The following is a 138,887-nucleotide window of genomic DNA, read 5'->3' on the forward strand; positions in this document are numbered from 1 at the left end:
ATCATTGGTTATAGTCTTTTTCATAAACTCAGTCATTGTTTGCCAAAATCTTATTAAAAAATTGAGATATGAGCACTTGTGAGAAGGAGGCTCGGAGAGACCAAATTCTCCGTCAGTTTCCCCCCCCCCTTTTGAAACCGGTATTCGCACATACGCAATCGACGTAACAGAGAGGGAAAAAATCAGAGACGTTTGTTTACGGCCAGTATTCCTAACGGATCACGTGAGCCGAGCAGCCAGACGTGACGTGATTCACGTCACGTCTGGCTGCAAGGCTGTGCGCCTTGGTTGTTGCGCGTGAGAGAGATAACGGGCTGTGCCGTGATAGTTACTTTCCCCTTTTCTATCTTTCACTCTCCTTCTCATTCGTGCTCACTGTTACTTTTAACAATATTTTAAAAATTAAAATTCAGACCATTTCGTCTCCCTTTAAAACTTATAAGACTCAAGACTACGCTGAGTAACGCTCTATAACATTGTAAAAGCTTAGGTAAACAAGGTATCTTGAGTCTTATGAGTTGTGTAATTTAAAAAACAGGGTTACTTTTTTGGCCTTAACTTTATGAGCGATAACAGAAGTTCATTAAATTAGCCTAGGCTAATTTAATGGACTTCCGGCGATGGTTATTTAATTTGGAGCACAATAACCCTATCAACCTCAATGTTTTTTAAGTGATATTAATATATATTGAAGTGTTTGACCTTTGACCCATTTACATTGAAATGATGGTGATATTATAATATTGTTGACAATTGTTAAAAATAAGAAAAAATAATTCAGATTTAAGTCTGCTGTTTGTACATCTACCGTAATTTTAGAAACTGCTTCAGTTGTATTATATATATTATCAAATGAAATTATTATATAAAGGCAGTGTTTGTTGGATGTAAAAAATGTTTTATTTTTACGAAGCAACGCGTGTGGATTTTAGTCCAAGCCTACAACAAACTCATTAATCGGAGGAAATTCATTCCTTTACCTAAGCCTTGGCTTCAAATTGAAACCGTTACCTTTCAGACAGTGGTCGCCCATTTCCGCACAGTTTTATTTTTGACACCTTAAAAACCTACAGCACCTTTCCGCACAATTTTTTCAAAACTCATTTCCGCACAGTTTGCAAATAAAACATTTTTATTTGCTTGTTGATTTCATTTTAAAACCCTGAAACTTATGCTGCTGACCCATTGGACTGAATGCCGTTGGAACGAATATAGCCAAAATGTGAGGTTTTATGATCATAAAAATTTTGAAGCTATTTAACGATAGATTTATTTTTAATGCAGTTTTTACAAACGGAATTAAAAAAAAGCATCTTTTACTTTTATTTTTTTAACAAAAACACGCTTGTTTTAATGCTTACGTCTATCAATACACTTTTCTACTGATAGTGATATTGCAACAAGTTTAATAGCAAGCCTTTATTGTAGCTAAAGCTAACCTAACTTTACCCTAACCGAACCAAACCTAACCCTAAATCTTTGCTGAAATGGGTTATGATAAAAAAGGTGAACTAAAATTTCGATGTAAAAAACTGTGCGCAAATGGGCCATAAAAATTGTGCGGAATTGGGCTATGATTCTCCAAAAATTGAGCGGAAATGGGCATTCTCATTTCGGCCGTATAACAATTCATAACTAGCATATTATTTTTTGATAATAATCTAATAATCTAAGCTTTTGTCTATGAAGGGATTTCCACACTAAGCCTGTGGCTTATTTACAGGTGGGTTATAGTTTCTTTAAACAGGGCCGCTTACAAGTTAAAGTTAAAACAAGTTGAAAAAACCAAAATTTTACCTCTCCGAGTCAAGAGGTCTACTACTACAAACATATTTATCTAGATATGGAATTATTTCTCTTTTTTGAAGTAAAAATTTACGAATATTTGAAGCAGTATTCCAAGCATAGCGAATATACAATAAAGCTGACGACATTTTACATCCAATAAGGATAAATCTTGGACACATGGAAATCAGTCAATGGGGAAAAGAACAGGAAATGAAGTGTACAAATTTTGGAGAGATATAAACTTTATGTGTTTGTAAAGGCCCAATCGTCTACGCTTCAGCTGTTTACCCGATATACTCATAGCTACATTCACAACCGGTTTGCAGTGTATACACTATCGTCTCGTCTGACCTCAACGATATTCTTAATTTGCCAACATGAGTGTTAATGTTAAATAACACCAAATCTGATTTGTGGCTAGACGCACTGAAACTGAATGCGCACCATAAAAAGAACGAAAACTCTGTAGCTATACAATCCGTTTAATTGCCACCATGATCTTATCTTCTATTATAAAATTTAATAATTTAAACGTGTATTTAACTTTTGGCTCACTCCCAACCGTTAATGTCTCTTCATTGCAGAGAAGAAAATCAACACCCATAGTTTACTACACTTCGGGCCTCAATTATTTACTCTTTGTTTCACTAGGCCTATTACGGTTCAAACTTGATTTCACCGAAAGCGTCCAAGCCTTGGAATATAAAAATGAAACAGAGCTTTCGAGCTACAAAACTACTAAAGGCATCGTAATTACGAAAAATATTTCCATATATTCAATTAATATTATGGAACAACATCTCCACTCCGCTTTTATTAACTATAATACTCGCTCTATATTAACTATGAAATGTGTACAGTCTATCGTGCAATCATCATTACTCGTCCTATATTAACATTGACTATTAAAATTTAGATAAACCCAGGTTTTTCTTAAATAATTTAATAAATATTATTGATATTATTAATTATTTTTACCGTCAAATATATTTTGCCTTTCTAGTTAAATTGTTTAAAGAAACGTTATTTCGATATCATTTGACATTATGCGATTTTTGCGGGATACTTAGTCTCACTTGAGGACAGCCCACCCGATCACGCTTAGGCTTCACGCGCTATTGAAACGCGATCAAAGAAATCAATTACCATGCAATAGTGGGGAAGCTAGTCTCGATTTTCGAGACGAAAACCACAATGTTGGAGAAATTGTCAAGTTGATGAACAAACGTTTACAAGAAAGTGAAAAATGCAAGTTCAAGGAAAAGTAGTCGGCAGGTAGGACATTTCGACGTCGTACCGGCTAGCCACAACTTAACAAGACTTAATAATCACGAGTGAATCCAGAAGTAAATAGCATATTTCGTTCCTCTTTTTTAGACTTCGAAACGCCAACTGTTGAAAGACCAGCCATAACCGCAAACATCCTTTGTGCATTTCAGTTCTGTAGTACGACATTTGCACTACATTTTCAAGAATAGCGCGTCGCAATTCACTTGCACTATCTTCAATGTTAAGTGATATTTTCTAATGAAACTTTTAACATAATATAGGAATGAAGCTCTTTACACATTTAAAACGTCACAACACACTTAGACCAACTAGGAGGCTAACTGGGCCACAAGATGGTGCACCGGTAAAGTATTTACTTACGTAATATCCTAGAACTCAGTGGACGTCAAACATGTAGAGATATTTTCACTATGAGTCTTGTGGAAATGTTGCCACAATATCGGTCCTTTGTAACATAGTGCAACGGTACAGAAATTCGAGATTATTATATGTATTGCAATTTGAGATTAAGTTTAATCGATATGAGAAATTTGGTTTTTATCGCGCTGTTCAAACATTTGCTCTGATTCAAAATTTTACAACAAGCATGAATTTGCAGTATTTGGGATATTGAATTTCTTACCGAGTGTCTGTACCTTAAGGGTTTTCAAATTTATTAAATGTTTAAAAATTGTATTAAAACAATAATTAAAATTTTGAGAATTGTTCTCTGAAATTTTGACATTTGCAACTTTAAAATTTTGAGAATTGTTCTCTGAAATTTTGACATTTGCAACTTTAAAATTTGTCATTGGTTTCTTTAAAATGTTGTGAAATTATATCTTTAATTATGTTGCGAAATTGTTACTTTAAAATGTTGTGAAATTATGCCTTTAATTATTTGCGAAATTGTTAATTCAAAATGTTGACAAATTGTTTCTTCAATCTTGCGAAATTAAGCCTTTAATTATGTTGCGAAATTGTTACTTTAAAATGATGACTAATTGTTAATTCAAAATGTTGACAATTGTTTCTTCTTAAATATTGCGATATTATGCCATTGATTATGTTGCGAAATTGTTGCTTTAAAATGTTCAATAATAGCAGTTAAGAATTAAAATATTTTTCATAAAGTAGCGCGTTTTTTCATTTTATCTTGAAAATTTTTCCTGTTCCCTTAATGAGCTCCTATGAATTGAAGAATTTATTGCTTTATACACGACCCCTATATTTTCTCCATAGTTCGAAAGTGACGTATCTTGAGGGGTGCTACCTTAAATGATGTTAGGTGAGTTTACATTTTCACGTCCGCTTTGACGGCTGTGAAGAGTCAAGGATCATAGTAAATCCCGGCGGGATCCTGCTCTGCGTTTTAATATTTAATATTAATCCCATGAGGATCTTGCTCTGCGTTTCAATATTTAATATTAATCCCCTGGGGATCTTGCTCTGCGTTTTAATATTTTATATTAATCCCCCGAGGACCCTGCTCTGCGTTCCTAGACACAATGTCCTAAAAAAAACCACACACACAAAAAAGACTCAGTAACTTTGTTTGTGAAATAAATAGTAATTATAATAATAGTTTGAAAAACACCCCATTTTTAGGCTTAGCAAAGATAAGGTGGTCGTCTTTTGTTTTCGTATCTGGTTGCTTTGGGCTTACTGTATAAAATTTTAAATACTTACTTTGAACTTTTCCATAATGGCATATGGAAATTGAGCAAGATCCCCGCACGCTTCCAACTTTTTAGAAAAAAGACAACGTATCGGCTTGGACAGCAGAATTGAGAGTTCTTCATCTTGACCTTCGGGCATCTTGGAACGCACCTCTTTAGTGCCGGTGTACAGACCATCATTTTATTATAATTCGACTTTTCTTGAACAAACCCAAACTAAATTTAGGCTCAAAAACGGCGACGTTCCACTGTTTCTTTGTGCGCTTATCTTGGCACGAAGACAAATTGACCACTTCTTTCTGTAAATATTACTTGACGAGAAAGCTCTAGCCTCTAACAGACTGCAGACAACACGCTGCTCAATTTTCGTCTTACAAAATAGGGACTAAGGGACTTGGCAATTCAGGCTTAACTTCGCCCCCAGCACCATTATGGTATTTATTTTTAACAGAATGAAACTTATATAAGCCCCTCCTCCTAGTATGTTTTTTACCACTAGTGGAAGATAGCCTGACGTTGCAAGACGTAGTACTGCCAAGTCCCTATTCGATATTGTCCATCGTAACCTTGATTTGGACCCCTCATTATTTTTCACCCCCTCTTCCAATACAAGAACTCGTGGTCACTCACAGAAATTCACTAAACCGCGGGTCGCGACTACCTTCCGCCAAACGCATTTTGCCAATTCTGTCATTGATGATTGGAACTCTTTGCCCAATGATATTATCATACTCTCTACCAAATCTCAATTCCGTCGTCATTTGATACGCTTTTTTCGCGCTACTTTGTAACTTTCATTACCCTAAGTTCCTTATTGTATTGTTAGTTTTTTTTTTCTTTTTTTTTATTCTGAATGACCAATTTATACTGTACCATCTTATTTAACTATCATTATTATCTTTATCTTATTTTATTTTATTCTTATTTTATACATATACATGGTCTTAATTAATCTCGTGTTATTATTCTTGCCCAATACTATTGTATTATTTGCTCCTGATTGTTGATGTTTTCTTATTTGTAATTACATTTTCGTTTTTTAGCCATATCGTAGTATACGATAGGCTCTTAGTTTGACCCGAGCCGTAGTAGTAGTAGTAGTAGTGGCCGGGGTTGTCGCTTCGTTATCGTCAGATTTTAGCTTAAAATGAACTTTATATTACCACAACCCACCCATAGGGGTAACTGGGCTCGGTTAGAAATTTAATTTTAATTAAAATTTTTTTGAGATCGCAGCCGGGATTCGAACCCGGGTCGCTCACGTAGTAGACGGAAATTCTACCACTGAGCTATAGAGACTTAATAGAAACCCCGAGTTTTTTATTATTTATTTTTATCTCTAAAATGTCAGGGTGATGTGGGGTGGGTTACCTCTTAATCTGTGGGGGTCGGATACTTTTGAATTTTTATCTGTGGGGTCGGATACTTATGAATTTGTATGTTTGGGGTTTTTATATTTATTTCCTTTTTTTTATGTGCTAATTAAATAGATAACGATTTTCCTTGTTTCGTTCTCGTTCGGTAGCTATCGTCATTTATGTTATGTTTGACTGGGACGTTTTGGCGGTTAATTCAAATGTGGGTTTAGATAGAGCTAACATAGTGTTAAATGAGCGTTATGCGTTTGATCATTTTAGCATTGCTAAAGGTAATTCGAGGGGATTATCACTAAAATGCGTAATCACTATAACTAAACTTTCTCTTTCAAAAGTTTCTGGGCATAAGTCCTTGTTAGAAATTTATAAGATGCGATAAGTGTGCATCGGCATAAGTCTGTTGTAAACTCATCGAGGGGATTAACACTAAAAACTATCTGTTCTTCGATTCGCCGGAATATTAGAATTACAGCATAAGTAAATTTATACGGTTATAATTTAATCACTGTTTAGAGTGGGAATCGAGGGGCTATCCACTCTGATTTTATGCACGGTAAATCATTTAAGCATTGAAAAAGATAGCGCTATTCACTCATTAGGGTAAGGTATAGAGGGGTTATCCACTCATTAGGGTAGGGTATAGAGGGGCTATTCACTCGTACGATATGGCTACTATTACGAGCCCTTGGGCCGTCTTGTTTTGTTTTCTCTTGACAATTTGTAACTACGTACGATGCCCATTTACACGTCACTTTGATGACTTTGTGGGCAATCATTCACTCAATAAATAAATAAATAAATAAAGGTTTCACTCCCACCAATGAAAACCCACCGTTGGTTGTAGTTAGGAGGTTACCACGTGATAGCTAAGTAACAAGTAGTATCTTGTGCAGCATGTTCAAAACTAGCGAGAGAGGCTTATTGACATTTTGCTGAACGCTTTCTTGACGGACAGTCTTTATGTTTTATAAGCCTCCCATATTGTTCCTTTTGGGGGAATTTACCTTGCGTGCTTTTTATTTGTTTTTTCTTAGCCCTCGAAACTGTGTATATAATTTCAACCAATCAAATCTCTTCGTTGGTTGTAGTTTAGGTTTAACCACAGCCCACTCCATCACGCTTTTTTGCACTCCAAACAAATTTTTCCCTTTGCGAGTATCAGGAATTTTTGGCAAATTCTTCGCTCGAAAAAGCCAAGGAGTCAGCTTTCAACATGGCCGTCTATGGGACCCTAATTTTGAAAGTTCTGGTTCAAATCTGTTGAAATTTTAATGACATGTGCAAAATAAGGTTTGTTATTTTTGTTCAAATTTTCAAAAGTTTCTTTTTTACTTTTTTTTGGAAAAAAATGAAAACGAAAACAAGCCATAATTAAAGGGCTTAGTTTTCAAACGGTTTAAATGTGTTTTCGTTGCCTACGGAATAAGAATTAAGACCAGTTCTCCGTAGGGTTTTCAGACTGTATTTCTGACATTTTAGTTCGCCTTTAATATCCGCTAGGTGCGCTCTTTGTTATCCCTTCGGTGACGCGACGCTACTATTTGAATTTTTTTCCCGCCGAGCCGACGTGCTACAGGCAGACTGACTTGAAGCAACGCGCCCGAAGCTGAAGGGATGGATTTCTTTCCTATCCTCTTCTCACCCGTTTTGACTGCTTTCCCCAACATATCTGTGTTAACTATAGAGAGACAATAGAATGTAAAACCTCTCTGGTAAAACCTTTTTAAAAAAGGTGGGGGGGCTTTCAAAAAGAAATTTCGGTTGGCGTTCGTTTCCTAGAAAGCTATTCGGCTTTTGTTCTCGCGCTGTGTACGATTGTCGATTCACTAGGAAAATTATTATATTTAAATTTCGTGTTATTTAAATCAGAATACATCTACATGTCTGCAATATAGTTCTGCAAGATAAAATCTAAGAACAATAATAAAATTCTTAAAACCTCAATGAACCAAAGCAAATTTAATTTTACGAATGACCCCTTTAAAGAAGGATAGCAAAGAGCGCCAGCACGCGAGGAAATGTATCAAAGAACGATTCTTCCCGATAGGTTAAAGTCCCCCACCTTCAGCCAAGCTTGAACTGGCCTTAAATCTTATTCCGTAGTCAACGATTTCACTGGTTAGAATCTCTTTAAATTTCAGGGAGAGGTATATTGAAGGGTTTCAAATTATCGTGCAAAGTTTTAAAACTAATAGTTCTTTTTCTAAAAATTTTGTCTGTGTATAATCACAACCTATTTAGCAACTTAGGGAATTTTTAGGAAAAGATCTATTCGTTTCAAAACTTTGAAACCTTGCACGGTAATTTAAAACCCTTCAATATAACTCTCCCTAAGATTTCAAGAGATTTAAACCATTGAAACCGAAGAAAACACATTTAAACGGTTTGAAGATTAAGCTCTTTAATTATGGCTAATTTTCGTTTTAGTTTTTTTACCAAAAAAAAAGTATAAAAGAAAAACTTGAGAAACTTTTGAATCTTCGCAGAGAAAAACAAACAAAAAAACCTTACTCTACACTACTAAAATTTTTAGAAATTTGAAACAGTATTTTCAGAATTAAGGGCCAAAAACGGTGTTCCTCCCATAGACGGCCCTGTTCAAAACTGACTCTATTCTATTGATTTTTGGGTTAAAATGTGTGATACGCGTTTTGAGCCCCATTGGACGGGCTTCTATAGCGCGTGCAGCCTAAAACGTGATCGAGTTGGCTTTGGTTTAATATTCCCCCCGTTTTGTCTTTTCCCCTTTGGTATATTTCCGTGGGCGTGGCATTCTTCGTCATTTCGTGTCTCGTGACAATAATTTTGAGAATTAATCAGGGATTCAGCGGACGTGGTAAGTTGTTGTCTAACATTACGCCTATTCTAAATAAATTCATGGCCTATTTAAGTATCCAAATTTTAATTTATGGGGAAAATACTTATTTAAATTCATATAATTTAAAATTACGATTTTTTGTGGTGTGTAGAAAATAGATATTGTAAAGATGCTGAGCCTGAAAGCGGCAACGGCAAAGCGCTGAAAGTTTTTACTAACTTAAGCCTTGGCTTTTTGTTTTAATACGAGTTGCTAAAAGTGCTCCCCCTCTTATGGGTTGAAATGAACAATATTGAGGAAAAAAGTTTACAATAAATAAAGTAATTAGCAATAATTTGGTAAAGTAGCAATATTTTGGGGTTAAATAATACCCAATTTAGTAATATTTTCACGAGTGGCTAAAAGTGCGCCTCTTTTTAGGGTAGAAATTACAACATAAAATAACAATATAGAGAAAAAAGTTTACAACAAACAAAGTAATTAGCAATATTTTGTTTTTAAAACATACCCAATTTATTAATATTTTGGAAAAGGGGGAATTAATACAGTTGGTAAACCTTGGTAATATCCAAAACAGACGCACATTTAGCCGCTCATATATTTTCAACAGTAAATATTTACTGTTGATATTTTGGAAAACCTAGTAAATAACCAAAACAGTCGCACATTTAGCAGCTGCTCATGTTTTAATTTATCATATTTTCGATTAATTGATGGAACTAGTTTAGTTTTGCACAATGCTGTAATGCTTCCGACAAGATTAATGACTTTTTTAAAATTTACTTTTCAATTTTAGTTTGTTACTGTTTCGACTGCTACATAAGTTATATCATAGCTGGTTAATTATGAATCCGTTCAAGTCAAAGTAAGCGTACTTCGAATATTTTTAATTTTTAAAACAAGATAGGGGTTGTTTATTACATATTCTTCTTAAAGATCAAAGTTGATGTGGTATTTCTTGTCTGAAAAATTGAAATCTGGAACTCACGGAAATAGATTTTATGCAGTTAAACGTTATGAGAATGGTTACATTATTGCTGTCAAAGTCATGAACCAGAAAAAGCTATCGAATGCCAGACTGAATAAAAGAGATGAATGGGCGTTACTTCTAGTAAGTTTAATGCCCAAGGATATTTACCCCCCCCCCCCCCGAAAATTGGGAAAAATAATGTCCCAAACAGTTCTGAACTATTGTATACAAATACCTAGGGCTATTAGTTTCATCCCCATTATGTACAAATCAGGCTGAGAAATATATGATGAGGTTCATTCAAACCTATGAATGTCTGGGATATAAAATTTTTCCAACTAAGAATAACCATGGAATAACCACGCTAGGTGGAACGGCGACGAAGATAGCGGAGCTTCTACCAGAAATGAAGCGAGTGACGTAGGAGAGCTCTCCGAGATAGTGGGAACAGAAAGTTCGGTCTGCGCAATATTCGCGCGCCTCTGATTTGTTATTGGTTACAGCTGTTTTAACGTTGAGGTTTAAACTTTAAAGCCGAGGCAGCGCCGAACCGTCCATCTCTCGAAACTTGGCGATAGTAGCGTAAGCCTTGTTCACTAAAATTTGAAATTGAACTGGCGCGCGCCAACCGACGCGCGCAGCCTTTCCATGTACGTACCCACCTTTAGGAAGGGAGGAGGAATCTAAAGGGGGTATTCAAGTTTTTGGACGACAGGTTTTTCAACACTAGGGGGCTGTTCCATCTCGCGTTAGTTCTTCCATGGAATAACCAATCACACACCACCCCACCACCACTATTCCTGCACTTACTGCACCTGGAAATATCAGGGAAATGTCGTACTGTCATTTAAAATAATATGCTTCTAGGAATATTGCCAGTTAAAAGGTCGCGCTGCACCTAAAACGACTAAAGAGTTCACAAATGCAAGATCGTCGTTTTTCAGCGCAGTTCCAAAATGTCGGTGCATCCCTGATGGGAAGTTCTGTAAAATTAGCAACAAGAAGGACTTTGAAACGCTTCAATTTGAACCTTTACCAGACTACAAGTACTTCTTATTCACTTGTAAGTATCTCTTGTTAGTTATACCGCTACTCCAAGAGTTCCAATTGATATTTCTGCATCGCGGTAAAGGCTCGAAAGCGAAATTCATGCCGGATTGGCCACTCAACTACTTCGAAAATGGTCCCAGTTCTCCGCAAGTAGTTCCAAGGTCCGGGGATGTTTTGGAAATGGCCATGGACGAAGCCGAGCTCTATGTAGATAATCCCCAAGAATTGAAATGGGCTGATTTGAAATCAGAGCCACTGATTGAAGACAATGATGACAAGTTTGAAGACATTGAGAATATGCCAGTTCAATTTTACAATCAATTCACCTGCAAGGGAGAGACGCCAGTTGACCCTCTTGGGTATTGTAGTAACAATCCACCACGGACACTACTTGGCCCCTTGTCGAATCAAGCGTCCAATACTGCTCCAGATGAGAAAATTACTCTTTACATCACAAATATTTGCGAGGATGAGAGACGTTTCCTATTCCAGAATTTAACACACCAACTGGCAACCATTGCTCTTTTGAGTCCTGAAGTTGAGATTCTCAATTCCATCGGTCAAAGTAATGGAGCTTCTCCGGACGTTAACGGAGCCCCCCTGGAAATTAAAGGACATTTTCATGGACATGATGGAGCTCTTGCTGTTCTTCAAGATGATGGTGCTATACCTCCTGTCGCTTTACGCGCAGTGCAGGATACCCCCGGTGGTTATGGTGTAACATTACACCAACAACAACCAATTGAAAAGGTCGATCATTATCTGGATGATTCGACTATTAAGCAATCATCTGGTACAGGGACCCTCAATACGCCTGAGATTCAGTTGAATGAATTTAATTTTCAAGTGACATCTATGATGTCAGACGGTGCAATACCTCCTGTCACTTTACGCGCAGTGCAGGATACCCCCGGTGGTTATGGTGTAACATTACACCAACCACAACCAATTGAAAAGGTCGATCATTATCTGGATGATTCGATTATTAAGCAATCATCTGGTACAGAGACCCTCAATACTCCTGAGATTCAGTCGAATGAATTTAATTTTCGAGTCACATCTCTGATGTCAGACGGTGCAATACCTCCTGTCGCTTTACGCGCAGTGCAGGATACCCCCGGTGTGTATGGTGTAACATTACACCAACCACAACAAATTGAACAGGTCGATCATTATCTGGATGATTCGACTATTAAGCAATCATCTGGTACAGAGACCCTCAATACTCCTGATCTAGGTCCGAGTATGAATTGGGATCCAAATGAATTCTTAAACACCACACATGAAAGTCATTCGTCTCCTCGAGTTACCGAGGAAAGTTTTGACGCTGATCTTATAATCAAGTTGAATGAAAAATATTATCAGCTTGATTTTGAAAGTTTAATCAACTAAAATATTTTTAAGAGAGTGTTGCCATAGGTCAGGGAAAAATTAAGAAATTTAAAAAGGAGACAAAACCGTCAGGGAATTTGGTTTCAATGGGGACATTTTTTAAGTTTAGGAAAATTGCAACATTTAATGTTTGGGGTTCATACAAATATGGGCAACATGGTAATGTCAACAAAACTCTAGGAAATTTGTAACTTCAGTCATTTTCAGGGAAATTTGTGAAGCCTGAGCAAAAGAAAGCCAGCAATTTCATCAACAAATTATTTAAAATTTTGAAGGCAATCCTGTTAGATATTTTTATAACAAAGGTCATTAAAATATTCACAATAATAATTATATCGAAGTTTTTGTACTATAAATGCCATTAAGCAAATAAGTTTTTGCTAATTTTCAACTGAACATGAATTTAAAATATTATAGAAATGTGTCTTTCTTAAAGAAACGATATTTTTTTCATACCAAATAATTAGTCAACACCCTCTTTTACTGATCAGTTCGATTATAAGTCTGTTACGGTTTGATTAAAAACAATTTTAAAACGGTCCAACTTGTACTGTGATTATTTTACATTTTTTATCAATAATTAGTTGATTTGGGCAAATCTGGGTCATTAGAAACAGGCTTAAAATAATGATGATTGCTAATGTGGTTAGTTAACAACTATAATATGGTATAACGAAGATTAGGCTCATAAAAGAAAAATAGATAAATTATGACAAGGGAGAATTCCAAAGCCCTGGTGATAATTGTTGCTGTCTGATAAGTTCTGTTCTCTAGAGGAATGAATGTTGGTGTTTATAATAATTAGAAATTTCCAATATAATATTAACGAAATAAAGATACTTTCAATATAGGATATTTCAGGACCTTTCAATCAACGAAAGACTGGTCGCGACATAATTTGGCTTTATTATTAGTCGTCAAACTTTGGCACGATTCGGGTTCACTCATTAAAATTCCGAGAGGAAAAAAATTTAAATTCCAAAAAAAAATATTTAACATCCGAAAATAATTTGTCTCCAAAAACTAAATCTAAATCCACGAAAAGTTTAAGAATAACTGTGATTCAAACCGATACGAGTTAAAAGTCAAATCTTGAAATACAAAATGAAAAGTTCGAGAAGGGGTGTACAAAGATGGCGGCCGTTCGCCCAAACTGGAACTGAACTCAAAGTGGAACCGTGCCCGACCACCCCGTCGGAAAAAATATGCGACGGTAGCAATAACAAATTAAAAGATTCAAAATTAAATGGTCACGGGCAACATTTGTAACAGTTCCCCGAGGAATATTAATCGTCGGGCTCGTGGGACCTAGTGACAACCTTAATTCTTAAAAAAAGGGGGTTCTCGAAACAATAGTAAGCCCATTCCGTCTTAATCGTTTCACTTGGGAAACTGAATTAAAATGAGCAAATCATACCTTCGGCTCATTTTGTTTTGAAATCGAAAAGAATTAACTAGTTTAAGAAAACGAATTTGTTCAACTCTTGGGAGCTCGCTTGGGAGGTGATCGCTACTCGCGACAACATGGAACCATGGCGACATAAAATGTTAACGCCTTAAGCGCAGTGTTTTTCTGTTAATACGTCATTAATGGTATTAGATTACAATCAACAGAAATTATATCGGTATTTTTGAATTCTAATGTATCAGAGTCTACAAGTAAATTCCTACAGTGAGTGCTCACTGATTCCTACCACTATTACAAGCAATAGTGCAAGATGCCCGTCTTTGCCCGATGCCAGTTTGAAAAGACTAGATAATAAGTGTTATTTTCGGCGTAAGTTTCGCCATCTTGTAGTGGCTAAGATACTTATTGTTGAAGTTATTAAAAATATATTGTCAAAATAGTTAAAACACTTAAAATAACAGACCGGTATAGATGTACTAATCGGAGAAAGAGTTAATAGTTATTAGTTAACATAAATCCAACGTTACGCTCCCGTGAAACCTACATATTTCTTCCCACAGACACAAGCACCTACCGAAGTAGCTCATTGCAATTGCAAATTAAGATCTATTTGCGCAAACAATTGTAAACGATTGCAAAGCGTCGCTTTTCCAGAGCTGATTAAAAAGTAATCTACTGGAATTTAAAAGCGTTAAGTAAAAAGAGCCAACGGCACGCAGTGTTCCCAGGTGGTCTCCCTCCCAAGTACTGACTGCGCTCGACGCTGCTTAACTTCGGTGATCGGACGAGAACCGGTGTATTCAACGTGATGTGGCCGTTGCCGACAGAATGCGTTCCAAATTCAAATCTAAAACTAAAGAAATAGTTTTATAGAGGTATTTCAATGGGATCTGCCGTAACGTGTCGGCGGCCTTTAGTTAGTCGCTAACATTCCCTGTCATCAGGCCAACTCTGTTGACAGACCAACTCTCCGGTAACCTCGTTAAGTCCCGTATAAGTATAATAAAATAGGTCCTTCCAGGTGAAACGTCACGCTTGTTTTTTTGTTATGATAAACTTTAGAAGAAAAGAATGGAATATTTTTGATGTTACTGGGTTCTAACGAAAAGACAGAAAACCCATTGTTAAAATATGGGTAGGGCCCGCTATTCTAAAATTTCGGGAATTTTTCCTCTCTGCGTTGTTTGTGACTAAGGTCTCACAGGTGTCCTTTTTGATAAATACCTAACTACAGAAAAGTATTTTTCCATCCTGTCAGTCTGAGTCAGTCAACTTAAATCTCGAAAGCGCTTGTGATTGGTCGCGAAGGATGAAGAAATAATTTTTTGTTAAAAATATTATGCTAAACCTAGGAAGTAGGAACCAAAGACGAATTTGGCAGAAAAGTGACGTTGAGTGTTGCGTTGGTTGCAACTTGGAGTTTGGGTCGCTTGTTTACTCACTTCTTATCGTAGTGTTATGGGTTGGCATCGTTTCATATCCAAGGTAGGCCTGCCGCAAGTGCCGTTTGTATTAGCTGCAACGGGCTTTTCTACTTTTTTATTTAAATTGTTACGTAATATAAAGTGAAATTTCTAAGCCAATTAATTATTTCAGAGTCGATGGAAATATGTGAAATACGGAAAAATCCAAGGATAATAATAATAATAATATTTTATTTAATAACAGACGTTTCAGGCAACCACAGAAGGCCTAGGCCTGTAAAGTGTGCAACCTTGTCCCATAAACATTCGCGTTTTCCAGGCAGAAAGAATAATTTTTTAGATTTAGAGTACTCCGAACAGATGCAAAAAAATAAAAAAATATTCAGAGAGTCAGAGCAGGGATAAATGAGGTAAGATGGGTTGGAAATATTGATGGGCGACTTGCGGCGCTGTAACTCTCCCAGCGTACCTCGCGCACGTACGGTAGGAGATTGTTAAGTGCTGCCTTATAACGCCATTGTATTTGTATGAGAACTAAGACAAGAGGACGCGTTCTTTATGATATCGTGCTGTACGACCCTACCAAAACGCTGAGGATGCTGGGAGGCATTGTTGGTGGTACAGACTACAGAGACAACGTTATTGGTATGAGGGTTTCCACTCCACCCCTCACTCCTTCAAGCTCAGAGGGGCAGTTTATGCTGTTCCACCAAGATGTGGCGGTCATTACCAATTCTCTAGCCTTAACTGTACAAAAATTGCTCTGTCAGCTCGAGGGAAAGTAGGCATGGGGTTTGGGAGTAAATGGTTATCGTCCAAGATCGTTAGTACCACGTTATGTTTGTTTGGTGTTCTTGTACGAGGATACAGTGAACATCGCCTGCTCGGTATAAGGAGTGGGCAAAGGGGTGAAAATCTCCCTTAATAAGTGTCAAACCCTTAGCCAATCAGGAGCCTTCCCCCACTAGCCTTTTACTCAGTGAAGTTTGCCGCCATTTTGGTGGAAAGGTGAGGAACCATTTTAAGCCATACCTTTCTAGCAGCTCCCTATGCAGGGGTAAAAAACGCATGCTGTGCTGGTCCTCTATAATTCACCGTCCACAGCTGATAATGTTAAATTTTCTTTAAAATGTAGTTGTGTTCTAAAGAGAATATTTTTGTTTACTGTTAAAGTGGGTAAAGCCCAGTTACACAACTCTAGCTACCCGAGAATTTGTCAGGTCTTGGTCCTTTGTGCCTAACAGGTGTGTGGGGTAAAGTACAATGGCATCTTCTAACCCCTACCAAGACTACGCTGCAGCACAGTTCGCGGCCGAGTTGCGCAGTTAAGTTTTTCCCTCTTTATAATACGTCCTTTATTAACGTCACACTTGTTGTTTTGAAAAAAAGAATAAAATTTTTAAAATGTTATTGGGCTCTAAAGAGAAGATAGAAAACCCTATTTTCTTTGTCCTATTGTTAAAATATGGGTAGGGCCCCCTATTGTAGGTCTTTTAAAATTCCGGGAATTTTTCAGCTCGTTTTTTTGTGACTTATTCCTTACAGGTGTGCTTATAATTCCGGAGAAAATAAATCCTATTCTTCCTAGTCCTATAGAGCTATCTCATTTGTGACGTCAGTGCCTAGGTAGCTTTGGCAGTGGGCGGCCATGTTTGGTACCGCTTTGGTTCTATGGGCAAATAACATGGGTGACGTCACACTAAGGCTTATGAGATAGCTCTATAAGGAATTTAAATTTTTGGTTAAGCTCCCTGCTACACGTGACGCGGGTAGGGAGGCTAGCCGACTCTCACTGTGTCTAGCAGTCACGTGCTTCTTGGTTGGCGCCACGAAAACAACCCAAGAAGGTGACCTCCCCCAGGGTTGCCATATTGGGCTGGAAAGCCGCCAATTGGGCTTCTTCTCAAAAATATTGGCTTGAAATAAAAGGGTTGGCTGTTGGCTGGAAATTGGGCTTGTCGGGGTTTTTCTTTGGCTTTCTGTACTTAAAATACCGCCAATAGGGGAAGATCATTAGAATGCCCAAAAAACTGACAAATGGTGCTGTCAAACCTTAAATAAAATGATTTCATTTTGTTTTGCGTTTTAAAAATGGTGTCAGTATAGAATTTGCATTAAAATTTCTAAAAAAAACTAATTTCAAATTTTCACGATAATTTTTTGGCTTGATTTTGGGCTGGATAGTTTAGATATTAGGCAGTTTTTGGGCTTCTTTTCGAAACACTGATTGGCGGTTTTTTGGGCTTGTTTCCAATTTAATTTTGGCGGGTTGAAGGTTTTCAATCTGGCATCCCTGACCTCCCCGTCCCCTATAGTCTTTGCTTCTCTTTTGGAAGTAATAGAATGGTCTATAAACGCAAACACACAAGGTCACACACACTTCAGTGTCATATGCCTACTTATTGTAGTTACCTTAGAAGAAAACGTTTCCCTTCGTGTTGTTTTGTTAGAGATAATACTGATAAGTTTCCGAAGTAAAGGATTGAAGTTTTAGAATTTTCTTTAAAACCTTATTGGGTTCTAATAGGAGGGTTCTAAAAGGTATGTATGTTACCTTTCTTTTGCCCTTTGTTAAAACATGGGTAGGGTTAGGCTCATAACCCACTACTCTCAATTCGGGGAATTTTTCAGCTGGGGTTGTTTATGGCTAGCACTGTCGCCTAGCGGGCGCTCTTTTTAGCCACATAGTATGATGAACATCTACGATGTGGGTCTTAGTTTGACCTGGCCTGTTGGTGGTGGTGTGGGCATCGTGAAAGAGAACTGCCTTAGACAGTATAAAATTTTTCGATCGTCATTGAAGGGAGAGTGAATTGTGGTGAGGTGATATTTTTCGTTCGTGTATTTTAAAAGGGTGGGGATTATGATAGTTAGGTTAAGCCATATACTCTCCCTTAAAAATTCCTCTCACCCGTCGACAATAAGAGTATGACAGCTCCCCTCTTTCAACATTCAAAGAAATCGAGGGAAATTTTGAAAGCAAAAGCAAGTATTTACTGATTTTCTTTTTAGAATGGTCTTAAGGCACCGGGATATTACAATTATTGGGTGTTTTACAGAATTCTTTCTCTTTCAAACGCTTCTGGCCATAAGTTCATGTTAGAAATTTATAATATTATACAAAAACGAGTTTTGCTTCGCAGTCCTTAAAAAACTGCATTTATACACAATCCGCGACACTTTTTCAAACCCACAAAGGGCCAGAAACTAGAAATTATTATATGTATTGCAATTTGAAATGAAGTTTAATCGTTATGAGAAATTTGCTTTTAATTGCGTAGTTTAAACTTTTGTTATGATTGGAAATTTTACAACAAAAACGGGTATAAATGCGGCGTTTAGAACAAAGAGCTAAATCAAGGACGATTGAAGCTTAAAACTTAAACAAGATGTAACAACACACATATAAGAACACCTTTTCTGAATGTATGACAAATGTCAGAAATACGACACTGCTTTTAAAGCCACAAATCAGAATGATGGACCTCATTTTAGGTGTAGTTCTAGTAAAGCGACATTTTACTCGAAATAAGTGTTCTTATCTCTTCCACCCTGAAAAATTAAAATGCTAAAAGCTCAATATGTATTTTTTCGCCTTAATTATTTGACAGGGATAAGTTTTTACGGGAACAGATTCTATATAATTTCATACGTGAAAATCTAAGCTCCCTTTATCTCGAAACGCCGCATTTATACCCGTTTTTGTTGTAAAATCATTTAAGAATTGTAAAAGATAGCGCTATTCACTCATTAGGGTTAGGTATAGAGGGGTTATCCACTCATTAGGGTAGGGTATAGAGGGGCTATTCACTCGTACGATGGGGCTACTATTACGAGCCCTTGGGTCGTCTTGTTTCAACTAAAAGTAAGATAAGGACCGTCCTGTCCATCAACTTTAACCTTGAAAGCTTTTCTCTGCGGAAGGGTTGCTTGTAGCATAAGTTTATAAGTGATATATTCCTTCCATAAGTATAACACTAGATATAAAAGTTCGTAATGCTACTGAGAGACTTACAGTACTCGAGATAACTAGTTCGAGAAGGACAACGACGGAAGCGAGTCAATTGAAGTCCTATCTACACTCGGTGGTGGCTAATTTTGCAGGACCAAGTTCCATCAAGGTCCTATTTAGTCTGAACTTACTAAGCCCAAATTTGACAGCAGCGCCTCACCAGGCGTATGTCGCTTTACCCTGAATCTATGACCTACTTCAATCACTTCAAAATTACAAGCTCCAGTTTCTAAGTTACCAGAGATTAACAAAGTTATGGTGAAATATCTTATGAACTTATGCTTATTGTCGCGAAGGGGGAAGAATCTACTTGATGAAAATACTCCGTTGAGGCTAGGGACAGATAAGAGGACCAGTGGGAAAGTACGGCTTGGGTTTTTTTTAATAGGAAAATTTGGTGGCCATAAATAGAAGGACTTATTTTACAACACCCCCCCCCCATCTCCTCCGCGGTTTCCCGCTTAAAGAAACACGTGACATACTGGCCTGCTGCTCTGTCTTGCACCGAGGTGAGTGCCTGTGAAAGGCAGAAACTACTGGGCGGGGCTGACGCCATTGAAGTTATTCCCCCCCTTCATTTTGTGTCTTCTTTCTCTATTTCTTGGAAAATTTGAGCCCAAGTGTTAAACAGGTCGCTTGTTTACGTATTTCTGAGATGTGTTATTTACTGGGCCTATATTTAGAAATAGAATTATCATTCTAGTGTTGTGGTGCTTTTGGGATGCGTCTTTCTTAGGTTAAAGGTAAGCTTTTAATTTTAAATTAATTATTAAGCGCGTTAATGTAAATTAAACTAGTTTAATCAATGCACTTTGCTTATAATTACGCATGTTTATTTTAATATTGTTAATTTTAATGCATGTTTAGAGTTACTTAAAATATAAGGGGCCAAAGACGAAACAACCCCAACCCAAAATTGGCAAGCCTCTATGTAGATAAGGCCAAATATAATTAAATTAGAATTGTTACGTAATATCAGAAGTGGATAATAGAAGAAGGGTGACACTCTCAAATTATATAGCTAAACAAAATAATTATGTTTTTTGATAGTGACTAATTAGCTTCGTTAACGCATTTATAAAAGTTGAAATTCATGCGTTTATTAACGAAAACCACAGTTAAAGAGATTTTGTAGATTTCAGAAACTGCTATTTCTAAAGTTGTTTTATATTTAGCTTAAATTTTAGATTTAAAACCGCTCACTTAGAATAATACTTCTCTATTATCCCCTTCTGATGATATTGATCAAATATAGATAGTTTACAAGCATGGAGAATTCATACCATTACATTATCTTCATTTGTGTAAACTATATCAGATTAAGTAAGTTTGAATTCTCGTGCCTTTTCTATGATTCATCATATTTTATGCAACAATGCTTCCATCTATTGGTGGAATGTTTAGCAATTTTGCCTTAGAATTTTCAACTTAAAAAAACTGTTAAAAACAGATTACTATCATTTTTTATCATAATCAAAATTTATTTAACTACATGATATGAGAATAGCTTAAATTTGATTATCTTATCAACGAAGTCAAAATAGATGGCACGGCTTGCATTATTTTTCATTGGAAGAACGTAAAATTAAGACCCTTATATTCTTAATTATTTAGTAAATTAGGTCAATTTTTAAAAACGTTTTTCGATAGCGCAATATATGAAAAATGCTTATATTTTACATTAAGTTATGAATGTTAACGTAGGTATGTGAAGCATACACTTGGTATTATATATGACACCTCTTCCATACAGGGTTTAGGTTAGAATTTTTATATAGGCTAAATAGGATACAAATGTGGGTTATCGCTTCTCGGCCTTTTGGCTAAGATCAAAGTGTAGTATATTTAGATCATGTTTTACAAATGTAAATCTAGCTTTTTCGACTCTGGGCTCTGCGTGTAATTTAAATTAATGTAAACGCATCCCAATGTAAACTGATTTTCTGACATACTTAATAAACTATTTTAAGTATCTGTTCTTATCAGCTTAATATCTGATACGGGTCCCATTGGGGCCCAAGATATTAAACTTATTTTTGAACGGCGGCGGAGAGTTCGGGGCTTGCTCCACCTCCGCCACGGGTTGGCCCGGTATTGCAGTACCTCCGGGATCGGCCCACTTCCTTAAATAAACCAAAATCAAACACACATATCCTACCTACCATCGATTTGCAGCAATCAAATTTGCCGTTCTTCGCATCTCACAATGAATTTGGATTGCGTCGTTGTTACTCGGGGAAGGAATTTGATATTTATACTATTTTAAATGCAGCAAATGAATAATATTTTTGCGCAGAGCTTCTATATAGTTTGACACTATTCGTTTAGTTTTAAATTGGAATTTTGAGCGAATTCTGTCGGCAACGGCCATATCACGCTGAATACACCGGTTCTCGTCCGATCACCGAAGTTAAGCAGCGTCGAGCGCAGTCAGTACTTGGGAGGGAGACCACCTGGGAACACTGCGTGCCGTTGGCTCTTTTTATTTAATGCTTTTAAATTCCAGTAGATTACTTACGGAACCGTAAGGTCGGAATTAATTTAAGCTCATGACTATTTCTCTGTTTAATACATCTCTACCAGTCTGTGTTATTCAAAGTTTAAACAATTTTTTATGATAGTAACAGAGAGTATCTTAGCCACTCCTAGATGCCGACACTTTCGCCGAAAAACGTGTATAGTCAAGGTTTTTACATTGCTAAGATTGTTTAAGCAGTTATAAATTTTTTAAATTCAATTTGAACTCCTCGTCTTTTGCAAGAAAATATTTTTGGACCAAAAGAGCGCATTTGTACACAATTTATTTTTTTGATTATTTCGAACTGCCTGGCTATTTCTTGGGTTAGTTCCTGATCTCAGAAACCTTCTTCCCTCAGAGATTGGAATAAAAGTTTCGCTATATGGTATACGGGCTTAGTAAACCAATGGGGTCAAATATTTAACGTGCCGCGCCTAAAATGAAGCGTTTATATATATTTTCTAGGTATAATTTTTATTTTTTTCATTAACTTGAAAGCTCGATAAGGCTCGAAACCCGATTTTTGGCTAAACCTGAAAGCTCGAGAGCTCGGTAAAAAAATCAAAGCTCGGCTCGAAGCTCGGTAAGAAAAAATTTTCAAGGCCCGAGCTCGGCTCGAAACTTAAAATTAAGGGCTCTTACACCCCTACTATAGTTTAAACTGTTTAGTTTTAAATTTGAATTTGGGATTCCTTTCATCGGCAACGGCCATATCACGCTGAATACACCGGTTCTCGTCCGATCACCGAAGTTAAGCAGCGTCGAGCGCAGTCAGTACTTGGGAGGGAGACCACCTGGGAACACTGCGTGCCGTTGGCTCTTTTTATTTAATGCTTTTAAATTCCAGTAGATTAGTTTTTTATCAGGTCTGGAAAAGCGAGGCTATGCATTCCTTTACAATTGTTTACGCAAATGGCTCTTAATTTGCGATGAGCTACTTCGGTAGGTGCTTGTATCTGTGGGACGCAATATGTAATTTTCATGGGATCGTAACGTTGTATGTACTGGTCTGTGTTACTTTTACTTCTTTGTTTTATTGATTTTTCACGATTTTAGAAGTTTGTATTTTAGGCACTACTAGATGGCGACACTTTCGCCGAAAAAACATTTATATACAAGACTTTGAAACTTGGGTAAATTTCATAGGCATCTGCGGTAGAAATTTGACCATTTTAATTTTCACGTGATCCAAAAAAAAAGGACGGGCTAATCCCGTTTTTTTGAGAGATCCGACTATGGTTTATGATAATCGATTATTCTGCGATTGTTTTCAAATAACTGAATATTTTTTTGAAAAGTTCCACTAGATCATTTTTTTTAATTCCAGTAGATGTTTTCAAATCCAGTAGTTTATTTTTAATTTCAGCGGTTGAGTTACTTTTACGCTTTCAATCTCATTCTTAGTGAAATGAAGTTCCAGATCTGGAAGACCCGCAACCGAATGCTCTTCGACCACAAATTCGAGACGGCCAATATTGTCAGGGAACGCCTACGAAGCAATATAGAGTAGTGTCGGTAGAGAGGGGAGTAGACTGTTTATCCCTCCCTCTAGGCGCACTTTTGTAAGAGGGGATACTCTACGCGCCTGGTAGGGGGGGATGACACTAAGAGATAGAATAATGTCAGTTCTACGTATGCAAACGTCATACCCTTCTATCTCTTAGCTAAGTGTCATCCCCCCTACCAGGCGCGTACAGTATCCCCTCTTACAAAAGCGCGCCTAGAGGGAGGGATACACAGTCTACTCCCCCCTCTACCGACACTGCTCTATGGTATGACGTTTGCATAGTAGAACTGACATTACTCTATACTAAGTAGAGCTCATTACGATATCCAACGTCTAACAGATCAAGACTACACATCCAAATGGTGTTCAGAAAAATGCCATGTAATCCAAAAAATTGTTGTGCCAAATGAGAAGCCAAAACTTATTTTATTATTTTAATATTTATTAGAAATTTTACTCTCTAAACGATGACTTTTATAGTTTTAATTTTATAATGTCTTTAAAGAGCTCTCTACACTCTTAACTTAATCATAAAACCTAACAAAGCGTAGAGTTGTAACGCCATTTGTTTTAACTTATCTGTTCTTATCAGCTTAATATTTGATACGGGTCCCATTGGGGCCCAAGATGTTAAACTTATTTTTGAACGGCGGCGGAGAGTTCGGGGCTTGCTCAACCTCCGCCACGGGTTTTTAATCGTTTTAAAAGTCACCGAACTGGTACCGAGGGGTCCGGGACTTTGGAGGATGAATATAGCATTGTTGAACGATGCAATTTCTGCGGATTCCTTAAAACCACGATTAGAAGCACTTATCGAGACGGTGAAATCCCCACAAGACTGGGATAACGCCAAAAACGACATGAAATCGATACTCGTGGAAGTAAGCAAAGCTGTATCGGCGCAGAAGAGGCGACGTTTAACATTTTTGAGATGGGCTCTCCAAAAAATAAGCCGTGTCCCTGACCAGACTATGGAGGTGATTGCAGCGAAGGATGGGGTACAGGCCGAGCTCCATGAAGAATACCGCAGACAATACCAGGATCGCTTACTATCCAGTCACTCGGAGGTGTTGAGTAGCGAAGAAACTTTTTCCGCGGCATTTTATCGCAGGTATCGCCGCAGAAAACGCAATATAGACATTACCTCCGTCATTGGTCCGCACGGTCTCACTACGAACAAAACAGACATCAAGGCAACTTTCGTGCAGTTCTACAATGATCTATATAGCAGCGAAGCAACTTCGGGGACATTCTTGGAAGATTTACCAGAGGCTTTACCCCAATTACCGTCAACAGAATTGGACTCTCTTACGGCACCTATAACGGAAGCAGACTTGCAAGCAGCATTCAGCCACATGAATAGTGGAAAGGCACCTGGCATAGATGGATTACCTATGGAATTTTATAAGTTCCTATGGGCTACCCTTCGGCCGCTACTAACGCGCATCTTTAATGAGATACTTCGCGTCCAGACTCTACCGGATTCTTTTAAGAAAGGGGTTGTTACGCTCCTGTGTAAAGATGAGAAGAACAAACACGATCCAGCTAACTGGAGACCAATCACCCTACTCAATTTTGATCGGAAGCTTCTAGCCAAGGTCATTGAGTTACGTCTGTCAAAATTAACTCAGAAACTCATCGGCTCGACACAGTCATGTGGAGTCAGAGGTCGCCAGCCAGTCTTTAACCTAGTCATGTTACGGGACATCATCGCATCCTACAATGAAAGAAAGACGTCAGGATACCTTTTAGCCATTGATTTTGAGAAAGCGTTTGATCGCCTAGAACATAGTTACATCTGGAAGGTGTTGCATTGCTTCGGATTTGGAGACTCTTTCATCTCTTGGTTTCAGCTGCTCTACAAGGACAATAACAGTCATTTACTGATTAACGGTGAACTTACGCCTGAGTTCACTATTGGACGCGGAGTACGACAAGGTTGTCCATTATCTCCCGTTCTCTTCTGCCTGGCACTTGAACCAGCCCTCTTCGCCATCACAAAATCACCAAGCATCCGAGGTCTTCGTTGTCCCGGAAAACCCCATGAAGAAGAACGATGTATCGCACATGCCGATGATGCAAATATGCTTCTAGGCGATGGTCCATCAGTTGTCGAAACCCTGAGAATCTTGGACGAGTTTGGCCACGTATCGGGTAGTAAGCAGAATCAGAAGAAAACGAAATTAATGATAATTGGACCGGGTACAGGAGACGATTTACCCCGGGCACTTGACTTGCGACCAACGAAGGAACCAATCAAAATAATGGGCCTTTATTTCAATGGGAGAGGGACAGATGTGAGAACGGCACAATCTTCCGTACATAACTTTACTGAGACATTTCAGGACTGGAAAGACCTGCCTATGACGTGGCGGACGAAAATCCAACTCATCCGACAAGTGGCACTCCCAAAGCTTACTTATGGAGTGCCGTTCTTCAAGTTAAGCGAGGAACAACTTATCACAGTTACCCGAACAATGTTTAATTTTATCTGGGATGGACGCCAAGAATGCATCTCAAGAAATACTATGTATCTACCGAAGTCCGAAGGAGGATTAGGGGTACCAGATGTTATTTTAGAAATTAAAGCTCTAACTCTTACCCGGTACCTAGCATGCCTATTATCTAAGCATCCAGTCTCACGTTGTGTGGTTTATAATCTGTCAACAACAAGTAAATCGATCTTCAACCTTCCATGGAATTCCCAACAAGTTCATGCGGGCACCGTCCATAAGACTTATACGTCTATGAAGAACATGGCACTCGCGATTAAAAGAAAGGACAACACCTTTGACTTCAGTAAAGCTACGAATCAACAAGTGAAGAAGCACCTGCGCCTTCAACATAGGCCTAGAGTCTGCTCCCTCCAGCCTCATCTGAACTGGACAGCTACCTTTGGTCGGGCAGCAAATCCGCGTCTGGAAGGATCCCGTAGAGACCTGGCGTTTCGAATCATTCACGACGCGCTTCCCACGAGAGACGTTCTCTTATCACGTCAAATTGGAAACTCACGGCGTTGTCCCAGGTGCCCAGCTAACGAAACCATCATCCACGTCTTTTATGAGTGCGAGACGGCTAAACTCCTACGTAACCACTTGCGCATGTTCGTGAATGTCCCCTTCATTCAATGGAGGTCAATTCTATATCTCGCGCCACTTCCGGTTCAACTACCCTTAGTTGAAACACTTACGTTGTTAATAACCGAAATTAACTATCAAATTTGGAAATCTCGAAACGCAGCGATCTTCGACAACAGACAGGACTCTGCTAAGGTAGTCCTGGAGCGTGTACGAACTAACCTCATCCGCAAGGCGTACCTGGACCAGTACAGACTTACCCCCTCTCAGTTCGGTGACCGATGGTGTAATACTAACTTACCAGTCGTTAGGTGCGATGGTCAATCGCTAATATTGTTATTCTAGCCTTAATGAACTTTTAATTTATACAAGAATATTTTTAAATTTTTATTTACACGTGAACATTTTTTTTAATTTATACATGAAAAATTTTAAATTTAATTGATAATATTGTTTCCTCCTGACGACTAGTGGCATATAAGATATTTCCTAGTTAATCTTACTGACAGAAAATTGCCTAAATTAAATTAACTTAATGGCAATTTAAAATATATCGGTTTATCTGATTTGTTGTAAATTTTGGACAAAACTAATAAAATAATTTAGTATCTGTTCTTATCAGCTTAATATCTGATACGGGTCCCATTGGGGCCCAAGATATTAAACTTATTTTTGAACGGCGGCGGAGAGTTCGGGGCTTGCTCCACCTCCGCCACGGGTTGGCCCGGTATTGCAGTACCTCCGGGATCGGCCCACTTCCTTAAATAAAACAAAATCAAACACACATATCCTAACCACCATCGATTTGCAGCAATCAAATTTGCCGTTCTTCGCATCTCACAATGAATTTGGATTGCGTCGTTGTTACTCGGGGAAGGAATTTGATATTTATACTATTTTAAATGCAGCAAATGAATAATATTTTTGCGCAGAGCTTCTATATAGTTTGACACTATTCGTTTAGTTTTAAATTGGAATTTTGAGCGAATTCTGTCGGCAACGGCCATATCACGCTGAATACACCGGTTCTCGTCCGATCACCGAAGTTAAGCAGCGTCGAGCGCAGTCAGTACTTGGGAGGGAGACCACCTGGGAACACTGCGTGCCGTTGGCTCTTTTTATTTAATATTTTTAAATTCCAGTAGATTACTTACGGAACCGTAAGGTCGGAATTAATTTAAGCTCATGACTATTTCTCTGTTTAATACATCTCTACCAGTCTGTGTTATTCAAAGTTTAAACAATTTTTTATGATAGTAACAGAGAGTATCTTAGCCACTCCTAGATGCCGACACTTTCGCCGAAAAACGTGTATAGTCAAGGTTTTTACATTGCTAAGATTGTTTAAGCAGTTATAAATTTTTTAAATTCAATTTGAACTCCTCGTCTTTTGCAAGAAAATATTTTTGGACCAAAAGAGCGCATTTGTACACAATTTATTTTTTTGATTATTTCGAACTGCCTGGCTATTTCTTGGGTTAGTTCCTGATCTCAGAAACCTTCTTCCCACAGAGATTGGAATAAAAGTTTCGCTATATGGTATACGGGCTTAGTAAACCGATGGGGTCAAATATTTAACGTGCCGCGCCTAAAATGAAGCGTTTATATATATTTTCTAGGTATAATTTTTATTTTTTTCACTAACTTGAAAGCTCGATAAGGCTCGAAACCCGATTTTTGGCTAAACCTGAAAGCTCGAGAGCTCGGTAAAAAAATCAAAGCTCGGCTCGAAGCTCGGTAAGAAAATATTTTCAAGGCCCGAGGTCGGCTCGAAACTTAAAATTAAGGGCTCTTACACCCCTACTATAGTTTAAACTGTTTAGTTTTAAATTTGAATTTGGGATTCCTTTCATCGGCAACGGCCATATCACGCTGAATACACCGGTTCTCGTCCGATCACCGAAGTTAAGCAGCGTCGAGCGCAGTCAGTACTTGGGAGGGAGACCACCTGGGAACACTGCGTGCCGTTGGCTCTTTTTATTTAATGCTTTTAAATTCCAGTAGATTAGTTTTTTATCAGGTCTGGAAAAGCGAGGCTATGCATTCCTTTACAATTGTTTACGCAAATGGCTCTTAATTTGCTATGAGCTACTTCGGTAGGTGCTTGTATCTGTGGGACGAAATATGTAATTTTCATGGGATCGTAACGTTGTATGTACTGGTCTGTGTTACTTTTACCTCTTTATTTTATTGATTTTTCACGATTTTAGAAGTTTGTATTTTAGGCACTACTAGATGGCGACACTTTCGCCGAAAAAACATTTATATACAAGACTTTGAAACTTGGGTAAATTTCATAGGCATCTGCGGTAGAAATTTGACCATTTTAATTTTCACGTGATCCAAAAAAAGGACGGGCTAATCCCGTTTTTTTGAGAGATCCGACTATGGTTTATGATAATCGATTATTCTGCGATTGTTTTCAAATAACTGAATATTTTTTGAAAAGTTCCACTAGATCATTTTTTTTTAATTCCAGTAGATGTTTTCAAATCCAGTAGTTTATTTTTAATTTCAGCGGATGAATTACTTTTACGCTTTCAATCTCATTCTTAGTGAAATGAAGTTCCAGATCTGGAAGACCCGCAACCGAATGCTCTTCGACCACAAATTCGAGACGGCCAATATTGTCAGGGAACGCCTACGAAGCAATATACTAAGTAGAGCTCATTACGATATCCAACGTCTAACAGATCAAGACTACACATCCAAATGGTGTTCAGAAAAATGCCATGTAATCCAAAAAATTGTTGTGCCAAATGAGAAGCCAAAACTTATTTTATTATTTTAATATTTATTAGAAATTTTACTCTCTAAACGATGACTTTTATAGTTTTAATTTTATAATGTCTTTAAAGAGCTCTCTACACTCTTAACTTAATCATAAAACCTAACAAAGCGTAGAGTTGTAACGCCATTTGTTTTAACTTATCTGTTCTTATCAGCTTAATATCTGATACGGGTCCCATTGGGGCCCAAGATATTAAACTTATTTTTGAACGGCGGCGGAGAGTTCGGGGCTTGCTCCACCTCCGCCACGGGTTGGCGGTCATCGCTGTCTCTTATACTACCGGGGGGTAGTGAAGCAATGCTTTATTTGCCAGGCCACCGACCATCAGGTGGGCGGCTGTCCGAAGAAGCGGAAAGGTTCCGGTAAAAAGGAAGAGAAAGTCGAGGTGGCCCCTGTCACCCTTGAGGATTTCCCGCCACTGTCCAACGGGAAGATAGTGGAGGTACCTAGTCCAATAAAGGCTATCACAGCCGAGAAGGAAGACGAAGGCCTGTTGTTGACTGAAAACAGTATGGATGTCTCTCACGACGAAACACTGCTTCCTCCAATGAGCCAACGTACGTCGTCGCCGATTAAACAATCACAGACAGTTAAACTTTTGAACAAAGTGGTCATCTCCGATGCCGCGGGTTCGGCTCCGGAAGATGTTGACTCCAAGCAAGACAAGGACTTGTTCGTTAAACCGGCAAGTGTACAACAGAGGGAATCAGCCCAGAATAAGAAGGACATGTCGTTTACTTCACCAAGGGGTAAAAGGACTAAACCATCCTTGAACCTTTCGGGTTCGGGTAAGAAGGGTAAAACGAATTAATTTGAACGAACTTTTATTGTTTTTAAATAAGATACCTTTAGTTAATAATTTCAAAATAAGTACACTATTTTTTGGTTTTGAATATGACACCACCTTTTTAAACCTTTATGTCAGGAAATTTAAAAATTTTAACTCTTAATGGGCAGGGACTTCGGGATCCTGCTAAGTTAGTTAACATAATCGCAGGGGTTACGCCTCTGAGGCCGGACATCATTCTACTTCAAGAAACGTACCTTCATACCGCCATGGATATAAAGCGCGTTAAGAGTGTCTTCGCAACCACTAACTGCTTTTACAGCCCAGGAGGTAACCACAGCCGTGGAGTGTGCACTATTTTCACGAACACATTCCAAGGCAAAGTACTGTCTTTCCGTACGGACAGTCAGGGACGTTTTTTAAGTACGGACTTTTTACTCGCCGGCCAAAGACTTCGCTTATTTAATATCTACGCTCCAAATGCGCCCGCCGAAAGAAGTAACTTCTTTCGCTCCTGGGATTACCAGATTGATGGTCCTCTCGACGGTTTAATCATTGCTGGGGACTTTAACACCGTCCTCGATAACGAACTCGACCGGAATGTCCCCAAGGTGGGCAACGACCAGAGTACTGATATCCTTGCCACCTTCGTCAATGACCTACATTTAGTGGACGCTTGGCGCCTGATCCACCCTCAGCGCCGGGCCTACACTTGGGAGGGCCGAGGGATTGCCTCTCGTCTCGACCGCTTTTACCTACCGAAGCGTATGGTAACGGACTCAACGACATGCCGAATCGACAAACTGGGGAGCCTGAACTCTTATGTTTCGGACCACTCAGCGGTAACTCTAAGCCTGACACTAGGGCCAAGTGTTAGACAAGGACCTGGAGTGTGGCGTCTTAACGATGCACTTGTTGATGTGAAACGGGACGCAACTCTACAACACGAAATTGAATCCTTGGTTTCGGAGGTTCAATGTGTCGCTCACTGGGACGTATTCAAGGAGAAAGCCCGGCATCTCTTTGGCGAGAAAGGCAAGTTACGTACAGCAGGGTACCGCAAAGAGACCTCGTTCCTGCGCTGGCTCCTGCAGAAAGTCAACCGGACTCAAAATAAAGATATCCACGCAATTACTCTGATCGATGAACTGAAAGACAGGCTCCATAATGAATACCGCCGCCAATATCTAGAAAAAACCCAGGGCAAGTATGCGGAGACTCTCTCCGGTGAAGAAGCCTTTTCTTCCGCCTTTTACCGGCGCTTCCGGTCCGCTCGCATTAAGACCCCGATTCTTGAAGTCAAAGTCAACGGACAGCCGTCCTGCGACCCAGATGTAGTCAAGAAAACGTTCGTCGAGTTTTACGCCACGTTGTATGGGGGTTCGTCCGTACGATCGTCAGCGTTCCCAAATGTCACATTGCCTCAAGTCCCTCAGGAGCACCAAAAAGATTTGGAAGGTCCTGTCACGTTGCAAGAACTCACAACCGCGTTAAACTCATTCGACAATGGTACGGCACCGGGACCGGATGGTCTCTCGGTACTATTCTATAAAACCTTCTGGAAGGTCATTGGGCCCATACTTACCCTGGTCGCCAACGACTCACTCGAAGACGGGATTCTGCCTCCTTCGATGCGGAAAGGGAACGTAATTCTACTGTGTAAAGACGAAGCCAAAAAAGACGACGTAGAGGGCTGGCGCCCTATTACTCTAATTGATATAGACCGACGAATCCTTGCGAAGGTTCTCGTGCTCAGAATGTCGTCTGTCACGTCCACTTTGCTAGGTCAGAACCAAAGTTGCGGTGTTCCAGGAAGGCTGCCCACCAACAATCTCGTATTTTTACGCGATGTGTTGACGTATGCCTTTGAGAGAAACGTTCCGGGGTATCTCCTATCGATAGACTTCAACAAGGCCTTCGACCGGTTACATCACGACTTTATCTACGAATCCCTGCAACGATTCGGCTTTGGACCAAAGTTTTTGTCCTACGTCCGATGTCTATACAACGAGACGAGCAGTCAACTAATTATCAATGGCCACCTTACAGAAAGCTTTCCAGTGAAGAATGGGGTTCGGCAAGGATGCCCCTTGTCCCCGATTCTATTTTGCCTTTGCCTCGAGGTTTTGCTCGTTACCGTGGCGCAGAGTGAAGCAATTCGCTGTATACGTTTTCCCGGAACTCTAAGGCAAGACACGAAGTACATCGCTCACGCCGACGATGCCAATTTTTTGCCACAGGATATTTCTTCTATTAACGAGATCCTTAAGGAAGTACAGCACTTCTGCTCAACCTCTGGAAGCAAATTAAACGAACAAAAATCTAAAATTATGCCAATCGGTCGTGGTCATTACGAAGAGTACCACCAGCTTGCTCTTCCTTCGACGGACGGACCTCTGAAGATAATGGGAATCCTTTTCAGTCGGCAAGGTATCGCGCCGACCAATGTTGACATTTTTAAGGACAAATTCGTCTCTACCTTTCACCAATGGAAAGACCGAGACATCTCTATGTTGGGCCGCACGCAACTACTGAAACAAGTTGCATTGCCGAAACTTCTTTACCCAGTTCCTCTGGTAACTTTTCCGCCGGATATTCAGGATATCATTACGAAGCATATTTTTCAGTTTATCTGGAACGGAAAGCACGAAGCTATTGCAAGATCCACTCTGCAATTACCGCCTGACGAGGGGGGCCTTGGAGCTCCTTCCCTGCCGGTCGAGATTCAAGCCCTGGGCTTCTCGAGGATTATGGGCTGTCTCAATTCCACTGGACACCCGGTTCACCAAACAGTCAAATTTTACCTCTCCACCAGTTTAAAAACAGTCTTTGGACTCGCGTTCAATATTAACTTTCCCCATTCAGGGTCTACACATCAGCTGTATGTACCCATCAAGGCCACCGCACTGACCATTAAAAACTGCCTACAGCAGGACGAAGAACTACTAAAGCTCACCAACAAGACTTTAAAAGACAAAATCCGCCAAGCCGATCCAAAATCAAAGAACGCTCGCCCAAGGGTTTGTGCCCTGCAACCACAAGTGAATTGGGTCACAGCTTTCCGCCGCATCTCAAGCAAGGCCATAGAAGGTTCCCGACGCGACTTTGCCTTCAAAGCCGTCCATAATGCCGTCCCAGTGAGGGAAGTCCTGTACGGACGTCAGATGGCCACCACGGACAAATGCCCGTCATGTAACAAAAAGGAAACGCTCCAGCATCTTCTTTACGAGTGTGATGTCCCAACTTTGCTACGCAATCATTTCCGGTCTTTCTTTGGACTTCGGTTCGTCGGTTGGAGGACAATGGAGCACTATACTCCCCTCCCAGTCAACCAGGGCCTAATTTATGCAACTTTGGTCATCCTCTCCGAATTAAACTTCCAAGTTTGGAAGACTAGAAATAAAAGGCTCTTCGAACGGAAGCAAGACACGGCGAAGGTGGCATTGGAAAAATGGCGATCAAACCTTCTACGTCGAGCGCAAGCTGATTTTCTACGGTTCTCCACGGATCTGTTCGACCTCAGATGGCGTAACCCCCAAAAACCAATTGTTGAAATTGTAAACGACAAGATTGTTAAGCTTTTATTTTAAGAGATTCGATTGTTTATATTTGATTAAGAGTTTAAGTTTTTAAGTAAGCGGTCCTAGAACGATGTACAGTTTTGACGTTACGAATGTTTTAAATTTTTTTGTGCTTGACTCAGGGCTCTTCGCCATTTAACTTAATTTTAAATTTAAGGCGAATCCCGGTTGTACATTTTTTGTGAAAACTTTAATAAACAATTTTAAAGTATCTGTTCTTATCAGCTTAATATCTGATACGGGTCCCATTGGGGCCCAAGATATTAAACTTATTTTTGAACGGCGGCGGAGAGTTCGGGGCTTGCTCCACCTCCGCCACGGGTTGGCCCGGTATTGCAGTACCTCCGGGATCGGCCCACTTCCTTAAATAAAACAAAATCAAACACACATATCCTAACTACCATCGATTTGCAGCAATAAAATTTGCCGTTCTTCGCATCTCACAATGAATTTGGATTGCGTGGTTGTTACTCGGGGAGGGAATTTGACATTTATACTATTTTAAATGCAGCGGATGAATTTTCTTTTAATCAGGGCTTCTATGTTAGTTTAAAATTATTTGTTTAGTCTTAAATTGGAATTTTGTACAAGCGTTGTCGGCAACGGCCATATCACGCTGAATACACCGGTTCTCGTCCGATCACCGAAGTTAAGCAGCGTCGAGCGCAGTCAGTACTTGGGAGGGAGACCACCTGGGAACACTGCGTGCCGTTGGCTCTTTTTATTTAATGCTTTTAAATTCCAGTAGATTACTTACGGAACCGTAAGGTCGGAATTAATTTAAGCTCATGACTATTTCTCTGTTTAATACATCTCAACCAGTCTGTGTTATTCAAAGTTTAAACAATTTTTTATGATAGTAACAGAGAGTATCTTAGCCACTCCTAGATGCCGACACTTTCGCCGAAAAACGTGTATAGTCAAGGTTTTTACATTGCTAAGATTGTTTAAGCAGTTATAAATTTTTTAAATTCAATTTGAACTCCTCGTCTTTTGCAAGAAAATATTTTTGGACCAAAAGAGCGCATTTGTACACAATTTATTTTTTTGATTATTTCGAACTGCCTGGCTATTTCTTGGGTTAGTTCCTGATCTCAGAAACCTTCTTCCCACAGAGATTGGAATAAAAGTTTCGCTATATGGTATACGGGCTTAGTAAACCGATGGGGTCAAATATTTAACGTGCCGCGCCTAAAATGAAGCGTTTATATATATTTTCTAGGTATAATTTTTATTTTTTTCACTAACTTGAAAGCTCGATAAGGCTCGAAACCCGATTTTTGGCTAAACCTGAAAGCTCGAGAGCTCGGTAAAAAAATCAAAGCTCGGCTCGAAGCTCGGTAAGAAAATATTTTCAAGGCCCGAGGTCGGCTCGAAACTTAAAATTAAGGGCTCTTACACCCCTACTATAGTTTAAACTGTTTAGTTTTAAATTTGAATTTGGGATTCCTTTCATCGGCAACGGCCATATCACGCTGAATACACCGGTTCTCGTCCGATCACCGAAGTTAAGCAGCGTCGAGCGCAGTCAGTACTTGGGAGGGAGACCACCTGGGAACACTGCGTGCCGTTGGCTCTTTTTATTTAATGCTTTTAAATTCCAGTAGATTCGTTTTTTATCAGGTCTGGAAAAGCGAGGCTATGCATTCCTTTACAATTGTTTACGCAAATGGCTCTTAATTTGCTATGAGCTACTTCGGTAGGTGCTTGTATCTGTGGGACGAAATATGTAATTTTCATGGGATCGTAACGTTGTATGTACTGGTCTGTGTTACTTTTACCTCTTTGTTTTATTGATTTTTCACGATTTTAGAAGTTTGTATTTTAGGCACTACTAGATGGCGACACTTTCGCCGAAAAAACATTTATATACAAGACTTTGAAACTTGGGTAAATTTCATAGGCATCTGCGGTAGAAATTTGACCATTTTAATTTTCACGTGATCCAAAAAAAGGACGGGCTAATCCCGTTTTTTTGAGAGATCCGACTATGGTTTATGATAATCGATTATTCTGCGATTGTTTTCAAATAACTGAATATTTTTTGAAAAGTTCCACTAGATCATTTTTTTTTAATTCCAGTAGATGTTTTCAAATCCAGTAGTTTATTTTTAATTTCAGCGGATGAATTACTTTTACGCTTTCAATCTCATTCTTAGTGAAATGAAGTTCCAGATCTGGAAGACCCGCAACCGAATGCTCTTCGACCACAAATTCGAGACGGCCAATATTGTCAGGGAACGCCTACGAAGCAATATACTAAGTAGAGCTCATTACGATATCCAACGTCTAACAGATCAAGACTACACATCCAAATGGTGTTCAGAAAAATGCCATGTAATCCAAAAAATTGTTGTGCCAAATGAGAAGCCAAAACTTATTTTATTATTTTAATATTTATTAGAAATTTTACTCTCTAAACGATGACTTTTATAGTTTTAATTTTATAATGTCTTTAAAGAGCTCTCTACACTCTTAACTTAATCATAAAACCTAACAAAGCGTAGAGTTGTAACGCCATTTGTTTTAACTTATCTGTTCTTATCAGCTTAATATCTGATACGGGTCCCATTGGGGCCCAAGATATTAAACTTATTTTTGAACGGCGGCGGAGAGTTCGGGGCTTGCTCCACCTCCGCCACGGGTTGGCCCGGTATTGCAGTACCTCCGGGATCGGCCCACTTCCTTAAATAAAACAAAATCAAACACACATATCCTAACTACCATCGATTTGCAGCAATCAAATTTGCCGTTCTTCGCATCTCACAATGAATTTGGATTGCGTCGTTGTTACTCGGGGAAGGAATTTGATATTTATACTATTTTAAATGCAGCAAATGAATAATATTTTTGCGAAGGGCTTCTATATAGTTTGACACTATTCGTTTAGTTTTAAATTGGAATTTTGAGCGAATTCTGTCGGCAACGGCCATATCACGCTGAATACACCGGTTCTCGTCCGATCACCGAAGTTAAGCAGCGTCGAGCGCAGTCAGTACTTGGGAGGGAGACCACCTGGGAACACTGCGTGCCGTTGGCTCTTTTTATTTAATATTTTTAAATTCCAGTAGATTACTTACGGAACCGTAAGGTCGGAATTAATTTAAGCTCATGACTATTTCTCTGTTTAATACATCTCTACCAGTCTGTGTTATTCAAAGTTTAAACAATTTTTTATGATAGTAACAGAGAGTATCTTAGCCACTCCTAGATGCCGACACTTTCGCCGAAAAACGTGTATAGTCAAGGTTTTTACATTGCTAAGATTGTTTAAGCAGTTATAAATTTTTTAAATTCCATATGAACTCCTCGTCTTTTGCAAGAAAATATTTTTGGACCAAAAGAGCGCATTTGTACACAATTTATTTTTTTTGATTATTTCGAACTGCCTGGCTATTTCTTGGGTTAGTTCCTGATCTCAGAAACCTTCTTCCCACAGAGATTGGAATAAAAGTTTCGCTATATGGTATACGGGCTTAGTAAACCAATGGGGTCAAATATTTAACGTGCCGCGCCTAAAATGAAGCGTTTATATATATTTTCTAGGTATAATTTTTATTTTTTTCACTAACTTGAAAGCTCGATAAGGCTCGAAACCCGATTTTTGGCTAAACCAGAAAGCTCGAGAGCTCGGTAAAAAAATCAAAGCTCGGCTCGAAGCTCGGTAAGAAAAAATTTTCAAGGCCCGAGGTCGGCTCGAAACTTAAAATTAAGGGCTCTTACACCCCTACTATAGTTTAAACTGTTTAGTTTTAAATTTGAATTTGGGATTCCTTTCATCGGCAACGGCCATATCACGCTGAATACACCGGTTCTCGTCCGATCACCGAAGTTAAGCAGCGTCGAGCGCAGTCAGTACTTGGGAGGGAGACCACCTGGGAACACTGCGTGCCGTTGGCTCTTTTTATTTAATGCTTTTAAATTCCAGTAGATTCGTTTTTTATCAGGTCTGGAAAAGCGAGGCTATGCATTCCTTTACAATTGTTTACGCAAATGGCTCTTAATTTGCTATGAGCTACTTCGGTAGGTGCTTGTATCTGTGGGACGAAATATGTAATTTTCATGGGATCGTAACGTTGTATGTACTGGTCTGTGTTACTTTTACCTCTTTGTTTTATTGATTTTTCACGATTTTAGAAGTTTGTATTTTAGGCACTACTAGATGGCGACACTTTCGCCGAAAAAACATTTATATACAAGACTTTGAAACTTGGGTAAATTTCATAGGCATCTGCGGTAGAAATTTGACCATTTTAATTTTCACGTGATCCAAAAAAAGGACGGGCTAATCCCGTTTTTTTGAGAGATCCGACTATGGTTTATGATAATCGATTATTCTGCGATTGTTTTCAAATAACTGAATATTTTTTGAAAAGTTCCACTAGATTATTTTTTTTTAATTCCAGTAGATGGTTTCAAATCCAGTAGTTTATTTTTAATTTCAGCGGATGAATTACTTTTACGCTTTCAATCTCATTCTTAGTGAAATGAAGTTCCAGATCTGGAAGACCCGCAACCGAATGCTCTTCGACCACAAATTCGAGACGGCCAATATTGTCAGGGAACGCCTACGAAGCAATATACTAAGTAGAGCTCATTACGATATCCAACGTCTAACAGATCAAGACTACACATCCAAATGGTGTTCAGAAAAATGCCATGTAATCCAAAAAATTGTTGTGCCAAATGAAAAGCCAAAACTTATTTTATTATTTTAATATTTATTAGAAATTTTACTCTCTAAACGATGACTTTTATAGTTTTAATTTTATAATGTCTTTAAAGAGCTCTCTACACTCTTAACTTAATCATAAAACCTATCAAAGCGTAGAGTTAGTAGTATAAAGCCGCACTTCCTACCTCCGTAGGTGTAGAATGTAGGTGTAGAGTGTAGGTGTAGAATTTCAAGGTCACCCTCTGCCACGCCCACCTGGGAAACTCGCGCGCGCCCCCTGGAAAACTCGCGCGCGCCCCCTGGCGCGCCCCCTCGCGGGAAAACTCGCGCGCGCCCCCTGGCGGCTGCGCCCCCTCGCGGGAAAACTCGCGCGCGCCCCCTCGCGGGAAAACTCGCGCGCCCCCTCGCGGGAAAACATTGCGCGGGAATCTGGCAGACCTGTCTACAACTGTATCTGTGACGTCATTGGCGGGAAAATCTACAACTGTATCTATGACGTCATTGGCGGGAAAACACCGTGCGCCGCCTATTGGGAAACTCCTCCCTTCTACAACTGTATCTGTGACGTCATTTGAAGAATTGTATTTGTGACGTCATTGATAAGAGACGAGAATGGATAGCTTTAATACATTGCCAAGGTTAATGTCTGTTGGAAGTTGCGCAATCCATTGTAATTTTTAGTTTGACTCAAAATTTCAACCTTTTTTCAAGGAGTTTATTTTGATTATGGTATTGTTTTAATGGTAATTAAAAGGTACACGTAAAAGCGTAATTAACCTCTGAAAATCAAAGTGTTACTGGTGTGTTAGCGTCTATTTGTAAGCCTTGGTTAAATTCTGCCTATAATAATCCAACAATTGTGACGTCATTCGAAGAGTTGTTGTATCGCGTAACGTATATTAAGGGGTGGCGGTAGTATAGACGAGAATGGATAGCTTTAAACGTACATTGCCAAGGGTTAATGTCTGTTGGAAGTTGCGCAATCCATTGTAATTTTTAGTTTGACTCAAAATTTCAACCTTTTTTCAAGGAGTTTATTTTGATTATGGTATTGTTTTAATGGTAATTAAAAGGTACACGTAAAAGCGTAATTAATATATAAGAAAATCATCTTAGACGTAATAGTAGAAAGCGTAATTAACCTCTGAAAATCAAAGTGTTACTGGTGTGTTAGCGTCTATTTGTAAGCCTTGGTTAAATTCTGCCTATAATAATCCAACAATTGTGACGTCATTCGAAGAGTTGTTGTATCGCGTAACGTATATTAAGGGGTGGCGGTAAAGTTTTATCATTGCTAAATGAAAATGTGTCAGGTTCATAACGATACAGTAGAGGTTTGGGTCGGTAATGGCTTACTGGAAAAGGACTGATACGGGTGTAGAGTTATACTTACAAAAGGAACAAAGATTTGACAGCTCAAACGGAATCAAATACCAGTACTTAGTTTCAAAATACAATCACAGAAAAGTAAGCGTGTGTAAATACTCTCCTTTCAAATCATTCGTATTCAAAACAATTCACATCTAATTTTTCTATTAGTATCGTACTAAAGTCAACGTTAGAGGCAGAGACTACCCCGTTTACAGGCCAACACCAAACGCCAGGACTCGTCCTAACGTGTCTAAACCTAACCTACCTCCAAGTTATAACGTTATTACGTAAGGTGGCGAGAAGAAATTCCACCGCAGAATTTGTATTAGTCTTAGACGTTGATATGATGCCCAACTATAACCTCCACGAAATGTTCCTGGAGTATGCCTGAGAAAATAGGCTCTTTCTCGAATCTCGAAAAGATGATAAAACTGTTTACGTTGTACCCGCATTCGAAATGAAAGAAATAGCCCAAATACCCAAGGATAAAACTGACAACGTTTGGAAATGATGGGCGCCCACCTCTTTTACATCGAGCTTTGTTGGAAATGTCAGAAACATATTGACTACGAAGCCTGGTATAGAGAACCAATGACTAATAAGTTAGCTGTCATTTTTGAAGTCTTGTGGAGAGATCCTTGGGAACCTTCTTCTTCAGCAGAAATTCAGCGCCTTATCATGATGAAAGGTTTAGACAATATGACTTTAATTTAAAAGTCAAGTAAGACCAAGATACCACCGTGTGTAGAAAGAAGAAACCATCGATAACTAACCCATTGATTGATATCTTTGTAGGTTTGCGAATTACACGTTGTAAGATACTAATTTTCAGTTTTAAATAACGCTTTTTGTCATCCATTATGGCCTGAAAATGGCCAACTCATTCCATAAAGAAAAGGATACCGATCAAGAAAAGAGCCGTATCTTATTTCGACAGTTCAAAACTGAACTAAAGGAAAAATATCCAGACTCCTCCAGGAAGTGCTACTGATCTCGAAGCTTCCATTTACATGAAAAAAAGAAGTAATTTATCAGGTTAGTTTTAAAGAGTAAGTAAAAAGAAAATCAAATCTACCTTCCATTGTGTATAAAACACTGGTCCCGGAAGCTTTGGAACAGATTTTGGCTGTTATGAAAAAACTGTCTCCATTGAGGAACTCTATTTAGATAATATAGGAGTTAAATGGTGTATATTCGTACAAGTTATTCTTATAATGACGTTATTTAATGTAAAGATTTGTATTTTAAAATAGGGATTTTGCTCATAAACTTGCATTGGTTTTGATAAGTAATCCAAATGTACCTTTTCATACTTTGGACCTATCAAATAACCTAAAAGAAGATAAAGGTAATATATTTACTAACGAAAAAAGAAATATCAAAGACAAATAACAACAATAGCTCTTCATTGTATTTCTTAATGAAATATCTCTTGTCAATTAATTGTAAAGAAAAACAGAAAATAAATGTTACCAATAAACATTGTGGTGAACTTTTTATGAGGATATTATTTCTGCATTTTTCATAATAGCGCTGAACTGCCTATCTGTACGAGGTTGAATTCAGGGTTCGTACAAACCTGGGAAACTGGGAAAACTAAGGCAAATAAATAACTTTCAAAAATTCAGTGTTTTTCTTCTTGGCGGTCTAGTGTAAACATGTTTTACTGTGCTTTGGTGTGTTTTATTGTAGTTTTGTTGTGGTATAGTGTAGTTTTAGAGTGTTTTATTGTACTTTTATTGTGTTTTATTGTAGTTTTATTGTACCTTAGTGTATTTTTTTGTGTTTTACTGTGTTTTATTGTAGTTTTTTTGTATTTTATTGTAGTTTTATTGTACTTTTAGTGTATTTTATTGTGTTTTATTGTACCTTAGTGTATTTTATTATGGTATAGTGTAGTTTTAGAGAGTTTTATTGTACTTTTATTGTACTTTTAGTGTGTTTTACTGTGTTTTGATTTGGTTTTATTGCGTTTTACTGTGTTATGGTGTGTTTTTATTGTAGTTTTAGTGTATTTCAGTGTATTTTGTTGTAATTTAAGTTATTTGTCATAAATTCACAAAGTTTCTGTAAGACTCAATATCATATTGAACATAATAATACGTGGAACAAAGTATTTAGTTTATTATTAGTTTATTTAGTTTATTATTATTATTAGTTTATTATTATTATTAGTTTATTTAGTTTATTATTATTATTTAGTTTATTATTATTATTAGTTTATTTAGTTCATTATTAGTTTATTATTATTAGTTTATTTAGTTTATTATTATTATTTATATATATTATGCATTTATAACATTAAAGTAAAACGAAATAAATTTCCTTACCTACATCCCCAATATAACTCCAAAATTATTATGATATTTTTCGTTTGAATCAACTAACCATTCCACGAACATCTGTCACGACAAAACGGAAACAGTAGGTGTACCATTTTTGAACGCTTTTCTCCCAATACCAGTTCAGTATAAATCTCTTCAACTAGAAAGTGTATTTTATTGTCCTTTTCGTGTATTTTATTATGGTATAGTGTACTTTTAGTGTGTTTTATTGTACTTTTAGTGTATTTTATTGTGTTTTACTGTATTTTCTTGTACTTTATTGTAATTTTAGTGTATTCTATTGTGTTTTACTGTGTTTTACTGTATTTTCTTGTACTTTATTGTAATTTTAGTGTATTCTATTGTGTTTTACTGTGTTTTCTTGTACTTTATTGTACTTTTAGTGTATTTTATTGTGTTTTACTGTGTTTTATTATAGTTTTATTGTACCTTTGTGTAGTTTTATAGTGTTTTATTTTACTTTTAGTGTATTTTATTGTGTTTTACTGTATTTTATTGTAGTTTTATTGTACTCTTAGTGTATTCTATTGTGTTTTGCTGTACTTTATTGTATTTTCTTGTACTTTATTGTAATTTTAGTGTATTCTATTGTGTTTTACTGTGTTTTCTTGTACTTTATTGTAATTTTAGTGTATTCTATTGTGTATTTTATTGTGTTTTACTGTGTTTTATTGTAGTTTTATTGTACCTTAGTGTATTTTATTGTACTTTTAGTGTACTTTTAGTGTGTTTTATTGTACTTTTAGTGTATTTTATTGTGTTTTACTGTATTTTCTTGTACTTTATTGTAATTTTAGTGTATTCTATTGTGTTTTACTGTGTTTTACTGTATTTTCTTGTACTTTATTGTAATTTTAGTGTATTCTATTGTGTTTTACTGTGTTTTATTGTAGTTTTAGTGTATTTTATTGTACTTTTAGTGTATTTTATTATGGTATAGTGTACTTTTAGAGTGTTTTATTGTACTTTTAGTGTATTTTATTGTGTTTTACTGTGTTTTACTGTAGTTTTTTTGTACCTTAGTGTAGTTTTAGGTTTTCGTGACACCTTAAGCAATATGGTTTTTTGTTGGGGCATGCAAAAACATTTTCTAATTTAAAATAGTCTTTTACAACGTGATTACCGTGACACCAATCGGGAATATTGGGCGGTAATTGTGAGGGGCGCGTCATAACATAATTGTACTGTAGAAATGAAAGTTTATAATGCGCTTTAACTCGAAAACCTCTTGTGCCGAAAGATAGTTTAAAATGTTTGAATCGAGACACTCACCGGTTGCAGCGAGTGATTCTTCCAACAGTTGCTGGTTATAGACTTCGTTCCATAAAATACTATTAAGCTAGCTAGGATCCGAGACTTCGTTATACCTGAAGGTGAATAATATAGCGCCTATACCGTGTTATATTTTGCTCCGTTATAACTAACAGGTGTTTTTATAAAGCGAAAACAAGGTTAGTTGGCGTCAAAGATAATTTGAAATATACGTATAACGAATAGGTTGGTTCTCTATACCTCAAGGTGAATAATATAGCGCCTATACCGTGATAAAAATATATTTTTATCACGGATAACCTTGACGTCATACGTTTATTTCAAATTATCTTTGACATCAACCAACCTTGCCTTTGCTTTATAAAAAAAACTGTTAGTCATGTCTTTATCGAACATACCTTCTCTGTATACCTTGGCTAAAGTAGCGTCGCGCGAAACTTTTAATATACTATACGAGTATGAACTCGCTTCTCGGCATGATCTTTATTCGGGTTGTTTACCAACTCATATCGCTACTGAACTGGAAGAATCACTCGCTGCAACCGGTGAGTGTCTCGATTCAAACATTTTAAACTATCTTTCGGCACAAGAGGTTTTCGAGTTAAAGCGCATTATAAACTTTCATTTCTACAGTACAATTATGTTATGACGCGCCCCTCACAATTACCGCACAATATTCCCGATTGGTGTCACGGTAATCACGTTGTAAAAGACTATTTTAAATTAGAAAATGTTTTTGCATGCCCCAACAAAAAACCATATTGCTTAAGGTGTCACGAAAACCTAAAACTACACTAAGGTACAAAAAAACTACAGTAAAACACAGTAAAACACAATAAAATACACTAAAAGTACAATAAAACACTCTAAAAGTACACTATACCATAATAAAATACACTAAAAGTACAATAAAATACACTAAAACTACAATAAAACACAGTAAAACACAATAGAATACACTAAAATTACAATAAAGTACAAGAAAATACAGTAAAACACAATAGAATACACTAAAATTACAATAAAGTACAAGAAAATACAGTAAAACACAATAAAATACAATACACTAAAAGCACAATAAAACACACTAAAAGTACACTAAAAGTACAATAAAATACACTAAGGTACAATAAAACTACAATAAAACACAGTAAAACACAATAAAATACACAATAGAATACACTAAAATTACAATAAAGTACAAGAAAACACAGTAAAACACAATAGAATACACTAAAATTACAATAAAGTACAAGAAAATACAATAAAGTACAGTAAAACACAATAGAATACACTAAGAGTACAATAAAACTACAATAAAATACAGTAAAACACAATAAAATACACTAAAAGTAAAATAAAACACTATAAAACTACACAAAGGTACAATAAAACTATAATAAAACACAGTAAAACACAATAAAATACACTAAAAGTACAATAAAGTACAAGAAAACACAGTAAAACACAATAGAATACACTAAAATTACAATAAAGTACAAGAAAATACAGTAAAACACAGTAAAACACAATAGAATACACTAAAATTACAATAAAGTACAAGAAAATACAGTAAAACACAATAAAATACACTAAAAGTACAATAAAACACACTAAAAGTACACTAAAAGTACAATAAAATACACTAAGGTACAATAAAACTACAATAAAACACAGTAAAACACAATAAAATACACAATAGAATACACTAAAATTACAATAAAGTACAAGAAAACACAGTAAAACACAATAGAATACACTAAAATTACAATAAAGTACAAGAAAATACAATAAAGTACAGCAAAACACAATAGAATACACTAAGAGTACAATAAAACTACAATAAAATACAGTAAAACACAATAAAATACACTAAAAGTAAAATAAAACACTATAAAACTACACAAAGGTACAATAAAACTATAATAAAACACAGTAAAACACAATAAAATACACTAAAAGTACAATAAAGTACAAGAAAACACAGTAAAACACAATAGAATACACTAAAATTACAATAAAGTACAAGAAAATACAGTAAAACACAATAGAATACACTAAAATTACAATAAAGTACAAGAAAATACAGTAAAACACAATAAAATACAATACACTAAAAGCACAATAAAACACACTAAAAGTACACTAAAAGTACAATAAAATACACTAAGGTACAATAAAACTACAATAAAACACAGTAAAACACAATAAAATACACAATAGAATACACTAAAATTACAATAAAGTACAAGAAAACACAGTAAAACACAATAGAATACACTAAAATTACAATAAAGTACAAGAAAATACAATAAAGTACAGTAAAACACAATAGAATACACTAAGAGTACAATAAAACTACAATAAAATACAGTAAAACACAATAAAATACACTAAAAGTAAAATAAAACACTATAAAACTACACAAAGGTACAATAAAACTATAATAAAACACAGTAAAACACAATAAAATACACTAAAAGTACAATAAAGTACAAGAAAACACAGTAAAACACAATAGAATACACTAAAATTACAATAAAGTACAAGAAAATACAGTAAAACACAGTAAAACACAATAGAATACACTAAAATTACAATAAAGTACAAGAAAATACAGTAAAACACAATAAAATACACTAAAAGTACAATAAAACACACTAAAAGTACACTAAAAGTACAATAAAATACACTAAGGTACAATAAAACTACAATAAAACACAGTAAAACACAATAAAATACACAATAGAATACACTAAAATTACAATAAAGTACAAGAAAACACAGTAAAACACAATAGAATACACTAAAATTACAATAAAGTACAAGAAAATACAATAAAGTACAGCAAAACACAATAGAATACACTAAGAGTACAATAAAACTACAATAAAATACAGTAAAACACAATAAAATACACTAAAAGTAAAATAAAACACTATAAAACTACACAAAGGTACAATAAAACTATAATAAAACACAGTAAAACACAATAAAATACACTAAAAGTACAATAAAGTACAAGAAAACACAGTAAAACACAATAGAATACACTAAAATTACAATAAAGTACAAGAAAATACAGTAAAACACAGTAAAACACAATAGAATACACTAAAATTACAATAAAGTACAAGAAAATACAGTAAAACACAATAAAATACACTAAAAGTACAATAAAACACACTAAAAGTACACTATACCATAATAAAATACACGAAAAGGACAATAAAATACACTTTCTAGTTGAAGAGATTTATACTGAACTGGTATTGGGAGAAAAGCGTTCAAAAATGGTACACCTACTGTTTCCGTTTTGTCGTGACAGATGTTCGTGGAATGGTTAGTTGATTCAAACGAAAAATATCATAATAATTTTGGAGTTATATTGGGGATGTAGGTAAGGAAATTTATTTCGTTTTACTTTAATGTTATAAATGCATAATATATATAAATAATAATAATAAACTAAATAAACTAATAATAATAAACTAATAATGAACTAAATAAACTAATAATAATAATAAACTAAATAATAATAATAAACTAAATAAACTAATAATAATAATAAACTAATAATAATAATAAACTAAATAAACTAATAATAAACTAAATACTTTGTTCCACGTATTATTATGTTCAATATGATATTGAGTCTTACAGAAACTTTGTGAATTTATGACAAATAACTTAAATTACAACAAAATACACTGAAATACACTAAAACTACAATAAAAACACACCATAACACAGTAAAACGCAATAAAACTAAATCAAAACACAGTAAAACACACTAAAAGTACAATAAAAGTACAATAAAACTCTCTAAAACTACACTATACCATAATAAAATACACTAAGGTACAATAAAACACAATAAAATACACTAAAAGTACAATAAAACTACAATAAAATACAAAAAAACTACAATAAAACACAGTAAAACACAAAAAAATACACTAAGGTACAATAAAACTACAATAAAACACAATAAAAGTACAATAAAACACTCTAAAACTACACTATACCACAACAAAACTACAATAAAACACACCAAAGCACAGTAAAACATGTTTACACTAGACCGCCAAGAAGAAAAACACTGAATTTTTGAAAGTTATTTATTTGCCTTAGTTTTCCCAGTTTCCCAGGTTTGTACGAACCCTGAATTCAACCTCGTACAGATAGGCAGTTCAGCGCTATTATGAAAAATGCAGAAATAATATCCTCATAAAAAGTTCACCACAATGTTTATTGGTAACATTTATTTTCTGTTTTTCTTTACAATTAATTGACAAGAGATATTTCATTAAGAAATACAATGAAGAGCTATTGTTGTTATTTGTCTTTGATATTTCTTTTTTCGTTAGTAAATATATTACCTTTATCTTCTTTTAGGTTATTTGATAGGTCCAAAGTATGAAAAGGTACATTTGGATTACTTATCAAAACCAATGCAAGTTTATGAGCAAAATCCCTATTTTAAAATACAAATCTTTACATTAAATAACGTCATTATAAGAATAACTTGTACGAATATACACCATTTAACTCCTATATTATCTAAATAGAGTTCCTCAATGGAGACAGTTTTTTCATAACAGCCAAAATCTGTTCCAAAGCTTCCGGGACCAGTGTTTTATACACAATGGAAGGTAGATTTGATTTTCTTTTTACTTACTCTTTAAAACTAACCTGATAAATTACTTCTTTTTTTCATGTAAATGGAAGCTTCGAGATCAGTAGCACTTCCTGGAGGAGTCTGGATATTTTTCCTTTAGTTCAGTTTTGAACTGTCGAAATAAGATACGGCTCTTTTCTTGATCGGTATCCTTTTCTTTATGGAATGAGTTGGCCATTTTCAGGCCATAATGGATGACAAAAAGCGTTATTTAAAACTGAAAATTAGTATCTTACAACGTGTAATTCGCAAACCTACAAAGATATCAATCAATGGGTTAGTTATCGATGGTTTCTTCTTTCTACACACGGTGGTATCTTGGTCTTACTTGACTTTTAAATTAAAGTCATATTGTCTAAACCTTTCATCATGATAAGGCGCTGAATTTCTGCTGAAGAAGAAGGTTCCCAAGGATCTCTCCACAAGACTTCAAAAATGACAGCTAACTTATTAGTCATTGGTTCTCTATACCAGGCTTCGTAGTCAATATGTTTCTGACATTTCCAACAAAGCTCGATGTAAAAGAGGTGGGCGCCCATCATTTCCAAACGTTGTCAGTTTTATCCTTGGGTATTTGGGCTATTTCTTTCATTTCGAATGCGGGTACAACGTAAACAGTTTTATCATCTTTTCGAGATTCGAGAAAGAGCCTATTTTCTCAGGCATACTCCAGGAACATTTCGTGGAGGTTATAGTTGGGCATCATATCAACGTCTAAGACTAATACAAATTCTGCGGTGGAATTTCTTCTCGCCACCTTACGTAATAACGTTATAACTTGGAGGTAGGTTAGGTTTAGACACGTTAGGACGAGTCCTGGCGTTTGGTGTTGGCCTGTAAACGGGGTAGTCTCTGCCTCTAACGTTGACTTTAGTACGATACTAATAGAAAAATTAGATGTGAATTGTTTTGAATACGAATGATTTGAAAGGAGAGTATTTACACACGCTTACTTTTCTGTGATTGTATTTTGAAACTAAGTACTGGTATTTGATTCCGTTTGAGCTGTCAAATCTTTGTTCCTTTTGTAAGTATAACTCTACACCCGTATCAGTCCTTTTCCAGTAAGCCATTACCGACCCAAACCTCTACTGTATCGTTATGAACCTGACACATTTTCATTTAGCAATGATAAAACTTTACCGCCACCCCTTAATATACGTTACGCGATACAACAACTCTTCGAATGACGTCACAATTGTTGGATTATTATAGGCAGAATTTAACCAAGGCTTACAAATAGACGCTAACACACCAGTAACACTTTGATTTTCAGAGGTTAATTACGCTTTCTACTATTACGTCTAAGATGATTTTCTTATATATTAATTACGCTTTTACGTGTACCTTTTAATTACCATTAAAACAATACCATAATCAAAATAAACTCCTTGAAAAAAGGTTGAAATTTTGAGTCAAACTAAAAATTACAATGGATTGCGCAACTTCCAACAGACATTAACCCTTGGCAATGTACGTTTAAAGCTATCCATTCTCGTCTATACTACCGCCACCCCTTAATATACGTTACGCGATACAACAACTCTTCGAATGACGTCACAATTGTTGGATTATTATAGGCAGAATTTAACCAAGGCTTACAAATAGACGCTAACACACCAGTAACACTTTGATTTTCAGAGGTTAATTACGCTTTTACGTGTACCTTTTAATTACCATTAAAACAATACCATAATCAAAATAAACTCCTTGAAAAAAGGTTGAAATTTTGAGTCAAACTAAAAATTACAATGGATTGCGCAACTTCCAACAGACATTAACCTTGGCAATGTATTAAAGCTATCCATTCTCGTCTCTTATCAATGACGTCACAAATACAATTCTTCAAATGACGTCACAGATACAGTTGTAGAAGGGAGGAGTTTCCCAATAGGCGGCGCACGGTGTTTTCCCGCCAATGACGTCATAGATACAGTTGTAGATTTTCCCGCCAATGACGTCACAGATACAGTTGTAGACAGGTCTGCCAGATTCCCGCGCAGGGTTTTCCCGCGAGGGGGCGCGCGAGTTTTCCCGCGAGGGGGCGCGCGCGAGTTTTCCCGCGAGGGGGCGCAGCCGCCAGGGGGCGCGCGCGAGTTTTCCCGCGAGGGGGCGCGCAGCCGCCAGGGGGCGCGCGGGAGTTTTCCCGCCAGGTGGCGCTGTTGGGGGCGTGGCAGAGGGTGACCTTGAAATTCTACACCTACACTCTACACCTACATTCTACACCTACGGAGGTAGGAAGTGCGGCTTTATACTACTAGAGTTGTAACGCCATTTGTTTTGACTTATCTGTTCTTATCAGCTTAAAATCTGATACGGGTCCCATTGGGGCCCAAGATATTAAACTTATTTTTGAACGGCGGCGGAGAGTTCGGGGCTTGCTCCACCTCCGCCACGGGTTGGCCCGGTATTGCAGTACCTCCGGGATCGGCCCACTTCCTTAAATAAAACAAAATCAAACACACATATCCTAACTACCATCGATTTGCAGCAATCAAATTTGCCGTTCTTCGCATCTCACAATGAATTTGGATTGCGTCGTTGTTACTCGGGGAAGGAATTTGATATTTATACTATTTTAAATGCAGCAAATGAATAATATTTTTGCGAAGGGCTTCTATATAGTTTGACACTATTCGTTTAGTTTTAAATTGGAATTTTGAGCGAATTCTCTCGGCAACGGCCATATCACGCTGAATACACCGGTTCTCGTCCGATCACCGAAGTTAAGCAGCGTCGAGCGCAGTCAGTACTTGGGAGGGAGACCACCTGGGAACACTGCGTGCCGTTGGCTCTTTTTATTTAATATTTTTAAATTCCAGTAGATTACTTACGGAACCGTAAGGTCGGAATTAATTTAAGCTCATGACTATTTCTCTGTTTAATACATCTCTACCAGTCTGTGTTATTCAAAGTTTAAACAATTTTTTATGATAGTAACAGAGAGTATCTTAGCCACTCCTAGATGCCGACACTTTCGCCGAAAAACGTGTATAGTCAAGGTTTTTACATTGCTAAGATTGTTTAAGCAGTTATAAATTTTTTAAATTCCATATGAACTCCTCGTCTTTTGCAAGAAAATATTTTTGGACCAAAAGAGCGCATTTGTACACAATTTATTTTTTTTGATTATTTCGAACTGCCTGGCTATTTCTTGGGTTAGTTCCTGATCTCAGAAACCTTCTTCCCACAGAGATTGGAATAAAAGTTTCGCTATATGGTATACGGGCTTAGTAAACCAATGGGGTCAAATATTTAACGTGCCGCGCCTAAAATGAAGCGTTTATATATATTTTCTAGGTATAATTTTTATTTTTTTCACTAACTTGAAAGCTCGATAAGGCTCGAAACCCGATTTTTGGCTAAACCAGAAAGCTCGAGAGCTCGGTAAAAAAATCAAAGCTCGGCTCGAAGCTCGGTAAGAAAAAATTTTCAAGGCCCGAGGTCGGCTCGAAACTTAAAATTAAGGGCTCTTACACCCCTACTATAGTTTAAACTGTTTAGTTTTAAATTTGAATTTGGGATTCCTTTCATCGGCAACGGCCATATCACGCTGAATACACCGGTTCTCGTCCGATCACCGAAGTTAAGCAGCGTCGAGCGCAGTCAGTACTTGGGAGGGAGACCACCTGGGAACACTGCGTGCCGTTGGCTCTTTTTATTTAATGCTTTTAAATTCCAGTAGATTCGTTTTTTATCAGGTCTGGAAAAGCGAGGCTATGCATTCCTTTACAATTGTTTACGCAAATGGCTCTTAATTTGCTATGAGCTACTTCGGTAGGTGCTTGTATCTGTGGGACGAAATATGTAATTTTCATGGGATCGTAACGTTGTATGTACTGGTCTGTGTTACTTTTACCTCTTTGTTTTATTGATTTTTCACGATTTTAGAAGTTTGTATTTTAGGCACTACTAGATGGCGACACTTTCGCCGAAAAAACATTTATATACAAGACTTTGAAACTTGGGTAAATTTCATAGGCATCTGCGGTAGAAATTTGACCATTTTAATTTTCACGTGATCCAAAAAAAGGACGGGCTAATCCCGTTTTTTTGAGAGATCCGACTATGGTTTATGATAATCGATTATTCTGCGATTGTTTTCAAATAACTGAATATTTTTTGAAAAGTTCCACTAGATTATTTTTTTTTTAATTCCAGTAGATGTTTTCAAATCCAGTAGTTTATTTTTAATTTCAGCGGATGAATTACTTTTACGCTTTCAATCTCATTCTTAGTGAAATGAAGTTCCAGATCTGGAAGACCCGCAACCGAATGCTCTTCGACCACAAATTCGAGACGGCCAATATTGTCAGGGAACGCCTACGAAGCAATATACTAAGTAGAGCTCATTACGATATCCAACGTCTAACAGATCAAGACTACACATCCAAATGGTGTTCAGAAAAATGCCATGTAATCCAAAAAATTGTTGTGCCAAATGAAAAGCCAAAACTTATTTTATTATTTTAATATTTATTAGAAATTTTACTCTCTAAACGATGACTTTTATAGTTTTAATTTTATAATGTCTTTAAAGAGCTCTCTACACTCTTAACTTAATCATAAAACCTATCAAAGCGTAGAGTTGTAACGCCATTTGTTTTGACTTATCTGTTCTTATCAGCTTAAAATCTGATACGGGTCCCATTGGGGCCCAAGATATTAAACTTATTTTTGAACGGCGGCGGAGAGTTCGGGGCTTGCTCCACCTCCGCCACGGGTTGGCCCGGTATTGCAGTACCTCCGGGATCGGCCCACTTCCTTAAATAAAACAAAATCAAACACACATATCCTAACTACCATCGATTTGCAGCAATCAAATTTGCCGTTCTTCGCATCTCACAATGAATTTGGATTGCGTCGTTGTTACTCGGGGAAGGAATTTGATATTTATACTATTTTAAATGCAGCAAATGAATAATATTTTTGCGAAGGGCTTCTATATAGTTTGACACTATTCGTTTAGTTTTAAATTGGAATTTTGAGCGAATTCTGTCGGCAACGGCCATATCACGCTGAATACACCGGTTCTCGTCCGATCACCGAAGTTAAGCAGCGTCGAGCGCAGTCAGTACTTGGGAGGGAGACCACCTGGGAACACTGCGTGCCGTTGGCTCTTTTTATTTAATATTTTTAAATTCCAGTAGATTACTTACGGAACCGTAAGGTCGGAATTAATTTAAGCTCATGACTATTTCTCTGTTTAATACATCTCTACCAGTCTGTGTTATTCAAAGTTTAAACAATTTTTTATGATAGTAACAGAGAGTATCTTAGCCACTCCTAGATGCCGACACTTTCGCCGAAAAACGTGTATAGTCAAGGTTTTTACATTGCTAAGATTGTTTAAGCAGTTATAAATTTTTTAAATTCCATATGAACTCCTCGTCTTTTGCAAGAAAATATTTTTGGACCAAAAGAGCGCATTTGTACACAATTTATTTTTTTTGATTATTTCGAACTGCCTGGCTATTTCTTGGGTTAGTTCCTGATCTCAGAAACCTTCTTCCCACAGAGATTGGAATAAAAGTTTCGCTATATGGTATACGGGCTTAGTAAACCAATGGGGTCAAATATTTAACGTGCCGCGCCTAAAATGAAGCGTTTATATATATTTTCTAGGTATAATTTTTATTTTTTTCACTAACTTGAAAGCTCGATAAGGCTCGAAACCCGATTTTTGGCTAAACCAGAAAGCTCGAGAGCTCGGTAAAAAAATCAAAGCTCGGCTCGAAGCTCGGTAAGAAAAAATTTTCAAGGCCCGAGGTCGGCTCGAAACTTAAAATTAAGGGCTCTTACACCCCTACTATAGTTTAAACTGTTTAGTTTTAAATTTGAATTTGGGATTCCTTTCATCGGCAACGGCCATATCACGCTGAATACACCGGTTCTCGTCCGATCACCGAAGTTAAGCAGCGTCGAGCGCAGTCAGTACTTGGGAGGGAGACCACCTGGGAACACTGCGTGCCGTTGGCTCTTTTTATTTAATGCTTTTAAATTCCAGTAGATTCGTTTTTTATCAGGTCTGGAAAAGCGAGGCTATGCATTCCTTTACAATTGTTTACGCAAATGGCTCTTAATTTGCTATGAGCTACTTCGGTAGGTGCTTGTATCTGTGGGACGAAATATGTAATTTTCATGGGATCGTAACGTTGTATGTACTGGTCTGTGTTACTTTTACCTCTTTGTTTTATTGATTTTTCACGATTTTAGAAGTTTGTATTTTAGGCACTACTAGATGGCGACACTTTCGCCGAAAAAACATTTATATACAAGACTTTGAAACTTGGGTAAATTTCATAGGCATCTGCGGTAGAAATTTGACCATTTTAATTTTCACGTGATCCAAAAAAAGGACGGGCTAATCCCGTTTTTTTGAGAGATCCGACTATGGTTTATGATAATCGATTATTCTGCGATTGTTTTCAAATAACTGAATATTTTTTGAAAAGTTCCACTAGATTATTTTTTTTTAATTCCAGTAGATGTTTTCAAATCCAGTAGTTTATTTTTAATTTCAGCGGATGAATTACTTTTACGCTTTCAATCTCATTCTTAGTGAAATGAAGTTCCAGATCTGGAAGACCCGCAACCGAATGCTCTTCGACCACAAATTCGAGACGGCCAATATTGTCAGGGAACGCCTACGAAGCAATATACTAAGTAGAGCTCATTACGATATCCAACGTCTAACAGATCAAGACTACACATCCAAATGGTGTTCAGAAAAATGCCATGTAATCCAAAAAATTGTTGTGCCAAATGAAAAGCCAAAACTTATTTTATTATTTTAATATTTATTAGAAATTTTACTCTCTAAACGATGACTTTTATAGTTTTAATTTTATAATGTCTTTAAAGAGCTCTCTACACTCTTAACTTAATCATAAAACCTATCAAAGCGTAGAGTTGTAACGCCATTTGTTTTGACTTATCTGTTCTTATCAGCTTAAAATCTGATACGGGTCCCATTGGGGCCCAAGATATTAAACTTATTTTTGAACGGCGGCGGAGAGTTCGGGGCTTGCTCCACCTCCGCCACGGGTTGGCCCGGTATTGCAGTACCTCCGGGATCGGCCCACTTCCTTAAATAAAACAAAATCAAACACACATATCCTAACTACCATCGATTTGCAGCAATCAAATTTGCCGTTCTTCGCATCTCACAATGAATTTGGATTGCGTCGTTGTTACTCGGGGAAGGAATTTGATATTTATACTATTTTAAATGCAGCAAATGAATAATATTTTTGCGAAGGGCTTCTATATAGTTTGACACTATTCGTTTAGTTTTAAATTGGAATTTTGAGCGAATTCTGTCGGCAACGGTCATATCACGCTGAATACACCGGTTCTCGTCCGATCACCGAAGTTAAGCAGCGTCGAGCGCAGTCAGTACTTGGGAGGGAGACCACCTGGGAACACTGCGTGCCGTTGGCTCTTTTTATTTAATATTTTTAAATTCCAGTAGATTACTTACGGAACCGTAAGGTCGGAATTAATTTAAGCTCATGACTATTTCTCTGTTTAATACATCTCTACCAGTCTGTGTTATTCAAAGTTTAAACAATTTTTTATGATAGTAACAGAGAGTATCTTAGCCACTCCTAGATGCCGACACTTTCGCCGAAAAACGTGTATAGTCAAGGTTTTTACATTGCTAAGATTGTTTAAGCAGTTATAAATTTTTTAAATTCCATATGAACTCCTCGTCTTTTGCAAGAAAATATTTTTGGACCAAAAGAGCGCATTTGTACACAATTTATTTTTTTTGATTATTTCGAACTGCCTGGCTATTTCTTGGGTTAGTTCCTGATCTCAGAAACCTTCTTCCCACAGAGATTGGAATAAAAGTTTCGCTATATGGTATACGGGCTTAGTAAACCAATGGGGTCAAATATTTAACGTGCCGCGCCTAAAATGAAGCGTTTATATATATTTTCTAGGTATAATTTTTATTTTTTTCACTAACTTGAAAGCTCGATAAGGCTCGAAACCCGATTTTTGGCTAAACCAGAAAGCTCGAGAGCTCGGTAAAAAAATCAAAGCTCGGCTCGAAGCTCGGTAAGAAAAAATTTTCAAGGCCCGAGGTCGGCTCGAAACTTAAAATTAAGGGCTCTTACACCCCTACTATAGTTTAAACTGTTTAGTTTTAAATTTGAATTTGGGATTCCTTTCATCGGCAACGGCCATATCACGCTGAATACACCGGTTCTCGTCCGATCACCGAAGTTAAGCAGCGTCGAGCGCAGTCAGTACTTGGGAGGGAGACCACCTGGGAACACTGCGTGCCGTTGGCTCTTTTTATTTAATGCTTTTAAATTCCAGTAGATTCGTTTTTTATCAGGTCTGGAAAAGCGAGGCTATGCATTCCTTTACAATTGTTTACGCAAATGGCTCTTAATTTGCTACGAGCTACTTCGGTAGGTGCTTGTATCTGTGGGACGAAATATGTAATTTTCATGGGATCGTAACGTTGTATGTACTGGTCTGTGTTACTTTTACCTCTTTGTTTTATTGATTTTACACGATTTTAGAAGTTTGTATTTTAGGCACTACTAGATGGCGACACTTTCGCCGAAAAAACATTTATATACAAGACTTTGAAACTTGGGTAAATTTCATAGGCATCTGCGGTAGAAATTTGACCATTTTAATTTTCACGTGATCCAAAAAAAGGACGGGCTAATCCCGTTTTTTTGAGAGATCCGACTATGGTTTATGATAATCGATTATTCTGCGATTGTTTTCAAATAACTGAATATTTTTTGAAAAGTTCCACTAGATTATTTTTTTTTTAATTCCAGTAGATGTTTTCAAATCCAGTAGTTTATTTTTAATTTCAGCGGATGAATTACTTTTACGCTTTCAATCTCATTCTTAGTGAAATGAAGTTCCAGATCTGGAAGACCCGCAACCGAATGCTCTTCGACCACAAATTCGAGACGGCCAATATTGTCAGGGAACGCCTACGAAGCAATATACTAAGTAGAGCTCATTACGATATCCAACGTCTAACAGATCAAGACTACACATCCAAATGGTGTTCAGAAAAATGCCATGTAATCCAAAAAATTGTTGTGCCAAATGAAAAGCCAAAACTTATTTTATTATTTTAATATTTATTAGAAATTTTACTCTCTAAACGATGACTTTTATAGTTTTAATTTTATAATGTCTTTAAAGAGCTCTCTACACTCTTAACTTAATCATAAAACCTATCAAAGCGTAGAGTTGTAACGCCATTTGTTTTGACTTATCTGTTCTTATCAGCTTAAAATCTGATACGGGTCCCATTGGGGCCCAAGATATTAAACTTATTTTTGAACGGCGGCGGAGAGTTCGGGGCTTGCTCCACCTCCGCCACGGGTTGGCCCGGTATTGCAGTACCTCCGGGATCGGCCCACTTCCTTAAATAAAACAAAATCAAACACACATATCCTAACTACCATCGATTTGCAGCAATCAAATTTGCCGTTCTTCGCATCTCACAATGAATTTGGATTGCGTCGTTGTTACTCGGGGAAGGAATTTGATATTTATACTATTTTAAATGCAGCAAATGAATAATATTTTTGCGAAGGGCTTCTATATAGTTTGACACTATTCGTTTAGTTTTAAATTGGAATTTTGAGCGAATTCTGTCGGCAACGGCCATATCACGCTGAATACACCGGTTCTCGTCCGATCACCGAAGTTAAGCAGCGTCGAGCGCAGTCAGTACTTGGGAGGGAGACCACCTGGGAACACTGCGTGCCGTTGGCTCTTTTTATTTAATATTTTTAAATTCCAGTAGATTACTTACGGAACCGTAAGGTCGGAATTAATTTAAGCTCATGACTATTTCTCTGTTTAATACATCTCTACCAGTCTGTGTTATTCAAAGTTTAAACAATTTTTTATGATAGTAACAGAGAGTATCTTAGCCACTCCTAGATGCCGACACTTTCGCCGAAAAACGTGTATAGTCAAGGTTTTTACATTGCTAAGATTGTTTAAGCAGTTATAAATTTTTTAAATTCCATATGAACTCCTCGTCTTTTGCAAGAAAATATTTTTGGACCAAAAGAGCGCATTTGTACACAATTTATTTTTTTTGATTATTTCGAACTGCCTGGCTATTTCTTGGGTTAGTTCCTGATCTCAGAAACCTTCTTCCCACAGAGATTGGAATAAAAGTTTCGCTATATGGTATACGGGCTTAGTAAACCAATGGGGTCAAATATTTAACGTGCCGCGCCTAAAATGAAGCGTTTATATATATTTTCTAGGTATAATTTTTATTTTTTTCACTAACTTGAAAGCTCGATAAGGCTCGAAACCCGATTTTTGGCTAAACCAGAAAGCTCGAGAGCTCGGTAAAAAAATCAAAGCTCGGCTCGAAGCTCGGTAAGAAAAAATTTTCAAGGCCCGAGGTCGGCTCGAAACTTAAAATTAAGGGCTCTTACACCCCTACTATAGTTTAAACTGTTTAGTTTTAAATTTGAATTTGGGATTCCTTTCATCGGCAACGGCCATATCACGCTGAATACACCGGTTCTCGTCCGATCACCGAAGTTAAGCAGCGTCGAGCGCAGTCAGTACTTGGGAGGGAGACCACCTGGGAACACTGCGTGCCGTTGGCTCTTTTTATTTAATATTTTTAAATTCCAGTAGAAAACTTACGGAACCGTAAGGTCGGAATTAATTTAAGCTCATGACTATTTCTCTGTTTAATACATCTCTACCAGTCTGTGTTATTCAAAGTTTAAACAATTTTTTATGATAGTAACAGAGAGTATCTTAGCCACTCCTAGATGCCGACACTTTCGCCGAAAAACGTGTATAGTCAAGGTTTTTACATTGCTAAGATTGTTTAAGCATAGCCAACTAGATTAGATAAAGCCCGTGCATACCCAGAAATTTCTTCTCTAAACTGGCATTTTAAGAACGCCAAGAGTGGCCGCAAGGTAGCGTATTATGGACTATGAATGATGACGTACGTCGACGACGATGACGTAGTATGCGCAGAAGAGCATGAATTTTATAAACAGAGCGGCTCACCAATTTAATTTTTTTTAACGGATGTCGGGCGGGCAGCTCGGCCACCACGGGTCCGCGGCACGGGTCCGTTTACTTTTCGACAAAATAAACGTTAAATATACAGGTAAGAATTAATTTTAAAGTAAAAATTTGTTTATCTACGTTTTAGGTTCAAATATATATATTTTAAAATTTTAAATACGTTATCCTAGACATCCTGAGCGAAAATTTACGATATAGTCTAGGGCCTTGGTCTTAACCTTGAATGCATTTTTATAAATGGTTTTAAAATTTCTTTCAGTATTAAAATGGTTTATTGCTTTGTTCCAACTTGTAAAAGTAATGATTGGAATAAGAAGGAAGGCCGAAGTTTCCATAGAATCCCGAAAAAGGATGTTGACAGAAAGAAGTGGCTTGTTGCAATATTTGGAGTAGATCATGATGAGAGGAACGATGAAAATTTACACAATTCAGGCGCAAGAGTTTGCAGTGATCATTTTAAGCCATCTGATTTTAGCATTTCAACTACAAGAAAATCTTTACTGACATTTGCTATTCCATCTGTATTTCCCAAAGCTGTCACTGAAAGCCATTCATGCGAACTAAGTAAAGAACAGACAATGGAATCTCACGAGAAAAGAAATACTCAAATAAACAGATCACCATTATCAGGAATCATCAATGAAACTAACCAAGAAAATCTTCATTTTCAATCTAATTCTAATGGAAATCCATATTTATCTCCTCCTAAGAAAAAAAGGTCTCTCGAATTAGTACAGTGTCAAAATGTTGAAGAAAAGTCAGACTGTGATAATATTAATCAGTATTCAACTCCAAGGAAAGAAACATTAACTCCTGTGAAAGCTTCAAATAGTACAAAAGTCAGATATGCAAGTTCCTATTTTTTTTTTAATATTTCTGTGATAAATAAATTTAATTGCTGTAAAGTGAGTTGAAATAGTCAAAAGCAATATTGACGTGATTAAACATTATTCCTATCAATTGCTATTATATGCAAGTTTTTTTTCAAATTTTGGTGATAAATAAATGTATTTTTCATAACTAAGTTTTAATAGTCAAAAGCAATATTAAAGTGATTAAAAATTGTTTCTATCAATTGCTATGATATGCAAGTTCTTTTTTTAAATTTTGGTGATAAATAAACGTAGTTTTCATGACTAAGTTTTAATAGTGTAAAGCAATATTTAAGTGATTAAAAATTGTTCCTATTTGAAAATAAAGCTTTGCTTTAAACCTTAATCATGAGTACTTTTTATTTAAATATATTTGGTGTTCAATTTCAATTTTCAATATAAAAATAAATTATAGGACTTACATTTATCACTTTATAGACAGCCCCTTAATAAGTTTTTCGAATTTCAACATTTATGACCGACCCCCGAAACTCATAGTCCATAACACGCCATCGAGCGACCTACCGGAGAACTAAAACTAGGCAAGGAGTATGTAAAATATCTCCCCCTCTCCAGCAGGCATGCACGGGCTTTGACTAATCTAGTTGGCTATGGTTTAAGCAGTTATAAATTTTTTAAATTCCATATGAACTCCTCGTCTTTTGCAAGAAAATATTTTTGGACCAAAAGAGCGCATTTGTACACAATTTATTTTTTTTGATTATTTCGAACTGCCTGGCTATTTCTTGGGTTAGTTCCTGATCTCAGAAACCTTCTTCCCACAGAGATTGGAATAAAAGTTTCGCTATATGGTATACGGGCTTAGTAAACCAATGGGGTCAAATATTTAACGTGCCGCGCCTAAAATGAAGCGTTTATATATATTTTCTAGGTATAATTTTTATTTTTTTCACTAACTTGAAAGCTCGATAAGGCTCGAAACCCGATTTTTGGCTAAACCAGAAAGCTCGAGAGCTCGGTAAAAAAATCAAAGCTCGGCTCGAAGCTCGGTAAGAAAAAATTTTCAAGGCCCGAGGTCGGCTCGAAACTTAAAATTAAGGGCTCTTACACCCCTACTATAGTTTAAACTGTTTAGTTTTAAATTTGAATTTGGGATTCCTTTCATCGGCAACGGCCATATCACGCTGAATACACCGGTTCTCGTCCGATCACCGAAGTTAAGCAGCGTCGAGCGCAGTCAGTACTTGGGAGGGAGACCACCTGGGAACACTGCGTGCCGTTGGCTCTTTTTATTTAATGCTTTTAAATTCCAGTAGATTCGTTTTTTATCAGGTCTGGAAAAGCGAGGCTATGCATTCCTTTACAATTGTTTACGCAAATGGCTCTTAATTTGCTACGAGCTACTTCGGTAGGTGCTTGTATCTGTGGGACGAAATATGTAATTTTCATGGGATCGTAACGTTGTATGTACTGGTCTGTGTTACTTTTACCTCTTTGTTTTATTGATTTTTCACGATTTTAGAAGTTTGTATTTTAGGCACTACTAGATGGCGACACTTTCGCCGAAAAAACATTTATATACAAGACTTTGAAACTTGGGTAAATTTCATAGGCATCTGCGGTAGAAATTTGACCATTTTAATTTTCACGTGATCCAAAAAAAGGACGGGCTAATCCCGTTTTTTTGAGAGATCCGACTATGGTTTATGATAATCGATTATTCTGCGATTGTTTTCAAATAACTGAATATTTTTTGAAAAGTTCCACTAGATTATTTTTTTTTTAATTCCAGTAGATGTTTTCAAATCCAGTAGTTTATTTTTAATTTCAGCGGATGAATTACTTTTACGCTTTCAATCTCATTCTTAGTGAAATGAAGTTCCAGATCTGGAAGACCCGCAACCGAATGCTCTTCGACCACAAATTCGAGACGGCCAATATTGTCAGGGAACGCCTACGAAGCAATATACTAAGTAGAGCTCATTACGATATCCAACGTCTAACAGATCAAGACTACACATCCAAATGGTGTTCAGAAAAATGCCATGTAATCCAAAAAATTGTTGTGCCAAATGAAAAGCCAAAACTTATTTTATTATTTTAATATTTATTAGAAATTTTACTCTCTAAACGATGACTTTTATAGTTTTAATTTTATAATGTCTTTAAAGAGCTCTCTACACTCTTAACTTAATCATAAAACCTATCAAAGCGTAGAGTTGTAACGCCATTTGTTTTGACTTATCTGTTCTTATCAGCTTAAAATCTGATACGGGTCCCATTGGGGCCCAAGATATTAAACTTATTTTTGAACGGCGGCGGAGAGTTCGGGGCTTGCTCCACCTCCGCCACGGGTTGGCCCGGTATTGCAGTACCTCCGGGATCGGCCCACTTCCTTAAATAAAACAAAATCAAACACACATATCCTAACTACCATCGATTTGCAGCAATCAAATTTGCCGTTCTTCGCATCTCACAATGAATTTGGATTGCGTCGTTGTTACTCGGGGAAGGAATTTGATATTTATACTATTTTAAATGCAGCAAATGAATAATATTTTTGCGAAGGGCTTCTATATAGTTTGACACTATTCGTTTAGTTTTAAATTGGAATTTTGAGCGAATTCTGTCGGCAACGGCCATATCACGCTGAATACACCGGTTCTCGTCCGATCACCGAAGTTAAGCAGCGTCGAGCGCAGTCAGTACTTGGGAGGGAGACCACCTGGGAACACTGCGTGCCGTTGGCTCTTTTTATTTAATATTTTTAAATTCCAGTAGATTACTTACGGAACCGTAAGGTCGGAATTAATTTAAGCTCATGACTATTTCTCTGTTTAATACATCTCTACCAGTCTGTGTTATTCAAAGTTTAAACAATTTTTTATGATAGTAACAGAGAGTATCTTAGCCACTCCTAGATGCCGACACTTTCGCCGAAAAACGTGTATAGTCAAGGTTTTTACATTGCTAAGATTGTTTAAGCAGTTATAAATTTTTTAAATTCCATATGAACTCCTCGTCTTTTGCAAGAAAATATTTTTGGACCAAAAGAGCGCATTTGTACACAATTTATTTTTTTTGATTATTTCGAACTGCCTGGCTATTTCTTGGGTTAGTTCCTGATCTCAGAAACCTTCTTCCCACAGAGATTGGAATAAAAGTTTCGCTATATGGTATACGGGCTTAGTAAACCAATGGGGTCAAATATTTAACGTGCCGCGCCTAAAATGAAGCGTTTATATATATTTTCTAGGTATAATTTTTATTTTTTTCACTAACTTGAAAGCTCGATAAGGCTCGAAACCCGATTTTTGGCTAAACCAGAAAGCTCGAGAGCTCGGTAAAAAAATCAAAGCTCGGCTCGAAGCTCGGTAAGAAAATATTTTCAAGGCCCGAGGTCGGCTCGAAACTTAAAATTAAGGGCTCTTACACCCCTACTATAGTTTAAACTGTTTAGTTTTAAATTTGAATTTGGGATTCCTTTCATCGGCAACGGCCATATCACGCTGAATACACCGGTTCTCGTCCGATCACCGAAGTTAAGCAGCGTCGAGCGCAGTCAGTACTTGGGAGGGAGACCACCTGGGAACACTGCGTGCCGTTGGCTCTTTTTATTTAATGCTTTTAAATTCCAGTAGATTCGTTTTTTATCAGGTCTGGAAAAGCGAGGCTATGCATTCCTTTACAATTGTTTACGCAAATGGCTCTTAATTTGCTATGAGCTACTTCGGTAGGTGCTTGTATCTGTGGGACGAAATATGTAATTTTCATGGGATCGTAACGTTGTATGTACTGGTCTGTGTTACTTTTACCTCTTTGTTTTATTGATTTTTCACGATTTTAGAAGTTTGTATTTTAGGCACTACTAGATGGCGACACTTTCGCCGAAAAAACATTTATATACAAGACTTTGAAACTTGGGTAAATTTCATAGGCATCTGCGGTAGAAATTTGACCATTTTAATTTTCACGTGATCCAAAAAAAGGACGGGCTAATCCCGTTTTTTTGAGAGATCCGACTATGGTTTATGATAATCGATTATTCTGCGATTGTTTTCAAATAACTGAATATTTTTTGAAAAGTTCCACTAGATTATTTTTTTTTAATTCCAGTAGATGTTTTCAAATCCAGTAGTTTATTTTTAATTTCAGCGGATGAATTACTTTTACGCTTTCAATCTCATTCTTAGTGAAATGAAGTTCCAGATCTGGAAGACCCGCAACCGAATGCTCTTCGACCACAAATTCGAGACGGCCAATATTGTCAGGGAACGCCTACGAAGCAATATACTAAGTAGAGCTCATTACGATATCCAACGTCTAACAGATCAAGACTACACATCCAAATGGTGTTCAGAAAAATGCCATGTAATCCAAAAAATTGTTGTGCCAAATGAAAAGCCAAAACTTATTTTATTATTTTAATATTTATTAGAAATTTTACTCTCTAAACGATGACTTTTATAGTTTTAATTTTATAATGTCTTTAAAGAGCTCTCTACACTCTTAACTTAATCATAAAACCTATCAAAGCGTAGAGTTGTAACGCCATTTGTTTTGACTTATCTGTTCTTATCAGCTTAAAATCTGATACGGGTCCCATTGGGGCCCAAGATATTAAACTTATTTTTGAACGGCGGCGGAGAGTTCGGGGCTTGCTCCACCTCCGCCACGGGTTGGCCCGGTATTGCAGTACCTCCGGGATCGGCCCACTTCCTTAAATAAAACAAAATCAAACACACATATCCTAACTACCATCGATTTGCAGCAATCAAATTTGCCGTTCTTCGCATCTCACAATGAATTTGGATTGCGTCGTTGTTACTCGGGGAAGGAATTTGATATTTATACTATTTTAAATGCAGCAAATGAATAATATTTTTGCGAAGGGCTTCTATATAGTTTGACACTATTCGTTTAGTTTTAAATTGGAATTTTGAGCGAATTCTGTCGGCAACGGCCATATCACGCTGAATACACCGGTTCTCGTCCGATCACCGAAGTTAAGCAGCGTCGAGCGCAGTCAGTACTTGGGAGGGAGACCACCTGGGAACACTGCGTGCCGTTGGCTCTTTTTATTTAATATTTTTAAATTCCAGTAGATTACTTACGGAACCGTAAGGTCGGAATTAATTTAAGCTCATGACTATTTCTCTGTTTAATACATCTCTACCAGTCTGTGTTATTCAAAGTTTAAACAATTTTTTATGATAGTAACAGAGAGTATCTTAGCCACTCCTAGATGCCGACACTTTCGCCGAAAAACGTGTATAGTCAAGGTTTTTACATTGCTAAGATTGTTTAAGCAGTTATAAATTTTTTAAATTCCATATGAACTCCTCGTCTTTTGCAAGAAAATATTTTTGGACCAAAAGAGCGCATTTGTACACAATTTATTTTTTTTGATTATTTCGAACTGCCTGGCTATTTCTTGGGTTAGTTCCTGATCTCAGAAACCTTCTTCCCACAGAGATTGGAATAAAAGTTTCGCTATATGGTATACGGGCTTAGTAAACCAATGGGGTCAAATATTTAACGTGCCGCGCCTAAAATGAAGCGTTTATATATATTTTCTAGGTATAATTTTTATTTTTTTCACTAACTTGAAAGCTCGATAAGGCTCGAAACCCGATTTTTGGCTAAACCAGAAAGCTCGAGAGCTCGGTAAAAAAATCAAAGCTCGGTAAGAAAAAATTTTCAAGGCCCGAGGTCGGCTCGAAACTTAAAATTAAGGGCTCTTACACCCCTACTATAGTTTAAACTGTTTAGTTTTAAATTTGAATTTGGGATTCCTTTCATCGGCAACGGCCATATCACGCTGAATACACCGGTTCTCGTCCGATCACCGAAGTTAAGCAGCGTCGAGCGCAGTCAGTACTTGGGAGGGAGACCACCTGGGAACACTGCGTGCCGTTGGCTCTTTTTATTTAATGCTTTTAAATTCCAGTAGATTCGTTTTTTATCAGGTCTGGAAAAGCGAGGCTATGCATTCCTTTACAATTGTTTACGCAAATGGCTCTTAATTTGCTATGAGCTACTTCGGTAGGTGCTTGTATCTGTGGGACGAAATATGTAATTTTCATGGGATCGTAACGTTGTATGTACTGGTCTGTGTTACTTTTACCTCTTTGTTTTATTGATTTTACACGATTTTAGAAGTTTGTATTTTAGGCACTACTAGATGGCGACACTTTCGCCGAAAAAACATTTATATACAAGACTTTGAAACTTGGGTAAATTTCATAGGCATCTGCGGTAGAAATTTGACCATTTTAATTTTCACGTGATCCAAAAAAAGGACGGGCTAATCCCGTTTTTTTGAGAGATCCGACTATGGTTTATGATAATCGATTATTCTGCGATTGTTTTCAAATAACTGAATATTTTTTGAAAAGTTCCACTAGATTATTTTTTTTTAATTCCAGTAGATGTTTTCAAATCCAGTAGTTTATTTTTAATTTCAGCGGATGAATTACTTTTACGCTTTCAATCTCATTCTTAGTGAAATGAAGTTCCAGATCTGGAAGACCCGCAACCGAATGCTCTTCGACCACAAATTCGAGACGGCCAATATTGTCAGGGAACGCCTACGAAGCAATATACTAAGTAGAGCTCATTACGATATCCAACGTCTAACAGATCAAGACTACACATCCAAATGGTGTTCAGAAAAATGCCATGTAATCCAAAAAATTGTTGTGCCAAATGAAAAGCCAAAACTTATTTTATTATTTTAATATTTATTAGAAATTTTACTCTCTAAACGATGACTTTTATAGTTTTAATTTTATAATGTCTTTAAAGAGCTCTCTACACTCTTAACTTAATCATAAAACCTATCAAAGCGTAGAGTTGTAACGCCATTTGTTTTGACTTATCTGTTCTTATCAGCTTAAAATCTGATACGGGTCCCATTGGGGCCCAAGATATTAAACTTATTTTTGAACGGCGGCGGAGAGTTCGGGGCTTGCTCCACCTCCGCCACGGGTTGGCCCGGTATTGCAGTACCTCCGGGATCGGCCCACTTCCTTAAATAAAACAAAATCAAACACACATATCCTAACTACCATCGATTTGCAGCAATCAAATTTGCCGTTCTTCGCATCTCACAATGAATTTGGATTGCGTCGTTGTTACTCGGGGAAGGAATTTGATATTTATACTATTTTAAATGCAGCAAATGAATAATATTTTTGCGAAGGGCTTCTATATAGTTTGACACTATTCGTTTAGTTTTAAATTGGAATTTTGAGCGAATTCTGTCGGCAACGGCCATATCACGCTGAATACACCGGTTCTCGTCCGATCACCGAAGTTAAGCAGCGTCGAGCGCAGTCAGTACTTGGGAGGGAGACCACCTGGGAACACTGCGTGCCGTTGGCTCTTTTTATTTAATATTTTTAAATTCCAGTAGATTACTTACGGAACCGTAAGGTCGGAATTAATTTAAGCTCATGACTATTTCTCTGTTTAATACATCTCTACCAGTCTGTGTTATTCAAAGTTTAAACAATTTTTTATGATAGTAACAGAGAGTATCTTAGCCACTCCTAGATGCCGACACTTTCGCCGAAAAACGTGTATAGTCAAGGTTTTTACATTGCTAAGATTGTTTAAGCAGTTATAAATTTTTTAAATTCCATATGAACTCCTCGTCTTTTGCAAGAAAATATTTTTGGACCAAAAGAGCGCATTTGTACACAATTTATTTTTTTTGATTATTTCGAACTGCCTGGCTATTTCTTGGGTTAGTTCCTGATCTCAGAAACCTTCTTCCCACAGAGATTGGAATAAAAGTTTCGCTATATGGTATACGGGCTTAGTAAACCAATGGGGTCAAATATTTAACGTGCCGCGCCTAAAATGAAGCGTTTATATATATTTTCTAGGTATAATTTTTATTTTTTTCACTAACTTGAAAGCTCGATAAGGCTCGAAACCCGATTTTTGGCTAAACCAGAAAGCTCGAGAGCTCGGTAAAAAAATCAAAGCTCGGCTCGAAGCTCGGTAAGAAAAAATTTTCAAGGCCCGAGGTCGGCTCGAAACTTATAATTAAGGGCTCTTACACCCCTACTATAGTTTAAACTGTTTAGTTTTAAATTTGAATTTGGGATTCCTTTCATCGGCAACGGCCATATCACGCTGAATACACCGGTTCTCGTCCGATCACCGAAGTTAAGCAGCTTCGAGCGCAGTCAGTACTTGGGAGGGAGACCACCTGGGAACACTGCGTGCCGTTGGCTCTTTTTATTTAATGCTTTTAAATTCCAGTAGATTCGTTTTTTATCAGGTCTGGAAAAGCGAGGCTATGCATTCCTTTACAATTGTTTACGCAAATGGCTCTTAATTTGCTATGAGCTACTTCGGTAGGTGCTTGTATCTGTGGGACGAAATATGTAATTTTCATGGGATCGTAACGTTGTATGTACTGGTCTGTGTTACTTTTACCTCTTTGTTTTATTGATTTTTCACGATTTTAGAAGTTTGTATTTTAGGCACTACTAGATGGCGACACTTTCGCCGAAAAAACATTTATATACAAGACTTTGAAACTTGGGTAAATTTCATAGGCATCTGCGGTAGAAATTTGACCATTTCATAGGCATCTGCGGTAGAAATTTGACCATTTTAATTTTCACGTGATCCAAAAAAAGGACGGGCTAATCCCGTTTTTTTGAGAGATCCGACTATGGTTTATGATAATCGATTATTCTGCGATTGTTTTCAAATAACTGAATATTTTTTGAAAAGTTCCACTAGATTATTTTTTTTTTAATTCCAGTAGATGTTTTCAAATCCAGTAGTTTATTTTTAATTTCAGCGGATGAATTACTTTTACGCTTTCAATCTCATTCTTAGTGAAATTAAGTTCCAGATCTGGAAGACCCGCAACCGAATGCTCTTCGACCACAAATTCGAGACGGCCAATATTGTCAGGGAACGCCTACGAAGCAATATACTAAGTAGAGCTCATTACGATATCCAACGTCTAACAGATCAAGACTACACATCCAAATGGTGTTCAGAAAAATGCCATGTAATCCAAAAAATTGTTGTGCCAAATGAAAAGCCAAAACTTATTTTATTATTTTAATATTTATTAGAAATTTTACTCTCTAAACGATGACTTTTATAGTTTTAATTTTATAATGTCTTTAAAGAGCTCTCTACACTCTTAACTTAATCATAAAACCTATCAAAGCGTAGAGTTGTAACGCCATTTGTTTTGACTTATCTGTTCTTATCAGCTTAAAATCTGATACGGGTCCCATTGGGGCCCAAGATATTAAACTTATTTTTGAACGGCGGCGGAGAGTTCGGGGCTTGCTCCACCTCCGCCACGGGTTGGCCCGGTATTGCAGTACCTCCGGGATCGGCCCACTTCCTTAAATAAAACAAAATCAAACACACATATCCTAACTACCATCGATTTGCAGCAATCAAATTTGCCGTTCTTCGCATCTCACAATGAATTTGGATTGCGTCGTTGTTACTCGGGGAAGGAATTTGATATTTATACTATTTTAAATGCAGCAAATGAATAATATTTTTGCGAAGGGCTTCTATATAGTTTGACACTATTCGTTTAGTTTTAAATTGGAATTTTGAGCGAATTCTGTCGGCAACGGCCATATCACGCTGAATACACCGGTTCTCGTCCGATCACCGAAGTTAAGCAGCGTCGAGCGCAGTCAGTACTTGGGAGGGAGACCACCTGGGAACACTGCGTGCCGTTGGCTCTTTTTACTTGGTATGTGCGAAGAAATATTTAGTTTTTACGGGACCGAGAGGTTCGATTTTTTTTAGGCTGACAACTATTCTCTTTTTCATACATTCTAAGGGAGCGGTAGCTCCCTTAGATAAGGCCTGATGACGGCTTTAATGTCAAAAAAAAAAGAAAAGCCCCTGGGCTAACATCAGCCTTTTACTCATCATTTTGGGAAGTCCTTGGCTCGGTGGTAATATCTCTGTTCAACGAAATCCGTGAGTCCGGTTCCACGCCAGCTTCTATGAGGAAAGGGATCGTTACCCTCATCTGTAAAGACGAAACGAAGAAGGCGGAGGTGAATTCATGGAGACCAATAACCCTTTTGGACTTTGACCGTAAAATCTACGCCAAAGTTTTAGAAATGCGGCTCACTAAAGTTACTAACTCGCTCATCGGCAAGGGTCAATCATGTGGTGTCAAGGGCCGCGTACCGATGAGGAACCTTCTCTTCCTTCGAGACGCAATCACCCAGGCAGTCGAAAAGATGAACCCCGGCTATTTGCTGTCCCTCGACTTCAATAAGGCCTTCGATAGGCTGAGCCATGATTTTCTGTTCAAGTGCCTTCAACTATATAATATGGGCGACAGCTTCATTAATCTGATCAAAGGGATTTACCATGACAACACCAGCAGCATCCTCATAAGTGGCAATCTTACAACCGGATTTCAAGTCGGCAAGGGCGTTCGTCAGGGGTGTCCTCTATCCCCGGTCCTCTTCTGCTTATCCCTGGAAGTACTCTTGCAGGTTATCATGGAAAATCAAGTCATCCACCCACTAGCCCCCAAAGGCTTGATAAGCACGCTTGCAATCCCGAAGTATGTCGCCCACACGGATGACGTTAACGCACTATTAAAAGACATGGGCTCCGTCAAAGCGGCCCTGATTGAAGTCGACAAGTACTGCGCAGCCTCAGGAAGTATAATCAACACGACCAAATCTAAACTAATGCTGATCGGCGGAAACCACGACGACGCTCTAGGTCCGGACCCACCTCTAATCCCCACGCCCGGCCCGATAAAGATCCTGGGAATCCTTTTCGATAACTATGGAGTCCACAATTCTAACGTGGAGCGGTTTACAAGCAATTTTCGGGAGGCTTTCCTGCCGTGGGACGACATTGGATTGTCCTTCAGGGGAAGGATTCAGTTGGTCAATCAAGTGGCGGTACCGAGGCTTACCTGTCCTGTCCCGCTAGTCCGCTTCCCCGACAACATCCTGAAAGACCTACAGAAAATGATATTCAAGTTTATCTGGAATGATAAGCAAGAACTCATCTCAAGGGAAACTCTGTATCCTCCCACGTTCAGAGGGGGACTCGGTGTGCCAAACGTGAAAACAGAAATCCAGTCTTTGGCATTATCAAGGGTCCTAACGGCTATCAGAGATCGAGATCATGCCGTGTCGGAAACAATCGAATATCATATGTCTACGGCCTTTAAAACTATCTTTCACCAGGAATGGAATATCCTACGCACGAAAATTATAACGACATCAAAACCACGGCCATCCTGATCCAGAGAGTTCTCCAGAAACCCGAAGACTTCCTCAAAGCCTCCAACCAAAAACTGCGACAGACCCTTGCCAAAAAGGACCGCCCACGAGCTGTGGCACTCTTGCCGCACTTGAAATGGGACCAGATATTTAATCGTGCGTCTCTCGGCTACCTAGAGGGCTCCCGACGCGACTTCCAGTATAAGGTAGTACATGACGTTGTCCCTGTTGTGTTCCCGTTTAATGACAACGACTTATTGGTTAATTTAAATTCTTTATTGTGCTATAGTCCCCGACTGTCCATTCAAGAGTGACCCGATCTATGCGGGTTATCTCTCTTTTATCTCGTGTGCCCCTAGTGGCCATATTACATACTAATGTTACATCTGGTAAGTTATCACGTGACTAATTAAAATTACAACATCTTCCTTTTTTTTTTTATAATATTTAAAATCTAATTACAATGAAAAGTACTATCGTCTAGTGTTTCTTGCGTGTAATCTTTAAAGCGCGTAGGTGGAAACGTTATACGTCCGCTTCTCATAGTGTGTCTCTGGAGTCGCACATTGTTGAGTTGTCTTGCAGGATCGTTAGCGCGTGTTGTTGGAAAAGCTGGTGGAAGAGGCTTGTCTGGTTTTTGGATTTTATCGTGGATTGTAAAATCCTTCGTCGGATCAGCTTCTCTCGTCGGTTGTAGCGTGTCGTCGCTTATGGAGTTCCTGGTTTCTACTGACCCCGCCTGTTGTAGTAGTGATTCTCGGTCCAATTCTTGTTAAATGTTTTCCCGTGGTGTTTGTGTTGATGTAGCTGCTGTTGTCTTGGCCATGGATTTAGAAATTTTCCATGTGTTGAAAGGTGGATCGTTTGCAGGTCCCGATGCGCGTGTTGTTGGAAAAGCAGGTGGAAGAAGCTTGTCTGGTTTTTGGATTTTGTCGTGGATTGTAAAGTCCTTCGTCGGATCAGCTTCTCTTGTAGGTTGTAGCGTGTCGTGGCTTATGGAGTTCCTGGTTTCTACTGTCCCCGCCTGTTGTGGTTCCTGATCCAATTCTTGTTGAATGTTTTCCCGTGGTGTTTGTGTTGGTGTAGCTGCTGTCGTCTTGGCCATGGATTTATAAATTTTGCATATGTTGAAAGGTTGAGATGGGAATTTGTTATTGCGGGTTCCTGGTCGGCGTTGTCTGTCACCGGTCGGAGAACGCGTGTCACCGGTCGGAGAACGCGTGTCACGGGTCGGAGAACGCGTGTCACGGGTCGGAGAACGCGTGTCACGGGTCGGAGAACGCGTGTCACGGGTCGGAGAATGCGTGTCACGGATCATGCCCAAAAGGGTTTGCAATGCAGGTTTATCACTTAGTGGTGGCGGTGAAGTGATGGCCCGAATCCCTGCCGGTGTCAGAGTGTGTCCTATGTATGTAGTTTCCGAGAGGGCTAATTGAAGTTTCTTCCTGCTGAAGCGGAGCCCTGTTTGCAGGCCTTTCTCTAGGATTCATTTGAGCACGACTTTGTGGGATTCCATGTCCTTGGTAGCGATTAGGAAGTCGTCCTGGGAGATATGTATCTCCTGAAATTCTGATTTGGGGTATATTCGTTGTAATGCAGCCTGGCAAGCCTCAGACCTGGTGGCAATCCCCATAGGTAGTCGTAGGAATCGGTATTGACCCTCGGGTGTCGCAATTGTGCATAGTTTTGAGCTGGGCTCGTCTAGCTCGATTTGACAGAAGGCGCTTTGAACGTTCAGAACTGTGAAGACTTTTGTTCCATTCAAAGTTGCGAAGATTTCTTGCGAGGTGGGAACCGAGTAGGGTGTCCTTTTTATGACCTTGTTTAATCTTCTGGGATCCAGGCAGATTCCTACTTCGTCCCCCGCTTTTGGAACTACAACCATCGGATGGACCCAGTCGACTGCTTCCCAAACTGGGACTATGACGCCATTTTGTAAAAGTCTATCCAGTTCCTTCCTTACTGGTGTTTGAAAGGCAATTGGGATCTTGTGTGCCGGCGCGATGGAGGGTACTGCCCCCTGCTGCAGTTGTATCGAGTAAGTTCCTGGTATTTTCCCGATTTCTCCGAAAACCGTATGGTATTGTTGGATAAGTTGTTCCGGGGAAATCATCGTGAGTCCTGATGAGGAAACAGCGTGCGTAGTAGTGTGCATGGCATTGATCTTTCGCGGTGGAGGTCCTATCGGTTGACTATGATGTTCTATGAGTCCCAATTGAAGTGAGGCTGCGGCGCCTAATATGGGGGTGCGTTCTTCGGCTGAGACGTAGAACGGGAATATTCCAGCTGCAGCATGGGAAGTGCAGTGTAGATCTACGATGCCGATGATTGGTACAGTGTGGCCAGCATATGCCGTGACCGTATGTGTAGGATGTCGAAGCGGAAACCGTGATGGTATTGAGTCGAACATGGTTTTTGTGATAATATTGACCTGCGAGCCCGTGTCCAGCTTGAAAGTCGTCAATTGGTCGAGGAGGTATAGTTGATCGAAGATCTCGTCCTCTTTGTCTTTGTATTCCTTAGGCGTGGGAATTGGCTGGTTGGTGTGAAGGGTCAGGCCATAGCTGAGGTAGGCTAGTTGCTCGTAGTTGTCGCTAGGATTTGTGTCTAGAGTTTCGGCATCATCATCTTGAACTTCCTCCAGTACGTCAGTAATTCCGTATTCGGTTTGATTCGGATGTGTTTCAAAAAGTGCGTGTGTATTCCTGCATTTGACACACCAGTGTTCTTTGTTGTGGCAGGCTAGGCATTCTGAATAACGAGCGGGACATGGCCGTCCAATGTGAAAAGTCCCACAATTGGGGCAACTTGCATTTTGGTGAGTACGTTGCTGTAGTGAACGGTTGCTTTCTTCCCGAGGTAGCGGTTGAGGGGGATTGTAGTAACTCCGCCTAGGTTGATGGTTCCGGTGTGCCCGTGTTTGTTGGTGATAAGGTTGTTGTGTTGATGGGTCATGGTTATTCTGTCGCTCGGAAAATCTTTGGAATTTTTTCCGCCTCATGGCATCTACCCGTGCTGCTGCTGGAGGATTAATCTGGATCTTGTTGGCTGATCCCATGATTCCTGCTTGTATGCTTGATGTTTCTTCAGCCTAGCAAATTATTACTGCGGCGCTAAGGGTTAGATTTGGCTTCGCTAACAGTTCTTTCCGTAATTTTTCGTCGCGAATCCCCACGACAATGAGTGTCATTGTTAGAGTATCCGTCAGCATTGAAAGCTCACAGTCTTGGGCCTTGGCCCTCAGGTCAGTAAAAAAATCGTCGAACGTTTGAGTCTCGTGTTGTGTTGTCGTCAAAAATAGGTATCGAGAATATAGGAGATTCTTGTAAGGCTTGTAATAGTTGTCGAAAGCAGTCATTATTACTTTTACCGTACTATCATTGCCCACCTCTGCGATGTGTAGAGTGTTATAGATTCGGTGTCCCACGGGGTCTCTCGACGGATTCCTGATTTTGTTTGGCTGCGATAGCGTATATTTCGTATCCGTCCTTATATTCTTTCCACGCAGAAGCGGGATCCTGACCGGGCACGAATTGCGCGGGACTCTTGAATGACGTCATGTTACCGTGGCGAGTTCACCGAGTTGGCGGCGTTCGGAAACTCTTTCTGTCGTCTGCAGGTTCGTCTGCTGGTTAGGGTTAGTGTCGCTTGAGATGTACGCGACTTCGCGTGCAGTTTGTGTAGTCTCTAGAGGGAGAGGTTCTTTTCCGATCCCACCTCTATCACCATGTTGTATTCCCGTTTAGTGACAACTACTTATTGTTAGTTTAAAAACTTTATTGTGCTATAGTCCCCGACTGTCCATTCAAGAGTGACCCGATCTATGCGGGTCATCTCTCTTTTATCTCGTGTGCCCCTAGTGGCCATATTACATACTAATGTTACATCTGGTAAGTTATCACGTGACTAATTAAAATTACAACAGTCCCGACTCGCGACATACTCTTTACCAGGAGTATGTCCACCACCAGGAAATGTCCCTTCTGCCCATCAAACGAAACGTTAATTCACATGCTATACCAGTGTCTTGACGCAGTTCTATGCTGGAACAAGGTCAAAAAGTTCCTAAACTGCCGCTTCATCTCGTCGACTGCTGCCCTGTACCATTCGCCATTGCCAGTACCTTTCGAGCTAAACTACGTCGCCAACATAACCTTCACGGAAACTAAATTTCAGATCTGGAAAGCCCGCAATGCTGCCATCTTCTCAACGCTAAAATTATCAGCGACCGCATCCGCATCAGGCTCGAACACCGTGCGCACGCTGACTTCCTTCGCCACGATAGATCGCGCTTCGACAACCACTGGTGCAACCCCAAAAGACCCGTAGCACACGTAGCAGATAAAGCCATCATAGTAGACTTTTAGACTCCCCTTCTAATAATGCTATTTTTAAAAATTTTTAATTAAGAACCAAACGTGCCTTCTTTAAGACAACGGTTTCTGTAGCCCGTTTCTAATTTTAATTTTGTGCTAAGATTTTTTATGACTATGGGCTCTGCGTATAATTTAAACTAATTGTAAACGCATCCCAAATGTAACCTGACTCTTTTGACATACTTAATAAACTATTTTAAGTATCTGTTCTTATCAGCTTAATATCTGATACGGGTCCCATTGGGGCCCAAGATATTAAACTTATTTTTGAACGGCGGCGGAGAGTTCGGGGCTTGCTCCACCTCCGCCACGGGTTGGCCCGGTATTGCAGTACCTCCGGGATCGGCCCACTTCCTTAAATAAAACAAAATCAAACACACATATCCTAACTACCATCGATTTGCAGCAATCAAATTTGCCGTTCTTCGCATCTCACAATGAATTTGGATTGCGTCGTTGTTACTCGGGGAAGGAATTTGATATTTATACTATTTTAAATGCAGCAAATGAATAATATTTTTGCGAAGGGCTTCTATATAGTTTGACACTATTCGTTTAGTTTTAAATTGGAATTTTGAGCGAATTCTGTCGGCAACGGCCATATCACGCTGAATACACCGGTTCTCGTCCGATCACCGAAGTTAAGCAGCGTCGAGCGCAGTCAGTACTTGGGAGGGAGACCACCTGGGAACACTGCGTGCCGTTGGCTCTTTTTATTTAATATTTTTAAATTCCAGTAGATTACTTACGGAACCGTAAGGTCGGAATTAATTTAAGCTCATGACTATTTCTCTGTTTAATACATCTCTACCAGTCTGTGTTATTCAAAGTTTAAACAATTTTTTATGATAGTAACAGAGAGTATCTTAGCCACTCCTAGATGCCGACACTTTCGCCGAAAAACGTGTATAGTCAAGGTTTTTACATTGCTAAGATTGTTTAAGCAGTTATAAATTTTTTAAATTCCATATGAACTCCTCGTCTTTTGCAAGAAAATATTTTTGGACCAAAAGAGCGCATTTGTACACAATTTATTTTTTTGATTATTTCGAACTGCCTGGCTATTTCTTGGGTTAGTTCCTGATCTCAGAAACCTTCTTCCCACAGAGATTGGAATAAAAGTTTCGCTATATGGTATACGGGCTTAGTAAACCGATGGGGTCAAATATTTAACGTGCCGCGCTTAAAATGAAGCGTTTATATATATTTTCTAGGTATAATTTTTATTTTTTTCACTAACTTGAAAGCTCGATAAGGCTCGAAACCCGATTTTTGGCTAAACCTGAAAGCTCGAGAGCTCGGTAAAAAAATCAAAGCTCGGCTCGAAGGTCGGTAAGAAAAATTTCAAGGCCCGAGCTCGGCTCGAAACTTAAAATTAAGGGCTCTTACACCCCTACTATAGTTTAAACTGTTCAGTTTTAAATTGGAATTTGAAACACTACTTGTCGGCAACGGCCATATCACGCTGAATACACCGGTTCTCGTCCGATCACCGAAGATAAACAGCGTAAAATATTCCTACTTAAATATCGAGTTAAAAATAATGAAAAATATTTTAATCGTTAGGAGAAGGTTTGAACTATAAGTCAGTAAAATTTTACCCGTATAGGGCTATTATTTTGGGGACTGGACTCGAACTAAAACGGGCTATTTTGATTAGGCTTCAGTTGTCTTCCCCCTTAAGGCCAATTTCCCCGGTATTTCCCTCCCTCTCTTAACGCGCTTATTCCAGTGTTATGTGCGTTCAATCCTAGAATTCGGAAGTCAAATATGGAACCCCAGTACCAACAGGGATACTGATATGCTCGAAAATGTTCTTGCGCGTGCTTCCCGCATTCCTTCTGCCCTGCGCTCTAAACCTCGGGTACTCCGTTTGTCCGCTCTTGGCTGGGTTCCACTCTCTCTCCGTCGTACCTACCTCGACCTAGTGAGCCTTTTTAAAATCCTATCCCACTCCTCCCAGAAATATTTTTTATTTGCTTCCCATAGTAAGGGTACTAGAGGCCACAGCCGTAAACTTTTTCTTCCCCCTTCCCGTACCAATATCTTACGTAACTCCTTTTTCCGCAGGACCATTCCCTTATGGAATGCTCTCCCTGATTACCTAGTTTCCATTACTTCAGTGAACCAATTTAAGAGTAATTTAAAATTATTCCTAAATATATAAACTTAAACTTCGCCCCAATTTCCTGTTATTATATTCATATTATTTAATTTGTTTAATTTAATTTTAATTACTGTTTCTTTTGTATTATATTATCTTGTAATGTAAAGTGTACATAAGTATTTTCAAAACGTTTCGGAGCTGTAAGACCTTTTCTTTGGTCCTAGCTCGACAATAAAAACGGAGCAAAAAAAAAAAAAAAAAACTGGTCTGTGTTACTTTTACCCCTTTGTTTTATTGATTTTTCACGATTTTAGCAGTTTGTATTTTAGGCACTACTAGATGGCGACACTTTCGCCGAAAAAACATTTATATACAAGACTTTGAAACTTGGGTAAATTTCACGGTTTTAACTGGGCATCTGCGGTAGAAATTTGACCATTTTAATTTTCACGGGATCCAAAAAAAGGGATGGGCGTTTCTCGCTTATTTGAGAGACCCGACTATGGTTTATGATAATCGATTATTCTGCGATTATTTTCAACGCATTGAATATTTTTGGTTTAGTTCCACTAGGTAATTTTTTTTAATTCCAGTAGATGTTTTCGATTCCAGTAGTTTATTTTTAAATGCAGCAGAAGAATTATTTTTAAACAGGGCATCTTTTTCATAACAGTTTAAACTATGTGTCAGATTAGTATTAGGCTTGACTTTGGAACTCCTTTCGCCGGCAACGGCCATATCACGCTGAATACACCGGTTCTCGTCCGATCACCGAAGTTAAGCAGCGTCGAGCGCAGTCAGTACTTGGGAGGGAGACCACCTGGGAACACTGCGTGCCGTTGGCTCTTTTTACTTGATATGTGCGAAGAAATATTTAGTTTCTACGGGACCGAGAGGTTCGATTTTTTTTAAGCTGACAACTATTCTCTTTTTCATACATTCTAAGGGAGCGGTAGCTCCCTTAGATAAGGCCTGATGACGGTTTAATGTCAAAAAAAAAGAAAAGCCCCTGGCCCTGACCGGCTAACATCAGCCTTTTACTCATTTTGGGAAGTCCTTGGCTCGGTGGTAACATCTCTGTTCAACGAAATCCGTGAGTCCGGTTCCACACCAGCTTCTATGAGGAAAGGGATCGTTACCCTCATCTGTAAAGACGAAACGAAGAAGGCGGAGGTGAATTCATGGAGACCAATAACCCTTTTTGGACTTTGACCGTAAACTCTACGCCAAAGTTTTAGAAATGCGGCTCACTAAAGTTACTAACTCGCTCATCGGCAAGGGTCAATCATGTGGTGTCAAGGGCCGCGTACCGATGAGGAACCTTCTCTTCCTTCGAGACGCAATCACCCAGGCAGTAGAAAAGAAGAACCCCGGCTATTTGCTGTCCCTCGACTTCATTAAGGCCTTCGATAGGCTGAGCCATGATTTCCTGTTCAAGTGCCTTCAACTATATAATATGGGCGACAGCTTCATTAATCTCATTAAAGGGATCTACCGTGACAACACCAGCAGCATCCTCATAAATGGCAATCTTACAACCGGATTTCAAGTCGGCAAGGGCGTTCGTCAGGGGTGTCCTCTATCCCCGGTCCTATTCTGCTTATCCTTAGAAGTACTCTTGCAGGCTATCATGGAAAACCAAGACATCCGTCCACTAGCCCCCAAAGGCTTGATAAGCACGCTTGCAATCCCGAAGTATGTCGCCCACGCGGATGACGTTAACGCACTATTAAAAGACATGGACTCCGTCAAAGCGGCCCTGATTGAAGTCGACAAGTACTGCGCAGCCTCAGGAAGTATAATCAACACGACCAAATCTAAACTAATGCTGATCGGCGGAAACCACGACGACGCTCTTGGTCCGGACCCACCTCTAATCCCCACGCCCGGCCCGATAAAGATCCTGGGAATCCTTTTCGATAACAATGGAGTCCACAATTCTAACGTGGAGCGGTTTACAAGCAATTTTCGGGAGGCTTTCCTGCCGTGGGACGACATTGGATTGTCCTTCAGGGGAAGGATTCAGTTGGTCATGTTACGTTTATCGTAGCTCTTGTATAATCTGCTCGTAGGGTTCTATTCAATTCACGTAATAACTACACTTAAAGATAACAGTTGTTTATTATTAATTAAGAGAGGTACAAATAAAGAAGTTACGGACGTCTTATCTCTTAGACTACATCATGAGGAGTGCTGGCTAGCACGTTGGCAATTTTCTAAGTAAGGGGTACAAGGAGTACTTAATACTGGAGTGGATATTTAACTAGCATAAAGTACTAGGAGTAGTAATACTGGATTGGAAACTATAATACATCATTTCTTAACTCATATTTCAACATCTTCCTTTTTTTTTTTTTTTTTTTTTTTTTAATAAACTTTGACTAATCTAAAGTTCATAATCTTGTAAACGACGAGGCAACTTGACTTGGCGACCACTTCGTGTACTCTTCATTGTATCCTTGGGAATTTCTGGAGAGGAGGACGGACTAGTAGGTGGCGCTGGACAGGGGTTTTGTATATCAGTGGGAAGATCACAGTTCGGGACGTCTATCGCGGGAGCCCTTCGTGGTTGTAGCAGTTGAACTCGATTTCTTCGTAAGGTTCTACCTTGGTTCGTCTTGACTACGTAGGACCGTGGTTGGTCGTGCTGAACGACGACGGTGGCAGGGTTCCAGATTTTCTCGTTATTTTCATATATGAAGACTGAGTCGCCCGGATGGAGTTGAGATTGGAGTTTAGTGTGGCGATCATAGTTTTCTTTGGCCTTGTCTTGATAACGCTGAAGCTTTGACATGACTTCTTCAGGCGGGACGGTGTGGGGAAGAAGGTGAGCTTCTACGATAGGCAGTGTTGAGCGTAGAGTTCTGCCTAACATCATCTGGGCTGGTGAAAATCCTAGTTGAGGATTTTTAGAATTGCGAAAATCTAGAAGTGCTAAGTGAGCATCTTGACCACTATGTTTGGCTTTCTACAGTAGCTTCTTGACGGTTTGGATTGTGCGCTCCGCTAACCCATTGGACTGAGGGTATCGGGGACTTGACGTGACGTGCTGGAATGCCCATTCTTTGACAAACTTTGCGAAGTCGGCAGACGAATACTGTGGTCCATTGTCAGATATTACGGTGTCGGGGATTCCGTAACGTGAGAATAGATCTTTGAGCTTGAGGATCACTCCTGTACTCGTTGTGTCTGTTACTCTGACAACTTCAAAATATTTGGAGTAGTAATCAACGCATACCAGATAATCCTTGTCATCGTAGTGAAACATGTCCGTGCCGACTTTGGACCAAGGTCTGGACGGTATTTCATGGTGAACCAACGGTTCTTTCTGATTGGCATTGCGGTGGCGCAAGCAGGTAGGACATGACTGAACTAATGCTTGTATATCACGAACCATTCCTGGCCAGTAGACAGCTTCTTTGGCTAGGCCCACTGTGCGTTCTTCACCTAGGTGGCTTTGGTGAGCGAGCTTCATGACGTACTGACGCAACGTATAGGGAACTACTATTTGCTGACCCTTTAATATGATTCCTTCAACTTGGCTAAGTTCTGGCAGTACAGATAGCAATTTCTTGACCTCTTCAGGTACCGTATGGAGTTTTGCGGGACGACCATGTCTCGTATATTTCATAAGTAGCGTCAGGTTTTCGTCTTTTCTTGTTTCTTCCGCGAACTGAGCTCTTCTAGCTGGTGACATTGGAAACTGGGCTACTATACTGTGTACTTGGACGTCTTCTCTAGCCTGTAGGTCTTCACTTTCTCGAGGATCAAGAGCAGGGTATGCTCGTGACAAAGTATCAGCGACTTTGAGATTCTTTCCCGGCGTATACATGACAGAGATCTTGTATTTCTGAGTTCGTAGTAACAAACGTTGTAGTCTTGGTGGCGCGGTGACTAGCGGTTTCTTAAAAATGGCTTCAAGGGGTTTGTGGTCTGATTCCACCAATATCTCACGTCCGTAGGTGAATTGGTTAAACCTTTCTAATCCCACAACAATAGCCAACAATTCTTTTTCAATTTGGGAGTAGCGCTTTTCAGTATCTGTCATTGCCTTAGACATGTACGCAACAGGGCGTTCGTCTTGTAATAGAACTCCCCCTAGGCCTGACTGAGAGGCATCGACTGAAAGCTTGACGGGCTTGCGTATATTAAAATACTGGAGAGTTGGTAATTCGGCTATTACATTTTTCAGATCTTGCAAGACCACATCATGATTGGCATCCCATACCCATGCAGAGGTATCTTTTAGGAGATCGCGAAGGGGTGCCGTCAACTCAGAAAGGTTGGGAATGAATTTACCCAGATAGGTGGCCATTCCTAAAAGGCGATGGAGATCCTCCTTGGAGGTTGGAGTGGGAATATCTTGTATAGCCTGCACCTTGACGGGGTCGGGTTTGACTCCCTCCGCTGTCAAGATGTGACCTACGTATGAGACTTCCGTCAACCCGAACTTGCATTTGCTCCGGTTAAAGGTTATGTGCCTTTCTCTTGCTTTCTGTAGCGCTAGTTCGAGATTTAGGTTGTGCTCCTCCAACGTAGTTCCAGCGACTAGTATGTCGTCAAAGTAGTTCATTATTTTCGACTCACCCTCAAACACGTCTTCGACTTCTTTTTGGAAGACTTCTGGGGCGCTCGAGATTCCAAAGGGAACTCTTTTAAATCGGTAGCGCCCGAACGGCGTTGCGAACGTGCAAATACGTGAGCTAGCATCGTCTAAGGGAAGTTGCCAAAACCCTGAATTGGCATCCAAAACCGAGAAATATTGACAAGTGTGGAGTCTGGAAATTAAATCTTCCAACGTCGGGATTGAGTGATGAGCGCGCTTGATGTTTGCATTAAGTTCTTTAGGATCTAGGCATATTCGGAGATCGCCATTGGGTTTTTCAACAATCAGCATGGGATGTACCCATTCAGTAGGTTCCGTGACCTTTTCTATAACCTCTTGGGCGGTCATTTTTTCTAACTCGGCTTTCAGCTTCTCTTGAAGCGCTAGTGGTACTTTTCTCGCCGAGTGTATCTTAGGTATTGCTTCGGGATCCAAAACTATTTTGTGTTTCTTACCCGTCATGCATCCCAGTCCGGAAAACACGTCGTGATATTTTTCCAGAACTTCTTCTACTGACTTTGGTTTGGTACTGGACACATCGTATACTCGCTTCATTAGATTCAACGTTAAACAGTCTTTTAACGACAATAAGGGAGTGGCATCTGTGTCGACTACCCATAGCGTTATGTTACCGTTGAAATTCCTGTCAGGCAGGAAAACCTTGACAGTCATGAGTCCATGGACCTTAAGCCTGGAGCCTGAATAATCTTTAATGTGAGCTACGGGAGGATGAACTTGAAGATGGCTGAATGTTTCTTGATACATCTTCAACGGAATGGTGCTAACTTCCGCCCCCGAGTCTAATTTGAATCGTATAGGAACAGTTTCAACTAGTATTTCTTCGGTCCACTCAGTCGTTGTTTCGTGACCATCCGTTTCGACTGCTTGTAGAAAGAATGTAGTATCGGGCTGGTTACCGCTAACGGTCACGTCTGGTGCTGTTTCATTCATCTGTTCATTCTGATTGTCCTGTTCTAACATGCCGACTCGATAAACGGTATTCAGGCATACACGTTCAAAGTGATTTGGCTTCTGGCATTTCTTACACAGATGCCGGAACGCCGGACATTTTCTAGGTGGATGATTATAACCACAGTAAGAACAGTCTTTCTTAAAATCCTGAGCAGGAGGACGCTGCTTCTGCGAGGGTAGAGATCTTTTGTCTTCTACCTTCCGCTGATTCTGTTGCTTGTGGACGGCGTGAAGCGATTTGGTGGCACTCTCGCCTTGGAGTTCTTTCAGCTGCTGGCGAGATGTTTCATCTGTGCGGCAAATTTGTACGGCCCTATCTAGGTCCAACTCGCTTATTTGTAATAGTCTATCCTGAAGACTTTCCTTTCGAATGCCCAGAATGAGGCATGTAGTGAGAAGGGACGCTTCTAAGCTTCCCAGCTCGCAAGACTTTGCTCGTCTTTTTAATTCCGTAACGTATTGATCAATGTTTTGCGTACCTTGTCTGTATGTGAAGAGGCGATGTCTTTCAAAGTTGATATTCTTCCTCGGCATACAGTAATCTTCAAACTGCTTTAGAATTCCGGTGAGAGAACCGGCGCCTTCGTCTTCATTAACCGTAAAAGTGTCATAAACCTCTACGGCGGCTTCGCCAATCACGTGGAGCAGGATAGAGGCCTGTCTTTCCTCTTCCAGGTCATCCAATGCGGAAGCCCGTAAATAAGTCATGAATCTGGACTTAAAGCGGCGCCAATTTTCGGCTAAGTTCCCTTCAAGCACCAAAGGTGCGGGCTGTTTGAGGTTATCCATTCCTCGGCGTGGTGGAGCTAATGTAGTACGTGGTGAAGACGCAGTACTCTCAGCCTCACTATCATGGGCGGCGACCGAATCTCTTCTTCTTTCTTCCACCGGCATAACAAAGAGAACCAAGGCTTAGCAAACAGGCGGCGTGTTCCTTACGTGAAAGAATGTAGGACTTCTGACACCATGTTACGTTTATCGTAGCTCTTGTATAATCTGCTCGTAGGGTTCTATTCAATTCACGTAATAACTACACTTAAAGATAACAGTTGTTTATTATTAATTAAGAGAGGTACAAATAAAGAAGTTACGGACGTCTTATCTCTTAGACTACATCATGAGGAGTGCTGGCTAGCACGTTGGCAATTTTCTAAGTAAGGGGTACAAGGAGTACTTAATACTGGAGTGGATATTTAACTAGCCTAAAGTACTAGGAGTAGTAATACTGGATTGGAAACTATAATACATCATTTCTTAACTCATATTTCAACAGGTCAATCAAGTGGCGGTACCGAGGCTTACCTATCCTGTCCCGCTAGTCCGCTTCCCCGACAACATCCTGAAAGACCTGCAGAAAATGATATTCAAGTTTATCTGGAATGATAAGCAAGAACTCATCTCAAGGGAAACTCTGTATCTTCCCACGTCCAGAGGGGGACTCGGTGTGCCAACCGTGAAAACGGAAATCCAGTCTTTGGCATTATCAAGGGTCCTAACGGCTATCAGAGATCGAGATCATGCCGTGTCGGAAACAATCGAATATCATACGTCTACGGCCTTTAAAACTATCTTTCACCAGGAATGGAATATCCTACGCCCGCACTTGTCCACAACGCACGAACATTATAACGACATCAAAACCACGGCCATCCTGATCCACAGAGTTCTACAGAAACCCGAAGACTTCCTCAAAGCCTCCAACCAAAAACTGCGACAGACCCTTGCCAAAAAGGACCGCCCACGAGCTGTGGCACTCTTGCCGCACTTGAAATGGGACCAGATATTTAATCGTGCGTCTCTCGGCTACCTAGAGGGCTCCCGACGCGACTTCCAGTATAAGGTAGTACATGACGTTGTCCCAACTCGCGACATACTCTTTACCAGGAGTATGTCCACCACCAGGAAATGTCCCTTCTGCCCATCAAACGAAACGTTAATTCACATGCTATACCAGTGTCTTAACGCAGTTCTATGCTGGAACAAGGTCAAAAAGTTCCTAAACTGCCGCTTCATCTCGTCGACTGCTGCCCTGTACCATTCGCCATTGCCAGTACCTTTCGAGCTAAACTACGTCGCCAACATAACCTTCACGGAAACTAAATTTCAGATCTGGAAAGCCCGCAATGCTGCCATCTTCGATAAAAAGATTCTCAACGCCAAAATTATCAGCATCCGCATCAGGCTCGAACACCGTGCGCAATCTGACTTCCTTCGCCACGATAGATCGCGTTTCGACAACCACTGGTGCAACCCCAAAAGACCCGTAGCACGCGTATCAGATAAAGCCATCATAGTAGACTTTCAGACTCCCCTTCTAATAATGCTATTTTTAAAAAATTTTAATTAAGAACCAAACGTGCCTTCTCTAAGACAACGGTTTCTGTAGCCCGTTTCTAATTTTAATTTTGTGCTAAGATTTTTTATGACCATGGGCTCTGCGTATAATTTAAACTAATTGTAAACGCATCCCAAATGTAACCTGACTTTTTTGACATACTTAATAAACTATTTTAAGTATCTGTTCTTATCTTCATACCGCCATGGATATAAGGCGCGTTAAGAGTGTCTTCGCAACCACTAACTGCTTTTACAGCCCAGGAGGTAACCACTGCCATGGAGTGTGCACTATTTTCACGAACACATTCCAAGGCAAAGTACTGTCTTCCCGTACGGACAGTCAGGGACGTTATTTAAGTACGGACTTTTTACTCGCCGGCCAAAGACTCCGCTTATTTAACATCTATGCTCCAAATGCGCCCACCGAAAGAAGCAAATTCTTTCGCTCCTGGGATTACCAGATTGATGGTCCTCTCGACGGTTTAATCATTGCCGGGGACTTAAGCACCGTCCTTGATGACGAACTCGACCGGAATGTCCCCAAGTTGGGCAACGACCCGAGCATTGATATCCTTGCCACCTTCGTCAATGACCTGAATTTAGTGGACGCTTGGCGCCTGATCTACCCTCAACGTCGGGACTACACTTGGGAGGGCCGAGGGATTGCCCCTCGTCTCGACCGCTTTTACCTACCGAAGCGGTATGGTAACGGACTCAACGACATGCCGAATCTACAAACTTGGGAGCCTGAACTCTTATGTTTCGGACCACTCAGCGGTTACTCTATGCCTGACACTAACGCCAAGTGTTAGACAAGGGCCTGGAGTGTGGCGTCTTAATGATGCACTTGTTGATGTGAAACGGGACGCAACCCTTCGACACGAAATTGAATCCTTGGTTTCAGAGGTTCAATGTGTCGCTCACTGGGACGTATTCCCGGCATCTCTTCGGCGAGAAAGGCAAGCTACGTACAGCAGAGTACCGCAAAGAGACCTCGTTCCTGCGCTGGTTCCTGCAGAAAGTTAACCGGACCAAAGATAAAGATATCCACGCAATTACTCTGATCGATGAACTGAAAGACAGGCTCCATAACGAATATCTAGAAAAAACCCAGGGCAAGTATGCGGAGACTCTCTCCGGTGAAGAAGCCTTTTCTTCCGCCTTCTACCGGCGCTTCCGGTCCACTCGCATTAAGACCCCGATTCCTGAAGTCAAAGTCAACGGACTGCCGTCCTGCGACCCAGATGTAGTCAAGAAAACGTTCGCCGAGTTTTACGCCACGTTGTATGGGGGTTCGTCCGTACGATCGTCAGCGTTCCCAAATGTCACATTGCCTCAAGTCCCTCAGGAGCACCAAAAAGATTTGGAAGGTCCTGTCACGTTGCAAGAACTCACAACCGCGTTAAACTCATTCGACAATGTTACGGCACCGGGACCGGATGGCCTCTCGGTACTATTCTATAAAACCTTCTGGAATGTCATTGGGCCCATACTTACCCTGGTCGCCAACGACTCACTCGAAGACGGGATTCTGCCTCCTTCGATGCGGAAAGGGAACGTATTTCTACTGTGTAAAGACGAAGCCAAAAAAGACGACGTAGAGGGCTGGCGCCCTATTACTCTAATTGATATTGACCGACGAATCCTTGCGAAGGTCCTCGTGCTCAGAATGTCGTCTGTCACGTCCACTTTGCTAGGTCAGAACCAAAGTTGCGGTGTTCCAGGAAGGCTGCCCACCAGAAATCTCGTATTTTTACGCGATGTGTTGACGTATGCCTTTGAGAGAAACGTTCCAGGGTATCTCCCATCGATAGACTTCATCAAGGCTTTCTACCGGTTACATCACGACTTTATCTACGAATCCCTGCAACGATTCGGCTTTGGACCAAAGTTTTTGTCGTACGTCCAATGTCTGTACAACGAGACGAGCAGTCAACTAATAGTCAATGGCCACCTTACAGAAAGCTTTCCAGTGAAGAATGTTGTTCGGCAAGGATGCCCCTTGTCTCCGATTCTATTTTGCCTTTGCCTCGAGGTTTTGCTCGTTACCGTGGCGCAGAATGAAGCAATTCACTGCTTACGTTTTCCCGGAACTCTAAAGCAAGACACGAAGTACATCGCTCACGCCGACGATGCCAATTTTTTGCCACAGGATATTTCTTCTATTAAGGATCCTTAAGGAAGTACAGCACTTCTGCTCAACTTCTGGAAGCAAATTAAATGAACAAAAATCTAAAATTATGCCAATCGGTCGTGGCCATTACGAAGAGTACCACCAGCTTGCTCTTCCTTTGACGGACGGACCTCTGAAGATAATGGGAATCCTTTTCAGTCGGCAAGGTATCGCGCCGACCAATGTTGACATTTTCAAGGACAAATTCGTCTCTTCCTTTAATCAATGGTAAGACCGGGACATCTCTATGTTGGGCCGCACGCAACTACTGAAACAAGTTGCATTGCCGAAACTTCTATACCCAGTTCCTCTGGTAACTTTTCCGCCGGATACTCAGGATACAATTACCAAGCATATTTTTCAGTTTATCTGGAACGGAAAGCACGAAGCTATTGCAAGATCCACTCTGCAATTACCGCCTGACGAGGGGGGGCTCGGAGCTCCTTCCCTGCCGGTCGAGATCCAAGCCCTGAGCTTTTCGAGGATTATGGGCTGTCTCAATTCCATCGGACACCCGGTTCACCAAACAGCAAAATTTTACCTCTCCACCAGTTTAAAAACAGTCTTTGGAATCTCGTTCAATGTTAACTTTCCCCATTCAGGGTCTACACATCAGCTGTATGAACCCATCAAGGCCACCGCACTGACCATTAAAAACTACCTACAGCAGGACGAAGAACTACTAAAGCTTCTCGGCCTTTTGACTAAGATCAAAATGTAGTATCTGTTCCGTTCTGCTTTTTTCTTAGTCTCCGAAGTTCTTTTTTTCGCGACGCTTTTCGGCTTTCGAAATTGGTTTGTTTTTTTAACGCGACTTTACGGATTTTTTAAAAAGTTCAGTTTAACGATTCCCATATTTGGGGTCGTCTCAGCTTGAGCCGCGGTAATGGCAGGCGCCACCGCGGATCGCAAACGGACGGGGCGTTTGGAAGCCGATTTTCCTCACGTCGACGTGGCCCACGCTTTGTATGCAGACATTGGACCAAAGTCGGTCGATACCATCCAACCGGCGGGAAGAGGGATTTACCTCATCACGTTTATGAACCTAGTATGTGCAACTAAAGCTTTTGACTTGAGCAAAATCACCGTCAAGGGTAAGGATTGCCCCATAACGAGTTTAGATGATGCTGGCAAATGGATTACTATTCGTAATCTACCGCGTTGGCTACAATGGGACTCGGTGTTCTCGTCGCTAGCACCTTACGGTAAAGTAGTCAGCTACAAATTTGAAGAATACACGGGAAGAATACAAGACTGGGACGAGAATCGTCAAAATGCAGATGGTGAAACAATTACCTAACGTCATGACGTTTTCGCGGGTTCACCGAGCTTTAATTTTCTACAACGGAGTAGAAAAACGCTGCTTCGGCTGTAATGAGCTGGGCCATGCTAAAAAGGACTGCCCTGTTGTGAAAGGTCGTCAACAACAGGCAGACGAGAGCTCCGCGGGTTTGGAAAGATCCGACAAAGCGACCAACTTCCCACCACTGGGAGGTCATGAAGATGAGGTTCCGGAAGTTAACAAATCGGAAACCCCAGAAGAGCCCATGGGAGAGGTCACTCAGAGTAAAACTAGTGGTGACGGTGACCTAGTCTTAGATGAGAATGCCACACCTCAGGATACATCCCAATCTTTGGGAAACGACGAAGAGGACTCCAGTGATGACTCTGACGAGGAATCAAGTACCACAGCAAGCAGCAAAGATTTCGCAACTATGGCGAGTGAAAATACCCCAAGTACCGGTTCAGAAAGTAGTACCAACCAGACCAAGAAAGGCTCTTCCGTGAAAAGAAGGGCAAGTCCAGGATCTCCCAGTCCCAAGGGGAAGCTAAAGAACACGAGGACAGTACGTAGATAATAAGCTTAGACTATTGAATTTTTAACAGTTGACATTTTAAATTATTTTATGTTATTTCTAAAACTTTAAACATTAACGGTATGAAAAATAAGAACAAGCAGAAAAATGTCGCGTCACTTTTCTTAGGAGAAAATTTAGATATTTTATTTTTACAAGAAACACATTTATTGCAAGCGGACGATTGGACTTCGATACGTAGTGTTTTCATAAATTGTACTATTTTTTATAGTAGCGCCCCATCGCCTTACTCATGTGGTGTCGCCATTTTAGTTTGAGATAGATATAAAGACTGTGTAAAACATTTTCGCACTGATAACGATGGTCGAGTACTAAGCCTTAATTTTAGACTTAACGATAGAACATTTAGAATTTTAAATGTGTATGCCCCTGTAAACCTAGACAGCGACGCTTATTTTTTAACAACTTATTTGAATTTTTTGATGGTAAATATGACGATGTGATTGTAGGGGGTGACTTTAACTGTGTAGAAAATAATGTATTGGATCGTATGGGTCCAGGAGTTGTTAATGATCTCAGCGTCAGGGAATTAAGCAACATACTAAGTGACCTTTTTTTAATTGATGTGTATAGACTCCTACATCTGACTAAAACAATTTATACTTGGCACTCTAAAAATTATCATTCTAGGCTAGATAGAATCTATGTCACAAATTCTGAAACGCTACTCTGTACTGAGGCTGAAGTTTTACCTGTAGGTAGTAATAATGTAGTAGTATCGGATCATGATCTTGTCATAATCGTTTTAAAAGTCACCGAACTGGTACCGAGGGGTCCGGGACTTTGGAGGATGCAATTTCTGCGGATTCCTTAAAACCACGATTAGAAGCACTTACCGAGACGGTGAAATCCCCACAAGACTGGGATAACGCCAAAAAAGACATGAAATCGATACTCGTGGTAGTAAGCAAAGCTGTATCGGCGCAGAAGAGGCGACGTTTAACATTTTTGAGATGGGCTCTCCAAAAAATAAGCCGTGTCCCTGACCAGACTATGGAGGTGATTGCAGCGAAGGATGGGGTACAGGCCGAGCTCCATGAAGAATACCACAGACAGTACCAGGATCGCTTACTATCCAGTCACTCGGAGGTGTTGAGTAGCGAAGAAACTTTCTCCGCGGCCTTTTATCGCAAGTATCGCCGCAGAAAACGCAATATAGACATTACCTCCGTCATTGGTCCGCACGGTCTCATTACGAACAAAACAGACATCAAGACAACTTTCGTTTAGTTCTACAATGATCTATATAGCAGCGAAGCAACTTCTGGGACATTCTTGGAAGACTCTCTCACGGAACCTATAACGGAAGCGGATTTGCAAGCAGCGTTCAGCCACATGAATAGTGGAAAGGCACTTGGCATAGATGGATTACCTATGGAATTTTATAAGTTCCTATGGGCTACCCTTCGGCCGTTACTAACCCGCATCTTTAATGAGATACTTTGCGTCCAGACTCTACCGGATTCTTTTAAGAAAGGTGTTGTTACGCTCCTGTGTAAAGATGAGAAGAACAAACACGATCCAGCTAACTGGAGACTAATCACCCTACTCAATTTTGATCGGAAGCTTCTAGCCAAAGTCATTGAGTTACGTCTGTCAAAATTAACTCAGAAACTCATCGGCTCGACACAGTCATGTGGAGTCAGAGGTCGCCAGCCAGTCTTTAACCTAGTCATGTTACGGGACATTATCGCATCCTACAATGAAAGAAAGACGTCAGGATACCTTTTAGCCATTGATTTCGAGAAAGCGTTTGATCGCCTAGAACATAGCTACATCTGGAAGGTGTTGCAATGCTTCGGATTTGGAGACCCTTTCATCTCTTGGTTTCAGCTGCTCTACAAGGACAATAACAGTCATTTACTGATTAACGGTGAACTTACGCCTGAGTTCTCTATTGGCCGTGGAGTACGACAAGGTTGTCCATTATCTCCCGTTCTCTTCTGCCTGGCACTCGAACCAGCCCTCTTCGCCATCACAAAGTCACCAAGCATCCGAGGTCTTCGTTGTCCCGGAAAACCCCAAGAAGAAGAACGATATATCGCACATGCCGATGATGCAAATATGTTTCTAGGCGATGGTCCATCAGTTGTCGAAACCCTGAGAATCTTGGACGAGTTTGGCCACGTATCGGGTAGTAAGCAGAATCCGAAGAAAACGACATTAATGATAATTGGACCGGGTACAGGGGACGATTTACCCCGGGCACTTGACTTGCGACCAACGAAGGAACCAATCAAAATAATGGGCTTTTATTTCAATGGGAGAGGGACAGATGTGAGAACGGCACAATCTTCCGTACATAACTTTACTAAGACATTTCAGGACTGGAAAGACCTGCCTATGATCTACGATGTTTGCGGGCCAAAGACGGTGGATGCGATTCAACCGGCAGGACGGCGCGTGTTCTTGATCACTTTTGTGGACTTGAAAAACGCGACTAAGGCCTTTGAGCTAGGAAGTATTACGGTTCAGGGCAAGGTATGCCCTTTGACTAGTCTTTACATACAATGGGACTCGGTATGTTCCTCTCTTGCCGAGTATGGAAAAGTTGTAAGTCATCGTTTTGAAGAATACGCGGACTTTCCGGGAGTAAAAACGGGGACACGTTTGTTAAAATTCCAGATGGTAAAAACCATACCAAATGTCATGGTATTCTCTAAAGTACATCGTGCCTTAATATTCTACAATGGCGTTGAAAAACGCTGCTTTAAGTGTCATGAACTAGGACATGCAAAGAAAGATTCCATGTCCTTGGTAGCGATTAGGAAGTCGTCCGTGGAGATATGTATCTCCGGGAATTCTGATTTGGGATATATTCGTTGTAATGCAGCCTGGCAAACCTCAGATCTGGTGGCAATCCCCATAGGTAGTCGTAGGAATCGGTATTGACCCTCGGGTGTCGCAAATGTGCATAGTTTTGAGCTGGGCTCGTCTAGCTCGATTTGCCAGAAGGCGCTTTGAACGTTCAGAACTGTGAAGACTTTTGTTCCCTTCAAAGTGGTGGAGATTTCTTGCGAGGTGGGAACCGGGTAGGGTGTCCTTTTTATGACCTTGTTTAATCTTCTGGGATCCAGGCAGATTCGTACTTCGTCCCCAGCTTTTGGAACTACAACCATCGGATGGACCCAGTCGACTGCTTCCCAAACTGGAACTATGACGCCATTTTGTAAAAGTCTATCCAGTTCCTTCCTTACTGGTGTTTGAAAGGCAATTGGGATCTTGTGTGCCGACGCGATGGAGGGTACTGCCCCCTGCTGCAGTTGTATCGAGTAAGTTCCTGGTATTTTCCCGATTTCTCCGAATACCGTATGGTATTGTTGGATAAGTTGTTCCGGGGAAATCGTCGTGAGTCCTGATGAGGAAGCAGCGTGCGTAGTAGTGTGCATGGCATTGATCTTTCGCGGTGGAGGTCCTATCGGTTGACTATGATGTTCTATGAGTCCCAATTGGAGTGAGGCTGCGGCGCCTAATATGGGGGTGCGTTCTTCGGCTGAGACGTAGAACGGGAATATTCCAGCTGCAGCATTGGAAGTGTAGTGTAGATCTACGATGCCGATGATTGGTACAGTGTGGCCAGAATATGCCGTGACCGTATGTGTAGGATGTCGAAGCGGAAACCGTGGTGGTATTGAGTCGTACATGGTTTTTGTGATAATATTGACCTGCAAGCCCGTGTCCAGCTTGAAAGTCGTCAAATGGTCGAGGAGGTATAGTTGATCGAAGATCTCGTCCTCTTTGTCTTTGTATTCCTCAGGCGTGGGAATTGTTTGAAGCTGGTTGGTGTGAAGGGTCAGGCCATAGCTGAGATAAGCTAGTTGCTCGTAGTTGTCGCTAGGATTCGTGTTAGGGTCTAGAGTTTCGGCATCATCATCTTGAACTTCCTCCAGTACGTCAGTAATTCCGTATTCAGTTTGATTCGGATGTGTTTCAAAAAGTGCATGTGTATTCCTGCATTTGACACGCCAGTGTCCTTTGTTGTGGCAGGCTAGGCATTCTGAATAACGAGCAGGACATGGCCGTCCAATGTGAAAAGTCCCACAATTGGGGCAACTTGCATTCTGGTGAGTACGTTGCTGTAGTGAACGGTTGCTTTCTTCCCGAGGTAGCAGTTGAGGAGGATTGTAGTAACTCCGCCTAGGTTGATGGTTCCGGTGTGCCCGTGTTTGTTGGTGATAAGGTTGTTGTGTTGATGGGTCATGGTTATTCTGTCGCTCGGAAAATCTTTGGATTTTTTTTTCCTCATGGCATCTACCTGTGCTGCTGCTGGAGGATTAATCTGGATCTTGTTGGCTGATCCCATGATTCCTGCTTGTATGCTTGATGTTTCTTCAGCCTGGCAAATTGTTACTGCGGCGCTAAGGGTTAGATTTGGCTTTGCTAATAGTTCTTTCTGTAATTTTTCTTCGCGAATCCCCACGACAATGAGTGTCATTGTTAGAGTATCCGTCAGCGTTAAAAGCTCACAGTCTTGGGCCTTGGCCCTCAGGTCAGTAAAAAAATCGTCGAACGTTTGAGTCTCGTGTTGTGTTGTCGTCAAAAATAGGTATCGAGAATATAAGAGATTCTTGTAAGGCTTGTAATAGTTGTCGAAAGCAGTCATTATTACTTTTACCGTTCTGTCATTGCCCACCTCTGCGATGTGTAGAGTGTTATAGATTCGGCGTCCCACGGGGCCTAATATATGGAGAAATGTGGCTCGTTGTATCTCGACGGATTCCTGAATCCTGATTTTGTTTGGCTGCGATAGCGTATATTTCGTATCCGTCCTTATATTCCTTCCACGCAGAAGCGGGATCCTGGCCGGGCACGAATTTCGCGGGACTCTTGAATGACGTCATGTTACCGTGGCGGGTTCGCCGAGTTGGCGGCGTTAGGAAACTCTTTCTGTCGTTTGCAGGTTCGTCTGCTGGTTAGGGTTAGTGTCGCTTGAGATGTACGCGACTTCGCGTGCAGTTTGTGTAGTCTCTAGAGGGAGAGGTTCTTTCCCGATCCCACCTCTATCACCATGTTGTATTCCCGTTTAGTGACAACTACTTCTTGTTAGTTTAAAAACTTTATTGTGCTATAGTCCCCGACTGTCCATTCAAGAGTGACCCGATCCATGCGGGTCACCTCTCTTTTATCTCATGTGCCCCTAGTGGCCATATTATATACTAATGTTACATCTGGTAAATTATCACGTGATTAATTAAAATTACAACAGTCGGGATCCGGCGAGGGATCCACCGTTTGTTGGTCAACTGACGCGACCATACCCGTGCTTTCAGAGGAAGGAATGTCGATCGTGCTGATGTGATAAACTTCGTCCTCATATTCCTCTAGTTCGTCGGTGTTGTAACCATGAAATTATTTGATTAATTGATTCAGTTAGTAATGACAGAGGGCACCACCTTAACTTACCACTATAAATAGCGAGGCGCTGCCGGTAATATGAGGAGTCACTCACTAGCTACGGGGCAGAACTATCATGTAACGAAATGAAGATGTATAATTATATGTTTTAACCATGACGATAAGAAAATAATAAATGTTATGTTTTAAGTAAAAAACTCGAATTCTCATTTACACAACTCCGCTAATCTAATCAGTTTATAAGCCCCGCGGGGAACCCAACAATTGGCGACGGAGGCGAGATACTCGACACCGAAATTTCTACAGAAATTATTTCGGAAGAGACCTCGCGTTTAACAAGACGGACAACGCTCATAAAGGGAATTCACGAAAATAGACCTCGACGACCACTTTAGACAACAACACTTCCAATATGGCGGCAAATGGGATCATAGGAAAACTCAACATTTTCGACAACCATACGGAATCCTGGGAACAATACGCAGAACGACTCAACGCCTACTTCAAAGCCAATAAAATCGAAGACGCGGACACCAAAAAAGCGGTACTTCAAACAATCCTAAACCCCGAGACCTACACGCTTCTCCGTAACCGAATCCGCCCGGACACCATCGCCGAGAAAACGTACTCCGACCTTGTCACGGTCCTCAACAGTTATTTCAACCCAACTCCACTTCGGTGTATCGCCCGCCTCCGCTTTCATCGACGAAACCGCCAGCAAGGTGAATCAGTAGAAGCCTTTATCGCAGCCCTCCAAAATCTCTCTGAACACTGTCAGTTCAACGATAGAAACGACATGATTGTTGACAAGATCATTTTCGGGATAAACGACGACAACATGCAGCAAAAACTCATTGCTGAGGAAGAGGACAAGAGGACTTTATCCTTGGCAAGGGCCACAGCCATCCTCGTCGGCATGGAAAACGCCAAGCGCAGCTTGGGAGAGATGAAAGACGAAGACACCGCCGAGAGGATAGCACATGTCTCTGGGCCACATCGCAAGTCAAGTAACTATGATACGTATAACTCGCAGAAATCATACTCGGGACGCCGTAACAACTATTTTCGAGATCATGCTCAAAGGGAGGATAGACCCGTCCCGGATTACAGCGCCTGTTTACGGTGCAAAAATAATGCACACAAGGGTCCTGAGTGCCCTTACAGAAGCGCTACCTGCGCGAAGTGCCAACGAAAAGGCCATCTAGCCAGAGCCTGCCTGAACCCACCTCGGCAGGGAGAAACCAGACCGGGCACATCAAGACATCACCCACAGACCTCCAACTATATAGGCGCAAATCATCACGAAGGTCAATACGAAACAGCAACCCTCGCGGAATACGATACCGATATTTACCACATCAGCGTGGCCAAATCACATAACGACTCTCACAACCTCCGAAGGATACACGCTATCGAAAGATCCACAACGCTTAACGATGATGTCCCTCCACCTGAAGTCGCCCAGCTGTTAGTCAACGGCAGACCCATCACATTCCAATTAGACAGCGGGTCAGGTTATACGATAATGTCGTCACAAGATTATGAACTCCTCGGAAAACAGAGCGATCTACACCCTTTTCCACGAACACTCGAGTCGTACACGGGAGAGGCGATTCAGGTCCTGGGCCAAACAAATGTTCACGTCGCATTCGGAAGTTACCAGGCCACATTACCCATCATTGTCGTTCAGGGCAACAAACCGAACCTTTGTGGCCGCAATTGGTTGTACTCGACATTAAGAATCTTACCATCGTTCGCAACACGGGCCCAAGCAATCTTACCATCGTTCGCAACACAGACCCACAGTGTTCAAGAAGCCGATCCTGCCGTAAATGACCTTCTGAAGACGCATTCAGATCTTTTCACGCCGGGACTTGGCAAGCTAAAAGCAATACAAGCACATATCAATATGAAGGAAAACCCCACACCGAAGTATTGTAAAGCAAGATCGGTCCCGTACGCACGGAAAGACGCGGTGGAAGAGGAGCTTCGCCGCTTAGAAAAAGAGGGAATTATCGAGAAAGTCAATTACTCAGAGTATGCTTCTCCGATAGTAGCGGTACAAAAACCCAACGGGAGCATCAGAACCTGTGCTGACTTCAAATCAACTATCAACTCACAATTACACATAGACCAATACCCCATGCCTAAGGCGGAAGAAATTTTCGCCAAAATGAACGGATGCAAATATTTTTCGAAACTGGATCTACGCGAAGCCTACAACCAGGTCGAGTTAGACGAAGAATCCAAGAAGTATACCACCATAAATACAACACTTGGCCTTTTCCGGTTCAATCGCCTTCCCTTCGGAATTGCATCCGCATCCGCAATATTTCAGCGGGTCATGGAGATGGTTTTAAGCAAAATCGAAAGGGTGACACCATTCCAGGACGACATACTCGTGGGTGGCCGGAACGTAGAAGACCATATGAATAGACTCAATGCCGTCCTTCAGACCTTGAAAGACCATGGATTAAAACTAAGACGTGAGAAATGCAAGTTTTTCCAAACAAGAATTGACTTTTTGGGTCACACCTTGGACGTACATGGTCTTCACCCTCAAGAGTGCAAGATGACGGCGATATTGGAGGCTCCGGAACCGAAAGACGCGGACACTCTACGATCCTTCTTGGGTCTCCTCAATTACTATTCCCGTTTCTTGTCTGTCCCTGGAAGTTCTATTACACGATATCTCCTTCAATCCAAGAATTCGCCCGTTAACACCACCGGTTCTGATACGAACAGTGGCCATACCAAAATACGGTGCACACACAGACGATGTGAACCTACTCCTGCAAGACATGGAATCGGTAAAGACAACCCTAAAGGAGGTCGATCTATACTGCGAGGCTTCTAGAAGCAAAATTAACATAGCAAAAACCAAGCTTATGTTCATTGGGTCTAATCACGACGATTCAAATGGTCCAAACCTTCCTCTGGTACCGAGTCAAGGCCCAATAACTGTTATAATGAGGTCAAGGGTCACCCCTTGACCGACCAATAGGAATCGTTAACGTAACTTGACCTCTGACCCCAGGAGATAACCTGAGGGCCAGAGCATTGATTTTAACTTCAGTTGACATGTAGCTATCATGCTGTACAGTTAGTTAATAAACTATTTTAATTAATAAATTAAACTTGCATTACTATCATTTAACATGGTGATAGAGTCGATCGCTACTTTCCGCGCCTCGTTTCATCGTTAATCTACCTCGCCAAGGCCCAACTCTTTACCGGTACACAGCGTTTGTTGCCGTTTATCTCCCTCGCCAAGGCCCCGATCTCAACACGTTCCGGCACGTACTCACTCAACTGTTAAAATGGCTTCGATCTCAAGCCCCAAGGCTTTCGAACCGGGTCTCGACCCTGCTTCCTCGTGGAAGACGTATAAAGAAGAATTCGAGTACTTCTCCGTCGCTGCCAAACTCAGCAAAGAAACAGTCCCTACTCAAGTTGCCACCTTCCTTCCCATACTAGGAGCTGTTGGACGCCGGATCTATCACACACTCGATATACCAGAAACAGGCGATGCCCGTACTGTACAAATCATTCTCTTGGCCTTTGATCACTATTATGCTCCCTACAAAACTGATGTTTTTCACCAATACGCGTTTATTACCGCCAGACAAACTGCCTCGCAAACTTTTGATGATTTCTACACAGATCTCAAAACCAAGGCCCAAGCCTGCAATCTTGAAAAGCAGCAAAATCCACTATTACGCACCATGATTGTTGCTGGCATCCATAACGAAGATCTTCGCATTCAACTATTAAATAAAGGCAACGCGCTAGATTTGGAAACCGCAATACATAAGTATAAAGCACATGAAATCACCACTACGCAAGCTCGCGCCATGTCAATGACTACTACACAAGCTGCGGCTGTACCAGCCTTTACTGTGGATGCCCTGAATCAACACCGTTCCTCAACGTCAAGATTCCAAAACCTGTCAACATCTGCACAACAACATATGCGACACTCTTCTCGCCCTCATGCTGCCAACTATCAACGTCAACCACCAACATCATTTAACTCACACCGCACTCAGCACCATTCTCAAACAAGTTCTCAACGCTCTACTCAACTCTGTCGCAACTGTGGCTCACAGCACCGCCATCAATCATGCCCAGCTAAGAACTCCAAATGTCTGAAGTGTCAGCGTCGTGGCCACTGGGCTGCCACATGTCGTTCTAGTTACAGTCTACAAACACAACCGCTCGAACTAGAGGAAATTTATGACCAAGTCATAAGTCCCGATGACAATGACCGGTATTACGAGGATTTTCAACACGACGATCACTCATATTCTACTTACAGCATCAGCATTCATCCTCTCAACCGTCGTTCAACTGCACTACTTACCACTGATCTCAATTGCCATTCCACTGCCACTATGCAGAAACCTACTGCACTTGGTGATGAACTTTTCGACGAACTTTATCTGTATAACGCTCGACACCGTTTCAAAGTAGACACTGGCTCACAGGTCAATCTGATACCTCGACGCATCTATGACTCTCTCCCATACCGGCCACCTCTGCGCCAACCACTCTACACTGTCTCATCATATACGGGTCACTCAATTCCTATCGATGGCATCGTTAATCTACCCAGTACATCCGGTTCCGCCTATCTACCAATGTGTCCCTTTTACGTAACTTCGCGAAACCATGAGCCCATCTTAGGAGCAGTTTCCTCGCAACAGCTGGGGCTGATTCAACACACTCTAACTCCATTAGGCCCACCACCGCAAATGCCTATCAAGACCTTGTCTACGCACGTAACAATCAAAAATGTTTCTCCACACACTGTTATGACGGCACCGACTGATTCCATTTTCACCACTGCGACCGAATTAATCAAACATTACCACATGGTTTTTGATACTGTTGGTAAACTCCCAGCAGCATATGATATCAAATTGAAACCCAATGCCGTTCCCATTGCCTCAGCTTGTCACAAAATACCTCACGCGTATCGTCAAGCCACGTATGACGCATTGGACCGTATGCTGCAACTCGATATTATAACTCCGGTCACCGAACCGACAGATTGGATTCACCCTTTTGTGGTAGTCCCTAAGCCAACGAAAGCACCCACATCAGGCGCTCAGACAAGTTCAACTCCTGAAGTGCGCATTTGTCTGGATCCTCGCAATTTGAATGGAGCTATAAAACGGGAACCTTATCCTCTCCCAACCACACAAGAAATTTTTGCGGAATTACATGGCTGCACTGTATTTACTGTTCTCGACGCCCAAAGTGCCTTTTGGCAAATTCCACTAACTGAAAACAGTTCCCGTCTCTGCACATTTGCAACACCACATGGCCGGTACCGTTTCAAAAGGCTCCCTTATGGTATCGTCACTGCCACTGAGGTTTTCCAACGCCAAATGCGACACATATTTCCACAACACCAATTCCCCAATGTTCACATCTCCACAGACGATTTCTTGATAGCAACACCAGACATGAAATCTCACCTGACAGTCCTTCATCGTATTCTGGAACAAGCTAAACAATATGGTTTACGTTTCAGCACACGAAAAATGCAACTGGCAGTACCCCGTATTACGTATTTGGGACATCTCATTACGGACAAGGGTGTTCATGTAGATCCGAAGAAAGTTGAAGCCATCTGCTTGCTACCACCGCCACAAGACAAGAAAGCACTACAGCGATTTCTAGGCATGGTTAACTACATCTGCCGTTTCATACCAACATATGCCGAAAATACAGCACCACTAAGAGAATTGCTTAAAACCGATGTCATTTATCAATGGACTCCGACTCATCAAAAACATTATGATCTATTAAAAACAAGTATCTCATCTGCGCCAATACTTCAATTCTATGATCCCAAATTACCAAACGTCATTTCGACAGATGCCAGTCAGTTTGGAGTCGGTGCGGTACTGATGCAAGACAACAAGCCTATCGCTTACACATCCACAACTTTCACTGAGACACAAAGAAGATACGCCCAAATTGAAAAGGAGTTTCTCGCCGTTATCCATGCATGCGAACACTTTGACTTTTACATTGCTGGCACTCCGGTGACAATTGAAACGGACCACAGTCCTCTATTGGCCATAGTCAAGAAACCAATGACCCTACTGTCACCACGACTTCAACGCCTACTTCTTCGATTTTTTCGGTACAATCCCAAGCTGGTCTATGTCCCTGGCAGTAAACTCTATGTCGCTGATACGCTATCCAGGGAACCGCTCACGCATTGCCAAATCAATACCGACACACTGGACGGTCCACATATGGCGGTCTACGCCATTACTACCAGAGCTGTGCTAATTAATTAGTTAGCTAATTCAATTTCTAATTAATTAGCAATATTTACTAATTGAAAATGGTAATTGAATTTTAATTACCTTAGTGCTAATTGAGAAGTAATTCTAATTAATTAGTATGATTCGGAAAGGTAATTATCTAATTAAAATTTAATTAGATTTAGGATTAACTAATTAGCCAATTGGATTTTCAATTAAACTTTTACGCCAATTTGTTGTAAAAAAATCGAGGAATTAATTCTTTATTCATCTATTTGAATATGAAAAAGCCTTATTATATCGATGAGGAAACCTTAGTGCTACTCTAAATTTTTCAGCTCCTCAATTATGAGAGAATACTAGTACTAGTAGAACTAGAAAATTTCGTAGTTCGCAACTGGCCCATTTCGCAATTCCGACTGATTTACCTACTCGAATTAATAGCAGTGCGCATGTATTTACTACTCAGGAGTCCATTATAGGAACTGTGCAATAAAATGAAGAAATGAGACAAATTTTAACATGACGGAACACTCGAGGCCTGTCTCATTTTTCGAGAATAATTCATGGCTTCCGTACCCGTTTTTCAATGGCATTAAAACATTAAACTTTGCATTACCAAAGTACTAAATCCATGGGCACTTTAAACTTTTATGTTTACTTATGGTTTCTTTTTTACCTTAATTAGAAAATAGTAATTCTAATTAATTAGTTTGATAAATGTCTAATTTCTAATTGAATTGAATTAGTTTCTATGTCTAATTGCTAATTGGCTAATTAATTAGTTCATAAATATTTCCCTAATTGCTAATTGGCTAATTAATTAGTTCATAAATATTTCCCTAATTGCTAATTCTAATTCAATTAGTTGTCAGCTAATTAGCACAGCTCTGATTACTACACTAAACACAAGCACCCTGGATAAATACAAAACAGCAACTGAACATGATCCCACATTGGCCCAAATTCATGAGTACATCACAGAAGGATGGCCAAGATATCGCAATCAACTGATTCCCGAAGCCACACCATTCTGGCAATATCAAGCCGAACTTCATGCTCATGACGGACTAATATATAGAGGGACAACCCTACTAGTACCTAAAGCACTCCAACAGGAATCGTTAGCCCAAATTCATGGTGCACACCAAGGGATCAATGCATCGATATCTAGAGCCAAACAAAACGTGTTCTGGCCAAACATGGTCGCAGACATCACGCATTATGTACAAAACTGCACCATCTGTCGACAGAGAGACCCGATGAACATCAAACAGCCGTTCACACCTCATCCGCCACCACAATATCCCTGGCAGACAGTTGGAACCGACCTCTTCCAGATCAATTCCAAACATATAATCCTGATGATAGACTATTATTCAAAGTACATTGAAGCTAAAGAATTACGACTTACTAATGCCCAAGCCATAATCAACTTTATGAACCCGCAATTTGCGAGACACGGAGCACCACAACGACTGGTGTCTGATAATGGACCGCCTTTTAACTCCCTCCAATTTAAAGAATTCTTGCAACAATGGCACGTCGACCATGTCACATCTAGTCCACACTATCCTCAATCTAACGGAATGTCGGAAAGAGCTGTTCAAACTTTAAAGAACTCTCTCCATAAAGCGCAACAAGAAGGGAAGGACCTACATTATGTCCTAATGGAATACCGGGCAACTCCTAAAAGCAATGGGTTGTCCCCAGCAGAAATGCTTATGGGACGCCGGATACGTACCCCATTGACAACGACTACAAAGAATCTAAAACCGCATTATCCAACAAGACAAATTGATCGCGCATTGCAGGACAACTACGCTAACATGAAACAGAACACAAGCCACCGTCCTACATTACCACCTCTACAGATTGGTCAGAAAGTTCGCTATTACGCCGCGCATCGTACCTGGTTACCAGCAACAATAACTGCAACTGCCAGAGAACCACTATCGTATCACATCTTAACAGAGAGAGGTCAAAACTTTCGTCGCAATCGAATACATCTACGTCCCGAAAGTCGGATCAAACACAACTTCATTCAAGAACCATCAGGCATCCCACGGAATAGAGAACCCTCACTAATCTCTCAGAAGGCAAGACCTAGCGGTATCTCACGGAATAGAGAACGATCACCGACGCATCATAAGGCAAGCGTCAGAATAGGTCAAATTCCGGAACAATACCAACAACCCCCACCACTGCCGTTACTAAATCCAATATGCCTACCGCAACCAGGACCAATTCATCAACCCCAACGAATGTCATCACCAACCTTACCACAGAATCAGACACTACCAGCAACCCTGCCAATATCTTCAAATGCTTCCGGACCGCAACAGTCAAACGACGCAACTAAGATATCTCACATTCATAATCGGATACAACAGCAGAATCCGTCGACATTAGCAATTGAACCTATCACACGTCCTTTCATCATGACTAGAGTACCTGGAAACTCACCATGCATACCATATCGACAACCCTTCCCGAAACCATATCGACAACCTCTCCCGAAACTGCCAGCGACTCATGATAATGTGACGCAACGACAAACAAACAACGAACAGGAAAAAGAACATGAGTCAGCACCAAGAACACGTCGACCTCCGCAACGATATTCACCCTAAGGTTCAGAATAGAAACTTTTAATTGAATGTTAACTGTATGATCTCTTATAAAACTAACTTATTGCTTAATCTTAATGAATACTAGTTAATTGTTTTTCTGTTAAAAAATTTATAAAATTGTTAGGGAAAAGAGGATGTTATAATGAGGTCAAGGGTCACCCCTTGACCGACCAATAGGAATCGTTAACGTAACTTGACCTCTGACCCTAGGAGATAACCTGAGGGCCAGAGCATTGATTTTAACTTCAGTTGACATGTGGCTATCATGCTGTACAGTTAGTTAATAAACTATTTTAATTAATAAATTAAACTTGCATTACTATCATTTAACAATAACCATTTTGGGAATCCGCTTCAGCTCAACAGGAGTTCACTACTCGAATGAAGAGGTGTTCTCGGCTAACTTCCGTAAAACGCTTCAAGCTTGGGAAGACAATAGTTTTTCCTTTCGCGGGAGAACGCAGATTGTTAAAACCGCTCTATCTCGCCTTACATATCCAGTACCTTTAGTTTACTTCTCGAATAGTACCTTAAACGAGCTCCAAAGAATGGTTTTCAAGTTTGTCTGGAACAACAAACAGGAATTAATCGCGAGAGACACTCTATACTCCCTAAGTCCAAGGGAGGTCTTCGAGTCACTGGCCACTGACATCAAGGTTCTTGGCTTGGCTCGGATCCTCATAGTGCTAAAAGATGGAGGCCACGCGGCAGCGGAAAGTATTAATTATGTTATGTCAACAGCAATAAAAACTATTCTTCATCAGACTTGGGACAATGCTCTCCCCCATAAGCCTGTCACGCATGACCACTACATTCCGATAAAGGACACGGCCATCCAAGTTCAAAGATTCATTACAAAGCCAGAAGACTTCCTCCAAGCCTCCACAATGAAATTGCGTTTGGCCTTAGCTAAAAAAGATCGCCCTCGGGTTGTGGCGTTGCAACCGCATCTAAACTGGGACAGGATCTTTCAGCGTGCATCCTTAGCTTATCTAGAGGGATCTCGCAGGGACTTTCAGTATAAAGTCATCCACGAAGTGGTTCCCACCCGAGACATTCTATATACCAGGAACATGTCCACTACAAGGAAATGTCCTCTTTGTCCGGCTAACGAAACCCTTGTACACATGCTTTCCCAGTGCATCAACGCCGTTCTGTGCTGGAATAAAGTTAAAATCTTCTTGAATTGTCGATTCATTTCAACGAAAGCCGCCCTCTACCAAGCACCGTTGCCAGTGTTCTTCGAACGAAACTACGTCGCCAATATTATATTCTCGGAAACCAAGTACCAATTATGGAAAGCCAGAAACTCCGCCATCTTCGACAAAAAGACGCTCAACGCCAAAATAATCAGCGATCGCATTAGGATCAAAATAGAACAGCGAGCTAACGCGGACTTTTTACGCTATAGCAGGGAACGATTCCAGACCTTGTGGTGCAACCCAAAAAGATCCCTGGCACAAGTCAGGGATAAAAACGATCAAATAATATTTTAAAATTATAACCCTAAATATAGCTTAAATTCAGATATTTAATTACACTCATTGATCTAGTCTTTTTTTTTTTAAATTTTGTTTTTTTAGTTTGATATTTTCTTTGACTATGGGCTCTGCGTATAATTTAACATAATGTAAACGCATCGCAATGTAAATGTGTTTTATATGATATACTTAATATACTTAATAACATGAGTTAATCATATACTAGCTCCCTATAAGTTACTCAGCCACACTGGCCTAATGTATCCAGCATTTTCTTCCCGCCAAAAAAGTGTTACCTATATGCGACCTACAGTGAGAGAAAATAACACTTCTCCCGGCGCTTACGTATTTCCGGTAAAAAACCGGAATAGGAGATCATCCAATGAAACTTTGAACTGAAACGTAGTTAGTATAAGCAGACGACGTTTTAGAAATGTGATTGTTTGCGGACGGTTCACAGTCGTATTTTATCTTAGAAGTTATTTTAATGGGTTAGGGTTGGCGCAATTGGAAGTTTTATTTTTTTCGCATTAAAATGGCAGAATTTTGGATATTTTTTGACAAAGCCCAAATGATAGAAACTCATTTAAATTCAGACTCCAGAGCGTTGCCTACGGAATAAAATTTTTTATTCCGTAGGCAACATTCAGAGGCAGGAACTATTTATGGTGAGAGAACCAAACTTTATCAAAAAATAAGAGCTAAACAACAACTTAATAGTCATCTCGAAAACCTTACTAAACTTTTTAATAGTGCGTCTAAAGAACTAATAGAAAAACTTAAAGAAAGGCCCATTTTAATCAAATGGAAACCAAAATTATTTTTCAATAAGCAAAAGAATGAATGTGACGCAAAGAAGTCATACCTCCAAAACCGTTAATACATTAATTTCAAAGCCCTAAGAGAGGGCGCCGTCTACTATCACTTTCACCCGCCTCCCCTCCTCTCGACTACTATTCCGAAGAAAATGCTGGATACATTAGGCCAGTGTTACTGAGTAACTTATAGGGAGCTAGTATATGATTCACTCATGTTAATAAACTATTTTAAGTATCTGTTCTTATCAGCTTAATTGGGGCCCAAGATATTAAACTTATTTTTGAACGGCGGCGGAGAGTTCGGGGCTTGCTCCACCTCCGCCACGGGTTGGCCCGGTATTGCAGTACCTCCGGGATCGGCCCACTTCCTTAAATAAACAAAAATCAAACACACATATCCTAACTACGATCGATTTGCAGCAATCAAATTTCCGTTCTTCGCATCTCACAATGAACTTGGATTGCGTGGTTGTTACTCGGGGAAGAAATTTGACATTTATACTTATTTAAATGCAGCAAATGAATACATTTTTGAACAGGGCTTCTATTGTTTAAAACTATTTGTTTAGTTTTATTCCGGAATTTGAAACCCCTCTCGTCGGCAACGGCCATATCACGCTGAATACACCGGTTCTCTTCAAGAAACGTACCTTCATACCGCCTTGGATATAAGGCGCGTTAAGAATGTCTTCGCAACCACTAACTGCTTTTACAGCCCAGGAGGTAACCACAGCCGTGGAGTGTGCACTATTTTCACGAACACATTCCAAGGCAAAGTACTGTCTTTCCGTACGGACAGTCAGGGACGTTTTTTAAGTATGGCCGGCCAAAGACTCCGCTTATTTAACATCTATGCTCCAAATGCGCCCACCGAAAGAGCCAACTTCTTTCGCTCCTGGGATTACCACATTGATGGTCCTCTCGACGGTTTAATCATTGCCGGGGACTTTAACACCATCCTCGATAACGAACTAGACCGGAATGTCCCCAAGTTGGGCAACGACCAGAGCATTGATATCCTTGCCACCATCGTCAATGACCTGAATTTAGTGGACGCTTGGCGCCTGATCTACCCTCAGCGCCGGGCCTACACTTGGGAGGGCCGAGGGATTGCCTCTCGTCTCGACCGTTTTTACCTACCGCGAAGCGTATGATAACGAACTCAACGACATGCCGAATCGACAAACTGGAGAGCCTGAACTCTTATGTTTCGGACCACTCAGCGGTAACTCTAAGCCTGACACTAGGGCCAAGTGTTAGACAAGGACCTGGAGTGTGGCGACTTAACGATGCACTTGTTGATGTGAAACGGGACGTAACTCTACGACACGAAATCGAATCTTTGGTTTCGAAGGTTCAATGTGTCGCTCACTGGGACGTATTCAAGGAGAAAGCCCAGCATTTCTTTGGCGAGAAAGGCAAGCTACGTAAAGCAGAGTACCGCAAAGAGACCTCGTTCCTGCGCTGGTTCTCGCAGAAAGTCACCCGGATTAAAAATAAAGATATCCACGCAATTACTCTGATCGATGAACTGATAGACAGGCTACATAACGAATACCGCCGCCAATATCTAGAAAAAACCCAGGGCAAGTATGCGGAGACTCTCTCCGGTGAAGAAGCCTTTTCTTCCGCCTTTTACCGGCGCTTCCGGTCCGCTCGCATTAAGAACCCGATTCATGAAGTCAAAGTCAACGGACAGCCGTCCTGCGACCCAGATGTAGTCAAGAAAACGTTCGCCGAGTTTTACGCCACGTTGTATGGGGGCTCGTCCGTACGATCGCCAGCGTTCCCAAATGTCACATTGCCTCAAGTCCCTCAGGAGCACCAAAAAGATTTGGAAGGTCCTGTCATGTTGTAAGAACTCACAACCGCGTTTAACTCATTCAGCAATGGTACGGCACCTGGACCGGATGGCCTCTCGGTATGTCATTGGGCCCATACTTATCCTGGTCGCCAACGACTCACTCGAAGACGGGATTCTGCCTCCTTCGATGCGGAAAGGGAACATAATTCTACTGCGTAAAGACGAAGCCAAAAAAGACGACGTAGAGGGTTGGCGCAATATTACTCTAATTGATATAGACCACCGAATCCTTGCGAAGGTCCTCGTGCTCAGTCGAATGTCACGTCCACTTTGCTAGGTGAGAACCAAAGTTGCGGTGTTCCAGGATGGCTGCCCACCAGCAATCTCGTATTTTACGCGATGTGTTGACGTATGCCATTGAGAGAAACGTTCCGGGGTATCTCCTATCGATAGACTTCAACAAGGCTTTCGATCGGTTACATCACGACTTTATCTACGAATCCCTGCAATGATTCGGCTTTGGACCAAAGTTTTTGTCCTACGTCCGATGTCTGTACAACGAGACGAGCAGTCAACTAATTATCAATGGCCACCTTACAGAAAGCTTTCCAGTGAAGAATGGGGTTCGGCAAGGATGCCCCTTGTCTCCGATTCTATTTTGCCTTTGCCTCGAGGTTTTGCTCGTTACCGTGGCGCAGAACGAAGCAATTCGCTGCTTACGTTTTCCCGGAGCTCTGAAGCAAGACACGAAGTACATCGCTCACGCCGACGGTGCCAACTTTTTTCCACAGGATATTTCTTCTATTAACGCGATCCTTAAGTAAGTACAGCACTTCTGCTCAACTTCTGGAAGCAAATTAAATGAACAAAAATCGAAAATTATGCCAATGAGTACCACCAGCTTGCTCTTCCTTTGACGGACAAACCTCTGAAGATAATGGGAATCCTTTTCAGTCGGCAAGGTATCGCACCGACCAATGTTGACATTTTTAAGGACAAATTCGTCTCTTCCTTTAATCAATGGAAAGACCGGGACATCTCTATGTTGGGCCGCACGCAACTACTGAAACAAGTTGCATTGCCGAAATACCCAGTTCCTCTGGTAACTTTTCCGCCGGATACTCAGGTTATAATTACCAAGCATATTTTTCAGTTTATCTGGAACGGAAAGAACGAAGCTATTGCAAGATCCACTCTGCAATTACCGCCTGACGAGGGGGGCCTTGGAGCTCCTTCCCTGCCGGTCGAGATTCAAGCCCTGAGCTTCTCGAGGATTATGGGTTGTCTCAGTTCCATCGGGCACCCGGTTCACCAAACAGCAAAATGTTTTCTCTCCACCAGTTTAAAAACAGTTTTTGGACTCGCGTTTAATATTAACTTTCCCCATTCAGGGTCTACACATAAGCTGTATGAATCCATTAAGACCACCGTACTGACCATTTAAAACTGCCTACAGCAGGACGAAGAACTACTTAAGCTCACCAACAAGACTATAAAGGACAAAATTCGCCAATCCGACCCAAAATCAAAGAACACACGTCCAAGGGTTTGTGCCTTGCAACCATAAGTAAACTGGGTCACGGCTTTCCGCCGCATCTCAAGCAAGGCCATAGAAGGTTCCCGACGCGACTTCGCCTTCAAAGCCGTCCATAATGCCGTCCCAGTGAGGGAAGTCCTGTATAGTCGTCAGATGGCCACTACGGACTAATGCCCGTCTTGCAACAAAAAGGAAACGCTCCAGCATCTTCTTTGCGAGTGTGATGTCCCTACTTTGCTTTGCAATCATTTCCGGTCTTTCTTTGGACTTCGGTTCGTGGGATGGAGGACAATGGAGCACTATACTCCCCTCCCAGTCAACCACGGCCTAATTTATGCAACTTTGGTCGTCCTCTCTGAGTTAAACTTCCAAGTCTGGAAGACCAGAAATAAAAGGCTTTTCGAACGGAAGCAAGACACGGCGAAGGTGGCATTGGAAAAATGGCGCTCAAACCTTCTACGTCGAGCGCAAGCTGATTTTCTACGGTTCTCCAAGGACCTGTTCGACCTCAGATGGCGTAACCCCCAAAAACCAATAGTTAAAATTGTAAATGACAAGATTGTTAAGCTTTTATTTTAAGAGATTTGATTGTTCGTAATTGATTAAGCGGTCCTAGAACGATGTAAAGTTAACGTTACGAATAATTTTAAATTGTTTTTGTTTAATTGACTCAGGGCTCTTCGCCATATAACTTAATTTTAAATTTAAGGCGAATCCCGGGTGTACATTTCTGTGATAACTTTAATAAACAATTTTAAAGTATCTGTTCTTATCAGCTTAATATCTGATACGGGTACCATTGGGTACTAGGCCTAATACAACTCTTAAAATTGCAACCTAAGCCATCTACTTAGTACAGATAACTTGAGGCGTTTTAAAGATATATTTTCTATGTATAAATTTTATTTTAGTGAAGGTACCGCGCGCTCTTGTGGTGTAGGTATATTCATACGTACTAATTTAGCCTCGTGCTTTAGAAGTTTTAAAACTGACACAGAGGGGCGAGTTCTAAGTTTAGATTTAATTGTTGATAAATATAGAATCCGTTTTTTTAAATGTTTATGCCCCTTGTAAGCCTTATGCAAGAAAAATCCTTTTTTGCGGACATTTATCAATATCTCGAAGGCCCTGTAGACGCGTAAAACGTACAGAAGTATGAATGACATGGCACTGGCCATTAGACGGAAGGACAAGGACTTTGATTTCACAAAGGCAACCAATGCCCAACTGAAGAACCACCTACGTCTCGAAAATAGACCGAGAGTTTGCTCCATTCACCCTCAGTTGAATTGGAAAACAACATTCGGACGAGTCTCAAATCCGTATTTAGAGGGATCACGCAGAGGTCTGGCTTACCGATTAATCCATGACGCCCTCCCAACAAGAGATGCCCTGATATCACGAAATATAGGCAGTACAAGACGATGCGCGATATGCCCGGCCAATGAAACTACTATCCACATATTTGATTACTTTTATGACTCTAATTTCCGCGAACAAGGCCTTTGAGCTGGGATAGATAACGGTGAAAGGAAAGGAATGCATGCCCTTTGACTTGTTTGGACGACAGCGGCAAATGGATCACCATTCGGAACCTGCCCCGCTGGTTACACTGGGACTCCGTGTGCTCTTACCTAGCACCCTACGGAAAAATCGTCAGCCACAAGTACGAAGAATATTCAGACTGGCATGAGATTGGTCAAGATACAAATGACCAAAGTTATACTTAACGTCATGATGTTTTCCAAAGTCCATCGGGCCCTCATCTTTTATAACGGCGTCGAGAAACGTTGTTTCCGATGCAATGAACTCGGGCACGCTAAAAGCATTGTCCCGCTTTGAATGAGCGGCAACAGCGAGAGACTGCACAGATCAACGACTTGTCTAAACCCAACCCAGTCGAAAAGGGATCGGAGGAGATTCTAACTCCCTTAATCCTGGACGCAGAAGCCATTTCGAACACGTCAGTGGACGCCTTGGCGGAAAACGACCTGGTTATTGATGAAGGGAGCGTGCGTAACCCCGAAAAACCAATAGATGAAATTATAAATTACAATACTGTTAAGCTTTTATTTTAAGAGATAAGATAGGTTTTAAACTACGTTTGCATTTGATTAAGAGTTTAGCCGTACAGAAATTAACAAAGTAAGCGGTCCTAGAACGATGTACAGTTAACCTTACGGCCTTACGAATTGCCTGGATAGGGCATTCGAGTTTCAGGAAATTTCACTGGCCGTCTTCCTCGATATTGAGGTGGCCTTTGATAAGGTCTCTAGCTCGGTTATTACAGAAGCTGTTAAGAGATTTTTCATCAGCGACACTCTTGGCCGCTGGATCAAGTCCATGCTTACCGACCGCGAGGTGTCGGCGTCCCTCCTTGGGGACTCTCTAGGGGTGACTACCAGAAGGGGCTGTGGAGTGCTCTCCCCCATGTTGTGGTGCCTGGTGGTGGACGAACTCTTGGGGAGGCTCGGGGGTGCTGGGGGCTGCCGCTGCTTCGGGTATGCGGACGATGTAGCGATAGTCTTTACCGGGAAGTTCCCGGTTACTATCACCGCACTTATGAGATCTGCTCTCTCTAATGTTGAGCAATGGTGTCAGGCGGTTAACCTCACTGTTAATACTGATAAAACTGTCCTTGTTCCTTTTACGAGGAAGAATACTAAGGTTCTGTTCAATGATATCTTCTTCTTTGGCCAGGTCCTGACACAGTCCTCCGAGGTGAAATACCTGGGTGACCTTTGATTGTAGACTCACATGGTGCATCAAGAAGATAAAGATGTTTTTTTGGAGGTCCAGGAGCTTTGTCGGCCAGACTTGGGGCCTCAACCCCAAGGCTGTACACTGGCTCTATACTGGGATTATCAGACCCATACTATCCTACGGAGCACTTGTCTGCATTGGTGTTACGGGGGCTTCCCTCCAGGTTCTCCTTGATATGCTCCCTCTTCATCTCTTCATTGAGGAGGAGGCTGTCATGGGGGCCTACAGGCTCCACATTAATGGCTGTTGGATTCCAATACTTTGGGATTACAGCCATACGAAGCTCTTTCGGGAGTACGCCACACTTGAGCCGTCGTTAACGATGTGCTCTGACAAAACCGTTACCAGTTTTGAGTTCACTTAAGCCGCGTTCACACTTACACGGGAAACCGGTTCGAAGCGACTCAAATCGCTTCCAAAGTTAGGTGTGAACAAAACTGTTACTCGAGAAGCTAATTACAAACGCGGTTTCTTGACGTTGCTTCGCGAACCAACTTAAAGCGGCTTTGGAAGGTAGTTTGTAGTTTTCAGGGATATTTCACCTGGGGTGAGACTAGTATTAAGTGTATTTTCTCCGGCCTTAGCAGACAACACCAACGAAATGATAAGCAGACAGCACTAACAGAATCGTCTTAGAGTGTGAACCGAGGCAGTTGAAATCGCTCCGAACTACCATTAAAGAGTGTTTCAAAACTGGTTGGGCAGACGAGTTTTCAACCGGTTCCCGTGCAAATGTGAACATAGCATTAGCCATTCAGCATCCACTTTCCCAGTAGGGCCGAGTGGACTAACCTGCTGCCTCTTGGCACTGGGGGTGAAACTATTTGGTTCACCGATGGTTCCAAGACTGATTCCGGCGCTGGCGCCGGCTATTACTGCCAAACCACAAGGGTCGGTTTTTTTGCTTGCCTGGGCACCTTTGCTAGTGTGTTCCAGGCGGAAATTGCCGCGATCTGTTATTGCTCAGATTACTGCATTAACAAAGGGTATACCGGACGGACTGTGAGAATTTACTCTGACAGTCAGGCCGCCTTGAATGCGCTGAACCAGCGTCTCTCAACTGGTGCGCAGCTGCCTTGATCTGCTAGCGCGACTGGCATCCCGCAACAGGGTTCTGTTGTACTGGGTGCCATGGCATAGCGGATATTATGGCAATGAGCAAGCCGATAGATTTGAGAAAAGGGGCGCGGAGGCCAAGCTCTTGGGGCCGGAGCCGGCCGTCCCCATCCCCTACGGGTATGTCAAGCGAAGTCTGCATGACAGGCTGTCTGTCATACAAAACCAGAACGACGCCTTTCAAGACGAAACAAAGCAACCACCTGATGCCATTGAGGATGCAACTGAGAATGCTGAGGATTCGACCACGCCCAGTGACTCCTAGGCCATGTCGGAGTTAACTTCTTTGGATGGCCAGTTAGAATCCGTTTCGCTTGATAATCAGTCCTCCCACCTCGGCGATACCCTGGTTATAGACACTTCTTTCTCCTCCGCAATAAGTACGGTTATTAATGACCAGATGGACAGAACTAAAATAATTCGTTCTTTCGCTTTCATCACGTTCGGCGTCTAGGCCTGCCACCATCAGTGCCATGCAAAAGGCCTCTGCGAGTATTGAATTCGGCTCTCACCCCTTTGACGATGTGGCCTCAGCTGTATTTGATACCACAGAACCAAGGTCCGTGGATTGCTTCCAGCTCATGGGGAGATTCACGGCTCTAGTTACTTTTACCAACGAAGCATAGCTGACTCAACTAGTTACGATGGGAATTAGCATTCATGGCGAACCCCTGAAAATCGACGCGATGGGAGATCCGAGCCTTTGGATCCTCATCAAGGAGTTACCCTTTTGGATCAACCGCTCTCAGCTTGCCCAGGATCTAGCGCCATATGGCGAAGTAACTGATGTTCAATTCGAGCTTCACCGTGAAGGACCATTGGAAGGGGTGAAGAATGGCAATAGACGGGTTCGCATAAGGAAACTGAAACAGCCCGTCCTTAATATTTTGAAGACTAGGGGCCACTGGGTTAAGGCTCTCTACGCTAACGATACGATGCTGTGCTACATCTGTAAGCCGTCCGGGCATAAGGGGGCGGAGTGCCCGAAGAGAAGGAAAAAGCCAGAGATGGCAACGAAGCATGAAGAGACTACCATTAGTCCTACCGAAACCCATACTGTACTTCTGGACGAAGGCTCAACCCCCCCCCCTCCCCCGAGGGAGAATCCTGCCTTGAGCACGACGAGTACGACTGACGGGTCGGAACACCCGGATAGCGCGCCAGGGACTAAATACGGATCGGAGCATCCTCGCGAAGATTATTAATCTTTATTGGTTTTTTACGGACAATACGCTGTAGTTTCTAATTGTAACGTAAACCCCTACTGGGGTAGTTTCTTTTTTAAACGCGTTGAGGCCTGTTTACCCCATGGCGGGGGCAGTTTCGGAAGAGCGCGCGCGTACGGCCCGTAATATAGTCGATTCCGATCTCTCACCTCGTGACGTTGCCGAAGCTATCTACGACCAGGAAGAACGAGGAGCGGTTACCACGAATCAACTCATGGGCCGCAATCTCTTCTTCGTCACCTTCAATACAAAGATGGTCTGTGAAAAGTTCGTCGCACAAGGCGGCCTTCATGTCAAGGGGAAGGTTTGTTCCGTAGCGGCGGTTGACTCGACGACCCGCTGGGTAACGATTAAAAACGTTCCCAAGTGGGTTCAACGCATAACTGGGAATAAATCAAGATTTCCATCAGTATTTTTCATCGACTAACAAGGCTTATGTATTTTTACTTAAAAAGCTGTACTTGCGTTCCGAAAGCGCATTAAGGCTTTTCAGAGAAGTCCGCACTTCTCTCGGAACTTGAATTGAACCTAATCAACTAAACATAACTTTCTTTGGGATTAAAACCTAATTTCCTTGTTCCACTGCCTTCTAGAGCAGTTGGTATCTTTACATATAATTTGGAATTGTTGAAAACTTCCATGAACATTTTTCTTCGACTAATAAAGGCTTCTGAATTTTTACTAAGGAAGCTGTACTTGCGTTCTGAGAGCGCATTAGGGCTTCTCAGAGAAGTCCGCACTTCTCTCGGAACATGAACCGAATTTAATCTACTACACATCTTTTTCATTACATGTAAACCTAATATCCTTGTTGAACTGCCTTCTACAGCAATTGGTATCTTTACACGTAATTTCGAATTAATGAAGACTTCCATGAACATTTCTTTTCGACTAACAGAGGCTTCTGTTACTAAGAAAGCTGTACTTGCGTTCCGAGAGCGCATTAAGGCTTCTCAGAGAAGTCCGCACTTCTCTCGGAACTTGAATTGATTTTAATCAACTGAAGACTACATCATTTCATTAGAATTAAAGACTAATTTCAAGATGCACCCGCTCAGGTCAGGGGTCCACAAAGAAATGTGTGCATGATGTGTGAAGGTTGGCTGCTGACTGGCTTTGGAAACGCCGACTCGCCGAGTAAGGCGATTTTTCCCAGCGTCTGCTTCGGAGCAGGTATATTAGAAAAGGGATAAGACACCATAACTAGTAAGTTTCTTAAACCCATAGAGAATAGGGCACCAATCTTGTGCTTTTGTTTAATAGTGAAATTCTGGTTGTAATAAACCAAAAATAGATGATTTTTAGTGTTTCAATAAAGCTAAAAATTTACCTTATCTTTTTTTTAAAGTCAAAGCAGCATTTATATTTTCAATAGACCCAACCAACAAATCTTATGAATTTTTATAATGGCTCTGACCTCGTTCTCCGGTTTTGAGGTGAGAAAGGGATAGCCTGATTGACTCGACTTTGCAATGCGCAGAACCGGTTTTACCCCTAGAGCCAGACTCTATCGAGACTAGTCCAATCACAGAAGATAAATTTATTATCGTCCCTCATCGACAGATGATTCAAACAAGTTGATCCCTATTTTCCAAATAGTTCTGAAATAAATCTTGAAGTTTGCCTCTAATAATACATTTTCATAGTTTCAATAAAAGAAGTGCTTGCGAGTCTGAGAGATTGTGTCAAAAGCCGTGGCCATATTCTTTGATTTGGCCAAGGCTTTCATATTACACATAATTAGGAATTAATGAAAACTTCCATCAACATTTTTATTTGACTAACAAAGGCTTCGGTATGCCCCTTCTGCAATGCGGAAGAGACGGCCCTTCACGCCTTCTATTCCTGCACCACCCCACGCTTGCTCCGGAAGCACTTGCGCACCTTCTTCTGCCTCCGTTTCCTGAGCGCAAACACGATTCTTTATCACCAACCCCTGCCCGTCCATCCGGAGCTACTCTACGCCTTCAATCTCATTCTTAGTGAAATGAAGTTCCAGATCTGGAAGACTCGCAACCGAATGCTCTTCGACCACAAGTTCGAGACGGCCAATATTGTCAGGGAACGCCTACGGAGCAACATACTAAGTAGAGCTCATTACGATATCCAACGTCTAACAGATGAAGACTACACATCCAAATGGTGTTCAGAAAAATGCCATGTAATCCAAAACATTGTTGTGCCAAAACTTATTTTATTATTTTAATATAATTATTAGAAATTTTACTCTCTAAACGATGAACTGTATAGTTTTAAATTTTTAATGTCTTTAAAGAGCTCTCTACACTCTTAACTTAATCATAAAACCTAACAAAGCGTAGAGTTGTAACGCCATTTGTTTCGACTTAATAAACAAATTTAGTATATGTTCTTATCAGCTTAATATCTGATACGGGTCCCATTGGGGCCCAAGATATTAAACTTATTTTTGAACGGCGGCGGAGAGTTCAGGGCTTGCTCCACCTCCGCCACGGGTTGGCCCTGTATTGCAGTACCTCCGGGATCGGCCCACTTCCTTAAATAAACCAAAATCAAACACACATATTCTAACTACCATCGATTTGCAGCAATCAAATTTGCCGCTCTTCGCATCTCACAATGAATTTGGATTGCGAGGTTGTTACTCGGGGAAGGAATTTGACATTATACTATTTTAAATGCAGCAAATTTGATATTTGATATTTTTTATTTTCCACAATTGTTACATATTTTTGACATGATTATTTAGTTGGAATTTCGCCGTCCGCCTAAGTAAGACTTGTATGCGGGCGACATGTTAATCTTTTATTTATTGTTCTCGCGCGCAGGCTAATCTCGCGGCTTTTCATTTGTTTCCAATTAAGTTATATATTAGTTACCAATTCGGTTGTATATTAATTTCCAGATCAGTTACGTATTAATTTCCAGTTCAGTTAATTACAAACTTAGATACACATTAATTACAAATTTAGTTACAAATTAATTACAAATTTTAGTTACATATTAATTACAAATTTAGTTACATATAAATTACAAATTTAGTTATATATTAATTACACATTAAATAATATGTTAATTACACATTAAATAATATGTTAATTACACATTAAATAATATGTTAATTACAAATTCAGTTCAATGTTAATAGGTTAGTTCTATATCATTATTTTTTATGTAAAATTTAACAGCCGTTTTAAATTGATTATAATTTTTTAGACTCTTTATGTTCTGAGGCAACTTATTAAAACAACTTATTGCTATATACGAAGCATGTTTTTGTCCCAGAGAGGTAAACACCCTGGGTAGAGCCAGGCTACCTTTTAAAACTAACTTAGTTTTCCTTCCATGACTTATCGCAGCAGTTTTAAATCGTTTATTAAATCCATCCAGTAGGATATTATACACATATAATTTAGATACCGAGAAAACATTGAATTCTTCGTACAAGAGTTTAGTTGGATAGTCATATTGTTTATGTAAACAAATACGCAATATCCTATTAACAAGAACAATTAATGGGCGTAAAATCGCATAATGCGTATTGCCCCATGCTATTAGACCATATTGAAGTTGCGATTGGACCAAGGCGAAATATACCATTCTTATTAGTTTTAAGTTTAAGAATTTACTCAAGGTTATTAAATTAAATGATACGAATCTTAATATTTTAGTAACATGCTGTATATGAGTATCCCATTTCAGTTGACAGTCTATATATAAGCCCAAGTATTTAATAGAATTTACTTGTTCAAGTTTGATACACGAACAGTTTGATGATGAGCAATTCATTTTATGAATTTTCAATTCAATTTCTGGTATGTCAGTAGGCGATCTCATAGGAAAGGTTATATATTTAGTTTTCGGGATATTTAAACTTAACAAGTTTATTTGCAATACATTAAATGCCTTTTTGAGACCTATCGAGGCTGCCGAGTATACCTTTTCCCATGTCTCATCTATGTAAATTAAGACAGTATCGTCAGCAAATGATATTAACGAGCTGGATATTTTAGCTTCACAAAAATCATTTATATAGACTAAGAACAGAATGGGGCCCAAAATGGTGCCTTGTGGTACTCCACATTTTACTGATAGAGCTTCACTATATGAATTACCCACGCGCACTATCTGTTTCCTATTACTTAGGTAGCTTTTAAATAACTCAAGGGCAATACCCCTCACACCATATCGCCTAAGTTTTACCAAGAGTATTTCATGGGAAATGGTATCAAACGCTTTTGCTAGATCGAGGAATACTGCCAGGGCTTTTTTACGATTATCAAGTGCATTAGTAATGGTTTTTGTGAAATGATAAATAGCATCATTGGTGCTGAGATTTTTTTGGAATCCATACTGATTTCCTGTTACAATTTTATTCATTGTTAAGTAATTCTCTAAACGTTTTTTAAGGCAAGCTTCAAAAAGTTTTGACAGTTGGCTGAGTACTGATATAGGCCTGTAATTAGTTAACTTTAAGCGACTACCAGATTTTGGTACAGGTGAGATAATAGCTATTTTGAGGGCATCAGGATATATCCCAGTAGAGATAGAATTATTTATTATGTGTTTTAGGGGTTTAACTATATAATTTGCAATCGATTTAAGTACCATCGCACTGATATTATCATATCCAGTAGCGGTTGAATTTTTTAATTTATTAATTTCTGTGGTAAGTTCGTCTTCATCTACTGGTCTTAGATATATAGAGCTCGACTGCTGGTTTAGGCTGCTAGTTTCTGGTGGTGGGACTAAGCTTGAATGATTAATATTGTATTTTATTTCACGAGCCATATTCCCCCCAATGTTAGTGAAATAATCATTGAATAGTCTAGCACATTCTTGCGGATTTTTTATAGCATCAATTTCAATATTAAGTTCCGGATGAAGAATATTCATAATAGGCAGTTTAGTTTTGACTCTTGAGGTAGACAGAGGCGTCGGAAGAGTTTTGAAGTTGGGGGGGCTCGGGCTCAGATGAAGACCAAGGAGGATGTATGGGATGACGCCCCAAACCTGCTCTCGAGCGTCTTTTGAAAGCTGTTGTCGTAATTTACAAAAGTATAATTTTAAATAGTATAATTATAGATATACACCGGGGATGAGGCATGAGACTGTAAGGGGATATTAACCTGGAATGAGACTATGCATAAGATATTATACCAGGGCTGATACTCACTCATACGCTCAATTTTAGTTCAATATGTGACTAATTTAGAAATAGTAAGCAAAAAGTGACTAAATAGGGGCAAATAAAATTATAAAAAGGGCCACTTGAAATGAAATGTTTTCAGAGATGACCGATTTAAAAGATATTTTAAAGGTCGGTGTCGTAATTAAGACGAATCTATGGTCTTAGATATTTCCAGTCAAAGGAAAGGTCACCTCATAAAAGGTCTACGGCGAAATTCAATTACAGAATACAAAGCAATTGATGCCGTTTTAAATCAAAAATAAAGCAAACATTCATTTGAATTGGGTTAATTTAAATAATAAGTTAAACATTTGCTGAGCGAGCGAAGCGAGCTCCATGATTTTGGACTTTCATCAACTGAGATCTCGCTATTTTTGCGTTTAAACCGTCATAAGACAAATATATTACGTTTAACTTTGTGGTCGAGAAGATAAATAACACCAAAAGACTCAAAAATCCAAAAAAAGTGACAAATAGTAACTAATTTTTGTAAAAGTGACTTTTAGTAACCGAATTTGAAAAAAGTGACTTAGTATCAGCCCTGGACCGTATTTCTCAAGGGGTGAGACTACTATTAAAGAAATTCAGAAAGTATAGCTAAAATATGCTTTACAATTTTTTGTAATGCAGTAGGTCTTAAAATATAGAATTTTTTTATTTTTAATCTAAGATTTAATACCTAAATGAATACAAACTAAAAAATTAAAAACCAAATGTGAGGGGGCTGCGCCCCCTCACATTTCGTTATAGCAGGGGCTTGAGCCCTCCCTGCCCCCCCGGTTCCGACTCCACTGGAGGTAGATTCGTTAATGACTTGCCATATTTTACGGCTGTCATTACTATGCTGATTTATTTTTTGTGAAAAGTAATTGTTTTTTGCAACTCTAATTAAGGTGAATAATATTTTTGGACATGGCTTCTATATAGTTTGTGTAGTATCTGTTCGTTTCATTTTTACTTCGTTCGTGCTTTCTCTAGTCAGTTGTAGTGAATTTATTTGCATTCTCTCACTACACGTTACTCCGGGCCTCCTCCTCGCGGAGTCGCGTAACTGACTTGGGTGGGGTTAGCGAGGGCTTACCTTTCTTCGTTTGTCTAGGGGATTTATGTACAACTGTAGGCAAAGGAGCAAAGACGGACTACCATGGTATTGGGTTCGCCAACCATTTATTTACCAATTAACTTTTAAACTAATTAGCAATAAACATATTTATGAACAACCAAAAGTACTTATGGTGTTGTCGTTTTCGGACGCCGCATGATGACCATGATGGGATGACGTTAACGAGGATGAGCGTATAACCGGTCTCATATTTACAGTTTCACGATGTTGATCACCGATCACCCGTATATTTCTGCCGCACTCTTCAACTTCGCGTCAGTCCGTCATTTTACGAATTTTTGCGGACGCGACCAATTCTATGTCTTTCACTCCCGGTCCTCCAAACGACTCTCTCTCTTTTTCATCCTTTTCAAATCTTCTTTTTGAAAAAGTCGTTGGACACGTGATTGGTTCGTCCAATTATAGTTATCATCGGCCACGAACGTCACAAGTGGCGTACGTGACCGACTGACCGTGAAAAAGACCCATAACCTTTAGTACGTTGGCTGAACCCCTTTTTTATACAAAAGAAGAATACCTTGCCGTGGAGTTGTACGAGGGTAACCCTGTTTTAAGCCGCTAGGCGCCAGTAAGGCGACCTAGCCATTCTTTTTGTTTGCATTTCTGTGTTACTTGTTATAGAGGGTCTATAGGTAACATGGAGGGAAGCTCGGCCGAAGACCTCCCCCCATGAATCGAAACTAAGGCGACACTACCTTTCCCAGTCCTGGGCGACCAGCGTCCAGGACCAAGAAAAAGGGCGCCACCTCTGAAAGATCTGGAAGATCGTAGATAAGATATACTACTTTGAAAAGTACGGATTGTAAAGCACGAGTTGTTAAAGTAAGGAAATTCGGAGGTCGCTTATTGAAAAGTACTTGTTATATATAAGATGCAATATTTCCCATTACACAGTTTCCGGTTTTCGCTTTGATTTTTAACGGTTTGTTCTACGGACAATATACGGTATAGTTTTTAGTTTTAACGTAAACCCCTACTGGGGTGGTTCCTCTTTTAATCGCTTTGAAGTCTTTTTCCCATGGCGGGGGCGCGCGTACGGCTCGAATTATTGTCGAAGATGGCCTTTCACCTCGCGACGTAGCCGAAGCCATTTACGACCAGGAAGAACGAGGAGCGGTTACCACAATTCAACCCATGGGCCGCAATCTCTTTTTCGTCACCTTTATGACAAAGACGGTTTGCGAAAAGTTCGTCGCACAGGGCGGTCTCCACGTCAAGGGGAAGGTCTGCTCCGTCGCAGCAGTTGACTCGACCGCTCGCTGGGTAACTGTTAAAAACGTTCCCAAGTGGGTTCAGCGGGAGACTATCGTCAGCGGATTAGCTCAGTATTGTAAGGTCGAGAAACACGAATTCACTGAATATAAGGACATACCTGGTGTCTTTAATGGAGATCGGAGAGTACGCATTGATATGAAGACCAAAATTCCAAATATTTGGTGTCCAAACAAGTCTTCAAGCTTCCTTGTCTTCTACAACGGGGTACAGGCTTTGTGCTTCTCTCGTGGAAAGTCAGGACACAATAAAGCAGCCTGCACTGAACGCCGTCACCAGACGGAAGTAAGGCAACCCTCTGAAACGAACGATGACACCAGTTCAAATACGGGAAGTGAAGCCCAGAGGACATCCGATTCAACCTCGGAGGCGAATCAGACAGATTCAGGTTCTTCCGTTCCCCAAGATGACCATGCCTCCAGGCAGGAGAGCCACCTAGTTATAGACGCCTCGTTTTCGTCCGGGGTGAGCACGTCAAGCCAAGTGCAGGCGATCGGAAATTCCTGCATTCCGCAGCCGTCGCACAAGTCTTCAGAATCAGAAATTGAGATGGAAGAAGGATCCACTTCAGAAAAGGAATCGGGCAAAACATTAAGTGACAATATCACGACGACATCGTACTCAGCGGCAGTAACTAAATCATTCCAGACTTTTGGTGTACCCCAGAAAAAACGACCGGTCGGAGAGATAAGCAGTCCTTCTAAAAGAACTCCTTCGGACCTAAGACCATTAACAACCCCCGGGACTCGCAACGCAAGCTTTCTACTTTTCGTGGTTTTTCTGTTACGCGCGATACTAGCGCCCCCTGCGGTATATTGGGAAATTTTTAGGGGGTGTTGAATTTCCGGTTTACAGGTTCCTCTTTCCTATTTAAAAATGGCGGATCACGACGAAGAAGATGAGTATGAAAATGTTTACGTGTACATATTTTTTTAACTACCATATTGCAGATATCAAGCCTCGGCCTCCGAATTTAGAAGAAGACGATCTTATTTCTTTTTTAGCGATATCCGGAACGGAAGTTCTGTACACCCTGTAAGTTTCTATCCGTTGCCGCTTGGTGGCATTCTTGCCGCGAAAACAGCCGTAACTCCTAGACGCGGAAATTTCAATACGAGGATCTTATTGTGTTGCTAGTCCCGGGAGATTGTTAATGGTCTTAGTTCGGACTAAGAAAGAACACGCAGAATTTAAGAGTATAGACACTTTATCTTTATTTAACTTTTAATGACTAGGCTTAATACAACTCTTAAAATTGCAACCTTAAATGTAAATGGCTTAAGAGATCCCCTTAAACAAAATATGTATCGGCCCTAATGTTAGGACACAATCTAGATATATTATTCATTCAAGAAAGCCATCTACTTAGTACAGACAATTTAAGGCGTTTTAAAAATATATTTTCTATGTATAAATTTTATTTTAGTGAAGGTACCGCGCGTTCTTGTGGTGTAGGTATATTCATAAGCCTCGTGCTTTAGAAGTTTTAAAACTGACACAGAGGGGCGAGTTCTAAGTTGAGATTTAATTGTTGATAAATATAGAATCCGTTTTTTTAATATTTATGCCCCTTGTAAGCCTTACGCGAGAAAAACCTTTTTTGCGAACATTTATCAATATCTTGAAGGCCCTGTAGACGCGTTTATTATGGGCGGCGATTGGAATTGCTTGCCTGACCCCGCCTTAGATAGAGGTTTGTACCAATACATTCCACGACATCAGCGTAGCGGAATTAAATAAAATCACCGATAGTCTCCAACATTCTGATATCTGGCGACTTCTTAATCCGTCGGCTAAACAGTTTACTTGGGAATCTTCAACTATAAAGAGCAGATTAGACCGTTTCAACTTGCCACAGAACCAAGAGATCTCCGCCTCGGCGTCAGAAATTTACGCCATAGGAAATTCAACAACGGTAATCTCCGATCACAAGCTCGTTGTTTCTACGTTGCACTTCAACACCAATACTCCCCGTGGCCCGGGTATTTGGCGTCGCGACGCTTTTCGGCTTTCGAAATTGGTTTGTTTTTTAACGCGACTTTACGGTTTTTTAAAGTTCAGACTAACGAATCCCATGTAATGGCAGGCGCCACCACGGATCGCAAACGAACGGGACGTTTGGAAGCCGATTTCTCCTACGTCGACGTGGCTCGCGCTTTGTACGCGGACATTGGACCAAAGTCGGTGGATACCATCCAACCGGCGGGAAGAGGGATTTACCTCATAAGGTTTATGAACCTAGTATGTGCGACTAAAGCTTTTGATTTGTGTAAAATTACCGTCAATGGTAAGGACTGCCCATTATCGAGCTTAGACGATGCTGGCAAATGGATTACCATTCGTAATCTACCTCGTTGGCTACAATGGGACTCAGTGTGCTCGTCGCTAGCGCCATATGGCAAAGTGGTCGGCTACAAATTCGAAGAATACGCATATGGAGTAAAGACTGGGACGAGAATCGTCAAAATCCAGATGGTCAAACCAATACTGTGTTAGTATTAAAAAGAACTGAACTGAATTGAACTAGCTATAAGATTGTATATAAGCTCCAGACGATCCTCATTACGGGGAGTTCTATTTTAGCCGTTGTACGTGTAAGGTCTGCTAGACCGCCTTTATGTTAAATGTAAATAAACTATAGTTAAGTTTATCGCTGTCCGATTATTCCAGTAAAGAACAGAAAATACAACATGGTGTCATAAATGGGATGGTAAATAGTCGGAAAAATTTTACTTCGGTTAAATGACCGCGTTATAGCCGCGTTTATTAGTGAAAATTCGCTCGCGTTTGTACCGTATAGACTAAGGCTTAGTTCTATAATTGATTTGCAAAGACAATCCTCCAGCAATTCGGACGTTTTTCGCGGAGTGCGGACCACAAACAGCTACCAATGGCGATTCCTACAGCGCAGACGTCTTCCGCGTTCCAAGTCACTCCACCAGATGCCTTTAATTTCGCGTGCCCAAGCGAATGGCCGGTATGGAAGAGACGTTTTGAACGATTTCGGCGAGCCTCAGGCCTCAGTGCTAAAACCGAGGAAGAACAGGTTAACGCTCTGATATATTTAATGGGTGACAAGGCAGACGATATATTTGATTCCTTTGAACTATCCGCGGCAACGGCAAAAGATTTCAAAGCAGTACTCGCCAAATTTGAAAGCCATTTCATCATTCGCCGCAACATAATTTACGATCGTGCCAAATTCAACACTCGATACCAACGAGAAGGAGATTCAGTAGACGAATTTATCACGGCAGTCTATTCCTTGGCGGAACATTGCAACTATGGCAATCTCAAGGATGAGTTGTTACGGGATCGGATAGTCGTTGGCATCCGTCACAAGGCTCTATCAGAAAGACTACAGGATGATGAAAACTTAACCCTCGAGCAAACAGTTCAGAGAGTGCGAAGTTTAGAAGATAGACAGAGAGAACAAATGGATCTACAAGGTTTAACACAATCTAAAAATGTTGATCGCATACAAAGCCAAAGCTATCAGAAGGCCAAACCAAGACCTCAACATCGTCAGTCAAAACCTAAACCAGTCAAGAACATTCCACCGGTGAGAAACAATACTAAAACTCTAACTTCTAATAGCGGTAACAAATTCAGCATGGGATGCGGCCGCTGTGGCGCCTCGCAAACACATGACCGAAACAGTTGTCCAGCCAAAAGCGCCAAACGCTATGGATGCGAGAGAATAGGACACTACTCCAAGATGTGTCGTAATCAACAGATCCATGAAGTAGATATAGAGCCAGTCTTTTTGGGATCAATATCAACCCAAAACCACCAAGACCAGGAAACCGATGACTACGGACTTACTCAGTTGTTTCAAGAATCCAGAGCTGATAGAAGTACAATCCCTATCAGTACAGCCCACGTGGATGTTCTTGAAAAACACTCTGTTTTTTAATAACTTATTTGAATATTTTGACATATGGTGTTTTTTAATAACTTATTTGAATATTTTGACATATGGTAAAAGATTATTTATTATTTTATGTCTAACGCGTTTTATACCCAGACACATGTCAATATACGTGGAAAAGTACTAAATATCAATCTCGTTTAGATCGTATTTATATTTCAAATTCAGAAACTGTTGGGATATTAGATAGAACCGAACTGAACTGAGTCAATTCGAATCGACTTCGGGGTTTTCTCCAGTAAGCTAGGCAGTACGTGTTCGGGTATGAGATAAGCATGTATGCCTTAGAAAACAATGTATTAAATAATCTACCCTTTTATAACTTAACGCGCTACGTTTATTAACGATCACAAACGCCAACAGAAACTTTAAAATTTAAAGACGCGGAAATTATTCCTTTAGTAAACATTTCCGATCATTGTCTATTTCAATTTAACTTAAAAATTTTCGAGCCCACCAATAAGGGAAAGGTTATTTGACGGATGAATAATCTACTTCTGAAACATTAGCTAGTAAACTTAAATCGCATCTTCAGCGAGTTATCGCCGACGTTGCGACACCGACCGACTGGGATACGGCCAAAAGTACTATGAAAACCACTTTGATAGCGTACAGCAAAACTGCGGCAACTGAGAAACGCCAACGTATGACTTTCCTGAGATGGGCGAGGCAGAAGATTAGTAGATCCGCCGAACAAACTCTAGAAGGCCTTTCGGCAAAAGACGAGAATCAATCACTCTTAACTGACGGACACCGCAATCAATACGAAAGGCAACTAACAACCAGTCAAGCTGAGGCTTTAACCGGGGAGGAAACCTTCTCAGCCGCCTTCTACCGAAAATATCGCCGGCCACAGAAACGCGCAGAAATCCGAGAGGTGATGGGGCCGAACGGGCCATGTACTGAAAAACAAGTCATTGAAGCAACCTTCGTCAATTTTTTTAACACCCTATATCAAAGCCAACCCACCAATGGAACCTTCCTCGACGATATGCAGGACGCACTTCCTAAAGTATCATCACAGAAGCAGAAAGAAGCATTAACCAGTCCTTTAACAACAGCTGAACTGACAGTGGCACTCCGAAACATGAAGGGTGGTAAAGCACCGGGAGAAGATGGACTCACGAAGGAGCTTTACGATTTCCTGTGGCCTTCACTAGGAGAAATTCTCACAAAAATCTTCAATGACATGCTGTTGACCCAGTGTTTACCCGCCTCGTTCCAGAAAGGAGTGGTAACTCTTCTGTGCAAAGATGACGCCAACAAAGGAAATCCTGCCAGTTGGAGACCCATCACCCTTCTAAACTTCGATCGGAAACTCCTGGCCAAAGTGTTGGAACTACGTTTAGTACGAGTAACAATTCAGCTGGTGGGGGCAACGCAATCCTGTGAGGTCCGAAATCGGCAACCGTTCTTCAATCTTGTAATGTTGAGGGATATTATCGTCAATTGCAACGAACGCAACCTATCAGGCTATCTTTTGGCCATCGACTTCGAGAAAGCTTTCGACCGTTCGGAGCACAGTTACCTCTGGAAAGTTTGCATATGCAGAGCTTTGGTCTAGGAAAGGTCTTTACATCATGGGTTCAGCCATGAGTTAATAATATGTTAGCTCCCTATAAGTTACTCAGGCAATTCATTTTTATACTCCAGCGTTTTCTCCCGCGCCGCCGGCTTCCCAATTATATGCGACGCTCTGCGGCCGCCACGTGAACGAAAATCTTATTTACTCTTCTTTCCGGTTTTTCCCCGGAAGCGCGTGTAGTGGAAGCTAGTCAAAGATATCGGAGCTATTTAAGCAGCCGAATATTTTGCTCAGTAGCCTTGGGTAAAAAACAGTCAAGAGATCAGTGGATTGGAATTTTCTGGTTTCAAGTCACAATAAAAACTCTTATCTTTAGCAATCTTTATTAATATCGGCAAATTGCATTGAGTTCCTGCATTTTTTTGTCTCAGTACTGACACAAACGCCATGATTTAATATTAAATTGTTAAAACATAAACATTCACGACTAAAATACTCCCTTGGTGAAAAAGCAGCCGACGACTCGAGATCGAGGAGCCGTACGACTACGAGTGGGATTTTTTTTTCGACAAGAGAGAGCGCAACATTCGGATTTTTTCCCGCGCGGGCGAAATGAGAAGAAATCGCTGGATACATTACGCCTATGGAGCCTGAGTAACTTATAGGGAGCTAACATATTATTAACTCATGGTTCAGCTAGTATACAAGGACAATAAAAAGTCTCTTCTCATCAACGGGAATCTGACGGAAGAATTTACGATTGGACGCGCGGTACGCCAGGGCTGCCCGCTATCTCCAGTCCTCTTCTGCTTAGCACTCGAACCGGCCTTATTCGCAATCAAGAAATCTCAAAGTATCCAGGGTCTCCACTGTCCGGGTATACCCAACGAACAAGAACTATATATCGCGCAGGCCGACGACGTAAACATGATCCTTAGCGACGGTCAGTCGGTCGTAGAAAGCCAGAAAAATTGCGTTCCTAGACTAATTTGGCCTTGCTTCCAGAAGTAAGCGAAACAACAAGAAGACCAAACTAATGATCGTGGGAAAAGGCACCGGGAACAACTGGCCTCAGTCTCTAGTCATAGGACCTACGAAGGAAGCTATCAAATTAAATTTCAATTACTTTTTTAGGCTAAAGAACAGGCGCCGCACAAACCATGGAAGTTATTAACGCAAAGGAGGATATACAGGCATATTTCATAATCAATACGAACGTCAACTCGTATCTAGTCAAGCAGAGACCCTATCCGGGGAGGAAACTTTCTCAGCGCCTTTCTACTGAAGATTTCTTCGACCGCAAAAACGTTCAGAAATCCGGGAGGTGTTGGGCCCTCAAGGACCAAGCAAGGATAAAAGCGTCAACGAGGGAACTTTCGTTAACTATTACACCACCTTATATCGCAGCTGGAACTCTTTTAGATGACCTACGGCACGCTCTACCCGACCTATCAAGCGAGCAGAGGGATACCTTGACAATACCAATTACGGAAGCTGAATTGACCGCCGCACTCCGGTGTATGAAGAGAGGTAAAGCGCGGGGAGAAGATGGTCTATCAAAGAAGTTGTACGAATTCTTGTGGACTTCTGATAGACAGAACCTGACCAAAGTCTTCAATGAAATTCTGTTGGACCACAGACTACCAACGTCCTTTAAGAAGGGGGTAGTTACACTTTTGTGTAAGGACGAAAACAACAGTAAGGATCCTACAAATGGGAGGCCAATCACCCGACCTATTAAACTTTGGCCGAAACTTTTGGCCAAACCATAGAGCGACGCCTTTCAAGACGAAACAAAACAACCACCTGAAGCCATTGAGGAAGCAACAGAGAATGCTAAGGATTCGACCACGCCCAGTGACTCCCAGGCCATGTCGGAGTTAACTTCTTTGGATGGCCAGTTAGAATCCGTTTGGCTTGATAATCAGTCCTCCCACCTCGGTGATACCCTGGTTATAGACACTTCTTTCTCATGACCAGATGGACAGAACTAAAATAATTCGTTCTTTCGCTTTCATCACGTCCTTGGTATAGTCGCGATTTTCGGTGCGGTTTTTTTTTCTGTTGGACCACAGACTACCAACGTCCTTTAAGAAGGGGGTAGTTACACTTTTGTGTAAGGACGAAAACAACAGTAAGGATCCTACAAATGGGAGGCCAATCACCCGACCTATTAAACTTTGGCCGAAACTTTTGGCCAAACCATAGAGCGACGCCTTTCAAGACGAAACAAAACAACCACCTGAAGCCATTGAGGAAGCAACAGAGAATGCTAAGGATTCGACCACGCCCAGTGACTCCCAGGCCATGTCGGAGTTAACTTCTTTGGATGGCCAGTTAGAATCCGTTTGGCTTGATAAACAGTCCTCCCACCTCGGTGATACCCTGGTTATAGACACTTCTTTCTCATGACCAGATGGACAGAACTAAAATAATTCGTTCTTTCGCTTTCATCACGTCCTTGGTATAGTCGCGATTTTCGGTGCGGTTTTTTTATCGGTTGTCTTTTAGTCGGTACGCGCAGTGAACGATCTCATTGTCGGTAACTCGGTTCTTCGCCGGCCGAGCAGGCTTCGGCGTCTAGGCCTTCCACCATCAGTGCCACGCAAAAGGCCTCTGCGAGTATTGAATTCGGCTCTCACCCCTGCCACCATCAGTGCCACGCAAAAGGCCTCTGCGAGTATTGAATTCGGCTCTCACCCCTGCCACCATCAGTGCCACGCAAAAGGCCTCTGCGAGTATTGAATTCGGCTCTCACCCCTGCCACCATCAGTGCCACGCAAAAGGCCTCTGCGAGGATTGAATTCGGCTCTCCCCCTTTGACGATGTGGCCTCAGCTGTATTTGATGCCACAGGACCAAGGTCCGTGGATTGCTTCCAGCTCACGGGGAGATTCACGGCTCTAGTTACTTTTACCAACGAAGCATAGCTAACTCAACTAGTTACGATGGGAATTAGCATTCATGGCGAAACCCTGAAAATCGACGCGATGGGAGATCCGAGCCTTTGGATCCTCATCAAGGAGTTACCCTTTTGGATCAACCGCTCTCAGCTTGCCCAGGATCTAGCGCCATATGGCGAAGTAACTGATGTTCAATTCGAGCTTCACCGTGAAGGACCATTGGAAGGGGTGAAGAATGGCAATAGACGGGTTCGCATAAGGAAACTGAAACAGCCCTTCCTTAATATTTTGAAGACTAGGGGCCACTGGGTTAAGGCTCTCTACGCTAACGATACGATGCTGTGCTACATCTGTAAGCCGTCCGGGCATAAGGGGGCGGAGTGCCCGAAGAGAAGGAAAAAGCCAGAGATGGCAACGAAGCATGAAGAGACTACCATTAGTCCTACCGAAACCCATACTGTACTTCTGGACGAAGGCTCAACCCCCCCCCCTCCCCCGAGGGAGAATCCTGCCTTGAGCACGACGAGTACGACTGACGGGTCGGAACACCCGGATAGCGCGCCAGGGACTAAATACGGATCGGAGCATCCTCGCGAAGATTATTAATCTTTATTGGTTTTTTACGGACAATACGCTGTAGTTTCTAATTGTAACGTAAACCCCTACTGGGGTAGTTTCTTTTTTAAACGCGTTGAGGCCTGTTTACCCCATGGCGGGGGCAGCTTCGGAAGAGCGCGCGCGTACGGCACGTATTATAGTCGATTCCGATCTCTCACCTCGTGACGTTGCCGAAGCTATCTACAACCAGGAAGAACGAGGAGCGGTTACCACGAATCAACTCATGGGCCGCAATCTCTTCTTCGTCACCTTCAAGACAAAGATGGTCTGTGAAAAGTTCGTCGCGCAAGGCGGCCTTCATGTCAAGGGGAAGGTTTGTTCCGTAGCGGCGGTTGACTCGATGACCCGCTGGGTAACGATTAAAAATGATCCCAAGTGGGTTCAACTAGAGACAATCGTCAGCGGCTTAGCTCAGTTCGACAAAGTTGAAAAACATGAATTCACCCAATATAAGGATTTGCCGGGGGGGTCTATAACGGAGATAGGCGCGTTCGCATTGACATGAAAATACCCATACCGAATATCTGGTGCCCGAACAAGTCATCTAGATATTGTATGTTATAACGGAGTACAAGATTTGTGCTTCGGATGTGGCAAACCCGGACACAATAAAGCTTCATGCAAGGAACCCAGACGTCACTCGGGGTCCGAGACAGTAATCACTGATGAACCAAAAGGTGTAACAACAATAGTCGAGACTATCACAGCCCAGGAACCCGTTGACTGTGATTCTGCACCACAGACGTCCCTTTCGACCAGAGATGAGCTCCCCACAACAGGGTCCCAAGGAGAGGATAATTTACACCTCAGTGAACCTTTGACGATTTACCTACAAGTATCTCCAATTTTATGTAATGAAGGAACGCCTGAAGGCAGACAATCAGCCAGAATCGGACAACTATAGCGACAACGATGAAGGCAACCATTCTTACTCTTCGGCAGTCACCACTTCGTCCTAGGACTTAGTGAGCCCTACGAAGAAAAGACCCGGAAGTCCAGGTCATAATACACGGAACAGAACTAAGGCCACCGGTAAACGATCTCAAGTACAGTTTTTTTAATTGATAGTGACTCATAGGAATAGTGGTTTTTACTTAATTTTAAAATGCTTAGCACGAATTTAATTCTAGCTACCTTAAATGTTAACGGTTTGAGAGACTCGGTTAAACAAAACAATTTAGCAGCCCTATTGACAGAACATAGAATTGATATATTGTTCATTCAGACAATTTATCACGTTTTAAAACTGTTTTTCTAAGATATAAATTTTATTTTAGCGAAGGTACTAACAGGTCATGCGAAGTAGGCATTTTTATCCACCCGAAATTAACATCTTTTGTCAAGAGTTTTAGAACTGATTCAGAGGGTAGAGTTTTAGAACTGATTCAGAAGGTAGAGTTTTAGAACTGATTCAGAAGGTAGAGTTTTAGATGATTTAGTTGTAATTAGCATTTAGATGATTTAGTTGTAATTAGCATTTAGATGATTTAGTTGTAATTAGCATTTAGATGATTTAGTTGTAATTACCATTAAGATCTCCGAACTGCAGCCACGGGGTCTGAGAATATGGCGTATGAACAAGTTGTTGTTAAATGACGTAAACACGGCTAACTAGTTGAAAACGCTATAAGAAATATTAATCCACGAAAGATAGGGAAAAAGCTATATGCGACCTGAAAAGCACTCTCCAAGAAGTCAGCAAAGTATCTGAAGCAGAGACGAGGCAACGTATGTGGAGTGGCTATTATTGTAAAAAATAAGTTTAAAGATTGTGTTAAAAATATTTGAACTGATAATGAGGGCGGAGTTTTGGGTTTAAATATTAAATTAGGTAGTAGTAGTATAAGATTGATAACAATTTACGCCCCATGCAAACCTAGAGCGAGAATACTGTTTTTTAATAGCCTTTTCGAGTTTTTTGATGGAAAATACGATGACCTTATTCTTGGGGGCGATTTTAATTGTGTTGAGAACTCTATATTATATCGTATTGGTACGGGGATAGTTAATGATCTCAGTGTTAAAGAACTTAGCCTAATTATAAGTGATTATTTATTATTTGAGATATGGCGGTTGAAATCTTATCAATCACGCGTCGATAGAATTTATATAACCAACTCCGAAATCCTAACATTTAACAAAGCAGAGATAGTTAGGGCAGGTAGTAATCCATGATTTATTTGTACTTAACATTAAGATTTCCCAACTGCAACCACGGGGTCCGGGAATCTGGCGTATGAATAAGCAGTTTTTAAACGAAGAACACACGGCCAATAAGTTAAAACCTCTATAAGAAAACATTATTTCCGCACTACGCACGCCGGAAAATTGGGAACAAGCTAAACGGGACCTGTAAAGCACTCTCCAAGAAGTCAGAAAGTTAACTGCAACAGAGAATAGGCAACGTATGTCTTCTCTGAGATGGGCTCTACAAAAACTTAGTCGAACTATGAAAGTAGTTTCGGCCAAAGATGAAATAAGGGCTCTCTTACACGAGGAATATCATCGACACTACCAAGATCAAATCGAATCGTTTCAGGCTGGGATCTTATCGGGTGAAGAGACTATACGCCGCATTCTATAGTAAATAACGTAGTCCGAAGCGCCGAGTAGATAACCGGGATATTTGAGTACTTGGTAAGACTGGTCAGAACATAATTATACATAACACGGATGATACTTTAAATGAACTCCTAAGAATGATCTTTAAATTTATCTGGAATAATAAACAGCGAGAGGTACTCTATATCTCTTCGCGTCCAAAGGAGGTGTGGAAGTCTCGCATCTGGCTACGGACATGGAGGTTTTGGGTTTAGCTCGGATTGCAATGTTGTGAGGCAACAGAGCCTACCCTGCAGACTTCATATGTCAACCGCAATAAAAGCTGTTTTTCACCAGACTTGAGACAATGCTAAACATCACCATTTCCGTACAATAAATAACACGGCCATACAGGTTTAAAGTTGTATTACGAAGCCAGGAGACTTAAAGTTTCCACAACGAAACTACGACTGGCCTTAACAAAAAAGATCGCCCTCGGGTTGTAGCACTGCAACCGCATCTAACTTGGGACAAGACTTTTCAACGCGCCTCCCTAGCTTATCTAGAAGGATCACGGCGGGACTTTGTAATAATTAATTCAAGATGTAGCCCCCCACACCCGCTTATAATAGTTTGAGAAGTTTATAAATTCAGACCATAATATAAAGAAAAACATTTCAAAGTGATGACAAATTTAATTATATTGTTAACAAACAGTTTATTACAATTAATGTTTAAAAAATAAACTTCTAAAATCCAAAAATTTATTTATGTCCGTGAGAGAAGTGGTATAGTCAAGTAAAACCTTAAATTTATCCATAACTACTTGATGTGTTTTAGTGATTAAAGTACGATTGGATAAACGACGTAATTGAGGGACAACGGGTACCCGCACAGAGTCTTTTTCGAGTTCACCTTCATTATCAACGCCTAACAATTTTTTCATGATATCTGTGGATGATTTAAGTAGAAGGATGATATTGGTTTGTTCCCTGTTTCATGGTCTAGAATATCCATTGAATAATTTTTCAGTCTGGCGCTTCCCCATTCGCAAATAAAAGTGACCGATCGATCTAGCATGGCTCACATAACACTCCGAACAACCAACGTTGTTTATGTATTTTAATGGGCTAAATTCATCTTACGAAAATAGCGTTCCTTATTTCACTGCCTTCTAAAGCAGTTGGTATCTTTACGAATAACTGGGAATTAATCAAGATTTCCATCAGTATTTTTCGACGACTAACAAAGGCTTCTGAATTTTTACTAAGGAAGCTGTACTTGCGTTCCGAGAGCGCATTAAGGCTTCTCAGAGAAGTCCGCACTTCTCTCGGAACATGAACTGAATTTAATCTACTACACATCTTTTTCATTGCATGTAAACCTAATATCCTTGTTTCACTGCCTTCTAGAGCAGTTGGTATCTTTACACGTAATTTCGAATTAATGATGACTTCCATGAACATTTCTTTTCGACTAACAAAGGCTTCTGTTACTAAGAAATTGTACTTGCGTTCCGAGAGCGCATTAAGGCTTCTCAGAGAAGTCCGCACTTCTCTCGGAACACGAACTGAATTTAATCTACTGCACATCTTTTTCATTACATGTAAACCTAATATCCTTGTTTCACTGCCTTCTAGAGCAGTTGGTATCTTTACACGTAATTTCGAATTAATGATGACTTCCATGAACATTTCTTTTCGACTAACAAAGGCTTCTGTTACTAAGAAATTGCACTTGCGTTCCGAGAGCGCATTAAGGCTTCTCAGAGAAGTCCGCACTTCTCTCGGAACATGAACTGAATTTAATCTACTGCACATCTTTTTCATTACATGTAAACCTAATATCCTTGTTTCACTGCCTTCTAGAGCAGTTGGTATCTTTACACGTAATTTCGAATTAATGATGACTTCCATGAACATTTCTTTTCGACTAACAAAGGCTTCTGTTACTAAGAAATTGCACTTGCGTTCCGAGAGCGCATTAAGGCTTCTCAGAGAAGTCCGCACTTCTCTCGGAACTTGAATTGAATTTAATCAACTAGAGACTACATCATTTCATTAGAATTAAAGCCTAATTTCAAGATGCATCCGCTCAGGTCAGGAGTCCACAAAGAAATGTGTGCATGATGTGTGAAGGCTGGCTGCTGACTGGCTTTGGAAACGCCGAGTAAGGCGATTTTTCCCAGCGTCTGCTTCGAAGCAGGTATATTAGAAAAGGGATAAGACATCATAACTAGTAAGCTTCTTAAACCCATAGAGAATAGGGCACCAATCTTGTGCTTTTGTTTAATAGTGAAATTCTGGTTGTAATAAACCAAAAATAGATGATTTTTAGTGTTTCAACAAGCTAAAAATTTCCCTTATCTTTGTTTTAAAGTCAAAGCAGCATTTATATTTTCAATAGATCCAACCAACAAATCTTATGAATTTCTATAATGGCTCAGACCTCGTTCTCCGGTTTTGAGGTGAGAAAGGGATAGACTGATTGAAAGGGATAGACTGATTGACTCGACTTTGCAATGCGCAGAACCGGTTTTACCCCTAGAGCCAGACTCTATCGAGACTAGTCCAATCACAGAAAATAAATTTGTTATCGTCCCTCATCGGCAGATGATTCCAACAAGTTGATCCCTATTTTCCAAATAGTTCTGAAATAAATCTTGAAGTTTGCCTCTAATGCTACATTTTCATAGATTCAATAAAAGAAGTACTTGAGAGTCTGAGAGATTGTGTCAATAGCCTTGGCCATATTCTCTGATTAGAACAAGGCTTTCATGTTACACATAATTTGGAATTAATGAAAACTTCCATCAACATATTTATTTGACTAACAAAGCCTTCGGTATTTTTACTTAGAAAGGTGTACTTGCGCTCCGAGAGCGCATTAAGGCTTCTCAGAGAAGTCCGCACATCTCTCGGAACTTGAACTGAATTTAATCTACTACACAACTTTTTCATTACATGTAAACCTAATTTCCTTGTTTCACCAGGGAGAGAGGGAGATGACGCGAGAATAGCGCGAGGTGTCTCTCTTTTGGGTGGGGGAAGTAAATTTCCAAGCCAACGGGCTTAGGATCGTTCCCTTCCACCGCGAGCTCTACTGCGCAAAATCCAAAGTTTTTATCTCATATAGCGACTATTCGTGATGTCACTTCGCGCATGCTCAATGATCCACCGAATGACCCAAGGTAGAGAGAGAGAGAGAATATAGTATTTCATACCCCCGTTTTCAACCCCTTCCCGCTAGATACGAGTTCTGTTAGCATTAGGTGGCTTCTCACTCTCTCCCTGGTTTCACTGCCTTCTACAGCAATTGGTATCTTTACACGTAATTTCGAATTAATGAAGACTTCCATAAACATTTCTTTTCGACTAACAAAAGCTTCTGAATTTTACTAAGAAAGCTCTACTTGCGTTCCGAAAGCGCATTAACTTCATTATGGCTTCTCATAAAAGTCCGCACTTCTCTCGGAACTTGAATTGAACTTAATCAACTAAACATCACTTTCATTGGAATTAAAACCTAATTTCCTTGTTCACTGCCTTCTAGAGCAGTTGGTATCTTTGCATATAATTTGGAATTGATGAAAACTTCCTTGAACATTTTTCTTCGACTAACAAAGGCTTCTGAATTTTTACTAAGGAAGCTGTACTTGCGTTCCGAGAGCGCATTAAGGCTTCTCAGAGAAGTCCGCACTTCTCTCGGAACATGAACTGAATTTAATCTACTACACATCTTTTTCATTGCATGTAAACCTAATATCCTTGTTTCACTGCCTTCTAGAGCAGTTGGTATCTTTACACGTAATTTCGAATTAATGATGACTTCCATGAACATTTCTTTTCGACTAACAAAGGCTTCTGTTACTAAGAAATTGTACTTGCGTTCCGAGAGCGCATTTAGGCTTCTCAGAGAAGTCCGCACTTCTCTCGGAACATGAACTGAATTTAATCTACTGCACATCTTTTTCATTACATGTAAACCTAATATCCTTGTTTCACTGCCTTCTAGAGCAGTTGGTATCTTTACACGTAATTTCGAATTAATGATGACTTCCATGAACATTTCTTTTCGACTAACAAAGGCTTCTGTTACTAAGAAATTGCACTTGCGTTCCGAGAGCGCATTAAGGCTTCTCAGAGAAGTCCGCATTTCTCTCGGAACTTGAATTGAATTTAATCAACTAGAGACTACATCATTTCATTAGAATTAAAGCCTAATTTCAAGATGCATCCGCTCAGGTCAGGAGTCCACAAAGAGATGTGTGCATGATGTGTGAAGGCTGGCTGCTGACTGGCTTTGGAAACGCCGAGTAAGGCGATTTTTCCCAGCGTCTGCTTCAAAGCAGGTATATTAGAAAAGGGATAAGACACCATAACTAGTAAGCTTCTTAAACCCATAGAGAATAGGGCACCAATCTTGTGTTTTTGTTTAATAGTGAAATTCTGGTTGTAATAAACCAAAAATAGATGATTTTTAGTGTTTCAACAAGCTAAAAATTTCCCTTATCTTTGTTTTAAAGTCAAAGCAGCATTTATATTTTCAATAGACCCAACCAACAAATCTTATGAATTTCTATAATGGCTCAGACCTCGTTCTCCGGTTTTGAGATGAGAAAGGGATAGACTGACTCGACTTTGCAATGCGCAGAACCGGTTTTACCCCTAGAGCCAGACTCTATCGAGACTAGTCCAATCACAGAAAATAAATTTATTATCGTCCCTCATCGACAGATGATTCAAACAAGTTGATCCCTATTTTCCAAATAGTTCTGAAATAAATCTTGAAGTTTGCCTCTAATACTACATTTTCATAGATACAATAAAAGAAGTGCTTGAGAGTCTGAGATATTGTGTCAATAGCCTTGGCCATATTCTTTGATTTGAACAAGGCTTTCATGTTACACATAATTTGGAATTAATGAAAACTTCCATCAACATATTTATTTGATTAACAAAGGCTTCGGTATTTTTACTTAGAAAGGTGTACTTGCGTTCCGAGAGCGCATTAAGGCTTCTCAGAGAAGTCCGCACATCACTCGGAACTTGAACTGAATTTAATCTACTACACAACTTTTTCTTTACATGTAAACCTTATTTCCTTGTTTTACCAGGGAGAGAGGGAGATGCCTCGAGAATAGCGCGAGGTGTCTCTCTTTTGGGTGGGGGAAGTAAATTTCCAAGCCAACGGGCTTAGGTACGTTCCCTTCCACCGCGAGCTCTACTGCGCAAAATCCAAAGTTTTTATCTCATATAGCGACTATTCGTGATGTCACTTCGCGCATGCTCAATGATCCACCGAATGACCCAAGGTAGAGAGAGAGAGAATATAGTATTTCATACCCCCGTTTTCAACCCCTTCCCGCTAGATACGAGTTCTGTT

At 40.3% G+C, this 138,887-nt stretch overlaps 6 protein-coding genes, 6 long non-coding RNA genes, 37 other non-coding genes and 8 pseudogenes across 55 annotated transcripts; 53 read left to right on the forward strand and 4 right to left on the reverse strand.

The window, feature by feature from the left end:
• Nucleotides 1–3,589: 3,589 nt before the first annotated feature.
• On the reverse strand, nt 3,590–7,256 carry LOC149618906 (uncharacterized). 2 transcript variants are annotated; one of them, XR_016375344.1, is made up of 3 exons: nt 7,117–7,256; nt 4,747–5,035; nt 3,590–4,570 (listed from the first exon to the last, which is right to left on the reverse strand). It is a non-coding gene; the product is annotated as an uncharacterized LOC149618906 (long non-coding RNA). The 2 variants fall into 2 exon arrangements; XR_016375343.1 differs by lacking the exon at nt 7,117–7,256 and having other exon boundaries at nt 4,747–7,073.
• A 1,552-nt stretch (nt 7,257–8,808) lies between these two features.
• LOC149618907 (uncharacterized) lies at nt 8,809–12,882 on the forward strand. Of its 5 annotated transcripts, none has more exons than XM_089854906.1 (5): nt 8,809–8,948; nt 9,727–9,795; nt 9,867–10,041; nt 10,768–10,963; nt 11,033–12,882. In XM_089854906.1, exons 2-5 carry the CDS (start codon nt 9,776–9,778, stop codon nt 12,340–12,342), a joined length of 1,701 nt encoding a protein of 566 aa, XP_089711032.1. In that variant the 5' UTR covers nt 8,809–8,948; nt 9,727–9,775; the 3' UTR covers nt 12,343–12,882. The 5 variants fall into 5 exon arrangements, with proteins under 5 accessions (XP_089711032.1, XP_089711035.1, XP_089711033.1 ...); XM_089854909.1 differs by having other exon boundaries at nt 9,727–9,789; XM_089854907.1 differs by lacking the exon at nt 8,809–8,948 and adding an exon at nt 8,955–9,250.
• A 1,571-nt stretch (nt 12,883–14,453) lies between these two features.
• LOC149618908 (5S ribosomal RNA) lies at nt 14,454–14,572 on the reverse strand. Its single transcript, XR_016375699.1, has one exon. It is a non-coding gene; the product is annotated as a 5S ribosomal RNA (ribosomal RNA).
• A 2,227-nt stretch (nt 14,573–16,799) lies between these two features.
• LOC149618909 (uncharacterized) lies at nt 16,800–17,687 on the reverse strand. Its single transcript, XR_016375346.1, has 3 exons — nt 17,587–17,687; nt 17,473–17,522; nt 16,800–17,026 (listed from the first exon to the last, which is right to left on the reverse strand). It is a non-coding gene; the product is annotated as an uncharacterized LOC149618909 (long non-coding RNA).
• A 3,302-nt stretch (nt 17,688–20,989) lies between these two features.
• LOC149618910 (U2 spliceosomal RNA) lies at nt 20,990–21,115 on the forward strand (annotated as a pseudogene).
• A 5-nt stretch (nt 21,116–21,120) lies between these two features.
• On the forward strand, nt 21,121–21,311 carry LOC149618911 (U2 spliceosomal RNA). Its single transcript, XR_016375646.1, has one exon. It is a non-coding gene; the product is annotated as a U2 spliceosomal RNA (small nuclear RNA).
• Nucleotides 21,312–21,545: 234 nt separating this feature from the next.
• LOC149618912 (5S ribosomal RNA) lies at nt 21,546–21,664 on the forward strand. The gene has a single exon (XR_016375683.1). It is a non-coding gene; the product is annotated as a 5S ribosomal RNA (ribosomal RNA).
• A 740-nt stretch (nt 21,665–22,404) lies between these two features.
• LOC149618913 (5S ribosomal RNA) lies at nt 22,405–22,523 on the forward strand. Its single transcript, XR_016375700.1, has one exon. It is a non-coding gene; the product is annotated as a 5S ribosomal RNA (ribosomal RNA).
• A 1,237-nt stretch (nt 22,524–23,760) lies between these two features.
• Nucleotides 23,761–23,928, forward strand: LOC149618914 (U2 spliceosomal RNA; annotated as a pseudogene).
• Nucleotides 23,929–26,840: 2,912 nt separating this feature from the next.
• LOC149618915 (U2 spliceosomal RNA) lies at nt 26,841–27,049 on the forward strand (annotated as a pseudogene).
• Nucleotides 27,050–27,283: 234 nt separating this feature from the next.
• LOC149618916 (5S ribosomal RNA) lies at nt 27,284–27,402 on the forward strand. Its single transcript, XR_016375588.1, has one exon. It is a non-coding gene; the product is annotated as a 5S ribosomal RNA (ribosomal RNA).
• Nucleotides 27,403–28,142: 740 nt separating this feature from the next.
• Nucleotides 28,143–28,261, forward strand: LOC149618917 (5S ribosomal RNA). The gene has a single exon (XR_016375599.1). It is a non-coding gene; the product is annotated as a 5S ribosomal RNA (ribosomal RNA).
• Nucleotides 28,262–29,190: 929 nt separating this feature from the next.
• LOC149618918 (U2 spliceosomal RNA) lies at nt 29,191–29,347 on the forward strand (annotated as a pseudogene).
• A 4,284-nt stretch (nt 29,348–33,631) lies between these two features.
• On the forward strand, nt 33,632–33,811 carry LOC149618919 (U2 spliceosomal RNA; annotated as a pseudogene).
• A 234-nt stretch (nt 33,812–34,045) lies between these two features.
• Nucleotides 34,046–34,164, forward strand: LOC149618920 (5S ribosomal RNA). The gene has a single exon (XR_016375604.1). It is a non-coding gene; the product is annotated as a 5S ribosomal RNA (ribosomal RNA).
• A 740-nt stretch (nt 34,165–34,904) lies between these two features.
• Nucleotides 34,905–35,023, forward strand: LOC149618921 (5S ribosomal RNA). The gene has a single exon (XR_016375605.1). It is a non-coding gene; the product is annotated as a 5S ribosomal RNA (ribosomal RNA).
• Nucleotides 35,024–35,952: 929 nt separating this feature from the next.
• LOC149618922 (U2 spliceosomal RNA) lies at nt 35,953–36,134 on the forward strand (annotated as a pseudogene).
• A 234-nt stretch (nt 36,135–36,368) lies between these two features.
• Nucleotides 36,369–36,487, forward strand: LOC149618923 (5S ribosomal RNA). Its single transcript, XR_016375606.1, has one exon. It is a non-coding gene; the product is annotated as a 5S ribosomal RNA (ribosomal RNA).
• Nucleotides 36,488–37,228: 741 nt separating this feature from the next.
• LOC149618924 (5S ribosomal RNA) lies at nt 37,229–37,347 on the forward strand. Its single transcript, XR_016375607.1, has one exon. It is a non-coding gene; the product is annotated as a 5S ribosomal RNA (ribosomal RNA).
• A 12,703-nt stretch (nt 37,348–50,050) lies between these two features.
• On the forward strand, nt 50,051–50,232 carry LOC149618925 (U2 spliceosomal RNA; annotated as a pseudogene).
• Nucleotides 50,233–50,466: 234 nt separating this feature from the next.
• On the forward strand, nt 50,467–50,585 carry LOC149618926 (5S ribosomal RNA). The gene has a single exon (XR_016375616.1). It is a non-coding gene; the product is annotated as a 5S ribosomal RNA (ribosomal RNA).
• Nucleotides 50,586–51,326: 741 nt separating this feature from the next.
• On the forward strand, nt 51,327–51,445 carry LOC149618927 (5S ribosomal RNA). The gene has a single exon (XR_016375622.1). It is a non-coding gene; the product is annotated as a 5S ribosomal RNA (ribosomal RNA).
• A 59-nt stretch (nt 51,446–51,504) lies between these two features.
• On the forward strand, nt 51,505–52,554 carry LOC149618928 (uncharacterized). The gene is made up of 2 exons (XR_016375349.1): nt 51,505–51,633; nt 51,698–52,554. It is a non-coding gene; the product is annotated as an uncharacterized LOC149618928 (long non-coding RNA).
• LOC149618929 (U2 spliceosomal RNA) lies at nt 52,360–52,557 on the forward strand. The gene has a single exon (XR_016375651.1). It is a non-coding gene; the product is annotated as a U2 spliceosomal RNA (small nuclear RNA).
• A 234-nt stretch (nt 52,558–52,791) lies between these two features.
• LOC149618930 (5S ribosomal RNA) lies at nt 52,792–52,910 on the forward strand. Its single transcript, XR_016375623.1, has one exon. It is a non-coding gene; the product is annotated as a 5S ribosomal RNA (ribosomal RNA).
• A 741-nt stretch (nt 52,911–53,651) lies between these two features.
• Nucleotides 53,652–53,770, forward strand: LOC149618931 (5S ribosomal RNA). Its single transcript, XR_016375627.1, has one exon. It is a non-coding gene; the product is annotated as a 5S ribosomal RNA (ribosomal RNA).
• A 59-nt stretch (nt 53,771–53,829) lies between these two features.
• LOC149618932 (uncharacterized) lies at nt 53,830–54,878 on the forward strand. The gene is made up of 2 exons (XR_016375348.1): nt 53,830–53,958; nt 54,023–54,878. It is a non-coding gene; the product is annotated as an uncharacterized LOC149618932 (long non-coding RNA).
• LOC149618933 (U2 spliceosomal RNA) lies at nt 54,684–54,881 on the forward strand. The gene has a single exon (XR_016375652.1). It is a non-coding gene; the product is annotated as a U2 spliceosomal RNA (small nuclear RNA).
• Nucleotides 54,882–55,115: 234 nt separating this feature from the next.
• LOC149618934 (5S ribosomal RNA) lies at nt 55,116–55,234 on the forward strand. The gene has a single exon (XR_016375681.1). It is a non-coding gene; the product is annotated as a 5S ribosomal RNA (ribosomal RNA).
• A 741-nt stretch (nt 55,235–55,975) lies between these two features.
• Nucleotides 55,976–56,094, forward strand: LOC149618935 (5S ribosomal RNA). The gene has a single exon (XR_016375629.1). It is a non-coding gene; the product is annotated as a 5S ribosomal RNA (ribosomal RNA).
• A 130-nt stretch (nt 56,095–56,224) lies between these two features.
• Nucleotides 56,225–57,203, forward strand: LOC149618936 (uncharacterized). Its single transcript, XR_016375352.1, has 2 exons — nt 56,225–56,282; nt 56,347–57,203. It is a non-coding gene; the product is annotated as an uncharacterized LOC149618936 (long non-coding RNA).
• LOC149618937 (U2 spliceosomal RNA) lies at nt 57,009–57,206 on the forward strand. The gene has a single exon (XR_016375653.1). It is a non-coding gene; the product is annotated as a U2 spliceosomal RNA (small nuclear RNA).
• Nucleotides 57,207–57,440: 234 nt separating this feature from the next.
• LOC149618938 (5S ribosomal RNA) lies at nt 57,441–57,559 on the forward strand. The gene has a single exon (XR_016375631.1). It is a non-coding gene; the product is annotated as a 5S ribosomal RNA (ribosomal RNA).
• Nucleotides 57,560–58,300: 741 nt separating this feature from the next.
• On the forward strand, nt 58,301–58,419 carry LOC149618939 (5S ribosomal RNA). The gene has a single exon (XR_016375633.1). It is a non-coding gene; the product is annotated as a 5S ribosomal RNA (ribosomal RNA).
• Nucleotides 58,420–58,651: 232 nt separating this feature from the next.
• On the forward strand, nt 58,652–60,076 carry LOC149618940 (uncharacterized). 2 transcript variants are annotated; one of them, XM_089854916.1, is made up of 3 exons: nt 58,652–58,940; nt 59,118–59,305; nt 59,393–60,076. In XM_089854916.1, the coding sequence occupies exons 2-3, from the start codon at nt 59,125–59,127 to the stop codon at nt 59,770–59,772; spliced, it is 561 nt and encodes a 186-aa protein (XP_089711042.1). In that variant the 5' UTR covers nt 58,652–58,940; nt 59,118–59,124; the 3' UTR covers nt 59,773–60,076. The 2 variants fall into 2 exon arrangements, with proteins under 2 accessions (XP_089711042.1, XP_089711041.1); XM_089854915.1 differs by having other exon boundaries at nt 59,118–60,076.
• A 781-nt stretch (nt 60,077–60,857) lies between these two features.
• Nucleotides 60,858–60,976, forward strand: LOC149618941 (5S ribosomal RNA). The gene has a single exon (XR_016375634.1). It is a non-coding gene; the product is annotated as a 5S ribosomal RNA (ribosomal RNA).
• A 130-nt stretch (nt 60,977–61,106) lies between these two features.
• LOC149618942 (uncharacterized) lies at nt 61,107–62,085 on the forward strand. The gene is made up of 2 exons (XR_016375350.1): nt 61,107–61,164; nt 61,229–62,085. It is a non-coding gene; the product is annotated as an uncharacterized LOC149618942 (long non-coding RNA).
• On the forward strand, nt 61,891–62,088 carry LOC149618943 (U2 spliceosomal RNA). Its single transcript, XR_016375654.1, has one exon. It is a non-coding gene; the product is annotated as a U2 spliceosomal RNA (small nuclear RNA).
• A 234-nt stretch (nt 62,089–62,322) lies between these two features.
• On the forward strand, nt 62,323–62,441 carry LOC149618944 (5S ribosomal RNA). The gene has a single exon (XR_016375660.1). It is a non-coding gene; the product is annotated as a 5S ribosomal RNA (ribosomal RNA).
• A 741-nt stretch (nt 62,442–63,182) lies between these two features.
• Nucleotides 63,183–63,301, forward strand: LOC149618945 (5S ribosomal RNA). Its single transcript, XR_016375661.1, has one exon. It is a non-coding gene; the product is annotated as a 5S ribosomal RNA (ribosomal RNA).
• Nucleotides 63,302–64,214: 913 nt separating this feature from the next.
• Nucleotides 64,215–64,412, forward strand: LOC149618946 (U2 spliceosomal RNA). Its single transcript, XR_016375655.1, has one exon. It is a non-coding gene; the product is annotated as a U2 spliceosomal RNA (small nuclear RNA).
• Nucleotides 64,413–64,646: 234 nt separating this feature from the next.
• LOC149618947 (5S ribosomal RNA) lies at nt 64,647–64,765 on the forward strand. The gene has a single exon (XR_016375662.1). It is a non-coding gene; the product is annotated as a 5S ribosomal RNA (ribosomal RNA).
• Nucleotides 64,766–65,494: 729 nt separating this feature from the next.
• On the forward strand, nt 65,495–65,613 carry LOC149618948 (5S ribosomal RNA). The gene has a single exon (XR_016375663.1). It is a non-coding gene; the product is annotated as a 5S ribosomal RNA (ribosomal RNA).
• Nucleotides 65,614–66,526: 913 nt separating this feature from the next.
• LOC149618949 (U2 spliceosomal RNA) lies at nt 66,527–66,724 on the forward strand. The gene has a single exon (XR_016375657.1). It is a non-coding gene; the product is annotated as a U2 spliceosomal RNA (small nuclear RNA).
• Nucleotides 66,725–66,958: 234 nt separating this feature from the next.
• On the forward strand, nt 66,959–67,077 carry LOC149618950 (5S ribosomal RNA). Its single transcript, XR_016375665.1, has one exon. It is a non-coding gene; the product is annotated as a 5S ribosomal RNA (ribosomal RNA).
• A 741-nt stretch (nt 67,078–67,818) lies between these two features.
• On the forward strand, nt 67,819–67,937 carry LOC149618951 (5S ribosomal RNA). Its single transcript, XR_016375690.1, has one exon. It is a non-coding gene; the product is annotated as a 5S ribosomal RNA (ribosomal RNA).
• A 946-nt stretch (nt 67,938–68,883) lies between these two features.
• On the forward strand, nt 68,884–69,081 carry LOC149618952 (U2 spliceosomal RNA). The gene has a single exon (XR_016375658.1). It is a non-coding gene; the product is annotated as a U2 spliceosomal RNA (small nuclear RNA).
• Nucleotides 69,082–69,315: 234 nt separating this feature from the next.
• LOC149618953 (5S ribosomal RNA) lies at nt 69,316–69,434 on the forward strand. The gene has a single exon (XR_016375667.1). It is a non-coding gene; the product is annotated as a 5S ribosomal RNA (ribosomal RNA).
• Nucleotides 69,435–75,498: 6,064 nt separating this feature from the next.
• On the forward strand, nt 75,499–75,687 carry LOC149618954 (U2 spliceosomal RNA). Its single transcript, XR_016375648.1, has one exon. It is a non-coding gene; the product is annotated as a U2 spliceosomal RNA (small nuclear RNA).
• Nucleotides 75,688–75,921: 234 nt separating this feature from the next.
• On the forward strand, nt 75,922–76,040 carry LOC149618955 (5S ribosomal RNA). Its single transcript, XR_016375670.1, has one exon. It is a non-coding gene; the product is annotated as a 5S ribosomal RNA (ribosomal RNA).
• Nucleotides 76,041–78,164: 2,124 nt separating this feature from the next.
• On the forward strand, nt 78,165–78,283 carry LOC149618956 (5S ribosomal RNA). The gene has a single exon (XR_016375671.1). It is a non-coding gene; the product is annotated as a 5S ribosomal RNA (ribosomal RNA).
• A 13,837-nt stretch (nt 78,284–92,120) lies between these two features.
• On the reverse strand, nt 92,121–94,244 carry LOC149618957 (uncharacterized). The gene is made up of 3 exons (XM_089854539.1): nt 94,118–94,244; nt 93,462–94,038; nt 92,121–93,354 (listed from the first exon to the last, which is right to left on the reverse strand). Exons 1-3 carry the CDS (start codon nt 94,242–94,244, stop codon nt 92,121–92,123), a joined length of 1,938 nt encoding a protein of 645 aa, XP_089710665.1.
• A 3,481-nt stretch (nt 94,245–97,725) lies between these two features.
• Nucleotides 97,726–103,675, forward strand: LOC149618958 (uncharacterized). Its single transcript, XM_089855795.1, has 3 exons — nt 97,726–97,864; nt 98,003–101,074; nt 101,926–103,675. The coding sequence occupies exons 1-3, from the start codon at nt 97,851–97,853 to the stop codon at nt 103,673–103,675; spliced, it is 4,836 nt and encodes a 1,611-aa protein (XP_089711921.1). The 5' UTR covers nt 97,726–97,850.
• Nucleotides 103,676–106,179: 2,504 nt separating this feature from the next.
• Nucleotides 106,180–106,344, forward strand: LOC149618959 (U2 spliceosomal RNA; annotated as a pseudogene).
• A 9,223-nt stretch (nt 106,345–115,567) lies between these two features.
• Nucleotides 115,568–117,303, forward strand: LOC149618960 (uncharacterized). Its single transcript, XM_089854917.1, has 2 exons — nt 115,568–115,856; nt 116,210–117,303. Exons 1-2 carry the CDS (start codon nt 115,827–115,829, stop codon nt 116,624–116,626), a joined length of 447 nt encoding a protein of 148 aa, XP_089711043.1. The 5' UTR covers nt 115,568–115,826; the 3' UTR covers nt 116,627–117,303.
• LOC149618961 (U2 spliceosomal RNA) lies at nt 116,754–116,937 on the forward strand. Its single transcript, XR_016375650.1, has one exon. It is a non-coding gene; the product is annotated as a U2 spliceosomal RNA (small nuclear RNA).
• A 3,713-nt stretch (nt 117,304–121,016) lies between the features above and the next one.
• On the forward strand, nt 121,017–123,501 carry LOC149618962 (uncharacterized). Its single transcript, XM_089854911.1, has 2 exons — nt 121,017–121,535; nt 121,608–123,501. The coding sequence occupies exon 2, from the start codon at nt 121,848–121,850 to the stop codon at nt 122,823–122,825; it is 978 nt and encodes a 325-aa protein (XP_089711037.1). The 5' UTR covers nt 121,017–121,535; nt 121,608–121,847; the 3' UTR covers nt 122,826–123,501.
• The last annotated feature ends 15,386 nt before the right edge of the window (nt 123,502–138,887 follow it).

The sequence above is a fragment of the Phalangium opilio genome, unplaced genomic scaffold (genome assembly GCF_054372755.1).
Source record: "Phalangium opilio isolate 3A_F unplaced genomic scaffold, DU_Popi_V2 ptg000209l_1, whole genome shotgun sequence".
Lineage (NCBI taxonomy): Eukaryota > Metazoa > Arthropoda > Arachnida > Opiliones > Phalangiidae > Phalangium > Phalangium opilio.

Excerpts from the sequence above, each read along its gene's own strand:
- LOC149618907 (XM_089854906.1), top strand. The coding sequence starts at position 9,776 with ATGAATCCGTTCAAGTCAAA. Across the intron at positions 9,796-9,866 it reads ATGAATCCGTTCAAGTCAAA|ATCAAAGTTGATGTGGTATT; the intron begins GTAAGCGTACTT and ends TTCTTCTTAAAG. Across the intron at positions 10,964-11,032 it reads CAAGTACTTCTTATTCACTT|GCTCGAAAGCGAAATTCATG; the intron begins GTAAGTATCTCT and ends ATCGCGGTAAAG.
- LOC149618940 (XM_089854915.1), top strand. The coding sequence starts at position 59,125 with ATGGTTTATTGCTTTGTTCCAACTTGTAAAAGTAATGATTGGAATAAG.
- LOC149618957 (XM_089854539.1), bottom strand. The coding sequence starts at position 94,244 with ATGACGTCATTCAAGAGTCCCGCGAAATTCGTGCCCGGCCAGGATCCC. Across the intron at positions 94,039-94,117 it reads AAATCAGGATTCAGGAATCC|AGGTGGGCAATGACAGAACG; the intron begins GTCGAGATACAA and ends TACACATCGCAG. Across the intron at positions 93,355-93,461 it reads AGCAACGTACTCACCAGAAT|GAATACACATGCACTTTTTG; the intron begins GCAAGTTGCCCC and ends TGTCAAATGCAG.
- LOC149618958 (XM_089855795.1), top strand. Across the intron at positions 101,075-101,925 it reads AGAGCTGTGCTAATTAATTA|CACAGCTCTGATTACTACAC; the intron begins GTTAGCTAATTC and ends TCAGCTAATTAG.
- LOC149618960 (XM_089854917.1), top strand. The coding sequence starts at position 115,827 with ATGGCTCTGACCTCGTTCTCCGGTTTTGAG. Across the intron at positions 115,857-116,209 it reads CCTCGTTCTCCGGTTTTGAG|GCTTCGGTATGCCCCTTCTG; the intron begins GTGAGAAAGGGA and ends TGACTAACAAAG.
- LOC149618962 (XM_089854911.1), top strand. The coding sequence starts at position 121,848 with ATGGGCCGCAATCTCTTTTTCGTCACCTTTATGACAAAGACGGTTTGC.